Genomic DNA, 144179 nt, shown 5'->3' with positions numbered 1-144179 from the left:
GCAACCTGTGACATTATAGTTCGATGCTGCAATCAGGCCTCCCACAAGAGCTGAAGGATGAAATTACCACTTTCCAATGGCATGTTTTGATATTCATGGTACTACCGTGTTAGCCAACGAGCTTTGTGAAGTTGTACAACTTCCAGCATACACTTTCATTACTCAGCAAACAAATCTATTAAACAAACTTTTTGCAAAGAATAAATTGTTGGAGACATTCAGCAAGCCTGGCAGCATCTGTGGAGGCAGGCAGTTACTCAGCATTTACTGAGTACTGAGGGCGGCACGGTGGCGCAGCGGTAGAGTTGATGCCTTACAGCGCCAGAGGCCTGGGTTGGATCCTGACTGCAGGCGCTGTCTGTAGGGAGTTTGTACGTTCTCCTCGTGACCTGCGTGGGTTTTCTCCCGAATCTCTGGTTTTCTCCCACACTCCAAAGACGTACAGGGCCTGTTTCCACGCTGTATCTCTAAACTAAACTAAACTACTAAGAGTGTAGAGGGGAGAAAACTGGTATAAAGAGGTGAGGGGGAGGGATGAAGCAGGTGCTGGCAGGAGATATTTGGAACCAGGTAAAGAGGGGGATATGGGCAGGTGGAGTCAGGTGAAGATAGAGGCAGTGGCTGGAAGGTGATAAGTGGAGACAACAAATTGGGGTTAGGAGACCCAGTGGGCTAAGTGTAGGTGAATGGCAGATGGATCAGGTGGGGAAGGGGATAGAAACAGAGTAACAGAGATGCAGGCGTTGTGAGGAAAGCTGGTGGTGCTGGGTGGGGGAACCTGGGAGAAGGAGAGAGAAAGGAATACAGGAGATAAAGAAGTGTGTGGGTTACTTGAAATTGGAAAATTCAATGTTCCTGCCATTGAGCTGTTGAAAACCCATAAAGAATACAAGGTTTGCATTGAGTTTGGCCGCATTCATTGCAGTGAAGAAGGCTGAGGACAGACACGTTGGTGTGGGAATGGGTAGAGAATTTGAAATGACATGCAATCGAGACCTAGAGATAGCCATTACAGATAGAGTGCAGGTGCTTGGCAAAGTGGTCGCCTGGTCAATAAATGATGTCGCTATTAGAGGAGGACATATCACGTGCACCAAATTAAATAGATCACTTTGGGGGAGGTGCATGTGAATCTCAGTCTCACTTTGGATAGGTATAGGAGGTAGAGGGATAGGTGTTAAATCTCCTACAATTGCAGGGATTAGCGAACCAGGAAGACATAGAGAGTGCGGAAAGCAGAAAGTGATGTGATGATGGGGAGCGTAGGATGTACTGGTGGTGGGATCATGTAGTGGAAATGACCATGGGTGATGTGCTGGAGACAGAGGCTGGTTGGATGAAAGATAAGCACAAAGGACTGACTCTGACTAGGGGAGGGCAGGGGTGAACTATTTGCTTAGCAGCACAGCTGATTTAAAAACCGCAACTACAGCAGGAGAAATCATAACTAAAACTGCAGCAAGAACCTGTCAAAAGAAAATAGCTACACAATAAACTGTGAGCAAACACAATTCCAGTCACCGACCAGTGTGACGTTGACCTAATCACTTAAATTCCAAGCCAGGGATTGTGATGTCCCAACGTGCAGCCAGAAACCGCACCTTAGAATTTACCAGCGGGGAAGAGGAAGATGAATTGTACAGATCAGTGATGAGATACTTGCTGATAAGACTCAAAAAGCTGGAGTAACTCAGCGGGTCACACAGCATCTCAGTGAGTCAGGCAGCATCAATGGAGGAAATGGACAGATGATATTTCAGGTTGGGACCCTTCAGATTGATGGAGGAGAGGGGAAAAAGTTGGTGAAGAGAAGTATGGTTCTATGAAAGAATCAGAGAGATGAGGATCAAACACAAGCAAGTGGGACTAGTGTAGATGGGCCATGTTGGACAGCATGAACAAGTTAGGCTGAAGGGCCAGTTTCCGCGCTATATGACTATGACTCTGCGGGACTCTCTAAATGAGGGAAAAGATGGGGCAAGAATTGTCAAGTAAAAGCTGGAGCAAGGTGCAGATAAACGAGTCAGGTGGGGCAAATGTTCTGCATCCAGAATCCAGCATGTGCCATCCCTTGCATCTTTATTATTTTCAGTACACCTTCATTTTTCTTCAGTGATGTTTTTCCTAAGGCTAGGCACACCCTAAATCAGCATAAGGCATTTCAAATGTTTCACTGACCTGCACACATGTTCAAAGCACGTTTCCTGACAGTTTAATTTGCACCCCTTTACATCAGAGACAAATAAATATGCTCTCCTGAGGAGGCAAGTGGCAGGTGGATCCAGGTAAGGAGGGCAGCCATTTGTCATCTCCACTCATCACCTGCAACCTTGGCAGCTATGCCCACCTGACTTACCTGCCAAACTACATCTTCTTACCTGAACTCACCTTTCACATGCCCACTCTGCCCACTCTTTATTCTCCCGCGGTTTCAAAACTTCCGCAGTTGGGGTGATCTAAGCTCCCGCGTCGGGACGATCAAAGCTCCTATGGCCTGCAGCTCCCGAAGGCGATCCTGAACCAAGGGACCGTAAGCTCCACGATGTTAAAGTCTGCAGGCTCCCGCGGTTGGAGCACCAAAAGTCGATCCCCAGCAAGAGGCCGCCAACTGCTTGATGTTAGGCCACAGCGCGGACGGAGATACGATGCAGAAAATAAATTGCATCTCCGTCGAGGTAAGAGACTAAAAAGCGTTTCCCCCAACCCCACCACGTTTTCACACATAGGGTAGTGGATGTATGGAATGAGCTGCCGGAGGTGGAGCTTAAAACAGAGCTAAAGAGCACTAAAACATACATTTCACACATAATAAAAACCACAAAGACGAAAAGAACGAGACTGCCTGTTGGCGAGGCAGTTACTGCAGCACCACCCAGTCGAAACCCTTCCTCAGACCGAGAGTCTGAATTGATGAGAATCCTTGCATTAATGGAAATAACTTCAGCCCATCAGCTCCACCATGGTCTTTAACGTGGCCCTGCCTGGTCTTATATTCATATTCACGATCTAACCTCTACCTCTATCCCTCCTTCTGAACTGCTCCAGTTCCCACCCTCCTGCCACTGTGGTTTGAAGCCTCCCAAGTAGCACCAGGGAGCCTTCCTGCGAGCATGTATGTGCCCCTCCATTTAGGTGCAACCCATCCTCCTTGTATTAGTCCCACCTATCTTGAAGGAGAGTGTAATGAGATCGATGTACCTGATGCTCTCCCCCTGCACCAGTCCCTCTTTCTTGCCTCACTCACACATGCCACAGGAACGTAGTCTGAGATTACAACCAAAGAGGCCCTGCCTTTTTACTTTTTACTATGACTATGACATTGATGGGGCGTGGACTCTGACAATTCACACTTCCCTCTCACATTGTCCTGTGTTCACCCTGATAGGGGACATCCTTGACCCTGGAGCCAGGGGGGGGGGGGCAACACAACATGGTGGAATCTCGCTTACGGCCACAGAAAAGCGAGTCTATACCCCAGACTAACGAGTCCCCCATCACTACTGCTCACCCAGATGGGGTCCTGCCTGGCTGTATAAACAGAGCCAGCCCAGATCTAGCTGCTGCCCTCATTCCCCTGCTGTTGCCACCCCTCCCAGCAGAATCCAAAACAGTATAATTGTTAGAAAGGAGGTTGGCCACAGGAGACCCCTACACTGCTTGCCCATGCCCCTGGTGGTCACTATCTTGATGTGACCACCTCCTTGAAACACCTACCGATAACACTAAGGTAGACACAAAAAGCTGGAGTAACTCAGGGGGACAGGCAGCATCTCTGGAGAGAAGGAATGGGTGACGTTTTGGGTCGAGACCCTTCTTCAGACTGATAACCTGCTTCCTTCTTCAGAGTGTTTATAACACTACTCAGCTTAGTTCAGTTCAGTTTACTGTCACGTGTACCGAGGTACAGTAAAAAGGTATTGTTGCGTAGCAGAAAGGCGATACAGGATTACAATCGATCCATTTAATGTGAATAGGTGCATGATAAAGGAATAACGTTTAGTGCAAGGTAAAGCCAGCAAAGACCAATTAGTCTGAGGGTCACCAATGAGGTAGATAGTAGATAGCAGTTAAAGACTGCTCTCTGGTTGTGGTAGGATGATTCAGTTGCATGATAACAGCTGGGAAGAAACTGTCTCTGAATCAGTCCCTCAGTCAGTCTAGCCACCATTCCACCCCATCTGGATGGTCTGACAGGAGATGTACTGGACACATACCCTGCATCGTCATTGAACCAGTCTCCAATGTGGCCTTTGTCCTTTTGTGCCGGTCCCATCAAGTTCACCTTATAAAAGTCTATGTAAATCACATCTACTGCCCTAACCTCATCGATACACCTTGTCATCATGAGAATAGGCTGTTACACCAGAATTTCCCCGAAGAGTCTGCGACCCACAGCGCTGCACTGGGACCATAGCGTTATGTTTAAAGCCCACAGCGCTGTGTCTAAAGCCCATAGCGCTGTGTTTAAAGCCCATAGCGCTGTGTCTAAAGCCCATAGCGCTGTGTCTAAAGCCCATAGCGCTGTGTCTAAAGCCCATAGCGCTGTGTCTAAAGCCCATAGCGCTGTGTTTAAAGCCCACAGCGCTGTGTTTAAAGCCCACAGCGCTGTGTTTAAAGCCCATAGCGCTGTGTTTAAAGCCCATAGCGCTGTGTCTAAAGCCCATAGCGCTGTGTTTAAAGCCCTTAGCGCTGTGTTTAAAGCCCATAGCGCTGTGTCTAAAGCCCATAGCGCTGTGTTTAAAGCCCATAGCGCTGTGTTTAAAGCCCATAGCGCTGTGTTTAAAGCCCATAGCGCTGTGTTTAAGCCTATAGCGCTGTCGAAAGCCTATAGCGCTATGTTTAAGCCTATGGGGCTATGTTTAAGCCTATAGCGCTGTGTTTAAAGCCTATAGTGCTGTTTAAAGCCTCTAGCGCTTTGTTTAAAGCCTATAGCCCTCTGTTTAAATTCCCACGCGTTAAGCCGACAGCGCTGTGTTTTAACCTTTACGCGCCAAGTCTAGCGCTGTGTGCATTGATATATATGTGTGCATTGTCTGTAGCGCTGTGTATTGCTTTACGCGCCAGTCTGCGGCTCATAGCGCTTTTCACCCGTACTGGAACATGTTTAGTACAAAAAAAACAGATTTATGGTCACTATCTCCAAAATGTTCCACCCAACACATCTGCCATTTGGTCAGGTTAGGTTAGGTTAGAGATATAGCATGGAAACAGGCCCTTCAGCCCATCGAGTCCACGCCGACCAGCGATCCCTGCACATTGATAGAGGTTTTTAAAATTTTGAGAGGGACGGACAGAGTTGACGTGGGTAGGTTTTTCCCTTTGAGAGTGGGGAAGATTCCAACAAGGGGACATAACTTCAGAATTGAGGGACAAAAGTTTAGGGGTAACATGAGGGGTAACTTCTTTACTCAGAGGGTGGTGGCTGTGTGGAATGAGCTTACGGTGGAAGTGGTGGAGGCTGGCTCGATTTTATTATTTAAGAGTAAATTGGATAGGTATATGGATAAGAGGGGATTAGAGGGTTATGGTCTGAGTGCAGGTAGATGAGACTAGGTCAGGGAGAGTGGTCGGCGTGGACTGGAAGGGCCGAACGGGCCTGTTTCCGTGCTGTAGTTGTTATATGGTTATATGGTTATATTAACAGTATCCTACACACGAGGGACAATTTACTGACTTTTTTTACCGAATCCAATTAACCTACAAACCTGTATTGTTTTTGGACTGTGAGAGGAAACTGGAGCTCCTGAAGAAAACCCACGCAGATCACGGGGAGAACATACAAACTCCGTACAAACAGCACCCACAGTCAGGATCGAACCCAGGACTCTGGCACTGTAAGGCATTGAGTCTACCATTGATCCAGCGTGACGCCCATTGATCCATTGCACTAGATAAGGTCCAGCAACACCAGTCCCTCATTGATCTATCCACATTCTGTGTCAGAAAGCTCTCCCTGGTGCATAAACATTCTCTCCCTTTGGAGCCTTTGAGAATGCTAATGCAATCCCAATTAATATTTGGGAAATTGTCACCCTTCCTTTATTGCACCTCCATGATATCTGCCTACATATCTGTTCCGTTATCTTCTGTATCACAAACTGCTGGAGTAACTCAGCAGGTCAGGCAGCATCTCAGGAGAGAAGGAATGGGTGACATTTCGGGGCGAGACCCTTCTTCAGGCTGATAACAGGGGGGCGGGACAAAGGAAGGATATAGGTGGAGACAGGAAGATAGAGGGAGAACTGGGAAGGGGGAGGGGAAGAGAGGGACAGAGGAACTATCTAAAGTTGGAGAAGTCAATGTTCATACCGCTGGGCTGCAAGCTGCCCAAGCGAAATATGAGGTGCTGTTCCTCAAAATTTCCGGTGGGCCTCACTATGACACTGGAGGAGGCCCATGACAGAAAGGTCAAACTGGGAGTGGGAAGGGGAGTTGAAGTGCTCAGCCACCGGGAGATCAGGTTGGTTAAGGCGGACTGAGCGAAGGTGTTGAGCGAAACGATCGCCGAGCCTGCGTTTGGTTTCGCCGATGTAAAGAGGTTGACATCTAGAGCAGCAGATACAATAGATGAGGTTGGAGGAGGTGCAGGTGAACCTCTGTCTCACCTGGAAAGACTGTTTGGGTCCTTGGATGGAGTTGAGGGGGGGAGGTAAAGGGACAGGTGTTGAATCTTGTGCGGTTGCAGGGGAAAGTGCCCGGGGTTGGGGTGATTTGGGTAGGAAGGGACGAGTGGACCAGGGAGTTACGGAGGGAACGGTCTCTGCGGAACGCAGAGAGGGGAGGGGATGGGAAGATATTGCCAGTGGTGGGGTCCCGTTGTAGGTGACGGAAATGTTGGTGGATGATTTGTTGGATCCGTTGGCTGGTGGGGTGGGAAGTGAGGACGAGGGGGATTCTGTCCTTGTTGCGATTGGGGGGAGGGGGAGCAAGAGCGGAGCTGCGGGATATAGAAGAGGCCCTAGTGAGAGCCTCAATAGACAATAGGTGCAGGAGGAGGCCATTCGGCCCTTCGTGCCAGCACCGCCATTCAATGTGATCATGGCTGATCATTCTCAATCAGTACCCCGTTCCTGCCTTCTCCCCATACCCCCTGACTCCGCTATCCTTAAGAGCTCTATCCAGCTCTCTCTTGAATGCATTCAGAGAATTGGCCTCCACTGCCTTCTGAGGCAGAGAATTCCACAGATTCACAACTCTCTGACTGAAAAAGTTTTTCCTCATCTCAGTTCTAAATGGCCAACCCCTTATTCGTAAACTGTGGCCCCTTGTTCTGGACTCCCCCGACATTGGGAACATGTTTCCTGCCTCTAACGTATCCAACCCCTTAATAATCTTATACGTTTCGATAAGATCTCCTCTCATCCTTCTAAATTCCAGTGTATACAAGCCTAGTCGCTCCAGTCTTTCAACATATGAAAGTCCCGTCATTCCGGGAATTAATCTAGTAAACCTACGCTGCACACCCTCAATAGCAAGAATATCCTTCCTCAAATTTGGAGACCAAAACTGCACACAGTATTCCAGGTGCGGTCTCACTAGGGCCCTGTACAACTGCAGAAGGACCTCTTTGCTCCTATACTCAACTCCTCTTGTTATGAAGCCAACATTCCATTGGCTTTCTTCACTGCCTGCTGTACCTGCATGCTTCCTTTCAGTGACTGATGCACTAGGACATCCAGATCTCGTTGTATGTCCCCTGTTCCTAACTTGACACCATTCAGATAATACTCTGCCTTCCTATTCTTACCACCAAAGTGGATAACCTCACACTTATCCACATTAAACTGCATCTGCCATGCATCCGTCCACTCACACAACCTGTCCAAGTCACCCTGCAACCTCATAGCATCTTCCTCACAGTTCACACTACCACCCAGCTTTGTATCATCTGCAAATTTGCTAATGGTACTTTTAATCCCTTCATCCAAGTCATTAATGTATATTGTAAATAGCTGCGGTCCCAGCACCGAGCCTTGCGGTACCCCACTAGTCACTGCCTGCCATTCTGAAAGGGACCCATTTATCCCCACTCTTTGCTTTCTGTCTGTCAACCAATTTTCTATCCATGTCAGTACCCTACCTCCAATACCATATGCTCTAATTTTGCCCACTAATCTCCTATGTGGAACCTTGTCAAAGGCTTTCTGAAAGTCAAGGTACACCACATCCACCGGCTCTCCCCTGTCAATTTTCCTGGTTACATCCTCAAAGAATTCCAGAAGATTAGTCAAGCATGATTTCCCCTTCGTAAATCCATGCTGACTTGGAACAATCCTGTTACTACTATCCAAATGCTCCGCTATTTCGTCTTTTATAATTGACTCCAGCATCTTCCCCACCACTGATGTCAGACTAACTGGTCTATAATTTCCCGTTTTCTCTCTCCCTCCTTTCTTAAAAAGTGGGACAACATTAGCTACCCTCCAATCCACAGGAACTGATCCTGAATCTATAGAACATTGGAAAATGATCACCAATGCATCCACAATTTCTAGCGCCACCTCCTTAAGTACTCTGGGATGCAGACCATCAGGCCCTGGGGATTTATCAGCCTTCAGTCCCATCAGTCTACCCAACACCATTTCCTGCCTAATGTGGATTTCCTTCAGTTCCTCCGTCACCCTAGTATCTCTGCCCACTAGAACATCTGGGAGATTGCTTGTATCTTCCTTAGTGAAGACAGATCCAAAGTACCGCTTCAACTCATCTGCCATTTCCTTGTTCCCCATAATAAATTCCCCCGCTTCAGTCTTCAAGGGACCCACATTTGCCTTGACTATTTTTTTCCTCTTTACATACCTAAAAAAGCTTTTACTATCCTCCTTTATATTATTGGCTAGTTTACCCCCGTACCTCATCTTTTCTCCCCGTATTGCCTTCTTAGTCATCTTCTGTTGCTCTTTAAAAGAGTCCCAATCCTCTGGCTTCCCACTCTTCTTTGCTATGTTATACTTCTGCTCTTTTATTTTTATGCTGTCCTTAACTTCCCTTGTCAGCCACGGGTGTCTCTTACTCCCCTTGGAATCTTTCCTCCTCTTTCGGATAAATTGATCCTGCAACGTCTGCATTATTCCCAGGAATACCTGCCATTGCTGTTCCACCGTCTTCCCTGCGAGGGCCTCCTTCCAGTCAATTCTGGCCAGCTCCTGCCTCATGCCTCTGTAATCCCCTTTGCTATACTGTAATACTGACACTTCCGATTTACCCTTCTCCCTCTCAATTTGTAGAGTAAAACTTATCATATTGTGATCACTGCATCCTAATGGCTCTTTTACCTCGAGTCCCAGGTTCATCTATAATGGAAGAGGGGAAGCCCCGTTACCTGAAGAATGAGGACATCTCTGATGCCCTAGTGTGAAACACCTCACCCCGGGCGCAGATGCGGCGTAGACGGAGGAATTGGGAGTAGGGGATAGACATTTTGCAGGTGGGAAGAAGTGTAGTCCAGATAGCTGTGCGAGTCAGTGGGTTTATAGTAGATGTCAGTCACTAGTCTGTGTCCTAATTGACTCATTCTCTTCCAAATGGCAATATATCTGGAATTAACTGAGACAGTAAGGCAGAGAAAAAAACTTTAGCTTGTCACTACTCACGCAAGCCTGACGCTCATCAAAGCCCTGAATTTGACTGAAAGAGCAGCATTTCCACCTCAAGACGACCTCTCTGAAGATGGCTGCTTCAAAATAACCATTGCTGGTGTTGATCTTCCTTTCAGGAGCTGCCAGTGGATGAGGAAAGACTCGCTCTCTGGACACAGAATAAAAGTTTTCTGAAACTGGGAAAAGTTGCTTAGCTTTCAGTGCAATTTTATGTTGTGTCAATGAGAATGAACAGACATTGTTTATCCTTCGTAAAAATATGAAACCAACAGATTATGCTGGAGATTGGAAATTCTCCTCAGAGCATGAATAAACAAGGATTACCAAGGATGAACAAGCAGGGGAAAATCAATTTCTCGATAGTTGAGTCATTTATCCACCTCATCTTGCACAGAACATGTGCACTTTATAACAAATGAATTGTTGCATCAAAACTATTTGATTGGCCATGAAGCTCGTGTGGAGCCAACCCTCAAATACAAAGCATTTAACGCTGGGTGCTGAGATTTGTAGTTGCTGCAAAACTAAACCATGAGAGGAAAAGTACCTGAGGTTTTAGCAGAAGAGATTAGCAATAAAGAATCTCACCCCATGGCTTTACATAAACAGGCATTGGTAATACATATATATCAATACAGAAGCCAGTGAGTCATCCCACGTCTGTTTTTTTGAACACCGGTTGGAGTACTGTGACCAGTTTGGGGCCCCATTAACTGAGGACGGGTGTGCTGGCATAGGGCAAGGTCCAGAGGAGGTTTACGAGAATGATCCCAGGAATGAGTGGGTTAACATATGATGACAGCACTGGGCGTCTACTTGCTGGAGTTTAGAAGGATGAGGGAGGACCTCATTGAAACATACAGAATAATGAAAGGCCTGGATAGAGTGAATGTGAAGAGGATATTTCCACTAGTGGGAGAGTCCAGGACCAGAGGCCAAAGCCTCAGATTAAAAGGACGTTCCTTTAGGTAGATGAGGAGGAATTTCTTTAGTCAGCGGGTGGTGAATTTGTGGAATTTATTGCCACAAAAGGCTGTGGAGGCCAAGTCAATGGATATTATTAAGGTGGGGATTGACAGATTTTTTTTATTAGTACGAGTGTCAGCGGTTATGGGGAGAAGGTAGGAGAATGAGGTTGGGCGGGAGAGATAGATCAGCCATGATTGAATGTCGGAGTGGACAAAGAAGACAAAGAAGAGTTACTCCAGCATTTTGTGTCTAACCTCAAATATCTCCGGTGCTTTCAACTGTTAGCTTCTTTGCAATTTGTTTAAAATAAATAAGGCATTATAGTTAACTGTAAAATCAACCTGACCTCACAATTAAAATAAATTCAAGTATTTTCAAATAAATTCAAGTTTACGGGCAGCACGGCGACAGAGCGGGAGAGCGTAACAGTGCCAGAGACACGGGTTCCATCATAACTACGGGTGCTTGTCTGTACGGAGTTTGTACGTCCTCACCGTGACCGCATGGGTTTTCTCCACGTTTTTCGGTTTCCTCCCACACTCCAAAGATTCCAGGTGTGTAGGTTAATTGGTTTAATTGTAAATTGTCCCTAGTGACAGGAAATATTTAATACCAGCATGAAGGGCAATTTCTTCACTCAGAGGGTGATGGGTGATTGGAACAAGCTACCAGAGGAGGCAGTCCAGGCAGGAGGAGACGAGGCAGCGTACAGAGATGGGGTCCTGAAGCTGTCAGAGTGGTGTTCTGCAAACAACTTGCACTCAATACCAGCAAAACAAAGGAAATGGTCATCGACTACAGGAGGCACAGAGCAGACCCAGCCCTGCTCTACATCAACGGGGACCGCGTCGAGAGGGTTTCCACCTTCAAATTCCTGGGAACGCACATCGCGGAGCACCTCTCCTGTTCTGCCAACACTTCAGCGGTGGTAAAAAAGACCCAGCAGCGATTGCACTTCCTGAGAGTGCTAAGGAAGAACAGTCTAGAGGAGAAGCTGCAGGTTGCCTTCTACCGCTCCACCATCGAGAGTGTGCTGGCATATTGCATCACAGTGTGGTATGCACAGTTATCAAAACTGCCCAGAAAAACATCGGTTGCCCTCTGCCTTCCCTGGAAGACATCTCCAGCTCCCGGTGCCTCTGCTGAGCCAGGAAAATAATCAAAGACCCCTCCCATCCTGGACCGTTCCTGTTCAACCTCCTGCCCTCTGGTAGGTGGTACAGGTGCATCAAAAGCCGGACAAACAGACTCAAGAACAGTTTCTTTCCCTGAGTCATCAGAACTCTAAATTCCTCAAATATTCACACGACATGAGAAATGCTGTCATCCATTCCACTATAAAAACAGAGCACTCAGCAAATATTTCTTTTTGTCATTTAAAAAAAAAAGTATTTATTACATTTTAAAGTGCAATATTCTCCCAAGTGCAATATTCTACCTAGGTGTGATAAATATATATTCATTTACTACTTTAAGCATTTAAATGACGTATTGGATGTGTATTTAAGTAGTTTGAACTTGTTTTGGTTGCACTGATCATGAGTAGCTCTCCTAATTTTGTTGTATCTCTAAGTACAATGACAATAAAGGCTTATTATTATTATTATTATATTATAACATTTAAGACACTGGGACATGTGCATGGATAGGAAAGGTTTAGGGGGATACTGGATAAACGCAGGCAAAGGAGAGTAACTTAGATGGGGCATCTCGGTCAGCATGGATGAGTTGGGCCGAAAGGCCTCTTTCTGTGACTCTAACTCTTACCACTTTCTCTCGATGCACTGCAGGAAGCATACTGTTGGGTTACATACAGGTTGGTTTGGAAACCGCTCTCCCCAAGACTGCAAGTGGTTGCAGAGCGTTGTGGATGTATCCTAGAACATCACATAGACCAGATTCCCCCATCAAAAGCTCAGGAAATCAGTCAACGTTATCAAGGGAAATACAAAAGTTCCGGAATGACTCAGTGGGTCAGGCAGCATCCCTGGAGAACATGGAAAGGTGACATTCAGAGTCGAGACCACAAAACGTCACCTGTCTATGTTCTCCAGGGAAACTACTTGACCTGCTGAGTTACTCCAGTACTTTGTGTTGGTTTTTGTAAAACCAGTCAGTACAGTTCCTTGTTCTGACATTTTCAAGGACTTTTCCCACCCCAGCCACTCTTTCTCATGGCTCCCATTGGGCAGAAGATACAGAAGCTTGCAACCACGCGCACAGCTTCTTTCACTCTGTAATCAAACATCTGAATGTTTCTTACTAAGCTGGGTGGCACGGTGGCGTAGCGGTATAGCTACTGCCTTACAACACCAGAGACCAGGTTCGATCCTGACCATGGGTACCTGTCTGTATGGAGTTTGTACATTCTCCCCGTGACCTGCTTCGGTTTCCTCCCACACTCAAAAGACGAACAGGTTTGTAGGTTAATTGGCTTGGTATAAATGTAAAATTGTCCCTACTGTGTGTAGGATAGTGTTAATGTGCGGGTCGCTGGTCGGTGCGGACTTGGTGGACTGAAGGGCCTGTTTCTACACTGTATCTCTAAAACTAAAAGCTAAAACCAAAACTAGGGTATAGTCCCAATTTTCTAACCTACCTCATTGCGGACAATGGACTTTTTCTCTGAAACTGTTATTCTAATTGTAGTTCAATGCCAAGGAATTATATTCAGCATTTTGGTATTTTTCTCTTCATTCTTCCTGTTGTACATGCATTTGGATTTATTGTATTCATGTATAGTATTATCTGATTTGATTGGATAGCATGCAAACAAAACCTTTCCACTGTACCTTGGCACACATGAAAACAATAAACTTAAATCGCAACCTAAAATAAAAACATCTCAGTCAAAACCAATTATTAAGAAACACATATTTACACAGTGAGATAGATAGATCACGAGAAGCTCAGTCATAAGCATTTGCTGGCTGCAATAAACCAACTAAACAAGCTGTGAAGGAGGTGGAGTAACTCAGCAGGTCAGGCAGCATCTCAGGAGAGAAGGAATGGGTGACGTTTCGGGTCGAGACCCTTCTTCAGACTGATATATTAGACCGTCAAGTAGAAACGTCACCCATTCCTTCTCTCCTGAGATGCTGCCTGACCTGCTGAGTTACTCCAGCATTTTGTGAATAAATACCTTTGATTTGTACCAGCATCTGCAGTTATTTTCTTACACTACCTGTTGCTCCACTGCGATTTCTCCTCGAGGTATGTCCACTTTGAAGAAGTTCTCCTCCTCTCTTCGACGAGAGTTTAGCAACATGCTCTCTTGCTGCTCCCCCTCTGTGATTTCTCCTGCCCTCCTACTCCACGACCATCAGTCTGAAGAAGGGTCTCGACCCGAAACGTCACCCATTCCCTCTCTCCTGAGATGCTGCCTGACCTGCTGAGTTACTCCAGCATTTTGTGAATAAATACCTTCAAGCTGTGAAGGAGGAACATCATGTATATATAGTATAAGAAAATAACTGCAGATGCTGGTACAAATCAAAGGTATTTATTCACAAAGTGCTGGAGTAACTCAGCAGGTCGGGCAGCATCTCGGGAGAGAAGGAATGGGTGACGTTTCGGGTCGAGGCCCTTCTTCAGACCCTTCTTCATTGTGGCTTGATGGAAAGTACACTTCTCGCCTTCAATGAGGTGTGAAAAATAACACAAACTCCATGCCTCCTGCTGATGACTTCACACGGGCAGAGAGAAAAGACTGAAAGAATGATATCACAGACCCTGCTGGTAAATGACTGAGTAATTCATGAATAGAATAAAATGGTGGGGGAGCTGAGAAGCACAGCACTTAATGTAAAATGTGTTCAAACGTAATAGGGAGATAGGAATAGCAGGCTACTTGCTAATGTGTAGGAAGGATCTGCAGATGCTGGCTTACGTTGAAGATAGACACAAAATGCTGGAGTAACTCAGCCAGACAGGCAGCATCTCTGGAGAAAAGGAATGGGACCCTTTCCATCCTCTCTGGGATCATAGAAATCGATTGCAGAATTATATATATATATATATATATATATAGCTCTTATCCCCATCACAGTAAACCTCTTTGTAAAGAGAACTCCATCCATGCCGGGGCTAAAGTCAACACTTTACCCCACATCTACCCCACAATTCCAGAATCTATAGGATGGTGTAAAATGATAACCGGAACATCCATTATCTCCATAAAATTTTAATTCAAAACTCTGGGATCACATCATCATTTATCAGTTTTCAAGCTTATTAACTTTCCAGTAGTATTTATTTATTAACGCTAATTTCATTGATGTCCTCACTTGCACTGGACTCTAGATTACTGGGAGATTTTGTGCATCTACAGATACAAATGCTTGGTTAATTTCTCTGTCGTTTCCTTATTCCTCACTATAAATCGTCACATCTCTGTAAGGGCCAAGACTGTCTTTACTCCTGTTCCCTTGTCTGTAAGCTCTTGCAGTCTGCTTTTATGTTTATCACTAGTTTACTTTCATATTCTCGTTTCCCTTCATCAACTTCTTGGTTATCTCTCACTTAATTATAAAATTGTTCCAATCATCAAGCACACTGCTTTTTAGACAATATAGATAATAGACAATAGGTGCAGTAGGCCATTCAGCCCTTCGAACCAGCACCACCATTCACTGTGATCAGGGCTGAATCAGTACCCCATTCCTGCCTTCTCCCCATATCCCTTGAAAGGTTTTCCTCATCTCCGTTCTAAATGGCCTCCCCTTATTCTTAAACTGTGGACCCTAGTTCTGGACTCCCCCAACATCAGGAACATGTTTCCTGCCTCGAGCGTGTCCAATCCCTTAATAATCTTATATGTTTCAATAAGATCCCCTCTCATCCTTCTAAATTCCAGTGTATACAAGCCTAGTCGCTCCAGTCTTTTCTGGCAGCTTCATATGCCTTTCTCTTTGATTTTACACTGACTTCCATTTCTCCTGTGATCCACAGGTGGAACACTTTCCCTGTGGGTTTTGAGAGCAAACATTTTGTCCTGGGGTAGAAATGTCAAAGACTCGAGGGCCGAGCTTTAAGGTGAGAGGGACAAAGTGTAGGCCAGGTTTTTTTCTTACATAGAGGGTGGTATGTGCCTGGAACATGCTACCAGGGGAGATGGTGGCATTTAAGAGGCCTTTAGTTAGGCACATGGATATGCAGGGATTAAATGGATATGGATCACGTGCAGACAGAGTAGATTAGTTTAATTTGGCATCATGTTCAGCACCGACATTGTGGGTCGTGGGTTCTGTTCCTGTGCAGAACAGAATCGACTGTATTATCTATGTTCTTCAATCAGCTATTATATTTTTAAATGCTCACTATTGTCTGTCATCTGCCAAACCCTTTATTCACTGACATGCATTCCCTTCGGTTTAGTTCCTAGTCTCCTTCATCTGCCCCAATTTGCATGGTTTAAATCTAAAACGTTGGTTTCAGATTGAACAGCAGCTTTTACAAACGTATTGACAAATTATTTCATATTATAGTCACACTTTCCTCAGGACTTCCTTGCAAGATTATTATTGACCGTTTTTCTTGTTGCACAGTTCTAGATTTAAAGTTGCCAGTTCCTGCATCACTTCAGCAGAGTGCTGATCTAGGATGCCAGCTGGTGGATGTTCGAGGAACTCATCATCTACCTTGTTAGTAATATGTCTGGTTTAAGTCCTGTATGATTACTGTAGTACTGCTGTCACACACACATTGGTAGGTTCCTGGGTTATATTACATCGTACATCACTTCTAATCGGAAGATTGTAAACAACTCCCACCAAGCACTTTTCTCCCTGTTGGACAATACTTAGACTGATGGTATTTCTATCCTTCGTAACCAATGACGACTTGACTTTTTGATAACACAAACTGTCTTCTACATAGTACTGATACTTTATTGCCACATGTACTCAGGGCCGTCTTAACGCATGGGCTTGATGGGCACTTGCCCGGGGCCCCACGAGCATAGGGGCCCCATGCTGATCTGTGTATGTTAAGTGACTTGCAATAAATAAATACTACTTTAAAAATGTAGGTTCAATAAGTGCTTTTTTCGCAACATTTTCGGTCCCTAAGTGCTTCTCACAGCGATCTGTTTCGCATCAATTAGCTCCCTAAGTGCTTTGCTTTTCCATCCCTAAGTGCTTCTCACAGCGATCTGTATGTGCTTTTCGCAACAATGTAGCACCCTGTCCATCGCTAAGTGCTTTTCGGTAAGTGCTTTTCCCCGGCACGACAGGGGGGGGGGCTGGTAGGGAAAGTGGGGTGGGGAGAGTAACGGTAGGGGCCCCAGTACACTGCTTTGCCCGGGGGGCCATAATGCTGTAAAAACGGCCCTGCATGTACTTACAGTGAAAAGCTTTGTTTTCTATACAATCTGCCATTGGTAGTACACAGTGTCCCCACATGAGGGCGCCAACAAAAGTTACAAAAATACCAAATAGTCCTTCCTATCTATTGTCTTCAGCCACACTTTGCAGCAGACCCCCCTCCCCCCCATGCCACCAGGTTCCCCTTCATTCTCAGTGCCCCCCCCCCATGCCACCAGGTTCCCCATTCTCAGTGCCCCCCCCCCCCCCCCCCCACGCCGGATCCCCCTTCATTCTCAGCGCCCCTAGTGGAGAAAGAGGGTTATTTTGAAAACTCAACTACAGTCACATTTTCTGTCAGAAAGAAGTTCTGAATGAAGCAAATTTAACCTTGTCTTCCTCCCACATCCAAACTATACAGCATATAATATAATCCATCACGTGGCAATCTCTCATCAAGTTTAATATTCATTATTACAAATTTAATCCTGATTAAATGATAGAAAGATTACAAACAAATCAAGCTCGGGCCTGTCCCCAGCACAGCAGGGTGCCTGGAAGTAGGGAGCACGTGGCCGCTGGCTGCGTGAGGTCACATGGGGCGCAGGACAGTGACGTCACCTTGTCCTGTATTTGGGAGTTGGCAACCCTACTGCCTCTGGACCTATCTGCCAAAAGACACTTCCCGACCTGGATCCATGCATCATCACTCCGCCAACTCGCCTGGCTCACAGAGTTCCTCCAGCAGTTTTGTTTTTCTTTCTAGATTCTCGCAGTATCTTGTATTTCTGCTCTCTGACAATGTCAGATGAGAGAAAAGTCATAATGAAAACAAGCTAGTGTCATTTTTTTATAAAGATGGGTACAATGGAAGAAATAAACATTCATTCAAATGTAGCACAGCGGTAGAGCTGTTGCCTTACAGCGCCAGAGACCCGGGTTCGATCCTGACTATGGGTGCTGTCTGTACGGAGTTTGTACGTTCTGCCTGAGACCACGTGAGTTTTCTCCGGGTGCTCCGGTTTCCTCCCACACTCCAAAGATGTGCAGGTTTGTAGGTTAATTGGTTTCTGTGAATTATCCCCAATGTTTGGGATGGAACACGTGTGTGGGGATCGCTGGTCGGCGCGGGCTCGGTCGGGCGTAGGGCCTGTTTCCACAATGCATCTCTAAACTAAAAACTAAACTAATTTAAACCAGTATTGTCATTGAGGCGTGGAGCTTCCTCTCTCTTTCTCTCACTCACTCATTCACACTCTCTCCCTCTTTCTGTGGGAACTCTTGCTGGCACGTAGCCCTCGTTCTGCCTGCCTGCTCGCATGTTGCTCTCTCTGGCGTGCAGCTCTCTCTCTGAAACTCTGCTGCCTCTCTCTCTCTCTCACTCCCTGCTGGTGTTTAGTTCTCTCTCTCTCCGCTTGCGTGGAGCTCTCTCTACCCATTCTTTGCTGGCGTGTAGCTCTCTCGCTCTCTCTCTATCCTTCTCTCTGCCTGTGTGTGATTTTCGCTCGCCTTCTCTTGCATGTTCTCTGGAGTAATGTAAAACGATCCCTGTACGTTGATGTATAACTGTCCCGTGGTTTCTCGTTACACTCCTCGCCCCGATCCTCATTACTTTCTTATCCCTCTCTCCTTTGGTAAGGTGTAACACACACTGCTCCTCCTCTGGTGTTCAGGTGTGTGGCTCAGCTTGCAATCCTGCCTCTGTCTGTCCTGTTACGCTGGCTTGACGTGGGACCTGTTATAGAGTCATAGAGAGTCATAGAGTCCTACAGCACAGAAAGAGGCCCTTCGGCCCATCGTGTCCGTGCCGCCCGTTACCAAACACAGTCTAATTTTAATCCCATTTTCCCGCATTTGGACCGTAGCCCTGAATGTTGTAGCATTTCAAGTGCCCATCCAAATGCCTCTTAAACGTTGTGAGTGTTCCCGCCTCCACCACCACCCCAGGCAGTGAGTTCCAGACTCCAATCACCCTCTGGGTGAAAAAGTTCTTTCTCACATCCCCCCGAAACCTCCCTCCCCTTACCCTGTATCTATGTCCCCTCGTTGTTGAACTTTCCACCAGTGGAAGAAGTTCCCCGCCATCTACCTTATCTATGCCCCTCATGATCTTGTACACCTCGATCATGTCCCCTCTCAGCCTTCTCTGCTCCAGGGAAAACAACCCCAGTCTGCTCAGTCTCTCCTCATAGCCGAGGCCCTTCATCCCTGGCAGCATCCTGGTGAATCTCCTCTGCACCCTCTCCAAAGCTATCACATCCTTTCTATAATGTGGTGACCAGAACTGTACACAATACTCCAGCTGTGGCCTCACCAGTGTTCTGTACAATTCCATCATTACCCCCCTACTTTTATATTTGATGCCCCGGCTAATGAAGGCCAGTAACCCATATGCCTTTTTGACCACCCTGTCCACCTGTCCTGCTGCCTTCAAGGACTTGTGTACCTGTACTCCAAGGTCCCTCTGTACCCCTGTCTTCCCTAGGGTCCTTCCATTCATGGTGTACTCCCTCTCCAAGTTATTCCTGCCAAAGTGCATCACCTCGCACTTTTCAGGATTAAATTCCATCTGCCACTGCTCCGCCCATCTGACCATCTCATCTATATCTTTCTGCAGCTTGCAGATCCCTTCCTCGCTATTCACCACCCCCCCCTAACTTTGTGTCATCTGCAAACGTGCTGATCATGCCCTGTACGTTGACATCCAGATCATTAATGTAGATTACAAACAGTAAGGGACCCAACACCGATCCCTGCGGCACCCCACTGGACACCGGCCTCCAGTCACAGAAGCAACCTTCTACCATCACCCTCTGCCTTCTGTCACTAAGCCAGTTTTTTATCCATTTTGCCAAGGTGCCCTGGATCCCATGGGCTCTTACCTTCTTGACTAGTCTCCTGTGTGGGACCTTGTCAAAAGCCTTACTGAAATCCATGTATACCACATCCACTGCACTACCCCCATCTACCTCCTTGGTCACCCCTTCAAAAAATTCAATCAAGTTAGTCAGACACGACCTTCCATTAACAAAGCCATGTTGACTATCCTTAATTAACCCTCGATCCTCCAAGTGAAGACTGATTCTGTCCCTCAGAATCTTTTCTAGCAGCTTCCCCACCACCGATGTCAGACTCACCGGCCTGTAGTTCCCAGGTTTATCCCTACTGCCCTTTTTAAATAATGGCACCACATTAGCTATCCTCCAGTCCTCCGGTACATCCCCTGTTGCAAGAGAGGCTCTGAAAATGTGTGCCAGAGCCCCTGTAATCTCCTCCCATGCCTCTCTCAGCATCCTGGGATACATCTCGTCAGGGCCCGGAGACTTATCCACTTTTAAGCCTGCCAGAGCCTCCAGCACCGCCTCCCTGTCAATAGCAATATGCTCAGGAACATCACAACCCTCCTGCTCCATTTCTAAGTCCGCATCGCCCTCCTCCCTCGTAAAAACAGATGCAAAAAATTCATTTAAAACATCTCCTACATCCTCTGGCTCCACACACAGCTTTCCACTATGGTCCCTGATAGGCCCCACTCTTTCCCTCGTTATCCTCTTACCCTTGATATACTTATAGAACACTTTGGGATTCTCTTTTATTTTGCCCGCTAGTGCTATCTCATGGCCTCTTTTTGCTCTCCTAATTTCTTTTTTAAGAACCGCCCTACACCTTCTGTATTCCTCTAATGATGCCTGTGCCTTAAGTTCTTTATGCCTTCCAAAAGCCCCCCTTTTTTTTCGAATCAATCCTACTATATCGTTCGACATCCAAGGTTCTTTGGATTTGTTTGTCCCACCCTTAAACATTAGGGGAACATGCTTCCTCTGTACTTTTTCAATTATTCCTTTGAATGACTCCCACTGTTCCGATGCGGTCCTCCCCACGAGAAGCTGATCCCAGTCCACCAGGGCCAACTTCTGCCTTATCAGATTAAAATCGGCCTTGCCCCAATTTAGAAATTTTCCTCTGGTCCCTCTTTATCCTTTTCCATTACCACCTTAAATATCACTGAATTGTGATCACTGTCACCAAAGTGCTCTGCTACTGACACTTCAGCCACCTGTCCGGCCTCATTTCCCAAGATTAAGTCCAATACCGCCCCCTCCCTTATTGGACTTTCAACATATTGGCTCAAAAAGCCCTCCTGGATGACCCTTAGGAACTCTGCACCCTCTGGGCCCTTGACACTTTGGCTATCCCAATCAATATTCGGGAAGTTGAAATCCCCTACTATTACTACCCTGTTATTTTCACACACCCCCGAGATTTGCCTACAAATATGTTCTTCTATTTCCCTCTGACTGTTTGGGGGTCTGTAGTATACACCCAGTAAGGTGCATGCCCCTTTTCTATTTCTCAATTCCACCCAAATAGCCTCATTTGAGGAACCCGCTAATATGTCATCCCTTCTTACAGCAGAAATAGATTCTTTGATTAATACTGCAACACCCCCTCCCCTTTTTCCCTGCTCTCTGTCTCTCCTGAAGATTCTATATCCTGGAATATTGAGCTGCCAGTCCTGCCCTTCCTTCAACCATGTTTCCGTAATGGCAACAATGTCGTACTCCCATGTGTTCAGTAACACCTTCAATTCATCCCCCTTGCTTCCAATACTCCTTGCATTAAAATAAATGCCCTACCCCATTGTGCTGGGGCATTCTTGTTCTGCCTCCCAATCTGACCAGTTTTTTCCTCTATATTTTCCTTCTCCTCACCCCCTATACTAGCTCCATGCTGTATCCCAACCCCCTGCCAAATTAGTTTAAACCCTCCCCAACAGTGCTAGCAAACCTCCCCGCCAGGATATTGGTCTCCCTCTGGTTAAGGTGGAGACCGTCCGGCCTATACAGTTCCCACCTTTCCCAGAAACAGGCCCAATTATCCAGAAAAACGAATCCCTCCCCCCTGCTCCAACTCCTGAGCAACACATTAAACTGCTCTATCCTCCTATTTCTATACTCACTAGCTCGTGGCACAGGGAGTAATCCAGAGATTACAACCTTAGAGGTCCTGCACTTCAATCCTTTACCTAGCTCCCTAAATTCTTGTTTCAGGACCTCATCCCTCGTTTTGCTAATGTCGTTGGTTCCAATGTGTACAATGACCTCTGACTGGTTCCCCTCCCCCTTCAGGATGCCCTGCAGCCGTTCCCTGACATCCTTGACCCTGGCACCAGGGAGGCAACAGACCATCCTGGAGTCACGTCTACGGCCACAGAAACGCCTATCTGCTCCCCTTACGACAGAATCCCCTACCACTATTGCACGCACACTCTCCGCTTCTCCCCCCCCCCCCCCCCCCGGCTGAACAGCAGTAGCACCCACGGTGCCCGGAGGTTGGCCACTGCTACCTTCCCCTGGTAGGCCATTCCCCCCAACAGTATCCAAAACGGTATACCTGCTAGTGAGGGGGATGTCCACAGGAGTACCCTGCTCTACCTGCCTATTCTTTATGATGGTCTGATGTTTTTGCCCTTTGTCGGTGCATGGATGATGCTGATTCTGTTGGTGGCGGGTTCTCTACCATCACTAGGTCCGGGGTAGCAGGCACAGGGGTGCGTTGTGAGCAAGTGGTTCACTTTCATCCGAGGATCAAGTTGTTGACGTTCTTGTCATTGGGCTCCCTCTGCTGGTCTCACTCTCCCAGGGAAGGCAAACCTCCCTGCCTTGGTGCGCAAGTGTTGCTTTGGCATCACAGGTAGATATGGAGGTAGTTGGTTAAAAAGGCTTATCGCACATTGGCCTTCATCAGTCAGAGTATTGAGTACAGAAGTTGGGAGGTCTTGTTGCAGTTGTACAAGACATTCGTGAAGTCGCCTTTAGAATATTGTGTTCAGTTCTGGGCATCATGTTTTAGGAAAGATATTGTCAAGCTGGAAAGGGTACAGAGTAAATTTACGAGCATGTTGTTAGGTAGGGTAGCCAACTTCCTCACTCTCAAATACGGGACAAGGTGATGTCACCACCCCGCGCCCCACGTGACCTCAGCCAGCCAGCGGCCACGTGCTCCCGCTCCACCAATGGCGGCCGCCCGGATCGGGAGGCAGGTTGCTACGCAACCTCCGTTAGACGACGCCCGGGCCTCCGGACCTAGACTGTCTGGAGCTAAAATGTCGGAAACCTAGAGTGTCGGGACCTAAGCCGTCGGGGCCTATAGCGGTCCGGGCCTACAGCGTCCGGGCATACAACGCCCCCCCGGGATGAGTACCATATTAGGCCCAGGGGGCGCTGTAGGCCCACACACTGTGTACCCCGACCCCGACAGTTTAGGTCCCTAACCCGAACACAGAGGTGGCCCCTGTGCCCACCCCTCAAACCTAACCCTAACATGGGACTCACCCCAAACAGCCCCAAAAGACCCTTGGCACCTACCCTCAACTCAACAAGGATAGGATATAACCCCCACCCCTAGAATCTAACCCTAACATCGGATTGCATAGGACCTCCCCAAACAACCCAAAAGCCCCCCAAAAGAGGATCTTAAACCTTTGTAAATAGATGATCCAACCAGCTCACAACCTAACCCAAACCCGAACCCATTTCCTAACCTACACTAGGAACAATTTACAGAAGCAACAAACTTACAAACCTGCACGTCTTTGGAATGTGGGAGGAAAGCAGAGCACCCGGAGAAAATCTCTCTGCAGTCACAGAGAGAGCATACAAACTCTGTACAGACAGCACCAGAGATCAGGGTCAAACCCAGGTCTCTGCGACTGTCAGATAGCAACTCTACTACTGTGCCAACCATAGTTTAGTTGGTCTTAATGTATTTATTTTGGTACAATGTGAAGAAGGGTCCTGACCCGAAACATCACCTGTCCATGTTCTCCAGAGATGCTGCCTGACCCACCGAGTTACTCCATCACTGTCTATTTTGTAAAGCAGCATCTGCAGTTCCTTGATTTTCCATCGCAAATCTTCCCTGGTCTCGGGGCTTTTACAAACTTTGGCATCTGGGCAATGGGTGCATTACGGGGAAAGGAGACAGGTCACAGAGCAATAAAGAACCATTTTGCTGTAAAGAGCACAATTATATCTAATTTGTAGACAACGCTCCTAATGTGCAGTGAATTAATATATGTGGTGATCCGCGGCACTGCAGGCCCGTCCAGTTTGTGGTCAACACTCCCACCGTGTGGTGATCCGCGGCACTGCAGGCCCGTCCAGTTTTTGGTCAACACTCCCACCGTGTGGTGGATCCGCTGCACTGCAGGTTCATCTGATATGTGGACAAAGTTTGACTCAGATGATTTTAGATTTAGATTTAGAGATACAGCGCAGAAACAGGCCCTTCGCCCCACCAGGTCCGCGCCGCCCAGCGATCCCCGCACATTAACACTATCCTACACCCACTAGGGACCATTTTTTTACATTTGCCCAGCCAATTAACCTACAAACCTGTACGTCTTTGGAGTGTGGGAGGAAACCGAAGATCTCGGAGAAAACCCACGCAAGTCACGGGGAGAACGTACAAACTCCGTACAGACAGTACCCGTGGTCAGGATCGAACCTGAGTCTCCGGCGCTGCATTCACTGTAAGGCAGCAACTCTACCGCTGCACCACCGTGCCACCCTGGTCAGGCAGCATCTCTGGAGAACGTAGACAGGAGTGTCTTTTTGTCCACACCTTTACTGCGTTATCTGCATTGCACCACATACTGCAGAGAGGAATTTCTTTCGTTCAGAACGTGGTGAATCTGTGGAATTAATTGCTGCAGAAGGCTGTGGAGGCTGTCAATGGATATTTTTAAGGCTGAGATAGATTCTTGATTAGCAAGGTCGTCAAGGATTACGGGGTCTGAAGGAGGGTCTCTACCTGAAACGTCACCTGCTCCTTCTTGCCAGAGATGCTGCCTGACCGGCTGAGTTACTCCAGCACTCTGAGAAACGTCACCTATCCATGTTCTCCAGAGATGCTGCCTGACCCGCTGAATTAGTCCAACTGTTTGTCTCTTTGTAGAGAAGGACATTGGAACATTTCAAACATTAAAATGGTATGTTAATTAGCTTTTTCTGTATAATTTCAAGTCTACCTGGATTTGATCTTTGTGGGTGTCATAGGGCAAAGCACCTATTTCTAACTCTCTTTAGTATAATGGGAAAAATGTTTTACATTAATGATGGCTTTTCCAAATTGTTTGGAGAAAGTTCTTGTAATACAGGATGCTGGAACGTTGCGCAAAAAAAGTACTCGGAGGGTCAGGCAGCATCTGTGAAGAAAATGGGCAGAAGTATTTGATCAGAAGCCTTCAGACTGGAGTAGGGGGAGAAAGTTGGCAAAAGGGGGTGAGGTGGAGAAAGGCCTGGCAAATGAAGAATGAGAGGGGATCTGAGAGAGATGTATGAAATAATAAAAAGGACTGGACAAGCTAGATGCAGGAAAAATGTTCCCAATGTTGGGGGGAGTCCAGAACCAGGGGCCACAGTCTAAGAATAAAGGGGACGCCATTTAAAACTGAGGTGAGAAAAAACTTTTTCAGCCAGAGAGTTGAAATAGACTTTTGTCCATCTTTGTCAACTCTATCAGGATCTGGTCTTTATGGAGATGACAGGAAGGTAAGGCCCCTGTTTCAAACCCTCTCTTGGGTTTCAGTGTTTGGGGAAAGATTGGGCAGCACAGTGGTAGAGTTGCTGCTTCACAGCACCAGAGACCTGGGTTCAATCCTGACAACATGTGTTGTCTGTACAGAGTTTGTACGTTCTCCCTGTGACCATGTGGGTTTTCTCCAGGTGTTCTGGCTTCTTCCAACACGCCAAAGACATTCAGATTTATAGGTTAATTGGCTTTAGTAAACTGTCCCTCATGACTAGGTAGGGGTGCCAACTATAGCACTCCCAAATGCGGGACAAGGAGACTTCACCGCCCTGCGCCCCATGTGACCTCACCCAGTCACCTCACCCACCCCCCCCCCCCCCCCACCCCGGGCCTAATACGGGACAAGGCAATTTAGTCCAAAATTGTGGCGTACAGAGGCAGATAAATAAATGATGGGTCTTTGTCCCAAACATTAAAGGAGGGCACTGTATGAAGAGACTCTTGACTTCTTTACCAAGAACTCGGAATACTTCAATGATAATGAAATCGATGAACTAATCAACTGCACACATAAGGTGTTCATGGATTGGATTTATTAAAGAGGAAAAATTGCTAAAAACCCCTGTCAGCAGAAATCCAACAGGAAACTGACCTCAAGAGCAGATGGTGGATGGAAGGAGTGCAGGAAGCCGGGTAAATTGTTGATGCGTTATGAGCGGCATAGACAGAAACGATAACCAGAATCTATTTCTTATGGTCAGGGTAACTAAAACTGGGGAAGGGGGTTAAGGCGAGATGGAGAATGTTTAAGGGAGATCTGAGGGATAAATACTGTATTTCTGCACACATTTGTTGATATGGCAAGAACAATAACAGCATCTGGGCAACTGGAATGTACAGGGCACAGAGGCAAGTGGGATGAGTACAGAGAGGCATAATGGTTGTAACAGATATAGTGAGCTGAAGGGCCAGTTTCTATGCTGCACCATTATATCTCTACAAGATAGACACCCACCACATACATACTGAAAGGAACATTGTGGCTCGATCCTTGTTGCACAGGCTAGTCTGTTGCAAATCACATATTAGGACACCAAGATCTTTCAACATTTAGATAATGTGTTTTTAAAAAATATTTTTTGAAGATATTTTTTATTTTTTTCCTCATTGGCAGATTTTTACCCACTGACTATCCTTTGTGCTTATCTTTCTGCAGCCCACTCTATCATTGTTAGATCAATATCATATCTGTACTTGCCTCTTTCAATTCTATATCCCTTGATACATTTCCTTACTGACCACAGTTTTTACAGCTTAATGTTCCTAGAAGTCACAAACATTAAGAACGGGTTTACAATCCCACAAACTTTTCTGTGGATGAGAAATGATTTTTCTCAAAGGAAATATTTGGAGGGATATGGGCCAAATGCAGGCAAATGGGACTAGCTTAGAAAGAGCATCTTGATCAGCATTGTCAGGTTGGGCCAAAGGGACTGATTCTGTGCTGTACCACTATGACTTTATGACACCCCTCCCAAATTGGCTGGAGCTCAACTGCAACTTCTCTTCAATTCTTGATTAGATTGCCGCTAAACCTTGTACTCATTTATTTTGGACTCAGTTGGTGAATCTGGCTGTACCCCTTCCCAAGCCTCCCATTGACACAAAAATGACAGCCGCTCCTTGGAAATGCCCAACTAAAGCTTCACATACAATGTACAATCTCATACTTCAAAGATAGATCTCAAAAACCTCATGTTTCATGGTCCTTTGAGTAATGCAAGCTTTGCAAAATAACTGTATTGAGTATTGAGACTGTGCCTGCAAGGGAAGGAGGATTACTTGTGGCTCTTGATAGTTTCAGTATGGATCTCAAGCAAGCTTGGATGGATCTCAAGGAGGTATGGATCTGAAGCAAGGCAAAGGAGACCAGCAACAAGTTTGCTCACTTTCAACAAGTTTCCCGTTTCCATCAACTTCCACATTCACATTATGAAGACTTACTGTAAAACAATCAGGCTTTAAAATATACCAGAATAAACAAGCATACTAGGAATCACCACTGAATTGTTATAACATACAATGAAATTGAACAATATTCCAGCCAGGGAAACTTAAAAACAGATGGAAATATTGAGTTATTTTTATCCATTGAGTATTCGACAATGGCCATTTTCAAAAATTGAAGACCAACCATTATTTTCGCTCAATTTAACTGAGTTAAATGCGTGATAACGATGACTAACTTGTAGCTAAATTTAAAATTCCTTTGACAATACTTCATGAAAAATGGCATTCCTTTTAGTATATACATGTTGATACCATAGCAAAATTTACAGACACTTGAATCAAAGTTGGTCTATATTCTCCAATATAGAAACAATATAGGGGGGGGGGGAGAGGCTAAGGGGGAGAAAAATCATTGTTCATGCAGTTACTTTTCAAAGCAGCATTATTTTATTTTTAAGAAGCAATTCTCCAGAAAAGAAATGTTCTTTCAAATTTGATGGTATGGAAACAAAATGACCCAACTATACATCATATACTTTGTTATAAATGGCGATGAATGCCAACCCTCTTGCCATTTTTAAATATTGATATATTGCAGATATTTAATTATGATGAATGCATTGCTGAATGCTGGATGTTATAATATGGCCCTTGATATTGTAATGCACCATTATCTGCACTTAAGATGGAGTCCAACATCCCAATAGCTACGTCAGCCCAGGGGCCTGTCACAACAAACTTTAGAGTGCACAAGGTGTTGATTTTTTTGCATCATTCAATCATTTTCTAAAATCTTTTAATATTATTACCATTACTCACAATCCTGCTTAAATTTACAGTAGTTTAGTTTAGAGATACAGCATGGAAACAGGCTCATCGGCCTACTTCGTCCACGCTGACATTGTTTCAACCATTCACACCAGTTGTTATCCCATTTTCACATCCACTCCCTACACACGAGGGGGAATTTAGAGCCCAATTAACCTACAAACCTGCACATCTTTGGGTTGCGGGAGGAAACCGGAGCACCCGTACGAAACCCACAGGGCCACGGGGAGAACATACAAACCAGAAAGACAGCATCAGAGGTCAGATCAATCCCTGGTCTCTCGCAAAGGAGAGCAGCAGCTCTACCAGTTGCGCCACTGTGCCAGCTTAGTTTTGTGTCATCAGCAAATGTGTAAACTTTTGTATTTGGTATCATCATCCCAATCATTGATGTCGTTTGTGATTAGTTGCGGCCAAGGGATAGATTTCTGCAGTACAACCATTACTTCATAGATGGCTAACCAGAGGAAGACTTGTACATTCATACTTTTTGTTTGCTATCTGACAATAACTTAATCTATAGTGGTACGTTACCTCATGTGCACTAATTCTGTTCACTAATCTCATAAAACACAAAGTGTTGGAGAACTCAGTAGTTCAGGCAGCATCTGTGGAGGGAATGGACAGACGATGTTGCGGGTCGAGACCTTCCTGCAGTTCCAAGTGTCTCCATTAATCTCATGGAAGTCCATTGAAAATTCAAACATTCACTGCCTCCTAGGTTAATCCTTAAAGAAATCCAAATGATTTTACTTCCCTTCCATAAATGTTATTTTAACTCTGCTCAATCTCAATACAATAAAACACTGTTTCATCCGACATGCTCTGGACATTGATTGTGCCAGATTAACAGACTTTCTGGACTATCAGATTTAATTCTATTAGTTTTATAATACAATGAATTCACTTTTTATTTTAATGTTATACATAAAAATAATACATTTATCAGTTTAAAGGCACGGCTCATTTTAGATTAACCCTTTGAAAGTTTAAAAGGAGCATGGGAAACACAACCAGGTGGGTTTCAATAAAGCACAGCCAACAGAGATAGATGGGTTCAAAAAGTGACAGGAACCAGGGCCTCGAGTGGAAGCAAGGGAACCAGGTCTGTTTGTGGAGAGGGTGGAAACAGGTAAGTGCAGAGGGTGGAACCCTGGGCCCAGCGAGTGGAGAGGGAGCACAAAAACGGGGACCCCAGCGAGTGGCGAGGGTGGACTCTGGATTCCAGCTAGTGGGCAAGGAACAAGTGAACCATGGCCTGGCCCCAGTGAAACCGGGGCTTAGCGTGTGGATGGGGTGTGCAGCAAACATCACCTGATGAACGAACAAATGGAATTTCTGGAGAGTCAGATTATTGGCGTTTTCTGATATTATTTCCTGAATGCGTTGATAATACATCATTATTTAAAGATAACGTTGGAAGGAACTGCAGGTGCTGGTTTAAACCAAGGATAGACACAAAAGGTTGGAGTAACTCAGCGGGACAGGCAGCATCTCTGGAAAAAGTAATAGGCGACATTATGGATCGAGACCCTTATGCACATTGAGTCAGGGAAAAGGGTAACAAGGGATATAGACAGTGATATAGAACAAATGAATTAAAGATATGCAAAAAAGTAATGTTAAAGGAAACAGGCCATTGTTAGCTGTGGGCTAGAGAGTTACAGACAATGGAATTCACCAGGATGACAGTGGAACTAGTACAACGACTAGAGTGGGGGAGGGACAGAGAGGGGATGCAAGGGTTACTTGAAGATAGAGAAATCAACATTCATACCACTGGGTTGTAAGCAAAATATGAGGTGCTGTTCCTCCAATTTGCGTTTGGCCTCACTGACAATGGAGGAGACCCAGCACAGAAAGGTCAATGTGAGAATGGAAAGAGGAGTTAAAGTCCCTCATGATTACTATATAACTTATTTTACAGACACCTTAAATTTCCTAATTTATACTACAATCTAACAAATGCATTGAATGCAGGAACAATCTGGAGCTTGCGCAAGGAGTTTACAGACAAATGTGCTCTCCTACCAAGCAGATTAAGGATTAGGAATTCAGTTTGTGAAGCGCGAGAAGGAAATTAATCAACAACTGAGACTAATAAAATGCCCCTAAAACAGCAAATACATATTAAATACAAATAATGTAGGAAAATAACTGCAGATGCAGATACCTTAAATACAAATAAATTCACTTCGGCAAAAAACATTTCATAAATAAGAACATTATAAAACAGGTGTAGTAACTATTTTATAAACAAAATGGTTACACATGTACACTTTTTACAATACAAAAATTGTCAAACGTATGTCACAGTATATGTTTGCATATCAACATTACGTTTGGTCTGCCTCAGTGGCAAGAAAAATCCCTGAAATGCTGACTTTTTAAAATAGATTTATGCTTACATATATAAAAGGACTGCCACCAATATTAAGGATTTGGTGAAACATCTATTTAAAGTCAATTTATTGATACAATCTGGTCAATTTTTAAGCCACATATCTGGAAGGTTTTGGTTCAAATCGACAGCTATAAGCAAAAGTAATTCACACATTGTTTCTTCATGAATTGGGAAAGTGTCCCGCATGATTTTATAGGGAGGGGGCGGGAGAAGATGGAGCACACAATACCTTCCGAATATGAAATCTTTGGAGTAGAATTAATAAGGTATTTCACTGGGGCTGCACTTCAATATTTGCTGAATAAGAATATATATTTTTTTAATGAATTTCAATACAATTCAGTCTGATTGTCCAGCCATGATTAGAGCATTTCCAAAACACCCTGACTGGTTTAAAGATTTGCAGAATCTACACTAAATAACAGAAACGAGTTCAATGTACATTTTTTGTAGAAAAATAAACAGGACTCCAGATCTTCCTGTGCAAGTTCGAGTACAGATGTCCATATTCCTCTAGCAACCTTAGTGAAACACTTCAAATAGGAAGTGGTTTTATAGCACCTCTACAATGCTAATCTCACATTTGGGGAATAGAGGAGATGGTGTTTGTGGGTGGTGTGTGTGTGGGGGGTGGGGTGGGGGGTGGGGGTTGGGGGGATCAGGTTTGGACAAAACTTAAATAGTACAATTTGCTAAAAACAAATTAATATCTATTAATAATGCTGATTTTCTCAGAAATTTTTACAAACACTGTACTGGATCTGCTAGTGTATAAAGAACATGGCATTCCTTATATTGACCACTCAATAAGGAGCTGCATGTGAACAGAAAGTGGTGAATTAGATGTAATTTAGAAGCCATCCACAAACTAATGGAGTATATAACTTTGTCCCTTATTTCCATTGGTGTTAGGATTCCTTCAGTGAGAATAAGATGTCATTTTCAAAGAAACTTCTAGAAAATTCAGTCTAATTTTTCAGGTAATTCGAAGAGTCTGAACTCAAATTCTCAATTAAATTTTGTAGTTGCTGATCATTATCTTTCTGGGAGGATTAGAGGGGAGCAGAAGGCAAAAAAAGAGTAAAAGAAGCCAAAAAGAGGTGTTAATGTACCTCAAATATTCTCACATTACATGCCACAGTTAACATGAAAACAGAAAGAATAACAACTTGACAATTTTGACCTGGTGAAAGGACTGTCAAGCTTCTAGATGTGTTACTCAATGTTGCAAGATTCTCAAATTAACTAGTAATATTAAACTAGTTGTCTCTTTCCCTAGCACAAAAGTGCAGGCATTATCAGCAGCAACAAAGTAATCTGCAAAACATGATTATCTTCAATTTCCTTGTTGAAGGAAAGCAGTGCCGTAATGTTGAGTAGAAAAGACCATTAAAATGGAACGATTTTTAAAAAACATTAAAAAAAAGAAAAGGTGCAGAGAATTTTAAATGTCCCAGTTCTTTGTGGGTGTAAACATTTGAAAAAAAACATTTCAAACAGCTTTGCAGTTCATATTTCTCAACTTGTTCAAAATTAATGCAAAACGCCATGAAATATAATTCATACATAAATTAACCACATTTACAAAGGCACCACTCATTATTTGTTCATTATCGCTATCACTGGAAGACAAAATACACAACCCAATACAAAATGAATCTTCAAAATAAAAACAGGTTAACACATAATATATATTACAATTCAAACTAAATCAAAAAATAAATCCAGTGCAGATCAAATAAGCTGTAATCTTAATTAGTGAAATGAGTCACGTTGTAAACCTTTCATTGCTGCCACTGAGACTGGAAGAATTGTGCAAAATTCAGAACATGCTTGTTATTGTACATGGAGAAGTTATGGCTGGAATTTAATTAAATTATGCCACATGTTTATTTGATAAATAGAAACACTGTCCAGGTTTGCAAAAAATTGCAGTGGTAAAGAGGCAGAAATATAACTGCTGTTGACTTTAGGGCCCTGATGCACAGTGATATTTTCTAATGCATGAAGGATATACCATATGCGAGGTTGGATTGAGCAGTCAGTTAGCATCGGTTTGGAAGACCGAAGTGCATTTTGATGACTGGATAAGCACCATTACAAAAAAAGAATAGTGTGTGGATACCCTTACCACCCACCCATCAACACCCCCCTCCCACATAAATTAGTAAAAATAATGTGCATATAAAATCCCTGCAGTATAAATAAATTAATCTTAAAATATTCTGTCCTTTAACAGTCAGTGACTCCATCCCATTAGGTGACTTGCCTTAGCCTTCTCTGTCATTCGCCGCATTCTTCCTGATCTCGACGTGCCAAGATTTAAGGGCTCGTCAGTTGCTACAAAGCCATCATCAGAGTCATCATTATATAAAACAGTTCTTCTGCCTTGGTTTCTAGTTCTAATTGTGGAACATTTATTTAATCGATCAATGCACAATTCATCTTCATCAAGCCAATCATCTACCAATCGTGCCCGTTTATATTTGTTTGTCGGTGTGGTAAATTTGAAGCCTTTCCTCCTCCTTTTTCTTCTTACTCCTACTCTGTTTTTTATATTTCCTTTCCCTGTCGTCTTTCTTCTCACAACCTTGCTGTAATCATGATCACCTTCAACATGATCTTTATCAACCCCTGAAACTGATTCTGGCCCGCATTCAGATCCAGGCCCAGATTTGGCTGATGCATCGTTGTCTAATTGTGCAGTATCTTCCATCTCCTCATGATTTGTATCGTCCCAATCACTTTCTTCCGAGTCACTCATCAACTTTCTTTTAGTAGAAGTACGCATTTTATGGCCATTAACTAAAGGACCACTAGACAATTGATCTGAAAAGAAAACACACAATAATTGCAAACTAGTATAGTTATTTAAGTTTGAATGTTTTCCACACTATTAACCTCGTAACAACCCAGGACAAAGAGTAGCTCTGAAGTTAAGGTCATAAATATACTTTTATGGCATGTCACGTTCTTTGGATGAATTATAAATCCATGAAGCTCAATTCAAATAACATGAATGTCTTAATGCCTCGCATCCAATGCGGATTGCCTACCAATTCTCTGATTGATTATAGTCTGAGGAATGGAGGCTACAAACAACAGTAGTAAGATTAAACTGAAGAAAACAGTTCTTAACATTTCTTAGAAACATAGAAAATGGGTGCAGGAGGAGGCCATTCGGCCCTTCGAGCCAGCACCGCCATTCATTGTGATCATGGCTGATCGTTCCCAATCAATAACCTGTGCCTGCCTTCTCCCCATATCCCTTGATTCCACTAGCCCCTAGAGCTCTATCTAACTCTCTCTTAAATCCAGTGATTTGGCTTCCATTGCCCTCAGTGGCAGAGAATTCCACAAATTCACAACTCTCTGGGTGAAAACGTTTTTTCTCACCTCAGTTTTAAATGGCCTCCCCTTTATTCTAAGACTGTGGCACCTGGTTCTGGACTCGCCCAACATTGGGAACATTTTTCCTGCATCTAGCTTGTCCAGTCCTTTTATAATTTTATATGTTTCTATAAGATCCCCTCCCATCCTTCTAAACTCCAGTGAATACAAGCCTAGTCTTTTCAATCTTTCCTCATATGACAGTCCCGCCATCCCAAGGATCAATCTCGTGAACCTACGCTGCACTGCCTCAATTATAAGGATGTCCTTCACAAATTAGGAGACCAAAACTGTACACAATACTCCAGATGTGGTCTTACCAGTACAACATACAACTGACCCCTATACAACTGCAGAAGAACCTTTTTACTCCTGTACTGAAATCCTCTTGTTATGAAGGCCAACATTCCATTAGCTTTCTTCACTGCCTGCTGTACCTGCACACCACCTTTCAGTGACTGGTGTACATGGACACCCAGGTCTCGCTGCACCTCCCCCTTACCTAACCTAACTCCATTGAGATAATAATTTCCTGATATACAAGCTGGTAATTTAAACTATTTTCAAAAACTTTTTGAAATTTAGAAATCATTTGAAAAAGAACTTGTAGATAAACAGACAGCCTCAGCTCTTGCTGATTAAAACTGAATCATTTAAGCAGAAATGGCAATGTATTTAATGCTTCAGTTATAGAACATTTGAAGATAATAGGTGTCCTTCAGCTCACTGTGCCCATGCCACAAATTAACTATCCGACCAAATCCCACCTACCTGCAGGTCACATCCAGGCACTTAAAGATCGTGAAAGGTTCGAGAGATTTAAGAGTTCCCTCTTACCTTAAGCCTATACCCTCTCATTTTTAAAATATTCTATCCTGGACAAAATACTGTGCGCATTCACTGTATCCACGCCCCTCATGATCTTGCGCACCTCAATAAGGTCACCCCTCAGTCTCCTGTACTCCAAATAAAAAGTCCCAGCCTACACAACCTCTCCCTATAACTCAATTCCACAAGCCCAGTAAACATCCTGGTGAATCTCTTTTGCACATTTTCATCTTAATGACACCCTTCCTATAGCTGGACAACTAGAACTGCACAGTGTGGTCTCACCGATGCAGCTGCAACTTTTGTACCCAATAACCTTCCCTATGAAGGCAAGTGTGCCAAATACCTTCTTCCCCACACCGTCCACCTGATTTGACATCTTTAGGGATTCGTGCACCTGTCCTCTCAGATCTCTCTGTTCTGCAACATTCACCGGGACTCTATTATTTACTCTGCAAGTCCTACCCTTGTTTGACATACCAAAGTACACCACCTCACACTTGTCATTCCTTGGCTTACCTTCCCAACCGATCTAAATCTTATTATAAACTTAGATAACCTCTTTACTCTCTACTCTACTGTCTATTTATTGGATAATAGTGATAGAAAAGGAGCATACAGTACTTTTTAGTGGATGTACCTTAACAGGCTGAGCCAGAAGAGAAAACAGAGAAAATGTTGGCAAAAATTAGGGTTTTATTTAGCAATTGCTAACAGACTTTTGGAAAATTAAATTACATTGGGCAGAGTCAACATTGTTTTCCATGAAACGAAGATCATGTTTGGCAAATGTAAGAAATGCTTTTTTTTAGGATGCAACTAGAATTATAATTTACAGAGGACAGATCATAGGACCATCTGGCTAGGAATGAGAGGAACACTTATGTAGGAGGATTGCAGAGAGTTGTAATAATAACAAGTTTGCAATAATCATTGATTTCAGCCTCCCTTATACTGACTGGGGCTGCCGAAAGGTAATGGGCTTGGATGGTATGGAATTTGTTAAATGTGTTGGGGAAAGTATTCTCCAATATGTAGATGGCCCTACTAGAGTGGGGGGGGGGGGGGGGGGGGGGTGAGGAGAGAGAGAAACACTTTGAGACCAGTGACTATAATCATCTTTAAAATAGTTGTGGAAGACAGGACTGGTTGACAAATTAAAATGTTAAAGTGGGGCAAGGCAAATTTTGAAGGCAGTAGACCTGAACATGCAAAAGCTAACAGAAGAATGCAGTTGCTGGAATCGTGAGCAAAAAGAAAACTAATGGAAGAACTCTGTGGGTCAGGCAGCATCTGTGGAGGGAAATGGACAGATGTTTTTTGGATCAGGACTCTTCTTCAGAGTGGAGATGGGTCCCAACCCAAAAATGTCATCTGTTCATTTCCCACCACAGATGCTACCTGTCCCCCGAGTTCCTCCAGCAGTCTACAACTTGCAAAAGTTGGTTGGAAGAGGTTGTTTGTCAGTTTAGTTTAATTTAGTTTAGTTTAGGTAAGAGGACGGCAGATAAGTGGAATGCTTTTAAAAGTGAGATAGGGAGCTGTCCACCCTTGACCTGAAGCATTGACAGCCACCAAGAGGTCGGACAGACTGGCTCTGGAGGTAGCCTTGAGGTAGAGCACTAGAAGCTTCTCATTTACTTCCTTCACTCACAAAACATGGCTGCACAAAAGAAGTGGTTGAACAACAAGACAGATTTGTATTCTATGACCTCGCTTTACTGGTGTAAGTGTATTCTTGATTATGCTTCTATTTTCAGACTCTGAATCACTTTGAATCCCATTCCGTGCATCCCACTCAGGAAGTAATAATACATGTGGATGTTTAAGCTCAATATTCAATCGTCCTGAAAGTTCATCTGTTTTCACAGCTGAAAAAATAAAACAGGTTACGCATGCAGTTATCAGGCCTCACTGTAAGAGGCTTCTGCTCCTAATTCAAGCAAATTAATATAGAGGTTATGGGTCTGTCAAATGTGAATCAAGCTACGCAGTGTGAACTCCAGCAATTGTCAGAACTCGTGCAGAGCTCACGCTGAATAGACGCAACCTAAACGACACAGGAAATGTAACGCCATTATTTGGATGAAAGCGGATGGCTGTGATGGGGCAACAAAAATTATGTATATTTTTTAAGTGAGTATATTTTAAACTGCTTTTTGATAGTAGATGACTTTAGCTTTATAATTTTTTTAATTAATTTAAATATATTTTTTAAAGTTTTGATAGGTTTGACATAGTCCATTTTTTTATGCGGAGGATTTTTGGGTGGGCTATTTTCTGCCCCTGTACACCTCCCAATGTATGTATAAGGCACTGCCAACCATGCTTGAACCATCTAAAAAAAAAAATCAGCTCTGACTTTAGTGGAAGGTCATAGGTTTGCATTTATAATTATATAATTTCCCAGCTTTCCCTCCCCTTTAAGTAATTCTTTGATTGGAGTTTTAGTATCTTTGATGACTTTTCAGACCAAAATTTACTTTAACCTAACTCTTCCTTTTGAAAGCATTCACTAATTCCAGCACCAACGCACAATAGCAGCAGTTGGTACCAGCTGCAGGATGCATGACAGCAAACTCACCAAGATTCCTTAGACAGCACCTTTCAAATAAATGACCTCTACCAGATAAAAGACAAGGCCAGCAAAAGCAAACGAACACCACCATCTGGAAGTTGCCCTCCAAGACACACATTATCCCGACTTGCAAATATATTGCCATTCCTTCACTGTTGCTGGGTCAAGATACTGGAACTCTCCCCCTATCAACATTGTGGGCATGCCCACACCTCAAGAATTGTAGTGGTTTAAGTGACAACTCATCACCACCTTCTCATGGGCCATTAGGGATGAGCAATTAAAGGTTGGCTCAGCCTGAAAAACACCTACATGCATTGAATAATAATTAACAACTAGATAGAAATGGTTTATGTACTGTATGGAAACAGATCCATTAGCCTAACGAGTCCACATTGACCATCAAGCACTTAGAGTCATCTTATAGAATTTTTTCATATTTAACCTCCAGCTTGTTTGACTAGCATTTTTCAGATTCCGCAAACTTCCTTCTTCAGAAAGGTATAAACTAATCATCTTCTGATTATAAGTAGGAAAAAAACTGCAGATCCTGGTTTAAATCGAAGGTAGATACAAAATGGTGGAGTAACTCAGCGGGTCAGGCAGCATCTCGGGAGAGAAGGAACGGGTGACGTTTCAGGTCGAGACGTTTCTTCAGGCATCAGTCTGAAGAAGGGTCTCGACCTGAAACGTCACCCATTCCTTCTCTCCCGAGATACTGCCTGACCCACTGAGTTACTCCAGCATTTTGTGTCCATCTACTGATTATAAACATAGCACAAAAAGTAAGGAAATTTGTGTTTGGTAGATTATTTCTTTGTTGTAACAATGCTTCTTGGCAATAAATCTTATACCGTTGGAAAGCCTGTTTATTTCCCTTTTAAATGGTGCCACATTTGTAAGGAACATGCATTTGTGGGATGAGCAGCAGAGCTGAGTATATGGGTTGCGCCCATGAAAAATTTGCCAAATCTTCTCTGCCAATGCCAAACAGCTTATCCTGCTGTTGCTATTGACTCTTGTTTTGAGCTTCTGGTACCCCAGGTGCTGACAATCAGGTGCCTGATTGGCAGCATCTGTGAGCATGGGCCCTGCTACAGTGGTCAGTAGGTGTCTGCTCCAAGAATCGGCATGCCACGTTTGACTGATCTGGATAGGGCCCGTGCGATAGGGCAACTTCAAGCTGGTGTTCCGCAAAACTAAGTTGCGGCATTATTTGGAGTGAGCCCTAGTACCATCTCCAAAGTGAAGGCCAAGTTCCATATAACGGAGGATGTCAGAGACAGGCCGCGAAGTGGGCGTCCCAAGAAGACGACACCCGAAGAAGACCGTTTCCTCACCCTGTCAGCACTTAGGAACCGTAGGCTGTCTTCTACAGATTTGCAGTCAAGGTTTGCCCTTCACCATCAGGCCCGTTTGCGCTGGTGTCGGCAACACGTGCACTGGAACCTGAACATGTGGAGGAACGTTATGTTCAGCGATAAGTCCAGATTCTGCCTACGGCAGTTGGATCATAGGGTCAAAGTGTGGAGAAGACGCGGAGAACGCTATGCTGATTGCTGCACCGATAGAGTAACATCTTTTGGTGGAGGCAGTGTGATGGTGTGGGGCGGCATCTCCCTCACTGGAAAAACGAGGCTTGTCATCATTGGAGGCAATCTCAATGCAGAGATATCGAGATGAGATTCTGCAACCAGTGGCGATCCCATATCTCCACAGTCTGGGACCGAACTCTATCCTCCAAGATGACAATGCTCGCCCCCACAGAGCAGGGTTTCTCAGAGACTACCTCCAGAATTTGGGAGTGGAGAGGATGGAATGGCCTGCCAGCAGTCCTGACCTCAACCCCATTGAACACTTGTGGGATCAGCATGGGCGTGCTGTTCGTGCCAGAGTGACCAACACAACCACATTGGCTGACTTGCGACAAATGCTGGTTGAAGAATGGGATGCCATCCCACAACAGTGTGTGACCAGGCTGGTGACCAGCATGAGGAGGAGGTGCCGGGCTGTTGTGGCTGTGTATGGTTCTTCCACACGCTACTGAGGCACCTGTTTATTAAATGAATAAATTGTTAAATTGCCAATATGTCTTGTTTCTTCAGACTTCAATCATCCAATCCACCAAACAACACCGAACAAGAGTCAATGGCAGAATAAGCTGTTTGGCATTGGCAAAGATTTGGCAGATTTTTCATGGGTGCAACCCACATACTCAGCTCTGCTGCTCATCCCACAAATGCATGTTCCTTACAAATGTGGCACCATTTAAAAGGGAAATAAACAGGCTTTCCAACGGTATAAGATTTATTGCCAAGAAGCATTGTTACAACAAAGAAATAATCTACCAAACACAAATTTCCTTACTTTTTGTGCTATGTTTAGGTTCCACTCTCACCTGGAGATGATCTTGATGAAATCGTTCTTACAAAATAGGATGGCGAAGAAGTCAGCATTGTATGAGGAGTGTTTGCTGGTCTGTGTTTTTGGCTAAAAGGCAAGAAACAAAATTGTAAACAAAAAGTAAATAGAAATGTTTGTTTTTGCTGGAATTGCTAAAAATTATTCTTTCCCATTAGATATATGGTGGAATTATAAAAGCTACATTGAGAGATTTTCTGCACTTACGCATCAACCCAGCACAATAAAACTTGAAATTTGCAATGAACCAAACAATCATACAAAGGGTGTTGGGTGTATGGAACAGGCTGCCAGAGGAGGTAGTTGAGGCTGGGACTATCCCAACATTTAAGAAACAGTTAGACAGATACATGGATAGGACAGGATTGGAGGGATATGGACCAAATGTAGCCGGGACATGTTTGGAGGGATATGGACCAAATGTAGCTGGGACATGTTGGCCGGTGTTTTGTGGGCAAGTTGGGTGGAAGGGCCTGTTTCCACACTGCATCACTCAATGAACATACCTGGATTCTTGTTCTCTAAGCTGATAATCAACTATCCCATAAGAGAAGTTGACTGATGACATTGTTGATACTTTTCAGATTCCCACTATTACCACAACTAAAACTTGTATGTACATATATATTTTTTAAATCCCTTAATCATTCACAGGCTGCAACCGAAACAATGAAATCTTAGTTAGTTACAAATTGCTGGAGTAACTGAAAGAATGGGTGACGTTTTGGGTCAAGACCCTTCTTCAGACAAGGTCTCGACTCAAAACGACACCCATTCCTTCTCTCCAGAGATGCTGCCTGTCTCGCTGAGTTACTCCAGCATTTTGTGTCTATCCTTGATTTAAACCAGCATCAACAGTTCTTTCCTATATATTCAAATCTTCGTCACAGTTTTCCTGCCCTGGAAAAATCTGCAATTAAAGATTTTTAATTTTCATTACACTGTATAATTCAGTCTACCTATTACATACCCATTTGAATTTTATGAAAAAAAATTCTAGATGAATCAATTTTAAATAACATTTAATTTTTTTAAATTCCTGTACAATGCCAACAATAAAGTACCAAATAAAGGTGATATGAAAGAACTGCAGATGTTGGTTTAAATTGAAGGTAGACACAAAATACTGGAGTAACTCAGCGGGACAGGCAGTATCTCTGGAGAGAAGGAATGGGTGACTTTTCGGGTCGAGATCCTTCTTCAGATGATAAAGATGGTAAATGGTCAAACAATGTTTGTTTGATCTATTCCCATTACCTCTAATGTTCTCAAATCGAACGTTTTTAGTCAGTGACCATTTACATTCAAAAGATGTATACTCCAATAAACACATGGAATAGACCACCTGAAAGCCAACTTTTATCTTCTGACGTTTTTCACAACAAAGCCAACAATACAAGTGGGAAGCAAGCATGGAGTCTGCCATTTTAACAAGTAATGGCCCAAGTGCATTGGTACTGCAACAGAGAACATTCATTGTGAAGGAGGAGCAATATGAAAATTCACAGATCTTTGGGTAAACACTTTTCTTCAAATGTTTGCACTAAACAAATATAGTAGTATCTGTGTTATATCTGTTTCCTAATTCCATTGACTTCGATTCTACCTAACTGGTTTTCCTTCTCTCAATAGCTAAATTTTTTAAAAGTACACTATTGTGAGAAATGGGCAACAATGAAACATATACACCGCTAAAGTATTTGTTATAGTAATTAGATGAACATTTTGATTTCTTCAGCAGCATAAATACATCCCACATTATGTTTTACCATTAAAAAAAAAATCAAAGCAAATACTTTTACTATTTTACCTGGATGCATGACTGCTGGATCGAGAACCACTCCTGCTTCTGGATCGAGAACTGCTCCTGCCTTTGGATCGAGAACCGCTTCTGCTTCTGGATCGGGAACTGCTTCTGCTTCTGGATCGAGAACCGCTTCTGCTTCTGGATCGAGAACTGCTCCTGCCTTTGGATCTAGAACCGCTCCTGCTTCTGGATCGAGAACCGCTCCTGCTTCTGGATCGAGAACCGCTCCTGCTTCTGGATCGAGAACCACTCCTGCTTCTGGATCGAGAACTGCTCCTGCCTTTGGATCGAGAACCGCTTCTGCTTCTGGATCGAGAACCGCTTCTGCTTCTGGATCGAGAACCGCTTCTGCTTCTGGATCGAGAACCGTTTCTGCTTCTGGATCGAGAACCGTTCCTGCTTCTGGATCGAGAACCACTCCTGCTTCTGGATCGAGAACCACTCCTGCTTCTGGATCGAGAACCACTCCTGCTTCTGGATCGAGAACTGCTCCTGGATTGAGAACTGCTCCTGCTGCTTGACTGGGAAGTGGACCTGCTGCCAGACCGAGAACTGCTCTTGCTACTGGATTGTGAACTGCTGCTGTTGCTGCTCTTGAATCTTTTCCCATACTTCTGTCTTGGTTTGTTCTTTTTTTGGCACTTCAAGGCAAGTTTATAGGTCGAGATGATGTTTTTAATTTGAGTTTCAACTAAGGCAGATAACCTGAGTGTCATGCTATATATCTGCAACCAAACAATTACACCAACTAGTAATTAATATACAAAAAATCTTAGTTTAGATCCCGTCAGCATTTAAGCAAAATGTGATTGGTTCCATTATTTTCAAACATACATAAAGTTCATAATTCACTGAAATCACTTTTTCTCTAACACTGTGGGAGTAGGTCAAGTCCATGGAAGAGTAAAGTATTGTCAGATCTTATAATTTTTAAAAAACAAGCACAAAAAAAATCCGACTGAACTAATCAAAGCTATTGAGAGCTCTCACTTGATTTATTAGACGTGAAATATTTGAAAGAAGTTGCTGATCTGTAGTCCATTATAATAAACTCAATACATTATATTAGGATAAGGTAATGTTCTCACATCAATTAAACAGATGAAAGCATCATATTAAATAAATAAATATATAATATTTATTCCCCATTATCACTTCTCCTGCATCATTCTCTCGCGGTGCAACATCCACTCTTGCCTCTTTCTTGCTCTTTGTATAACTGAAGAAAATCTTGCTATCCTCTTTTATAATATTGGCTAGCTTACCTTTGTATTTATTCACAAAATGCTGGAGTAACTCAGCAGGTCAGGCAGCATCTCGGGAGAGAAGGAATGGGTGACGTTTCGGGTCGAGACCCTTCTTCAGACCTGCCTGACCTGCTGAGTTACTCCAGCATTTTGTGAATAAATCGATTTGTACCAGCATCTAGGTATGTAGGTTAATTGGCTGGGTAAATGTAAAAATTGTCCCTAGTGGGTGTAGGATAGTGTTAGTGTACGGGGATCGCTGGGCGGCACGCACTTGGTGGGCCGAAAAGGCCTGTTTCCGGCTGAATATATATGATGATGATGATGATGATCTGCAGTTATTTTCTTATATCACCTTTGTATTTCATCTTTTCTCCCCTGCAATACGTAATAATGAACTAAACAGTGGGGGGTGAGGTCAGCAAATTGGAAGTGTAAGGGTGGAATTAAAGGGAGAGTGCAGGGAATGTTACATAAGTCTCCCAAATTAATGGATCGGAAATTCAGGAAGGGATAAAAGAGTAAGGTCGGGTAAAATCGGTACCAGTGTGAGAAGGGAAGTGAATACCGAATTAAAGGTGTTGTATTTGAATGCGGGTGGTATAAGAAACAAAGTAGATGAGCTTGTAGCACATAGAGATTGGTTGGTATGATGTTGTGGGAATTACAGAGACGTGGCTGCAAGAGGATCGGAGTCAGAGGGTGATGAATCTGTGGAGCAGACTTGATGAGCCGAATGGCCTAATTCTACTCCTATCACTTATGACATTATGGCCTGTTTATTTTCACGGAAAGAATATTGCATTAATATTTTTGATAACTGATCTCTCAGTGAGGAACAGAAAAACAGTAAGCATTTTCCATGCTTTTCCAAAAACTATCCTTTTTACCCTTGATTTCTTGTTAGGTGTGTAAGCTTTGGCATTGCTGAATATTAATTGAACATCCTTGCAAAACTCCACAGGTGTTTCATAATTTTCCGCTTCAAGTGTTTCTTTCACTGTGTTGAAGTCCATTGGAGTGTCTATGATATCCCTGTAGTCCTACAAAGGGAATTGGCAGTGTAAGCACATATGGCAACTGAACAATACTAGATTAACATCAAATAAAAATATGCTACAATTATGAATATTTTTTCTCATGAACCTGGAGAGCTCAGTGTTTTTTTCAAGAAACTACTTTGTTAATTCTCAATAATTAAATTCAAAGGGTACATTTGCATTATGATTGTAGTGTTCATGCAAGATGTTCCTGTTGCAGAAATGGTATAAATAAGACCCGAACATGAAGTCCAAGTCTAATCAAAACAAAAGTTATGAAGCAGTCACAACGTCAAATTGATGTCAACCATTTTGCATCCACAAATGTTGGTTGATCTGCTGAGTTCCTCTCTGAAGAAGGGTCTCAACCCAAAATGTCATCTATTCCTTCTCTCCATAGGTGATGTCTGACCCGCTGAGTTACTCCAGCTTTTTGTATCTATTCTCGGTTCAAATCAGCATCTGCCATTCCTTCCAACACAAGTTCATTTTGCAGTTTGTTTTTATTTGTTTTAGATTACAGCATCTGCAGGATTTTTTTGTTGAAACTAAACTAAAGCTAATGAGACTCCACCTAGTAGAATCTCACTCCACTTTCCTTTGAAGTTAATGTTTTTACGCTCAATTTAGCCAACTAGAATTTAATATCAATATGAAGTTACAAATAATTAATACCAACGCCAAAGTTCCGCAAACAAACCCATATACTAAAATATAATTGGAAGCTTAAGTTGAAGTGCACTTGACATTGGTAATATACAATCAACATACAGGATAAGCGAAGAGATCTACTGGCTGCCTGAAAGGTTCAGAATCTTCACACTGAAACACAAGATGCAGAAACTCCCTGCACTGTTCCTTCCAAGCATTCACGTCAACATTTAACGCTGGTCTTCTATTCAGTTGTCTTGGGAGCCAAAGCTGTTAAAAAAATGCATTAAATTAAAAGCAATTCATTCTGAGCAGGGGAAATTTTGGCATTTATCATATTCAAATAGGATGTATGGTATTGCATTTGATTATATAATGACTTTGGAAAATTATGGCAAAGAAAATTACCTCATGGTATCTTATCAATTGGAATTTAAAATGACAAATCTTCAGAAGAAGAGGGTGCAGAAAATGGAGAAGTCCCTCTTGCAGTGAGAGGGAAAAACACCATCTATATTGCAGCCCAGTGGTATGAACATCGACTTCTCCAACTATTTCGCCTGGGCAGTTTGCAGCCCAGTGGTATGAACATCGACTTCTCCAACTATTTCGCCTGGGCAGTTTGCAGCCCAGTGGTATGAACATCGACTTCTCCAACTTTAGATAGCTCCTCTGTCCCTCCCTTCCTCTCCTCCTTCCCAGATCTCCCTCTATCTTCCTGTCTCCACCTATATCCTTCCTTTGTCCCGACCCCTGACATCAGTCTGAAGAAGGGTCTCGACCCGAAACGTCACCCATTCCTTCTCTCCCGAGATACTGCCTGACCTGCTGAGTTACTCCAGCATTTTGTGAATAAATTGATTTGTACCAGCATCTGCAGTTATTTTCTTATACAATCTATATACTAAAACTCGTTTGTTTGTTCCTGAACTACAGCCAAAACGGTACACGATAGCGCGCCAATTTTAGGCCCACCTTACTCACCGTCATCCCTTTGGTGCTAATGGAAGTTTCATTGAAATCAGTGTTATATTTTTTAAGTTATTCACATTTTAAAGTTAAAATTTATCTCCTACGGAGGGGGGGGGGGGAGGAGGGAGGATAAAGGGCGTTGAGGGGGATGGAAAGTTTATAAGTTGAAGGAACAGAACTAGGCCATTCGGCCCATCAGGTCTACTATGCTATTCAATCATAGGAGAGGATGGAGAGTGGAGGGTGCTGCACCAAGGCAGGAGACGTTTGGGCCCAACCGGTCCACTTTGTCTAGTTAACAAATAAATCTCAAGTTTTAGAATGTGTTCAAGATGTTCAGTAAATTTGTGAATCGTCTTTATCAATCCAAAAACAATACCACAATTCTCACATACCCCACCCTTAATTTACTCCAGAATTTGATGGTATAATTACACAAGAAATACATAAACTTAAATGAAGGAAAATCAACTCAATAAAACAGTAAAATAATAACAAACTATTTTAATAACACATTGGTGTACTTACCATTGTGTCTGAGGAGGTTCCAGGAGCATCTGAATCCAACTCTGAAGCCTAATTTTAGTTAAAAATAAATTAAATCTAAGTAAATCTACAGTGAAATCTGAATATTTTGCAGATTATTTATTCAGGCATATTTTGCGAACCAGATTTATCATTTAACTGCAAACACCTGCAAACTCATTTGTTGCAAATCATTGCATGGCTGAATGCCTGGTCACAGACATACATAAGGAATTTCTTATGGTCCAAACTGACTTAAAACTTGCAGTGGGCCTTACTCAGCTCGCAAAAACAACACAAATCAAGTCAAAGTTAATTCTAAATTCCTTTCTTTAGAAGAAGAGTCTCGACCCGCAACATCATCCATTCCTTCTCTCCAGAGATGCTGCTTATCCCGTTGAGTTACTCCAGCATTTCCTGCTTCTTAACCTTTTGTCTAACGTCCTATAATCATTTTGCAGAACTTCATCTCTTTTCCTCCCTATGTTATTTGTGCCAACATGCATAACGACTTCCGGCTGCTTACCCTCTCCCCTGTGAATGTCGTAACTGCTCCGAGACATCAGGAACCCTGGCACCAGGGTGGCAACACACCATCCTGGAGTCTCAATTGCAGTCACAGAATCTCCTGTGCATCCCCCTAACCAAAGAGTCATCTACCACTGTGGCTCTGCCTGACATCACCCTTCCCTGCTGAGCCTCAAAGCCAGGCTCGGTGCCACTGATACTAATACTGTTGCTCTACACTGGAGGGTCAACCCCCCAGCAGTATCCAAAACTGGATACCCGTTTTGAAAAGGAATGGCCAGAGGGGTCACCTACACTCTCTGCCTACTAGCCTTCCTAGTGGTCACCCACCTACACTATTCCTGAACCTTAGATATAACTATCTCACTATGAACCTTATCCATGAACATTGCACAATTCTACCTGCTATCTCTACTACATTGAAACAAGAAGCAAAAAGCACAACTATCACACAACAGGCTCCACCACAGGCACAACAGACTGTAACTCTACGTCCTGCCCCATGTCTTCAGCCTCCTTGCCGAAGACTCTTGCGCCAGGCACACAGTTGCCCTTCACATGGCACTTCCGCTCCGCACAATCTCTCTCCAAACACGAACACTCCATTACACCTTGCTTTCTTTTTATTAGCTATGCAATTAGCGAATTTGGATGCTCCAACCAATCTATGGTCTTACTTCTCAAAGCTCCCACTTTCTACTCCAACCTGAATTTGACTTGCCTAAACCTGCCCATGGATTTACTTTTAAAGGTTTCTGCTTCTGCTCCAATTGGAAATCGAGTTGCTCCAAACCAATCAACGCTCCTGCCCGTGCTCTGACCTGAAATTGACTTAAAGTTGCCCTCAGTTCATAGTAAACTTTCTTCTCTCTCGTTAGACCTTTGCCCTCTTGCTCTTGATTACACACCCTGGGCATTCATCCTGTCTATGTCCTTCATGATTTTATACACCTCTTCAAGATCACCCATTAATCTTCTATGCTCCAAGGAATAAAGTCCCAGCCTAACCAACTTCACCCTATAACTCAGTCGCTCAAGTACCATCAACATCCTTGTAAATCATTCCTGTACTCTTTCCAGCCTAATGACATCTTTCCTATAACATGGCAACCTCACTAACATCTTCCGAGAAGGCGTTTTTGACCTGAAAAGTTGACTTGTTTCTCTTCCACGGATGTTGCTTGAATGGTGTAGCAGGTGGTGTGGAAATCAAATGACAAATAGAATAGAGTTTAGAAATACATTTGTGCAGAGTATTGGTGAGGCCACACCTGGGGTACTGTGCAGAGTTTTGGTCCCCTTTATTTAAGGTTATGCCTCCAAAAGAAATTCACTGGGCTAATTGCTGGGACACGAGGGTTGTCCTGTCACATGCAGCTAAAGTAATTAGATCTGTATGCTTTGGAGTTCAGAAGGACGAAGGCTAATTTCATTGAAACGTAAGAATCTCTGGAAATTTCTATCCTGGAGAAATGTGGAGACGAGACCATTGAAGATATTTAAAGAGAAAGCAAGTACATTTTTGTAAGATTAGGAGAATTGAGACCCAGGGGGAACTTGCACAGAAAAGGCCATAGGAAGAAGTCATGATCAAACTGAACAGCGGAACAGACTTCATGGGCCACGTGGTTTATTTCTGCTCTGATTCTTATGTTCATGTTAAATAAGCACCTGTAGGAAGAGAATCTGTAAAAAGGGGAGGGAAATCACTATATTTCACAATTGCTTTTTGCTGAACTTGATATATTTTATCGAGGAAGCAGGTTAAATTGACGATAACTATAATGATAGTATGAATAATAATCCAAATCCTTCGTAAGAATATTTACCTTGTCATTTTCATCATCACTGAGCTCCTCTATCTTAGCTTTTTCATACTGCTCTGAAATATTGGTGCAGCTCTGGTCCCTATAAATAAAAACAGAATGCAGATGTTAAAGCCAAAGCATACCTGTATATGAAACATTATGAAATAATAGCAACGGGTATTTTAATGTATTTTCTTAAGCAAAAAGTTGCCATCAACTCACCTAATAAATTGTAGCAACACATCGCTGATGAACTTTGCCGACTTGACAATTGGACTGCCAAGCTCATTGAAGGCTAAAGCATTATGTTCGATGTACCTTACTTCCCACATAAGGCCAGAAATCGTCCTGAAATTCAAGTTCAAGTAAACCATTTAGCAAGCACTTCAAACTTTACTATCAAATGAACAAATCACTTGTCGCAATCATTTTGCTCTTTGTTGTGCATTCCAAAGAAATAAAATCAAAGAATTACATTTTCTATATAGTACGAAGCTGAATATTTTGCCTCAATCAATCCACGGTAGCATTTGTACTCTTCCAGTTTTCTATCATCTAAATTGATCAGCGTAACCTCTGTTCCCTTCTCTCACATTTGCTTGTACATACTCCACTCCTTGTGGTAGTGAGAACCACATTCCTACACTCTTTGGGTAAATAACTTTCTTCTGGATCCCTTGATAGCTCTCTTGCATTGAAGGATACCAGATATGCAATTCCTCAAAAATAGAAACAAGTTTCAAGTTTACTGTCCAATACTCGAGTACGATGACTTGCAGGTACAATGAAAAATCTTGTACGCAGCAGCATAACGGGCACATAGACACTACCACACGAAAAACAAATAATACTAAATTGCACACAAAATTATACAAGACTGGGCCGCACGGTGGCACAGAGGTAGAGTTGCTGCCTTACAGCGCTTGTGGCGCCGGAGACCCGGGTTCCATCTACGGGCGCTGTCTGTACAGAGTTTTACGTTCTCCCCGTGACCTGCGTGGGTTTTCTCTGAGATCTTTGGTTTCCTCCCACACTCCAAAGATGTGCAGGTTTGTAGGTTAATTGGCTTTGTACAAGTATAAATTGTCCCTAGTGTGAGTATGGTAGCGTTAATGTGCGGGGATTGCTGGTCGGTGCGGACTCGGGTGGGCCAAAGGGCCTCATTCCACGCTGTATCTCTAAACTAAACAAATCTATGCAAACAAAAAGTCCAGACAGTGCAAGAGGTGGGCTGCAGTGTTCTGCTGGTGAGGGAAGGTTAGGTTTATGTAAAGGAAAGAACTGCAGATGCTGGTTTAAATCGAAGGCAGACACAAAATGCTGGAGTAACTCAGAGGGACAGGCAGCATCTCTGCAGAGAAGGAATGGGTGACCCCAAACATCACCCATTCCTTCTCTCCAGAGATACTGCCTGTCCTGCTGAGTTACTCCAGCATTTTGTGTCTACCTTAGGTTTAAGTTGGTTCAAGAACTCTAAAGGCCAACATAGTGGGGCAGCTGGTAGAGTTGTTGTCTCACAGCTCCAGAGATCCAGGTTCAAGCCTGACCTTGGGTGCTGTCTGTATAAAGTTCTCCCTGTGACCTCATGGGTTTCCCCTGAGTGCTCCGGTTTCCTGCCACATTCCAAAGTCGTGTGGGTTTGTAGGTTAATTGAACTCTAAATTGCCCCTAGTGTGCAGGGAGTGGATATGAAAGTGGGATAACTCAGTACTAATGTGATCAGGTGATCGATGGTCAGCGTGGACTTGCTGGGCTGAAGGGTTTGTTTTTATGCTGCATGTTTCAATCATTCAGTCATTTCACTTATTTTCTGCTTCATGGTCAGTTAACATTATTCAACAAAATTCCATTAATCCTAAAATATAATTTCAAGTTGTATGTACAAAGTACAGAGGTACTTTGGAAGTTAGTTAGTGACTTTGCACAATGTCTTGAAGTAAAAGTTTCATAAATTTACCATGAGCTTTTTGCAAAGTATTTTAAAGATGAGCATAACACTATTACGGAGATAAATTTAATTATTTTCTTGCCACTCACCTGCATCGGTCTTGCATTGGATCCGGTTCCCCTACAAAATTAGTTGATACCCACCAGGTAGTACGAGTAAACCTGCCTGCCAGGATATTGGTTCCCCTCCAGTTCAGGTGCAACCCATCACTCTTGTACAGAGGATCAGCTATGCCCCAGAAGAGATCTTCATGATCCAAAAATCTGAATCCCTGCCCAATACACCAACTCCTCAGCCATACATTCATCTGTCCTATCTTCCTGTTGCTACCCGCACTAGCACATGGCACCAGTGAGTAATCCGGAGTTCTCAACCCCAGAGGTCCTGTTGTTTCACCTTTTTGCCGAACTCCCTATAGTCTGAAGAAGGGGTTTGACCCGAAATGTCAACCATTCCTTCTCTCCAGAGATGCTGCCTATCCCGCTGAGTTACTCCAGCTTTTCGCGTCTATCTTCCCTATAATCATTCTGCAGAATCCTCATTCCTTTTCCTCCCTGTATCATTTGTGCCAACATGCACAACGACTTCTGGATGTTCATCCGCTCCATCCTCTCCCCCCACCCCCGAGAGCATCATGCAGCCGCTCTGGCATCATAGAGGCTGCACACCATCCTGGCATTTCGATTGCTGCCACAGAATCTTATTTTCCTTCCACCTTCCAAACTCATCCCCCCCCCCTCCCCCTCCCCCCAAGTAATGTCTCCTGCCTCCATGGCTCTGCCCGACATCAACCTTGCCCATTATACCACAGAGCCAGGCTCTATGCCACAGCCTTGCCTGCTACTGCTGCTCACCCCTGAAGGGTCATCCCCCTCAACAGTATCCAAAAGGGTATACCTCTTTTGAAGAGGAATGGCCAGTGGTCACCTGCACACTACAGGTATGTCCACTCCCTTTCCTCACGGTCACCCACCTACTCTCTTCCTAGACATAACCTTCTTGCTATAACTCTTATCTATGAAGCTCTCATTCTCCCAGATGATCCCGAGGTCATCCAGCTGCCGCTCCAGTTCCCTAATGCAAGAAGCTGCACCTGGATACCATTGTAGTCCATAGGTATAGTCACCAGGTATAGTCACCAGGGACACCCAGCAGTTTCCCTGCCTGCAGGAATAACATTGCACCATTTTATTTGCCCTCTCTACTGTACTAAACCAAGGAACAAAAAGTACAAGCATCACACACAACAGCAGACTGCACCCTTTCATCCTGTCCCCCTCTGCTCAGACTCCTTGCCAAAGACTCACACTTCCCCTCCACACAGCCTGTCTCCCATCACGGCCACTCCCATTAGATCGCTCCACTACACCTTGCCTTCTTTTCATTAGTTGCTCAATTTGCCAATTTTGTTCACCCAGCCAATCCAAAGGCGAGCTTTTCAAATTTCCCGCTCCTGGTCCGACATTGAAATTGAGCAGATGGTCTCTGGGCCCTCCAGTTCTTCCTTGAACAGAAATTTCCCTCAACTAACACTCTCCTCCACCTGGCAGAACTTGTCTATAAGGGAAGTGCCGTGGTAGTCTGGCAGGCTAACCTCTACCATGCTGAGGCCAGGTGCCGGCTCCCGGACACCTCGTCATACCAACCCCTTGATCATGGCTCCACAGATGATCACCAGGCCATCATCTCCCAGACTGTTTCCGATCTCCTCACCTCTGGCCCTCTCCCCATGAGAGCATCTATCATTGTCATTGTGCAGACCTGCAGTGCCAGCTTGTCTCCTTCCCCAAACCCACAAACAGGACTGCCCTGGCAGACCCATTGTTTCTGCCTGCTCCTGGCTTACAAAACTCATCTCCAAATACCTTGATTCCATTCTATCCCCCTTGTCCAACCCCACACGAGACACCTCACACACCCTTCAACTCTCAAATAACTTTACATTTTTAGGCCACCATTGATTCATCTTTACCATGAACATCCAATCCCTTTATACCTCTATCCCCCACCAGGAAGGTCTCAAGGCCCTCCCATTTCGTCCTTGAACAGACACCTAATCAATTTCTCTCTACTAACATTCTCCTCTGCCTTGTGTAAATTGTCTTCACCCTCAAAAAACACTCTTTGGACTCCTCCTACCTTCTTTGAGTCAAAGGTGTAGCTATGGCCACTCACAAGGGCCCCACTGGAACAATTCTTGTTCCAAACATACATAGAAACATAGACATAGAAAATAGGTGCAGGAGGCGGCCATTTGGCCCTTCGAGCCAGCACCCCCATTCATTGTGATCATGGCTGATCATCCACAATCAGTAACCCGTGCCTGCCTTCTCCCCATATCCCTTGAATCTACTTGCCCCTAGAGCTCTATCTACCTCTCTATTAAATTCATCCAGTGAATTGGCCTCTACTGCCTTCTGTGGCAGAGAATTCCACAAATTCACAACTCTCTGGGTGATAAAGTTTTTTCTCACCTCAGTTATAAATGGCCTCCCCTTTATTCCTAGACTGTGGTCCCTGGTTCTGGACTCCCCCAATATTGGGAACATTTTTCCTGCATCTAGCTTGTCTAGTCCTTTCATAATTTTATACGTCGCTATAAGATCCCCTCTCGTCCTTCTAAACTCCAGTGAATACAAGCCCACTCTTTCCAATCTTTCCTCCTGCCATCCCAAGGATTAATCTCGTGAACCTACTCTTTGCTTCCTGTATGCCAACCAATTCTTTATCCATGTCAATACCCTACCCCCAATACCATGTACTATAATTTTGTCCACCAATCTCCTGTGTGGGACCTTATCAAGGACTTTCTGAAAGACCAGATACATCCACTGGCTCTCCTTCATCCATTTTACTTGTCACACCCTCAAAAGATTCCACAAGATTAGTCAAGCCGGATATCCCTTTCATAAATCCATGCAGACTTGGACCAATCCTTTTACTGCTATCCAAATGTGCCGTTATTACCTCTTTAATAATTGACTCTAGCATCTTCACCACCACTGATGTCAGGCTAACTGGTCTATAATTCCCCGTTTTCTCTCTCGCTCCTGTCTTGAAAAGTGGGATAACCTGGTACCTTCCCCCAACTTTTTCTCCACTACATCAACAACAGAATCAGGGCTGCCTCCTGCACCCGTGCAAAACTCGATCATTTCATTAACTTAACATCTAACTACCACCTTGCCTTCAAATTCACTTGGACTATCTCTGACACCTCTCTCCCCTTTCTTGATCTCACTCCCTGCATCATAGGGGACTGACTATTGAATGATGTATTTTACAAACTCACCGACTCCCAGGGTTATCTGAACTACACCACCTCCTATCCTGCCTCTTGCAAACAGGCTATCCCCTGCTCTCAATTTCTCCATCTCCGCCACATCTACTCTCAAGTTGAGGCTTTCAATTCTAGGACATCCAATTCTAGGACATCCCTCCTGCTGCCATATATAGATCCCTCACCCTGCATCTCCTCTGCCCTGTAGTTGTGTTTTTGCTCCCCCCCCCCAACAACCAACTGAACAGGGATAGAGTTCACCTGGCCCTCAACTTTCACGCCATCAGCTTCCATATCCAACACGTCATTCTCTGACATTTGTCACCTCCAACGTCATCCTACCTAATCTTCACATCTTCCCATCCCCACCCCTTCTGCAGAGACCACTCCTTCCGCAACTCCTAAGTTCACTCATCCCCAGGTACTTTCCCCAGCAACCGCAGGAGATACAACATCTGTCCTTATACCTCCGCCCTCACCTCCATTCAGACCCTAACAGTCCTTCCAGGTGAGACAGAGGTTCACATGTACCTCCTCTACTGCATCCGGTGTGCCCGATGTGGCCTCCTGTGCATCGGCGAGACCAAGCGTAAACCCAGTGACTGTCTCGCCAAACACTCGTACTCAGTTTGCCACGGCCTACCGAATCTCCCAGTTGCTAACCTTTTTAACTTCTCTTCCAATTCCCATACTGACCTTTGTCCTGACCCTCCTCCATTGCAAGAGCAAGGCCGCTCATATTCCTCTTGGGTAGCTTACAACCGAACAGCATGAACATTGATTTCTCTAATTTTAGGTAAATACCAAACCTCCACCCCCAACACTGTGATGAACCTGGACTTGCACCTATTTCTCCTCTCCTCCTCCTCTACCAGCTACATTCCTTCCATGAGTTTCACAATTTCCAACTCTTCAATCCTTTTGTTTCACACCATCTGTCTTTTCATCTCTCCCTCTTGTCCAACCATCCCCCAATCATAAGCCTCCATCACCTGTATCCATCTTTTACTTGCAAGGCTTTGTCTTCTCTCCCTTCTCTTCCAACTTTTTCTTTCCCCCACCCCCCACAACCAGTCGCCATCAAGATATGGGTTAAGGAGAACACTAAAAATAAAACCAGTGTACCAATGTACAGTTTACTTTAGTGACCAGCAAGATCAAGCGACTCACTGGTCATTGGAAAATCTATTCCATTAAAATGATAGAGATTTAGCAAGCACATTATTTAACAGCCAATTACATTTCTTTTTTCTCATGGGGAGAAGAAATGATTGAGGGAGAAAGAGGCTGTTGTCAAATCGAGAAATTACAGACTGAAGTAAAAATGCCTGAAACGACTTTCTTTCAGATTAATGGCCAACTTCTCCACAGCCAGACATTGACTAGTCTAGCATAATCATGATCTAGTGTGGTTAAAAGCATGGGTCACCCTCTCTGTTCTGGTCAGAAATTAACTCATCTCACAAAAGACAGTCCCTATTTAAATACCATGAAGGGGGATCATTAAAGCATTAATATGTCTTGCAAATCTAGTCAGGAAACAAATCAAACCTCAATAAATGGAAAGATACACCTACCTATAAAATCTGTTTTCTAATTTCCTCCTGATGGTGCTCAGGTCCGTTGGATATGCAACCACAGTGCAATACAATGGATAGGCATTGAGATCCACTGGAGCAGAAAATGGTGCTGCTATCTCTGCCAAAGCAATTAAAATTTGGTAAATTTCTCAGAAAAAGTCATCCAAAGCATCTTAAGTATCTATAACCACAATTTTAAAAGTTATTGACACCAATGGAGTTGATTATCGGAAATTAAAGTTAGTACCAAGTTCTAGCAGTTGATCAATTCCCTGAATTATACGTTCACATTCTTCATTTGCAAAGCAGGATCCCCAATCACCTTCTTGGGGTTTATATAACAAGTCTTTATGCTCTTCCGGTGTGACAGGAACACTAGCACCAATTTCTTCAGGGTAGGTAGCTGCAAAAGTGTACAAAGTTGCTTAAATAAAAGATAGTAGCTTTGCAAATAATGCCTCTAAAATTGCATTAAATGAACAGCAAACCTCAGCAAGAATGATCTCAAATCCAAATTCAAAATTACTGTGTAGCTACATATATTTGAGATATAAACATCTGAAGAGACTAATTGCTAATAAAATTCAACCAATATTCACGTGGGAAACATTCCCCAATTACTTCTAGAAGTGCAGTTTTTCTTATTAAATCCCAAAATGAGAATTACAGGGAACATTTACAAATTTATTAAAATGAAGGCACTAAAAATGTAACGACAATTAAAAGAGTCATCCAAAAAGTGGCAACATTCTTGAAAGGATCATAAGCAAATGCTTAACCTTTGAAGTAGAGTGCCTTATATAAATTTGCCTTTTTAATTTGGAATGATGGAACTTTACATTTTTACATTCACATTACTACATGGACGTCCCACCTCATCTATGTAACCACTTCCAGCCCTACAATCCTCCATTACATGTAGGGTGGGCTGGGGAGGAAAGGGAGACAACTGCGAGGAGCCAAAGGAACAACAGCCAGGTGTCTGGTCAGATGGATCCTGATTTGACTACTCATCTCTCCAATGCTCTGGGAATTGGTGAATCGAGAATTGGTAGTGAATCGAACTCTGCGTTGTAGTGAAAATTTGGGTAGACTCAATTTCTGGCAGAGGTCAGGTCTTCACTGCGCCTGTACATTCCTCTGTATTACGGACAGACTACACAGCGCCAACTTGACAGACTTGATGATATCATAGTCATACAGCACAGAAAGAGGCCCTTCGGCTCAGCTAGCCCACGCAGACCAAGATGCCCCATCTAAGCTCGTTCCATTTGCTCTCGTTTGGCCCATTCTAAACCTTTACTACCATATATCTGTCCATGTATCTTTTAAATGCTATTATAGCATCTGCCTCAGATACCTCCTGTGACAGCTTCTTCCATATACCCACCAAGACTCAGTAAAAAAGTTGCCCTTCAGGTGCCTATTAATTTTTGCCCCTTTCATCTTAAACACATCCTTTTGTTTTTGATCCCTAATGTGGGTAAAAAACACTGTGCATTCACCCTATCTATCCCCCTCACGATTTTATACACCTCTCTCTATAAGATCACCCCTCAGCCTCCTGCGCTCCAAGGAATAAATTCCTATCCTGTCTAACGTCTCCCTACAGGTCAACCCACAGGTCTGCCAACATCCTTGTGATTCTTCTCCGCACTCTTTCCAGTTTAATGACATTGTTCCTCTCGCAAGGTGACCAAAGCTGAACAAGTGTGGTTTCATCAATATCTTATACAACATTATATTAGTGTCCCTACTTATATACTCAATATCCTGACTAACGAAGTCCTATATAGCAAAAGCCTTCTTGACCACCCTGCCTGAGACGCCACTTTCAAGGAACTATGTACCTATACTTCTTGACCCCTCTCCACAATACTCCCCAGGGCTCTACCATTCACTGTGAAGGTCCTGGCCTGGTTTGACCTCCAAAATTGTGTTGGGTTCATTGTCAACAAAATATTTGGGTCAGGTTACTTGTCTCAAAAAACACTTAATCCGGGTCAGGACAGTCCGCCCAGTATCATTATGTGAACTGCCTATTAAAACTGCTACATTCATGGTGCTGGTCAGGTTAGGTTGAGCATGAACACAAATATTTGGGTAATGGATGGTACAGAATGATATGGTTTAGTCTGGCTGTCTTTTTGTTGTCTTCTTGAATATTCTACAAAAACCCACCTTTGAGTAGGATCTGTGAAACTGAATACCATAGTTGATGGAAGATCCAAGGCTGAAAACGTTGTGGTTGGTTGCATCCTACATTTTTTCTAGAACTAATGTTCAAATATATTACATTATCAACCACAGTATGGAGGTAGGGTGGAGATGGGGGGGTAGACACGGGAGGTCAGTGTATTGCTGGGAGTGGACAGAAGATTGGAAAACAAATTACTGGAAGACATCCACAGCACAGAGCCACAGAGCTGAGAAACAGGCCCCTCAGAATCTGCACAGCCCATAATGGCAATTTTACGAATCCCACCTGCCTGCAAATGGTCTAGATCTCTTGCAGATTCATGTGGCTATACAAATGCCTCTTAAACATTGTTATTGTATATACAGTAAACCATAGTTGCAGTGGACAATGGGGGTAATGGTGTCTGTTCTTGCCAATTGTCCGCTATAATAGAGTAAAGGTTTTTTCCCCATTTACATCACTGCCCGGGCACCGGGTCAGAATTTTGGAGCCCGTCACTGAGCCCTCGCCACATGGAGTGCAGCAGCCAAAGAAGGCAGCCCGGCATCAACTTGTTAAGTGTCGATTGAAGCAATGACTTGCCTATTTCGATGGCTTGCCTATTTCAATGATCTCTGCAATGTGCCAGCAGCCTATGTTCTTAAAGAGACAGTGATGTCTGATTACTGCGGGGACGTGCCATCCGTTGTAACCAAAATCCATTATAAAGAGGTTCGTAGTAGCAAAGATTTACTGTACGTCTCTCTGCGTGTGTTCCAGGCACCTACCATTCTGTGAAAAATAAACTTGCCTCCCATTTCTCTTCAATTTTCCCCCTTTCTTTAAATCTGTACCCTCGAGTATTTGACATTTCCATTCTCGTAAAAAGATTCTATCTACTTGATCTATCCCTCTCAATTTTATATGCATCTATGAGGACACCCTTCAACTTCTGACACTCCAGAGAAAACAATTCAATTTGACCAACCTCTCCTTAGAGCCAAACCCAGGCAACATCCAGGTGAAACTCTTCTGCACCCTCTACAAAGCCTCAACATCCTTCCAAAGAGTGTGGCATCCAGAACAGTTCACAATACTTCAAATGTAGCCCAAACTAGGTTTTATACAGCTGCAATATAACTTCCCAACTTTTACACTCAATGCCCTGAGTGTAAAGGCAAAGACAAGCGTACTCTTTGCCTTTTCTACCACCCCATCCACTTGAAATGCCACTTTCAAGGAGCTATGGACTTGCACCCCAATATCATCTGTACATCATTGCTCCTTACTACATAACTGCATTTTTACCTCATACTTGTCCAAATGAAACTCCATCTGCCATTTCTCCACCTAAATTTCCAACAGATCTATATCCTCGTTGCATCTTGATAATCTTTGTCATTTTCCACATCTCCATTATCATGTTATCAGTAAACATACTAACTAGGCCACCTACATTTTTTTTACAAATCATATATGTTTACATATACCCAGCACTGATCCTTGCAGAACACATTGGTCACGGACATCCGAACGGAAAAACACTCCTTCACCACTATCCTTTTTTGTATCCAATTTACCAACTCAACATGGATCTTATGAGGAAATCTTCTGGTTATCAATTCATCATGAATCACAGATTATGTCATCTTCCGGACCAGTCAACCATAAGGGACCTTGTCAAATGCTTTACTAAAGTTCATGTAGACAGCATCCACTGTCTTACCCTCACCAATCACCTTTGTCAACTCCTCAAAAAAACTCAAATTTGAGTCAGGATCTACCCCACACAAAGCCATGCTAACTATCCCTAGTAAGGCCATGCTTTTCCAAATTAGAATAGATTTTGTCTCCACGAATCCTCTTCAATAAACACATCAGCAATATGGAGTAAAATGGTCCAAATATGAGCAAATTATGATTATTCTTTCCAGAATAAGTTCTTTTTCTTGGGACCACAATAGGCAGAGGCTGACTTCCAAAGCTTTGCAAAGAGGCAGTCTGATGACTTGTGTCAACAATATTGTTCATGCCACACATTAACTAAGCAGAAACTGTTACCTCGTGTTCTTCATAGTTCAAAGAAATGAAGCCATGCTGAAACAACCACCAGCCCAAAATTCTCTTTCTTTTCCCCCAGCCACCCATCACCAAGTGAGGGATTGAGTATCTCTTATTTATTTTTTGTATAAATTTGAATTTGCTTTAATTTGCACATTAACAGTAATTGTCAGTTTATACGTTTATATAAAAATGAAACAGCCTAATTTTCACCAGGATGATTTTTTAAAAGTATATATTTAAAAATAGGCACATAGCACTGAAACATGCCATTAGATCCAAACTGTCCATGTTGCAATTTACTATGGTTGGACTCCATGACCACAGAGCATTAATTACAACTGTGAGACCTTGGGACAAATGGAGTTCCACGTTGGTCTGAAGGTGCACTCCACGAGGACAGCCTGTGAAACCTAGTTTAGCTTACCGACATAGCATGGAAACAGGCCCTATGGCCATTGATTACCTGTTCACACTAGTTCTATGTTGATCTACTCCCTACACATTCGGGGCAATTTTACAGAGGCCAATTAACCTACAAACCTGCATGTCTTTAGGATGTGGGAGGAAACCGAAGCACCCAGAAGACCACGTGATCACAGGGAGAATATGCAAACATCACACAGAAAGCACCCGTGGTCAGGATCAAACCTAGGTCTCTGATGCTGTGAGGCAGCAGCTCAACCAGCTGCACCACTGTGTTGCCCTTTGAGCATGGAAGACAAAAGTAGAGCGATATTTATTTTAAAAATATTTTTCTTTCATTGTAAATATGCATAATTAAACAGGTGAAAGTTAGTTCACCTAATTTCTATTGCTCACACATTAGATAAATTCATTGACAGCATGGTTAAAACATATTTCTGATGGTCAAGGAAACAATATTGTGGGCAGTACATTGGTGCAGCTTATAGAGCTGCTACCTCATTGCGCCAGGGATCTGGGTTCGATCCTGACCTCAGGTGCTGTCTCAGTGTGGAGTTTGCATGTTCTTTCTGTGACCCCATGGATTTCCAGTTGCGCTGGTTTCGTCCCACATCCCAAAGACCTGAGGATTTGTAGATTAATTGGCCGCTGTAAAATTGTTCCTAGTGTGTCGGGAGTGAATGGGTAAGAAGAATAGCATTGAAATAGTGTGGATGGGTGATCGATGTTCGCCGTGGACTTGGTGGGCCAAAATGCCTATTTCCATGCTGTATCCATAAACACCAACTTTAAACTTAAACAGCACAGAGATATTATGTTTAATAACTAGAAATGCTTTTTTTCAATACTGTACAGTTAAGAGTCCTACCATTTTCCGGTATTTGTTCCATGTCCCAGGGGCTCATCTTCTCCAACTCATTATTATCCCAGCTACAAATATCACACATCAATTAAAATTAAATAGCAGACACAAAACTCCAAAACAATACAAGGTTTTACCAATAAATCAATGCATTCACTTGAAAACTGAAAGACTTGCATTGTTAAAAGGCAAAGAGATAACTATGAATACATTTCAAGATGAAATTCACAAGCAATGTTACCAGATTGTTAGGTTGTAAAACAGCATCACGTGGCAAGAAACACAAATTGACAAAAGGTGCTTATTTATTTACTTTTTTCCCTCCACACAAATTCCAAGGGAATAAATTTTATTCTCTATTGCAAATCTTTACTTTAGACTTTACTTTTGAGATACAGTACAGAAACAGGCCCTTCGGCCCACATGTCCGTACTGGTCGGCGATCACCCCGTACATTCACAAAGTCCTACACACGAGGGACGGTTTACAATTTTACCAAACCAATTAACCTACAAACCTGTACGTTTTTGGAGTGTAGGAAGAAACCGGAGCACCCAAAGAACACCTACGCAGTCACAGGGAGAACGTACAAACTCTGTACAGACAAGCACCCGTAGTTCGGATTGAACCAAGGTCCCTGCTGCTATATGGCAGCAAATCTACCACCACGCTACAGTGCTGCCTAAGCTAGTCCCATTTGCCTGCCAATCCTCTAAACATTTCCTATCCATGTACCTGCCTTAGAGTCTGTTAAATGTTGTTATTGTACCTGCCTCAAATACCTCTTTTGGCAGCTCATTCAATACACCCTCCACTTTGAGTGAAAATGTTGCCCCTCAGATTCTGATTAAATCTTTCCCCTCTCACCTTAAAACTATGCCCTCTCATTCATGATACTAGATGTAGATGTAAAGACATATTGATCTAAAATACCTGGGCACATAGTTCTGCGAAAAAGTTTGTTACAGACCCATTTTAAAATGGAGATACGAGCCTCCGTGTTCCTGTTAAGAGTGAAGGGCAAGGTAGGCAGGATTAAAGAAACATGGCTGAGGAGGGATATTGAAGCTCTGGTTAGGATAAATGAGGCATGGAGTTTGGGCAGCATTTAAGGGGGGATCTAGGAGGGAAAAAAGAGAACATAAGTAAAGAAGAATCCAAACAAATTCTACAAGTACATTGAGACCAAAGGAAGAGAGTAGATCTCCTTAAAGATCAATGTGGTATTCTATTTTAGATCAATACGTCTTTACATCTACATTACAAGAGAGATGTTAGCAATCTTGAAATACGTCAGGGTAGATAATTTCCCAGGACCCAACCAAGCATACCCCAGGACAGTATGGGAAGCAAGAGATTAAATTATTGAGGCTAGCAGTGATGTTTGTATCATTGTTAGCCCCAAATGAGGCACTGGAAGGCAGGAAGGTGGCTAATGTGTTTTTATTGAAGTAGTTATGGTTGCCATGCTATTAAAAAAGCTGGAGAGGGAGCAAAAAAATTCCAAGAATATTGCCTGGATTGCAGGGCTTGAGTTAAAGCAGAGATTGAATAGGTTAGCACTGCTTTCCCTACAGTGAAGGCGGCTGAAGGGTGAGATGAGAATTTGAAAAATTATGAGGGCAGAAATAAGGTATGTAATCACAATATTTTTCCAAGGGCAAAGGAGTCTAAAACTAGAAGGCATAGAATTAAGGTGCGAACAGAGAGATTTAAATGGAACCTGGGGGGGGGAGAGTTTTACCACACAGGGGATGATGGTTATGTAGAACAGAATATCTGTGGATTCACCTGCAGCTTCGGGAACAGATTAATGTAAAAAAATTGCACAGGTCACACGTAGTTAAAAACAAATCTAGAGACAAATAAAGAACAACTGAGTTTATATTATTAAACCCTCTATTCCCAGTCTTGCACCTGGTGATTCAGATAATAAACCGTGCTTGTATTGTGTGCACCTTGAATCTCTGATTGCATAGAAGGAAAACAGGTTTATTTTAAAACTTAATTTTAAATTAATTTCTCAGCAATTGATTACCGTCAAAAAATAAATGGGAAATCTAATGAAATCTATCATAAGTATTTTCAAACAAAAATGTTGAATAGCAAATTAAGTTACTTGAACCTTATCAAGTGCACCTGCAGTTTCAATCCCTATCAGCTACTTTGCCATGACACTATTTGCGATTCTGTGCAATTACAAAAAAATAAGGAGCACAAGTTTCCTATATACCATTTACTGCTTAAACAATACAACTCTTTTTAAATCTACAAATTAATTCAAACCGGAGAAGGACAAATGTTAGTAGCATGGAACTAGCTGTTTGCAGAACAGTACATCAGCGAGCATTTCAACTGATTTAAAATGTTGGACATATGGAATAAATAGTCCAATTACCCATTTCGAAAAAAAGCTTTGTTCAAATCAAGTTTAATATACTTGTACAAGTTTTTAACAACATCCAAAAGAAACCAATTCCTCACCAGACATCATAACACTGAAACAAACTGTCAGGATACTCAGGCTGAAAAGGATGCTGATTCTCCACAGACCCAAACCACCAGGCATCGTCTATTATACTGCGAAATCGGTCACCTGGTAAATCAGAAACAGAAAACCTTTAAATATCCCTAGAAAGCACTTCAATAATATCAATTACAACCTAACCTTTACGTGAGTTTTCATTAACTCCTTTCTCCATTATTTTAGAATAACCAAATGGTGGAACAAATAAAATTAGGCATGCACAAACAGCCAGAAGTGTAGGATCACAGATATTTTGGTTTGTAGGATAAAGTAAGTTATAAATTAGGAAGTGTGGCGAAAAGAACAAGACCATGAAGACATTTGAAAACAACAGCCAAAATTTTAAGCGTGAGATTTTTCTAACCTGGAGCCCTTGTAAGTCAGTAGTCACAGGCATGATGGATGAACTGGACTATTCTATGCCATGGCATAGAAAGCTATGGATCGAGTGCTGGAAAACAGTTTTAGTATAGATAGGTACTTGATGGCTAGCATGGACAGGATGGGTTGTAGGGCCTTTTTTGTGCTTTGTGATACAATCACTGTTATGTCATATGGCTGTTTCCACAAAGTCAGAAATTATTGCACTGCACATGCAGAAACAATTGACATAAAATAAGAAGCATCTGGTGCTGACCCAGGATTGATCCTAATCTCTTTAAATACTTGAAATCTTAAAGGTCCGTTGATCCTCTTGTTATCTCTTCAGAAAATTCTATCATTACTCGCTTAAAAATCCATGCTGACTGAAATTCAACATGCTCATTTATACCTCTCTCAATTTATTTTCCCCATGCTCACTAGTTGCTACAATAACCAGCCTCGAATATCTCAGTACATCTATTTCCTCTTTTAATCAACAATAATAGAACAATAGTAGCATGATACCATCAGTCCTTTCAGTAAAATGGATTGGTAAACTATCGTCGGACTGTTTGCCACTTTCTTTCTTGCTCCCCTCAAGAGGCAGAAATAATTTTATCTGATAATTTATCTACTTTTAAATGGTATTGAATCTTCTAGGGAAAAAAATGATAAATGGAGTAAATGCAAATATTTTACATACTTCCTCTAACATTAGTATTTCATTCACTTTTGTGAGGACCAGCTCAAAGTACTCATTTAGAATTTATCCATGTTTTCTACTTCCACATAGATTAAACCCATCTCTACAGAGACCCTCATTCCCATATTATCCACTTGCCTACTTAGATATAGTAGCATTTGAATTTTCTTTGATTTATATACTTTCAATTCAAAAGTGCCATCCTATCTACCTTCAAGAATACAAAAAATAATAAATTAAAATAACACGACTTGACTCAGATGCCAATGAATGTGCTCAATATCCACTTGCAATATATATTGGATAAAAATTGGTGTTTAGTTGAAAATAAAGCAACTTTCAAAGAAAAGCTGTTGACAGTTTATTTTTACTGGCTTTCCCAAAACGATAACAAATGAATCTAGTTGAGAAAAACTAACTCACCAACTTTCCAGTTTCTCCTTTTAGCATCATCATAAAATTGCCGCAAAACTAAAAAGTCAATGACGTCTGGCATATCATGGTATCTGTAAATTGTCAAATAGAAGTTCATTGTAATTTAATAATTCACACCAGCACATTTTACATTTATTTTATAATAAATCAGAATTGAAAATTCTTATATCCAAAACTGGGCGTTGAGGATAGAAATGGATGGATCCAGCACATCTGGATACATATCAGAGAAAAATATGTTAAGTCCAAACCAGGAGGCAGCAGAAAGAAACTGGAATTACTCCTTGCTTTAGTTATTCTTGCTTTGTTACGTCTTCCCACCTGCGACGGTGCATGAACGCAATAACATAACATAGTATAGAGTACCTGATGTAATGACCCCTCAGGACAAAATTCACTTAAATTTTAATTGGTTCTTAGGAATTTGAAGTGGCTTCAGAATTTCCAGCTGCTCTCCATTCAGATTCACAAGCATCTTGCTATTTCAGGTAACAGAACATCAGATATCAAGTGATTGGTGAAATTATGAATTAAAAATTAGTACTGTCCTTTGTCCTCCATAGAATAGCAGAACTGTCTTCCCCTAACTGCTAAAATTATAAACCGACCAAAGCAATCAGAAGGGATTGTTATATTTTCCCCATACAGAAAGAAGAGGTAGATCTGTTATAATGCAATTGTTGCTTTCCGAAGAGATGTCATGTAATAGTAGATCGTGCCATATATAATATATTAGAATTAGAATATAATTTAATTGTGGAAAAAGTAGAACATATAATCCCTTGACAACCAACTCCTGCCATCATGTTTGAAAGCTAACATTCTACAACTTCGGCAGGGAAACAAATAGAGCATCTTTGCCATGCCATTCCCTTTATGCCAACTATATGCAATTGATAAAAACACAAACTTCGCTTCTTCAATATAATGTGCTGATTAAGAAAACGTGACTGAGAGTTTGCTTTGCAAGTTAATTATTTGTTCTTTAACTGATCAGAATATCTGCCTATTATGATGAAACTGCATATATACATATCTTTCTTGATGAAATTGCAGTTACTTACTTAATAGAGAAAGATTCTCCGGTCATTTTGCCAGTTATAGGATCTAACAGAGAAAGCTTCAGACAGCATAATGTAGGCGATCCAACTTCATACTTGATCCCAATGACCTTCACCATCTCTTGGTCCTATTGTTTAGTAAAATAATGGGGAATTTGTTTGGGCATAAAATAGACAATTCATGGATATTTATCTGTAAAAATCCGTAAGTTAATTATTTTTAAACTACCTTTTTTTTTTTCTACCATATCACGGTCTAAAATAGTATCGATCATGAAATAACAACTTAGCTCATAAAAACTTGTAGTTTAGAGATACCGTGTGAAAACAGGCCCTTCGGCCCACCAAGTCTGCGCCAACCAATGATCACCCGTATACTAGTTCTATCCTACACACTAGGGACAATTTACAGTAGCCAATTAACCTACAAACCTGCGTGTCTTTGGAATGTGGGAGGAAACTGGAGCACCTGGAGAAAATTCACATGGTCAAGAACAAACTCCATGCAGACAGCACCCACAGTCAGGATCAAAACCAGGTCTCCGGTGATGCAAATCTGCAAATCTCCCGCTGTGCTGCCCTTAAATTCTCCAATTCCATACTACAATTGTTATAATTGCTAAGGAATCCATTTAATCCATCTATCAACCAGATAATTTTATCTGTAGCATGTTTATTGAAGCCCTGGCCCTACCTTACCATGAATATACTCTCCATATTGTCCATTCCTAGTCACCCACCTTGCAGCTGGGGTTAACTAGCTCTCTCTAAAAGGTCTTTGGCTTGAAATATTTATTTTATTTCTATTTCCACAGACATTGCCCAATCTAAGTACTTCCAACCTGTTCTGGTTTTCGTCCATATTGGCATACCAACTGGCCACTGTAAATTGGTTTCAGGGTAGATAAATGTAAGAATCTGGAGTGAATTGATGGGAATGTGAAGATGAAAGGGGAATAACAAAAAATGGGTGTTGAATGGTTGGCAGACTCTGTAGGCAGAAGGGCCTTGTGCTGTGTGCATACATAATGATCATATTCAAATAAGGCACAATTTGTTCGTGTATTTTTGACTGACATTTTAAGCCCTCTGGATAACTGACTTGAAAAAAATACCAGTTGATAAATATAATTAACTCTTCTGAAAGCTACACAGCCTCTATGAGTGACTGTCACAAGATCAATAAAGTATAGCAGTTAAAATTCTGAACCGAAAATAGAACATTTACAGGGAATATAAATGAAATAATTGTGAACAATAGCTACATTATCTTACATCAGACAGTTTTTTTAATAATTTGTGGTTGGGTGGAAAAGAATTGAACTGATTTTTAAGGCAACTACCTTTACAATAGCCACACTCACCCTGAGTTCTAATTTGATCCATGGTTGCTTCTGAAGGTTTACATTGTATATTTTTGCTTTTTTAACAGCTTTCACATATGCTTCATGTCCTTGACGAAAATATACAGCCTGGAAAATAAACAAAATTCTTAACTAAGAGCATAAGGGATTAAAATTTGATTATTTGTTCAATGAACAATTACCTTTCCATACTTATCCTGAACAAATAACAATTTAAATTTCCAATACAGCATCTCATTAACAAACAGAAAACTGCTTTCTGTTAGATTTTTTGAAAAGCTTGTTTCCATTTGTTCTGCTCTATCGATCCAACACCAACAAGTTGCTTTGAAAATTAACATAACAGTGGTTTATATTTAAAGACCAGAAATTAGCCACTTAATCCCAGAATTCCATCAACCATATCAATAAATCTTTCTATTCCTCTGGTGTACAACAGGGTGGATCCATTGGATTCAGCTGCACACACACTAATTACTATGTGTCAATCTACTCCTATCCGACTGCCTGCTCGCACTTGCTATGCTACCTGCTCCAGACAGAATCACAGTCCGAATGCTAGTGGTGTTATTTTTATCCCAATCTTTTCATTTGAGCAGCCCAACCAGTAGACAGCTTAAGAATGTGATGTCCCGTGTTGAGGGCTCCACAGAGTCGATATGCTATTTCTTTTTGATTGGCCCATTTAAAAAAAAGTGTAAAGATGATGAGATCTTTGGCAAGGTTGTACAGAGAAACAAAGACAATTAAGGAGTAACAAGATGAGGAGTGAGCAACGAGAACCATGATATTTGTTACATGACTAACACTGGATGTTTATGTCCCAGTAAATGTGTTTTTCGAATCCTGAAAGTGGTTTGAATTGTAAATTTGGCCCTGCCAGAAAGGAAAGTGTTGTGCACTACTATTATTTATTCCATTCTCCCTCTCACATTTGCTGAGCTTCCCTATTCGCCTTATCTACTTATGGTAGCAAGCTCCACGTGCTGGGGAAACTAAATTCTCAGAGTTCTCATCCACAAAATATAAGAATGCTTACAGGTCAGGCTAGTGGACTGTTAACCTTTATTACAAGAGGATTGAAGTATAAAGGTATATAGTAGTTTTGCTACAGTTGGAGTGTTAAGTACAGTTTCAGAGTCCTAGTGTGAGGGGAGATATATTTGCATAGGTTACAAACCAGGAGATGAAGCCAAATGAAAGGTGATTTCATTGAAATGTTCAAAATTCTGAAAGGGTTTCCCCTCATGTGTTGTCCATTTACAACAGGAAGCAGGAAATAACTTCTCTCCATTGGGCTATGAATCATTTGAAAACTCTTCTCGAGTGCCAAGAAGGCCACATCATTGAATATATTCAACAATTAATTTTTCAATACGAGGGAGCCAAAAATAAATGAAATGGGCAGAAAAAAGAGTTGAGCTCAAGATTGTATGATCTGTGATCTTATTTAATATTTGAGAACCAAAGGACACATGTTTAAGTGAGGAGGGAAAGATTTAATAGGAACCTGAAGTGCAACTTTATTTACACAAAGGGCGGTAGGTGTATGGAAACAGCTGCTGCAGAAGGTAGTTGAGACAGGTTCCACCACAACATTTAAGAAAAAATTAGAGCAACGTGGATAGGATAGGTTTAGAGGGATCCAGGCCAAATGCAGGCAGGTGGGACCAGTGTAGTCAGGACTTGTAGTCAGTGTAGGCAAGTTGGGCCAAAGGCCCTGTTTCCACTCTGTATGACTTTATGATTATGACCTAATAGCTGAGCAAATTAGTCTTTATTTGGCCTTCTCCTGCTCTTGTGTGTTTACAAGTATTGCCCAAATTTAACTGAATTCATTATTTATCATCACATAATCACCCAAATGAAAGATTAATTTTGTTTGTCTCCCAACAGATGCAGTCTTCCCTGCTCTGCATCCCAGCATTTTCCAATTTTTAATTTCAGATTTCAAGCATCTTCATCAACTATTTTTGGAAAACATAATGATTTATTCACAAATTCAACCAAATGGATTTATTTGATTAACTGTCAAGGAGTTTATCATTCATTTCCAAACACTGGATCTGGATACCAAGTCAAGTTGAGTTTGTGCCATTAATCATATTTATAGTGAATAATTTTGTAAATTTCTGTAAAGTTACCCTCAGCCTCCTGCCTTTGAACATAGAACAGGACAGGAACATACTCTTCAGTCCACAATTTTTGCGCCGAATATTCTTGCCTAACTAAAATGATCTCATCTTCCCGTACATGATCCATACCATTCCCTGCACTTCCTGTAAGAATAAACCCAGCCTTTCTAATTTTGCTTTATAACATCCCTTCATCCCTATAATTTCTTCTACATTCTCTCTATTGCTACCATATCTTTCCTGTAGCGTGGCGACCAAAACTGTACACAATACTCTAAATACAGTCTAACCTATGCTTTGTGCAGCTACAACATGGCATCCCAATTCTTACTCGCTGTCTTGGCCTATGAAGGAAGGCATATCAAATGCTACTTTCATCTATATCGTCACTTTGAGGTAGCTTTGGACTTGTATGCCAAGGTCTGTACCTCAATGCTCTTAAGATCGCTGCCATTTAATCTATGTCCTAAGAGAATTTGACCACCAAAAGCGAGTTAGCCAACACTTGTCTACCATTCTGATTTCATCAAGGCTCTTAGTTACATCCTCAAAGTACTTCAATCAGATTTATGAGACATAATGGTCTCTGGTATGGTATGGCATAGTAGTTTATTTGTCACATGTACCGACTGAGGTACAGAGAAATTCATTTTTGTATACAGTTCAGTACGTATCAGTATACAAAACCACTTAGATACATCTTAGATCAGCATCTCAGATATTATGGCAGTGTATGGCAGTAGTACAATGAGACAGTACACAGAGTCACCAGTTTGGCGTCATTTTCAAGTCCCAGTTGTTACAAGTCCGGGGTTCTTCGCCTGACCATGAAGGCCTGTTGTGGGGTCGGCCTGGCCAAGTGTGGCCATGGTGTCCTCCGCAGCCAGGTCCAGCTGAGCCTCAGGCTGTTGCAGGGCCTCCAGCGGCCTGCTCCATCGTCGAGGCAGTACACTGCCTCCCGTAGACTGTCTGCTTGCCGACCCTCCGTCTGAATCCTTCTACTCTAGGCGGGCGAGCTGGGCCTTCCAAGTGGGTTCCCAGTGCGTGGCACGGATCCTCGATCCACGGTGGGCGAGCCTGGCCTTCCGGGTGGGTTCCGGTCAGTGGCACAGTTCCTTTGTCTGCAGCGGGCAAGCTGAGCCTTCCAGACGGGTTCCGGTCGATGGCACGGGGTCTCCGCCCTGGCGGGCGAGCTGAACCTTCTGTGCTGGTCCTTGTCCTTCTGTTTGCGGAGGACGGTTCGGTCCTGCTGGCGAGTCGCCCGGCTACTCCCGCCGCGTGTGCCTCACCGGGATCCTTCACAAAACCACCGATGTAAGACTCACTGGCCTGTAGTTTCCAGGCTTATTCCCACTGAGACTTTTGAAAAAGAGGACATTAGCTATCCTTCAGTCTTTCAGTACCCCACCCATGATTATGAAGATGCAAAAACCTGTCTCCTCGCTTGTTCATTTAGCATCTATCAGGGCCTGAGGATAAATCCACCATAATGTCATAGAGCATGGAAGAAGGCTCTTTGGCCCAACTCGTCCATGCTAACCAAAATGCCCCTTGGACGTCCATAGTCATATAGCATAAAAATGTGCTCCAATATTTCTAGCACTTACTCCTTTCTGATATAGATGTGCTCCAGAATATCTGCATATCCCTCCCTTGATTCACCAGGCTCCACGACTTCTCCCTGGTGATTACTGATAAGTGTGCATTTGGGATCTTGCTCAGATCAACTGGCGGTGTAGATTTTCTGTGGTTCCCGAGGGCAACTGGAAGGAAGGAACTGCAGATACTTTTTTACACTGAGGATGGACACAAAATGCTGGAGTAACTCCAGCATTTTGTGGCGATCTGAGGCTTCCTACCCCTTCCTCAGTTACCTTCTTGCTTCTAATATGCTTGCAAAAGATTTTAGGATTCTCCTTGATCCTACTTGCAAAGATAATTTCATGATATCTTTTTGCCATCCTGATTTATTTTTCCTACAAACCTTGTTACTCGTGCCTACCGATTTCCTATTCTTGACATACTCTTCCTCCTTTCCCTGATCAAACCTTCAATATCCTTCATAAACCAATGTTCTCTCAATATAACACCTTATCCTTACAGGGACATACTCACCCTGAATTTGCATTTTCTCAATTTTAAATGCCCCCCCATTTAAGAGATGTAGTTTTCCCCCTCTCGTAGCTACCTGCAATCTACAACTCCCAAGTACAAGAAATCCACCTTACCCCAGTTTAAGGCACTAACTTAAGGACTATCTTTTTTTTTTCCATAACTACCTCTATGTTTATTGAATTATGTTCATTATTTCTAAAGGACTCCGCAAAATAAACTTCAAACATTTGTCTTATTATTTATTACCATCAAAACATTGATATTCACTTACATTTGAAACATCAATTAATTGCAAATAACAGTAATTATTAGTAAAACATAACGCAATTCAATTAATTATCAGTCTGTTTCAGATTACTAAAATTGAAGAAAACATATTAGCCAAAGCACAAAGGAGCATCCTTCAGCTACTTGACATATTGTTTCTGTATAATTAACAATCAACATGAACCAATCCTGGGGCTTTGGTGGGAAAGCTCAATTGTAGGACATAGAGTCATAGAGTCCTACAGCACAGAAAGAGGCCCTTCGGCCCATCGTGTCCGCACCGCCCGTTACCAAACACAGTCTCATTTTAATCCCATTTTCCCGCATTTGGACCGTAGCCCTGAATTTTGTAGCATTTCAAGTGCCCATCCAAATGCCTCTTAAACGTTGTGAGTGTTCCCGCCTCCACCACCACCCCAGGCAGTGAGTTCCAGACTCCAATCACCCTCTGGGTGAAAAAGTTCTTTCTCACATCCCCCCGAAAGCTCCCTCCCCTTACCCTGTATCTATGTCCCCTCGTTGTTGAACCTTCCACCAGTGGAAGAAGTTCCCCGCCATCTACCTTATCCATGCCCCTCATGATCCTGTACACCTCGATCATGTCTCCTCTCAGCCTTCTCTGCTCCAGGGAAAACAACCCCAGTCTGCTCAGTCTCTCCTCATAGGAACTATGTGAAAGAACTGCGTCCTTCAATACCCTAAGGTGTCGTATCATTCTCCAACTCAAAAGATGCTTTCAAGCACTTCCATCACAGTTTTAGTGGTCATGCCCAAAGATTAAATCTATGGCATTTGCTGTAAGGTAAACACTAAACCATTGCAGAAGCAGAGCTCAAGGTAACAGATGAAAGGAAGCCAACGAGATAACTAGAAAACAAGGATATCCCTTCAATCAAGCACTAAACTGCACTCAAAAGTGAGGTCTGAACTGATGAACATATTATTCAACCATGCAGCTAGTGTATTGTTCTGGTGCACAAATCCCAAATGCTGTTCTTTTCATGTACATTGGCAGAGTATTTCACAGAGAAAAATGAGAAAATCTTAAGACACCTGGCTGTGTCTGAACAACACTGACAGTGATTCTCTTAGTTCTCAATTAAAATATACATTTTAATCACCAGTTATAAAGATCGCTGCATTTTAGATGCAATGATAAAGCTGGTTCAATATTTTTAAGGCAAAGAATGAAGACGAGAAAGTGATTAAAAATGTAATTCTACAATATTTTATTTTATTTATGGAAAAGCAAATTGCAAAAGATGCAAAATCCCAATTCCATATCAGAGACATACTTTGTACATATGAAAAGGTGACAAAGGGAAGCATGGTAGTGCAGCGGTAGAGTTGCTGCCTGACAGCGCCAGAGACCTGGGTTTGATCCTGACTACGGGTGCTTGTCTGTATGGGCCCTTGTCTGTATGGGTGTCCTGCATGGGTTTTCTCCAGGATCTCTGGTTTCCTTCCACACTCCAAAGACATACAAGTTTTAGGTTAATTGGCTTGGTATAATTGTAAATTGTCTCTAGTGTGTGTAGATAACGTTAATGTGTGGGGATTGCAGGTCACTGTGGACTCGGTGGGCAGAAGGGCCTGTTTCCGCACTGTATCTCTAAACTAAAACTAAACTAAACAAAAACTCACCTCTTCGCCCATTTGGGGCACAAATGGTGATCTGCGTGGAACTGTATCGCTGATCCAAGCTGGAGGAATCCATTCTTCAACAGGCACATCATCCAATGCAAGAAGTTGACCTGCCCTCTGGAAAAGGAAAAACCTACATGAAAGTTTAATCTATCATGCAACATATGAATTAGTGAAGTAGAAATGGATTTGAAAAATCAATGCTATACATAAAATAAAAGCAGGAAATACAAGGTTTATTTATTAATTCATCACATACAATTAAAAGGAAAATGTACTTAATATTTATATGCACTCATCTTAATTTGAGTCTGCACATCAATAAAAAATACCAATTAAATCAATATGATAGATGAGTGGCTTGACCCTTGCAAGTGGTAAAGTAAACCTCAAGTCAAAAACATTAAGTGTCCCATCATTAAACATAGAATATACAGTGCCCTCCATAATGTTTGGGACAAATACCCTCATTTATTTATTAGTCTCTGTACTCCACAATTTGAGAATTGTAATAGAAAAAAAATCACATGTGATTAAAGTGCACATTGTCAATTTTTTTCACCATGTAGAAATTACAGCAGTCTTTATACATAGTCCCCCCATTTCGGGCACCATAATGTTTGTGACACAGCAATGTCATGTAAATGAAAGTAGTCATGTTTAGTATTTGGTTGCATATCCTTTGCATGCAATGACTGCTTGAAGTCTGCGATTCATGGACATCACCAGTTGCTGGGTGTCTTCTCTGATATTGCAGCCATCTTAGCTTATGCTTGTTTTGGGGCCTAGTCCATTTCAGTTTTCTCTTCAGCGTATAAAAGGCATGCTTAATTGGGTTCAGATCAGGTGATTGACTTGGCCACTCAAGAATTGACTATTTTTTATCTTTAAAAAATCCTTTGTTGCTTTAGCAGTATGTTTGGGATCATTGTCTTGCTGTAGAATGAACCGCTGGCCAATGAGTTTTAGACAATAGACAATAGGTGCAGGAATAGGCCATTCGAGCCAGCACCGCCATTCAATGTGATCATGGCTGATCATCCACAATCAGTACCCCGTTCCTGCCGTCTCCCCATACCCCCCGACTCATTAAGAGCTCTATCTAACTCTCTCTTGAAAGTATCCAGAGAATTGGCCTCCACTGCCTTCTGAGGCAGAGAATTCCACAGATTTACAACTCTCTGATTGAAAAAGTTTTTCCTCATCTCCGTTCTAAATGGCCTACCCCTTATTCTTAAACTGAGGCATTTGTTTGAACTTGAGCAGATAGAATGTGTCTGTACATTTCAGAATTCATTATGCTACTACCTTCAGCAGTTGTATCATCAATGAAGATAAGTGAGCCAGTACCTTCAGCAGCCATACATGCCCAGGTTATACCACCTCATCTGTGAAACAGTGGTCGGGGTGTTATGCTTTGGATCTTGGGCAGTTCCTTCTCTCCTCCATACTTTGCTCTTGCCATCACTCTGATATAAGTTAATCTTTGTCTCATCTGTCCACAAGACCTTTTTCCAGAACTGTGGTTTCTCTTTTAAGTACTTCTTGGCAAACTGTAACCTGGCCATCCTATTTTTGCAGCGAACCACTGGTTTGCATCTTGCAGTGCAGCCTTTTTATTTCTGTTCTTGAAGTCTTCTGCGGACAGCAGTCATTGACAAATCCACACCTAACTCCTGAAGAGTATTTCTGATCTGTCGGACAGGTGTTTGGGGATTTTTCTTTATTGTAGAAAATAAAGAAGTTCTAGAGGGGAAAAGAGATTAAGGGCAGGGCCATTTGTGACCGATGTGAGAGGGGAGGTAAATACAGAAGTTAAAGTGTTGTACTTAAATGCGCGTAGTATAAAAAATAAAGTGGATGAGCTTGAGGCTCAGTTAGTCATGGGCAAGTATGATGTTGTAGGGATCACTGAGACATGGCTACAAGAGGACCAGGGCTGGGAACTGAATATTCAGGGGTACACAACGTATAGAAAAGACAGACAGGTGGACAGAGGGGGTGGGGTTGCTCTGCTGGTAAGGAATGATATTCATTCCCTTGCAAGGGGTGACATAGAATCAGGAGATGTTGAATCAGTATGGATAGAAATGAGGAATTGTAAGGGTAAAAAGACCCTAATGGGAGTTATCTATAGGCCCCCAAACAGTAGCCTCAACATAGGGTGCAAGTTGAATCAGGAGATAAAATTGGCGTGTCACAAATGTAATGCTACGGTGGTTATGGGAGATTTCAACATGCAGGTAGACTGGGAAAATCAGGTTGGAAATGGACCCCAGGAAAGAGTTTGTAGAGTGCCTTCGAGATGGATTCTTAGAACAGCTTGTACTGGAGCCTACCAGGGAGAAGGCAATTCTGGATTTAGTGTTGTGTAATGATCCTGATCTGATAAGGGGACTAGAGGTAAAAGAGCCATTAGGAGGCAGTGATCACAACATGATAAGTTTTACTCTGCAAATGGAAAGGCAGAAGGGAAAATCGGAAGTGTCAGTATTACAGTATAGCAAAGGGGATTACAGAGGCATGAGCTGGCCAAAATTGACTGGAAGTAGGCCCTAGCAGGGAAGACGGTAGAACAGCAATGGCAGGTGTTCCTGGGAATAATGCAGAGGTTGCAGGATCAATTTATCCCAAAGAGGCGGAAAGACTCTAAGGGGAGTAAGAGACACCTGTGGCTGACAAGGGAAGTCAAGGACAGCATAAAAATTAAGGAGAGGAAGTATAACATAGCAAAGAAGAGTGGGAAGACAGAGGATTGGGACTCTTTTAAAGAGCAACAAAAGTTAACTAAAAAGGCAATACGGGGAGAAAAGATGAGGTACGAGGGTAAACTAGCCAATAATATAAAGGAGGATAGCAAAAGTTTTTTTAGGTACGTGAAGAGGAAAAAAATAGTCAAGGCAAATGTGGGTCCCTTGAAGACAGAAGCAGGGGAATTTATTATGGGGAACAAAGAAATGGCAGACGAGTTAAACCGTTACTTTGGATCTGTCTTCACTGAGAAAGATACACACAATCTCCCAAATGTTCTAGGGGCCGGAGAACCTAGGGTGATGGAGGAACTGAAGGAAATCCACATTAGGCAGGAAAGGGTTTTGGGTAGACTGATGGGACTGAAGGCTGATAAATCCCCAGGGCCTGATGGTCTGCATCCCAGGGTACTTAAGGAGGTGGCTCTAGAAATAGTGGAAGCATTGGAGATCATTTTTCAATGTTCTATAGATTCAGGATCAGTTCCTGTGGATTGGAGGATAGCAAATGTTATCCCACTTTTTAAGAAAGGAGGGAGAGAGAAAACGGGTAATTATAGACCAGTTAGTCTGACATCAGTGGTGGGGAAGATGCTGGAGTCAATTATAAAAGACGAAATTGCTGAGCATTTGGAATAGCAGTAACAGGATCATTCCGAGTCAGCATGGATTTACGAAGGGGAAATCATGCTTGACAAATCTACTGGAATTTTTTGAGGATGTAACTAGGAAAATTGACAGGGGAGAGTCAGTGGATGTGGTGTACCTCGACTTTCAGAAAGCCTTCGACAAGGTCCCACATAGGAGATTAGTGGGCAAAATTAGAGCACATGGTATTGGGGGTAGGGTACTGACATGGATAGAAAATTGGTTGACAGACAGAAAGCAAAGAGTGGGGATAAATGGGTCCCTTTCGGAATGGCAGGCAGTGACCAGTGGGGTACCGCAAGGTTCGGTGCTGGGACCCCAGCTATTTACGATATACATTAATGACTTAGATGAAGGGATTAAAAGTACCATTAGCAAATTTGCAGATGATACTAAGCTGGGGGGTAGTGTGAATTGTGAGGAAGATGCAATAAGGCTGCAGGGTGACTTGGACAGGTTGTGTGAGTGGGCGGATACATGGCAGATGCAGTTTAATGTAGATAAGTGTGAGGTTATTCACTTTGGAAGTAAGAATAGAAAGGCAGATTATTATCTGAATGGTGTCAAGTTAGGAAGAGGGGTTGTTCAACGAGATCTGGGTGTCCTAGTGCATCAGTCACTGAAAGGAAGCATGCAGGTACAGCAGGCAGTGAAGAAAGCCAATGGAATGTTGGCCTTCATAACAAGAGGAGTTGAGTATAGGAGCAAAGAGGTCCTTCTACAGTTGTATCGGGCCCTGGTGAGACCGCACCTGGAGTACTGTGTGCAGTTTTGGTCTCCAAATTTGAGGAAGGATATTCTTGCTATTGAGGGCATTCAGCGTAGGTTCACTAGGTTAATTCCCGGAATGGCGGGACTGTCGTATGTTGAAAGGCTGGAGCAATTAGGCTTGTATACACTGGAATTTAGAAGGATGAGGGGGGATCTTATTGAAGCATATAAGATAATTAGGGGATTGGACACAGTAGAGGCAGGAAACATGTTCCCAATGTTGGGGGAGTCCAGAACAAGGGGCCACAGTTTAAGAATAAGGGGTAGGCCATTTAGAACGGAGATGAGGAAGAACTTTTTCAGTCAGAGAGTGGTGAAGGTGTGGAATTCTCTGCCTCAGAAGGCAGTGGAGGCCAGTTCGTTGGATGCTTTCAAGAGAGAGCTCTTAAGGATAGCGGAGTGAGGGGGTATGGGGAGAAGGCAGGAACGGGGTACTGATTGAGAGTGATCAGCCATGATCGCATTGAATGGCGGTGCTGGCTCGAAGGGCTGAATGGCCTACTCCTGCACCTATTGTCTATTGTAAAATTCTTGTCATCAGCTGTGGAGGTCTTCCTTGGCCTGCCAGTCCTTTTGCGATTAGTAAGCTCACCAGTGCTCTCTTTCTTCTTAATGATGTTCCAAACAGTTGATTTTGGTAAGCTTAATATTTCCCTAATGCCTCTAACAGTTTTATTATTGTTTCTCAGTCTCATAATGACTTCTTTGACTTTCATTGACACAGCTTTGGTCCTCATGTTGATAAACAGCAGTAAAAGTTTCCAAAGGTGATGGAAAGTCTGGAGGAAAGACTAGGTGCTGAGAGCTCTCTTATACCTGCATTAAGGAGGCATTTAAACACACCTGAGCAATTACAAACACCTGTGAAGCCATGTATCCCAAACATTATGGTGCCCGGAAATGGGGGGACTATGTATAAACAGAGCTGTAATTTCTACATGGTGAAACCAAAATGTGTAAAAATACCCTTTAATAAAATCTGACAATGTGCACTTTAACCACTTGTGATTTTTTTCTATTACAAATCTCAAATTGTGGAGTACCGAGGCAAATAAATAAATGATGGGTCTTTGTCCCAAACATTATGGAGGGCACTGTAGAACAGTAAAACATAAAAAGACGATAAGGCTCCACATGATAGATTGCTCTGGAAACTCAGATCGTATGGGATCCAGGGAGAGCTATCTAACTGGATAGAGAATTAGCTTCATGGAAGAAAGATGGTGGAAGGTTGGTTTTCATACTGGAGGCCTGTGACAAGTGGTGTGCCTCAGGGATTAGTGCTGGGCCCATTGCTGTTTGTGATTAAAATCAACGATTTGGACGTGAATGTACAAGGCACGATCAGTAAGTTTGCGGGCAACACAACAAAAATGGGCGATATCGTAGATAGCAAAGATGGCATCATTGATCAGCTGGGCAAGTAGGCTGAGAAATGGTTATGTAGTTTATCCATATAAGTGTCAGGAGTTCCATTTTGGGAGGTCATACCGTGCCAGGACCTTCACAGTGAATGCCAGGGCCCTGGAGAGTGTTGCAGACCAGAGGAATCAAACAGCACAGGTTCATTGTTCCCTGAAAGTGGTATCACAGGTAGATAGGGTGGTCAAGAAGGCCTTCATAATCAGGATATTGAGTATTGAAGTTGGGATGTTATGTTACAGTTGTACGGGAGTTCTTGTACAGGACATGCGAGCCTGAGGGAGAGGTTGGGCAGATAAGGACTTTATTCCTTGGAACGCAAGAGGCTGAGAAGTGATCTTATAAAGGTGTATAAAATCAAGGGGAATAGATTGGGTCAATGCAGAACTGCCAGAGGAGGTGGTGAGGCAGGTACTATACAACATTTAAAAGGCATTTGGTCAGGTAAATGAATAGGAGAGGTTTAGATGGATATGGACCAAACGCGGGCAAGTAGGACTAATGTAAATGGGGAATTTTGGTCGGCGTGGGCATGCTCGGTCAAAGGGCCTATTTCCATGCGGTATGTCTCAATGTCTTTAACAGGCCTACAATGTCTGAGCCAAACATGATGCCGAAACCATCGCTGATCTACCTGCACGTAATCCCTTGAATGTCCATATGCCTCTCCAAAAGTCTCTCAAATGCTACCATCATATCTGCCTCAACCAACACCCCGGCCAGCGCATCTCAGGCATTCATCACCATCAGTGTAAAATACTTCCCCTGCACATCTCCTTTAAAATTTACCCCTCTTAAATTAACGCTATGCCCTCTAGTATTTGATTTTTCCATCCTGGGAAAAAGTCCTGGTTCTGACTGTCTACCTTATCTATGCCAGAAAGGAAATGAAACCAGAAAAAAACAAATACTTCCAAACAAAGTCACTTTTGTTGAGTTATAAAATCCACTTAAATACACTGTTAAATGAAAGTTGCATTTCGTTGTGCAGAATTTTTATGTTAATGCTCTCAACTCTTGATTTATCAGCTGGATATTATAATAGAATATTATACCCAGGCAACAGGGAAAAGATAAAGATGCAAGTTCATATAGTCTCTAAGTAAACTATTTAGAAGCAACATTAAGTCAGACGGTAAATTTATGGTTGCTCAGTCAGTACATTCGAGCAACTGCTCTCCACAATTAGAACAATTGCTTAGAACACATTAGTGTAATATGGCACCAGATCCAGACAGCCAAGCTCGAGAGAAGAGATTTACATGTAGTGTTTTTGGACCAGGCAAATGCGTTTGGATCTGTGCCACATGCTCTTACTTGGAGTGCTTTTGATTTCTTTAGAGCTCCAGGATCAATAGTAAATTAGTGAACGCATACTTCCAAGATGTCCAAATACATTTTAGTACAGCAGACTTTACGACAGCATGGTAGAGACTAGTTAAGCGCATTATGGTAGGGTATACTATTTCCCCATTCACGCTTACAATGGCGATGGAGCTAGTGATTAGAGCATCACGGTGGGTCGTCGGCGGGGTGAGACAGCAGGACGGACTGCGCCTCCCTCCAATCCGGGCCCATATGGATGATATGACCTTGGTGACCACAACTGTAGCTTGTACAAGAAGGTTGTTAGAGAAGTTAAATGATAATCTTAAATCGACTCAATTGAAGATTAAGCCAAATAAGACATGGAGTATTTTTTTGGCAAGATGAAAGGTAGTATAGAAAAGATTCTATATAGATGAAGAAGAAATCCCATCTATAATGGAGAAACCAGTTAAAAGTTTGGGTAGGTGGTATAACAGGAAGTTGGATGACAGATCAGGTTCAGCAACTTAGAAAGGATGTTACCGACAAGCTAGAAAGGATAGAGAAGTCAGGGCTTCCAGGCAAGTTGAAGTTGTGGCGTTTGCAGTTTGGGCTATTCCCTAGGTTGATGTGGCCATTGACCGTATACGAGGTGCCAATTTCTAAGGTGGAAAGGTTAGAGAGATTGGTTAGTTCATATATTGGGAAATGGTTAGGAGTTCCACGGTGTCTTGATAATGTGGCTTTTTTCTGGGAAAGGTATTATCCATTTACCATTGTCTAGCCTAACAGAGGAGTTTAAGTGTACTAAGGTGAAGTTAGAGTTGCAATTATTAGTGAGTAAGGATACCTTAGTAATCTGGTGCCAAGTGTAACTAGGGGGAGGAAGTGGAACTCAAAGCAGGCAGTAAAAGCACAAGCAGCTCTGAGGCATATAGACATTGTTGGTAGGGTGCAGCAAGGGAAAGGAAGCTTGGGGTTCAGCAAAGGGAGTAAGGCAGGCCTAACAGAGACGAGGAAATTAGTTGTAGAGCAGGTAGAAGCAGTGAGGAAGCAGCGAGATGTGTAAGGGCAGTAACTCAGGTTAAGCAGGGACAATGGATGAACAGGGAAAGTGTAGAAAAGAGGAGGTTTAGCTGGAGGGACCTGTGGTGCATGGAGGCGGGTCATGCAAGTTTCCTTATAAGGGCTATTTATGATGTGCTGCCATCACCGCAGAACCTCAAACAATGGATAGGTGGGGACCCAGAGTGTCCCTTGTGTTCAGAGGTGGCAACAATGAGGCATATTTTATCAAGATGTAGGACTAGTCTTTCTCAGGGTCGGTACACGTGGCGGCATAACCAGGTATTGAAGTGTATAGCTGCAACAATTGAGAGGAGGGGAGTACAGGTGAATTCAGTAGGCATCAGGACTGGGTGTGTAGCAATTCATTTTGTCCGTGAGGGAGAGAAAGGTAGAGGAGGGAAGTCTGCAGATAGGTACGAGTCAGGCCAGTTATGGGGAGCCAATATTTGGGAGATGCGGATAGATTTAGCAGGAAATAATTACTACTAGTTTGATGCCTGATATAGTGTTATGGTCAGTTAGTCAGCGGATAGTGTATTTTATAGAACTGAGGGTGCCTTGGGAGAACTTAGTGGATGAGGCTTAAGAAAGGAAAAGGCTTAGATATGTAGAGTTGGCAGAAGTTAAGCAGCAAGGATGGAGAGCAAGAGTACGTCCGTTAGAGGTGGGTTGTAGAGGTTTCATAGCGAGATCGACCATGTTGCTCTTTGGAGAGCTAGGAATTCGCGGACAGAGTTTGCGCCGGGCTGTAAAGCAAACGTCAGAGGCAGCAGAGCAAGGCAGTAGGTGGATTTGGTGGAGAAGAAATAGTGTCAGTTGGAGGCAGAAAGCAAACATATGACATGCAGTATGTGTATTTCTTTGTAATTGTTGTCTGTGAAAGTGTATCCCAGTCCTATTCAAGAGTGATATTTGTGTGGTTACAAGCTTAATGATGGGCTAGGATTAGTGGAAGACAGGATGCAGGTGTTTTGCATTTGTTAGAGTGAGCTAATCAGCTTCCTTTATTCAGTGGATACTGGCAGCATAGGTGGTGAGAGCAGGTATTGAGGGGGGTTATTCTGGGACGCCAGAACCAACTGTTGAGCCTTCCCGAGGTGTCGTGAGCCTAACTCAATGAAACACCAATGAAGGGAGGGGCCCACTTGATAACCCCAATGATATACTGGCATCAATAGGATAAAAAAAAAATTAAGGGCTAGTTAATAGGCGGGTAATGTTTTTTTTTTGCATATGGAGTCATTTGTGTTTTATTAGATAATACTTTGGTTTGGGGCTTGTTTTTCTTCGTTGAGCGCTATTCTAGAGTTATGGCACAAGTACTTTGTGTTTTAATTGTAATTTTATTTGGTTGAACACAATTTATTCCAAAGAGGTCTTATTAAAATTACTATTTTGCTGCTCTCTTTCATTTATAGTAGATGTAGTCTAATGGGACAAGGAATTTATGACTTGTTTGACATTTAAACTTGTATATTTTAAGCAAGTAAATTGATAGATTTCCAATGACATACAGTATTCACTCGCATTAATTGCATCACAATGGAATAAATACTTACATATAAAGATCTGGAGTCACAGTAACCCTGAATGACAGGGAAGATATATACTAAAATGTACCGTTAAGTTACAAAATTAAAGATAACACCTTAAGCAAAGTATGAATTCTTCACAACATCTTGAAGATATTCAGCTACGCTTCTGTCAGATATCATGAATACAGACTATTCAGTTGGTAAATCTGAATGCTATATCTGGATCTTGCCATTAAAACAATTTTGATTCCAACCCAATATAATCTGCAGGTGGGTTAAGCAACATCCCACATGCAGGTTGGATCACAGGAGTTATCTCACTTTGCATCAGCAATGTAAGATCAATACAACAATCCTTCCGAATCAGCCAGGTTTAAAATCTCAAGAAAATGTACCTTTTGCTTGGACTGTTTGGATTTTTTACGTTTTACAGCCAATCTTTCACCCATCTTTTCATCTTCAGAGCTGCTCCCGTTGTGCCTTACTATTCGTCTCACCAGTCGCTTGGGAGGCTGCAAGTTAATGCCTGCATCTGCTGTCCAATCCGAATACTCACTTGAAGAATCGCTAAATTTAGAATGTTGGGAAAAGCACAATAAGATTTAAAACTGAATTTTACAATTTGGTTCACTAACAAATTATGGAAAACTAAAATTAAACACAATCTGAAAATCTGAAAAAACAAACTGCTGAAAGAATGGTGAGAGAACAACTGAGTCGAATGAAAGCTCAGGGTACATACGAGGACCTGAGTGCTTTGCAAATCAGTCACCCAAACCATGTGGTTTTTCCAATGTAGAGGCCTCAATAATGAATTCATGATTTTCAAATAACGTTTCCTACTTCCATCAAAGACTTTTAGTTTGGTTTAGTTTAGAGATACAGCATTTCACCCACCGAGTCCACGCCAAACATCGATCACCCGTTCACACGAGTTCTGTTATCCCACTTTCCCACTCTCTCCACACTAGGAACAATTTACAGACATCAATTAAAGTGCATCACCCATTTTCATCTCACCCCCCTTCCCATACATTTCATCTACCAGATCCCCTCCCGCATCTGAACCACCTCGCCCCTGAAGGGTCCCATTATTATCTTCCAACAATGATAACCTTTTGCGTCCCTGTTCATCATCTTCTTGCAGCCGTCTCCATGTTCACCCTCCCCGCCCTCCACTTGAATCTATAACTCCTTGTTTTTATTTTCTTTGCCTGCACCTGTCACCATGTCTGTCTCATGATTCCATCACTCCCCCAGCTGGTTCCTTCTACCCATCATCTTTCATCACTGCTGAATCCATTTAACATCTACTGGCCCAAGTCTCAACTCCTCTCCTCTTTATAATGGTCACCTTCCCGCCCCACTTTCAGTCCTAGTGCAGGGTCTCAACTCGAAACGTCAGCAATTCCTAGCTCCCCCACCCCAAACAGATGCAGCTCTATTGCCGAGTTCCCCCAATTTTTCATTTTAAATTGCAGGGAGAAGAATGGAGAAAACTGAAGAAATGCACGTAGAGACTCAAGAACTGCAGATCTTGATCAAAACATAAAGTACTGGAGGAACTCAACGGGTCAGGCAGCATCTGGGGAGGGAATGTACAGATGATGTTTCGTATCGGGACACTTCAAACTGAAAACTCTGAAGAAAGATCCCAACCCGAAACGTCGCCTGTCCATTCCCTCCCCTAATACTGCCTGATCCTCTGAGTCACTCCAACATGGTGGTTTGATGAAGGAAATGCCTGCGATTGGGTGAAAACCAAGTTTGCCCAAATAGCACTACTATTGTCAGTGACACCTAGTTAATATATGAATGAGGCAAAAGAAACAAAATAACATGAAGGAATTGTGCAGAACACTAGCTGCTAGAAATCTGAAACAATAGAGAATGCTGCAAATACCATTGGCATCAGGCAGATCACAAAGAGAGAGTCAAAGCAGGTGGATGGTGATAGTTAGCCAGCTTTGGTATAAGCAGGAAACATTTATTTGACAATCTTGACTTCAACCCAGATCCTCTGCTTTGGAGAAGCCAAACAAAAATTGGGTGGCTGTTTTGCAGAAGGTCTCCATTCAGTTCCTACGGATGACCCCAAGGTTCCAATCACCCATTGTGTACCCAATCCCACAATGATCTCCTTCATTATTGCTCACCACCCCTCTCAACTGAACACACTCAGTGTGGTGCTAAAGGCTATTGAGATCATCAGGCACCTTGGAGTATTGTCTACATGGTGGAAATGCAAGTGCAACAAATGGCTCCTATTCTGTCTAATGGATATTACACTCCTCATAGGACGGTAGCAGTTCATTGAAATTTTAGTTTCGGACTTATACAGAGTAGAAACAGGCCCTTCGGCCCACTGAGTCCACGCCGATCATTGATTACCCATACACAAGTTCGATGTTATCCCACTCAGGCATCCAACACACTAGAGGCAATTTACAGAAGCCAATGAACCTATAAACCTTCGCATCTCTGGAATGTGGGAGCAAACTGGGGAAATCCCATGTGGTCACAGGGAGAATGTGCAAACTGCACGCAGACAGCACCCAAAGTCAGGAATGAACCCAGATCTCTGGCACTGAGAGGCAATAATTCTACCGCTGCACCACTGTGCCAAAAATGTTGGCATTTGAGCATCTGCTCATGCCTGTCCAGATGTATTGTCTGCAGATCTGTAGATTATTGTTGCAATGGATTTAGTAGGGTTAATCAAAGACACCGTGGTCGTTCGGTTTCATTGCATTATTCATACTTTTGCATTACCCATGAAGATGCCTCCATTACCCATGATAGTTAAAATCAACTGTTGTTTCATTTCAAACATTAAATTTGGGACAACAGCAACTTTAGCAATATATAAGCTATGATTAATTCATTGAACATTAGAAATAAACGAGACTGAACATAGCTGTGGCATCCTTCTTCACAAATGGCCACTTAATACTCAGTGGAAAAAATGCACACAAGTACTGTTAAATTTACCTCATGATGCCCTAACCAATTACACACAGCAAGTCATTGCATAAACCGCACTTGTCTGGAAAAGTGCAGCTCCAATAAAACACAAGCAGCACAGGGCATTCCACAGCAAATCAACCCGATTCACGACTAACACATCATCCACCACCAAGGTTGCAGTGCAAATCATTGACAAAATGTACTGTAGCATCTCACCAGGTTTCTTACACACCTCAAAAACGTCAGCTTTAAGTAAAATGAGGCAAACGAATGCCAGCGCCTGCAAGGTACTTTTCTCGTGAACAATACCCTTCAGTCTCTTGTTCACATACTTGGAACTTTTTTTCCCCACAAGACTTTGCTGAACACTCCATGCACTATTTAGGTCCAAGAAACCCCTTAGGATTGAGGAATTTGGAAAAGGCCTTAAATGGCTACCTTGCTACTAATATCCATGACACAAATGAGGGAAACATTAATCACGTGAATTAAGCACAAGAGGATTAGTACCCACTGAACTCCCAAGAATAATTCATTTTTGAGGAGTGGGAGGCCACAAATGGTCAAGAAAACTGTATTAAGGCTGCCTACCTTGAACTGCTTTCACTCTGCCACTCTTCTTCAACCTCCTCAGATGATCCATCACTTCCATCAATTGTCTCAATTTCCTGCTTCATACCAGAAGTGTAGTATTAATAAGGAGTATTTGCAATCTGTCATCTCACTAGATATTGAATTACTCTTCTATGGCATTTGAATGACCATATGGCAAATTTCCAAAATGGATGGTTTTGTTACAAGCTATTTTCTTAATAATGGGATAATGAAAACAAATCTTAATTGGATAAAGGCCACAGACAAGTCCATAATTCCCTGAAAAGGGCAATACAGATCGACTAAGTGACGAAGAACACATATGGCATGCTCCCTTGCATAGGTGGGGCATAGAATGTAAAAGTTGGCACATTATGTTGCAACTTTACAAAACACTGGTTAGACCACACTAGCAGTATTATATGCATTTCTGGTTACTACAATATAGGAAGGATATGATTGCACTGAATAGAGTATAGAAGGTATTTATCAGGATGTTGACTGATTTAGAAGACTTTGGTTATGGGGAGAGAATGGATAGGGTGGGCTTGCTTTCTTGGAGTGGAGGAGGCCATGGGATGATTTGAAAGGTAGTATATGAGAAGCATAGATGGTTAATAATGTTTTCTCAAAAACAAGAGAGCATAGTTTTAAGCTGAGAATAAAAAGTTTTAAAGGGGAGCTGAGCGGAAAGCTTTTTATTTAACAAAGTGGTTGCTGGTGCAGTTACTGTAGTTGGTCAAAAAGGTCATCAAGGACAGGGTGGGCCAAAGGGCCCAGTTCTGTGCCGCACAACTCAACACCTGTCCCGAAACCTCCTCCCTCAACTCCATCCATGGATCCAGACAGTTCTTTCAGATGAGGCAGAGGTTCACTTGCACCTCCTCCAACCTCATCTACTGCATCCACTGCTATAGGTGTGGTCTATGTATCGGCGATACCAAGTGCAGACTGGGTGATCGTTTCGCTGAACACTTTCACTCAGTCCGCCTGGGCCTATGCGATCTCCCGGTTGCACAACACTTTAACTCCCCCTCCCATTTCCACACTGACCTTTCTGTCCTGGGACTCCTCCACTGTCAGAGTGAGGACAAACGTAAATTGGAGGAACAGCACCTCATATTTTGCTTGGGCAGCTTACAACCCTGCAGTATGACTATTGATTTCTCTAAATTCAAATAACCCTTGCTTTCCCTCTCTCTCTACCCTCCCCCACTAGTTCTCCTACTAGTTTCACTGCCCTCCTGATTAATTTTACTGTTTGTATACTTTGTTGTCACCTTCTTCCATAGCCAACAATGAGCCATTGAACAACATCTTTACAACATTTCTATACCTATCCCCACTGTCCAAAATCATAATGGAAAATTATTTTCCAATTATTATTATTACTGTTCCCTTTTTAGTTACTGTGTACTATTACTGTTCTGGTTTTGATGCTGTGCAAATTCCAGGAAAATCAAAAGCATGCCTGCAGTAAATGGGTCTAGAATAACAGTTTAACAGAAGAGATGACAAGATCTGTAAGACATTTAATTTATCAAGATCTTTTTAAAAATTTAGAAATGTATATGCTTAGCAACTGTTCAGAACCAAATCCCCCACCAATAGAGGTACAACACGTGTAGGCTTGGTCAATGAGTTTTTTTAAACAGAGATCTAGCAATTTCTGTATGCAGTGCAGGCAAATAGTCTAAAGATCTTGATCAATACTCGAATTGGCTGGAAGTGCCATCTTCTACTCGTAATTCTTATAAATGTGACAATTGATTTTGCTAGGCGTTGAGGAAAAAGCAGCATTATGGGACTAATTAGATAGCTCTTTCAGAAAACTTGTACCAGCATAAAGAGCTATGCAGTTTCCCTCTGTGCTGTAAGGTTTATTGATTCTTTAAATATTTACCACAGGATTCATAATAGTCCAATTTGAGTTCAATATTACTAACCTCCGAAGAATTATTTGGTTCTTCCACGCGACGAATACTGCGAGTACGACGTTCCACAGTTGAACGCGTTTGATAAAAATGTTGATTTCGGCGTTGAATTTGCCTCCCTGAATGTGGAAAATAATCTTGACCATCGCTCTACAACATAAAGGAGGAAGGTTCACATAACATTGTTTCAATGGACGACACCAATTCCCACTACCCAGCTACGCTTTGGAAAAATATTTTCCAATTATAATTACAGGAATTTTACAGGAATTAAGTCGCTGAGTAATATTACTGCAAAATACTGATATCTGCAGAATCAATGCTTTATAAATTCCAGGAATATCAAATGACTCTAATGAATGGATCAAGTATAATAGATGAATAGTGAACACAAGATTCACAACATATTTAGTTTACCAAGATTTTTAAATATATATATTTAGTGTTGATATTGTGTTAGTAATTGCTCAGAATCAAATCCCATCAAACCCCATTGACCAAAGAGTTTCTCAGCTTTTAATATAAATATTAGGAACACAAAAGCAAATGAGAGTACTCCATGGCAACCCCAATTCCTAGTTGAGAGCAGGTCCAAGAACATAAATCTCGTAATATTACCCCAGATTGGATCTGCAATCAGCACTCTGAACTCTGAAGAAGCTTGCACAGTTGGAGTTCAAGGCATGAAATATCATTGGCAGATAAGATTATAAAAAATTCCAAAGCATTTTATATGTCAACCACAGGCCTAGGGTAATCAGGGAAGGAGTAGAACCGATCTAGGATTAAAAAGGGGCAATGTATGCAAGCACGCAGAACACATACGCAAAATACTAAATGAATGTTTATCATTTGTATTCACTGAGGAGAGGGACATTGCAGTTAGAGAAATCAGAGAAGGGGACAGTGACATTCTGGAACATTATTATTAAAAAGGAGGTACAAGAAGCCATAGCAAACTTAAAATCCATAAGACTTCCAGAGATGAATATCACCCTGCAATGGGAGACAAGGGAGGGAGATTATTGAGGCCCTGAGAGAGATTGTTAAATCTACACCATCACAGTTGAGATGCAAGATAACCAGACAGCAGGAAATTACGTACCTTTATTCAAGAAGGACAACGGGGATAAATCACACAAGTACATGTCTGCAAATTTCATGCAAAGATTAGGAAATTATTGGAAAAAATTCAGAGGAACTGTATAAATCTCCATTTGGAAAGATAGTGATTACTCAAGATAGTCAGCATAGGTTTGTTAGGGGAGATTCTGTTTGAAGAGTGCATTGATGAGGTTGATATAATCTCCATGGTCCACATGGAATGAGCTGCCAGAGGCGGCAGTTGAAGCAGGTACTATAACAACATTTAAAAGACATTTGGACAGGTACATGAATAAGAAAGATTGGGTAGACTGTCGGAACCTTTTACCCAAGATGAAAATATCAAATACTGTTGGGTATAGCTTTACGGTTAGAGTGGCAATTTGTTTTTTACCCACAGAGTGCCTGGAACGTGCTGACAGGGATGGTGGTCAAAGCAGATACAGTGGTGGCATATGCCACAATGGAGGGATATGGATTTCGCGCAGGTCTTAGCATCATGTTTGGCACAGACAACGTGGGCCGATGGGCCTGTTCTTGTACACATTGGCCTGTACAAATGGGCCTGTACACATTGGCAGTGTTACCTACTTCCCACAAATTAATTTAATGCACTTTGGTACCATAGCCAAAGAGAATTTTGTTCAAAAATACTAAAGTGCAATGCAGTTGCTTGAAATTGCCAATAACTTCTTTCATGAATTCCAGTCTATAGCCTTTACCACCTTTTACATTTGAGATTTATCTGCACACTACTGATGAGATGATGCAATTACTCTGGGACTCACTGGAAAGCAAGTTATTGCAACATTGAGTACTTTTTCTGCATGATTATTCCTTGGAGCATAGGAGGCCAAGGGGTGATCTTATAGAAGTGTATAAAACCGTGAGGGGAAAAGATAGGGTAAATGTCTTTTACCCAGGGTAGAGAAATCAAAAACCTGAGGACACAGGGTTGAGGTGAGAGGGACAAGATCTAATACGAACTTTAAGGGCAACTTTTTCACTTAGAGGGTCGTTCAAGAGAGAGCTAGAGCTAGATAGAGCTCTTAAGGATAGCGGAATCAGGGGGTATGGGGAGAAAGCAGGAACGGGGTACTGATTGAGAATGATCAGCCATGATCACATTGAATGGCGGTGCTGGCTCGAAGGGCCGAATGGCCTATTCCTGCACCTATTGTCTATTGTCTATTGTGGGCATATGGAACAAGTTGACGGAGAAGGTAGTTGAGGCAGTTTCTATTACGGCCTTTAAAAGACACTTGTCTTATTTTCCCTTCCCACCCAAACTAACCCCATCCCATCCAAACCAACCAAACGCAGGAGATGCAACACCTATCCCTATGCCTCCTCCTTCGACTCTGAGGACCCCGACAGTCCTTCCAGGTGAGGCAGAGGTTCACTTGCAATTCCTCCAACCTAGTCTACTGTAACCACTGTTCCTATATATCAGCAACACTAAGCGCAGGATCGGCGATCATTTCACTGAACAACTCCACTCAGTCCCCTAGGCCTACGTGATTTCCCAGTTGCTAAACACCAACTCCCCTTCCCAATGTCAAACTGACCTTTCTATCCTGAGCCTCCTCCACTGTCAGAGTGAGGCCCAACACAAATTGGATGAACAGCACCTCATATTTCGTTTGGGCAGCTTACAACCCAGCGGTATGAATATTGATTTCTCCAACTTCAAGCAACCCTTGCTTTCCCTCTGTCTCCGTCGCTCGACCATCCTAGTTCTCAGTCTAATTCTACTGTCCTGGTTAAATGTTACTGATTGTATGCCTCGTGCCACCTTCCTCTCAGCGAACAATGAACCATTCTACATTTCCTTATCATCAAATGCTTTGATCTGTCATTCTCCCACCTTACCCTTCCAAATCTCTAGCTTCCCTCTCCTCTGGCTCAGTCTGTAGGGTTTAGACCCAAAACATCACCCATTCCTCCTCTCCAGGGATGCTGCCTGTCCCATTGAGTTACTCCACCATTTTGTATCTATCTTCAGTGCAAACCAGCATCTGCAGTTCCCTCCTACACATTTCCCTCTATGCCTTTCCTATCCAAGTACCTGTCTATACGTTTTTTAAATGCTGTAATTGTATCTGCCTGCACACTTCCTCTGTCAGATCATTATGGATATTCACCACTCAGTGTAAAATCGCATACTTTAGATCTCGTTTAAATTTCTCCACTGTGCTGGGAAAATAATTCTTAGCATCTAACCTAACCATGCCCCTCATCGTTTTATAAACCACTACAAGGTCATCCCTATCCAATCTCTCCATAAAACACCATATCAAGCAACATCTTGTTGAATCCCTTCTGCATTTTCTTTATTGCAACAGCATTCTTCCTGTGGTGTGGTGACCAAAAGTGCACACAATTCTTTACGTGTGGTCTCACCAACATTTTGCATAACTTCAACATGACATCCCAACTCTATAAACAATGCATTGGCCTTGAAAAGAAACATACCAAATGCCCAGGGAAAATGTCCTATTTACGCCACTCACTTTCACATAAGGCCATGACAATTTTTGAACTATTGTGCTGTTTTGTATTTGTCATTGTATTTATTGTTGCAGGAAATAGTGCCCAGGTGCAGCTCCTGAAGGACCGAGCTGGAGCAACAGCTGGATGATCTCAGGACCATCCGGGGAAGCAGGGAGTTTCCTGGACAGGACCGACAGTGAGGTTGTCACACCGAGAATACAAGAAGAGCGAAGGTGGGTGACAACGAGGAAGAGAAGTAAACATGGAGTGCAGGAGCCCCTGGTGGCTGTACCTATTTGGGAGCTGTCGGAGCGGATGACAAAAGTTTGAGTAGCAGCCAGGGCTGTGACTCTAACCGTGGTGCTACAGCTCAACGGCGAAGAGTGACCTCAGGCAGAGCCGCAGTGGTGGGGGACTCGATAGTCAGAGGTGCGAACAGGAGATTCTGTGGCAGCAGGCGAGACTCCAGAATGATGTGTTCCCGCCCTGGTGCCAGGGTCCAGGACGTCTCAAAGCAGCTGCACGGCATCCTCAAGAGTGAGGGAGAGTAGCCGGAGGTTGTTGTGCATGTTGGCACAAACAATATTGGTAGGAAGGAGGTTCTGCAACACGAGTTTACGGAATTGGGTAAAAGACTGAAAAGCAGGACCTCCAGGGTAGTTATCTTATGATTGCTTCCAGTACCTCGTGCTAGTTAAGGTAAGAACAGGAAGATAGGGGAAGTGAATGTGTGGCTGAAGAGTTGGTGCAGGGGGCAGGGATTTAGATTTCTGGATCATTGGAATCTCTTCTGGGGCAGGGGTGACCTTTACAAAAGGAACAGGTTACACCTTAACTGGAGGGGGGCCAACATCCTAGCAGGAAGGTTTGCTAATGCTACACGGTAGGGTTTAAACTAGATTGGCAGGGGGGTGGGATCTCATACAGACAGAGGCACTTGAGGCTAGAAGTCGATATGGAGGGTGTTGTGGGAAAGGTTAGTGGACAGAATAAACAGGTGAAAGGCGGAGAGCGAGGAAGGAGGGTTGGTTTAAACTGCACATATTTTAATGCAAGGGGCCTGACTGATAAGGCAGATGAGCTTAGGGCATGGATAGGTAGGAACGACTGGGACGTTCTAGCCATGACTGAAACCTGGTTAAGGGAGGGGCAGGACTGGCAGCTCAATGTCCTGGGATACAGGAACTTCAGGAGAGACAGGGGTGATGGAAAAAGAAGGGGGGGGTTGCATTGTTGGTTAAGGAGGATGTCACGGCAGTGGTCAGAGGTGACAATACGGACGGTTCGTCCAGTGAGGCTTTATGGGTGGAGCTGAGGAACAATAAAGGGATGGTCACCTTGTTGGGGGGTGTACTACAGACCCCCGAATAGTCAACGGGAATTAAAAGAACAAATATGCCAGGAGATTGCAGACAGCTGCAGGTCAAATAAGGTTGTAGTAGGGGATTATCTTTCCCAATATAGACTGGGAAGATCATAGTGTGAAGGGTTTAAATGAGGTGCAATTCCTCAAAAGTGTTCAGGAGAGTTTTCTTAAGCAGTATGTAGATGCCCCTACACGTGAGAGGGCAACGCTGGATGTAGTATTGGGAAAGGCAAGTTAATGACGTGTTTGTGGAGGAGCCTTTTGGGACCAGTGACTACAGTTCGATCAGGTTTAAGATAGTTGTGGATAGGGATGGAGAGGGTCCACGTGTTAAAATGCTCAACTGGGGTAAGGCCAACTTTGAGAGTATGAGAGAAGGTCTCGCTCAAGTTGATTGGAGCAGGTTATTTGTGGGAAAGGAACATTGGCCAAGTAGGATGTTTTTAAAAGTGTGTTGACCAAAGCTCAGGATATGTACGTCCACGTTAGAGTGAAGGGCAAAACAGGCAAATGTAAGGAAGCTTGGCTGACGAGGGAAATTGAGGCATTGGTCAAAAACAAGGAGGATGCATGGGACAGGTATAGGCAGCTGGGATCAAGTGCATCTCGGGAGGAGTTTCGGGAACTAAGGAGTAAACTGAAAAAGGAGATCAGAAGGGCAAAAAGGGGCGAGGAGATAGCTCTGGCGGGTAGCATTAAGGACAATCCCAAAAGAGTTTATAAATACATAAGGGGGAAAAGGGTAACTAGAGAGAGAGTGGGACCTCTCAGGAATCAATGTGGTCACCTCTGTATGGAGCCACAGGAGATGGGCAAGGCCCTCAATGAATATTTCTCCTCTGTTTTTACCGAGGAGAAGGACAGTAGGACGGAGGAATTTGGGGCAGTCAATGGAAGTGTATTGAGAGCAGTCAGTGTTACTGTCGAAGAAGTACTGAAGGTACTGTCGTGTATGAAGGTAGACAAATCTCCAGCTCCTGATCAGATATATTCGAGGAAATTGCGGGAAACTAGAGAGGAAATTGCGGGAGCCCTGGTTGAAATTTCCGAGTCGTCCTTAAATACAGGAGAGGTGCCGGAAGACTGGAAGGAGGCAAATGTTGTGCCTCTTTTTAATAAGGGCTGCAGGGAAAATGCTAGGAACGATAGGCCGGTGAGCTCAACATCTGTAGTTGGAAAGTTACTAGAGAGTATTCTGGGGGATAGGTTATACAGGCATTTAGTTGGGCAAGGGCTGATTAGGGATAGTCAGCATGGTTTTGTACGTGGGAGGTTGTGTCTCACAAATCTGATTGATTTCTTTGAAGATGTGACCAAAAAGGATGATGAGGGCAGAGCTGTAGATGTTGTGTACATGGATTTCAGTGAGGTATTTGAATAGGTTCCGCATGGTAGGCTGCTCTGGAAGGTTAGATCGCATGAGATCCAAGGAGAGATAGCTGAATGGATAGCAAATTGGCTCCATGGAAGGAGGTAGAGGGTGATGGTGGAAGGTTGCTTCTCGGACTGGAGGCCTGTGACTGGTGGCGTGCCTCAGGGTTCGGTGCTGTGCCCGTTACTGTTTGTCATTTACACCAATGATTTGGATAAGAACATACAGGGCAAGATTAGCAAGTTTGATGATACAAAAGTGAATGGTTTTGCAGATAGTGAAAATGGTTGTAAAAGATTGCAACAGGATCTGGGCGGAGGAATGGTTGATGGAATTGAGGTGTTACATTTTGGGACATCAAACAAGGACAGGACCTCCACAGTAAATGGTCGGCCTCTGGGTAGTGTTGTAGAGCAGAGGGATCTAGGAGTACAGGTGCATGATTCATTGAAGATCGAATCGCAGGTAGATAAGGTGGTCAAAAAGGCTTTTGGCACTTTGGCCTTCATCAGTCAGAGTATTGAGTATAGAAGTTGGGAGATCATGTTGCAGTTGTATGAGACTTTGGTGAGACTGCATTTAGAATATTGTGTTCAGTTCTGGGCACCATGTTATAGGAAAGATATTGTCAAGCTTGAAAGGGTTCAGAAAAGATTTATGAGGATGTTGCCAGGACTAGAGGGTGTGAGCTATAGGGAAAGGTTGAGTAGGCTGGGTCTCTATTCCATGGAGAGCAGGAGGATGAGGGGTGATCTTATAGAGGTGCACAAAATCATGAGAGGAATAGATCAGAGGAGGGCGGCCAATGTGGCGCAGCAGTAGAGTTGCTGCCTTACTGCAAATGCAGCGCCGGAGATCCTGTTTCGATCCCGACTACGGGTGCTTTCTGTATGGAGTTTGTTTGTTCTCCCCGTGACCAACATGGGTTTTCTCAGAGATCTTCGGTTTCCTCCCACACTCCAAAGACATACAGGTTTGTAGGTTAATTGGCTTGGTAAATTGTCCTTAATGGATGTAGGACAGTGTTAATGTGCGGGGATCACTGGTTGGCACGGATCCGGTGGGCCGAAGGGCCTGTTTCCGCACTGTATCTCTAAACTAAATTAAAATCAGATAGATGCACAGAGTCTCTTGCCCAGAGTAGGGGAATCGAGAATCAGAGGACATAGGTTCAAGGAGAAGGGAAAAAGATTTAATAGGAATCCGGGGGTAACATTTTCACACAAAGGTTGGTGGGTGTATGGAACAAGCTGCCAGAGGAGATAGTTGATGCTGGGACTATCCCATCGTTTAAGAAACAGTTAGATGGGTACATGGATAGGACAGGTTTGGAGGGATATGGGCCAAGGCCAGGCAAGTGGGACTAGTGTAGCTGGGACATTGTTGGCCGGTGTGGGCAAGTTGGGTCTAAGGGCCTGTTTCCACACTGTATCACTATATGACTCTTTCATTACCATATATACTTATGGTACTCTATAATAATTACTCTGTAAGCTTCATGTGATTAGGGATTTTATTGCACCCTGGTGTATATGACAGTAAACTAATCTGAATCAGTCTCATTTAGTGGCAAGAATTGCCATTTGGTTCTTTAATAAAGAAACATTTTTTTAGATATTACATTTTAAATGCTGCCAACATTCACAAGGGTGCAATGCATGTTGAGTTTGTGTTCATTCATTAGTTAAGGTATAACACAAATTCTCATAATTATAACGTTTTGGTGGACATCTCAATGTGAAGTCTGATGGGAACAGAAACAAGATGGCCTAAAGTAAGAGGAGATTAATATTACTAAACATTGTGCAAAGCTCTGCCAAATGAACACACTTTTGGTATGTACCTTCTGTGTTGGTTGTAATGGTTTACGTTTTTTCTCAGTTGTGTACAGATTGATTTCTCCATCTCCTATGCAAAGACGCAATTCCTCCTGAAATCTGAAAAACAATCATTTTTTGTCTAAAGTTGGTTGTTTATATATTTACAATGCTCTCCTAAATTTCTGTAAGTCATGTGTCATGAAAGGTAATAATGAATCTTGAAAGCACAATTTGACAATAACTGTGTATGAAAGAACTGCAGATGCTGGTTTAAATCGAAGGTAGACACAAGATGCTGGTGTAACTCAAAGGGACAGGCAGCATCTCTGAAGAGAAGGAATGGGTGGCGTTTCGGGTTGAGACCCTTCTTCAGACCATAACAATTCAGCAATAACTATTCTTTAAGTTTGGATTCAAACCTAGGTATATTGTATAGATTATCTGCTGAAAACAAATGGAAATACCTGCTGCTGTGAAATAGGATACTTTCTCCATTCAAATAACTCTGGAACAAAGATTATTTAAATTAAAAGATAATTAATTAATTGCCTTTATTAATTTAAAGATTAAATGAATACTTTAAAGATTAATTTATTAATATATTAGTTAAAGTTAATTATGTTACGGTTGTCATGGGGGATTTCATTATGCAGGTAGACTGGGCAAATCAGATTGGTACTGGATCCCAAGAGTGGGAATTTGTAGAGTGCTTATGAGATGGTTTTTGAGAGCAGCTTGTAGTTGAAGTAAAAGACCTTTCCCAGAAGTAAAAGACTTGCAATTATGCATCTTCCTCGTGTAGAGTGTACCCCTGCATTAAGGAATGAACACATTCCTTGTAAACCATTCGTATTGCGATTTTCTGCAATGCAAACGATTTTTTACCCAGTATTGAATCCATTGTAAGTGATTTAATGAAGGGAAGTTTCTCTCTACATTAATAGCCCAGTTATTTTGAAAATTAACAAGCAGAAGAAAGAGTTATCTTGGGAATAAACCAGTCTTTGGGGGGAAAAAACTATTTCCATGTCACCTCCCCACGGATGGATTACAAGGAAGGCATTCCTCCTGTAATGCAGGGGTACACTGTACATGAGGAAGATGTATAATTATGTATTTTACACTTTCTAATAAGTTACATGCATGTTGCTGTTTAATTATGGTCTTACAGGCTGAACACCGATTTTCCGGCACCCTTGGTTCCTGAGCCTTTCTGGATTATCTGTTTTTCCAGCAACAGTGGGAGGGAGGGGGGAAGAGACCAACTGGACAGAGTGGTGGGATAAGCAGGCAGAGATGGTCGAGCGTGGAGCAGACCAAGCCTCCACCGGCAGCAAGAAACAGCAGCAGGTGAGAGGGGAGGGAAGGAGGTCCAGGGTGACCGAGTTCATTTTACCGGTGGTGGTGACCCGAAGAAAGCACTGTCCCCAGGGGCAACAACATGAGCCATAACAACAGCCATGTCACTGGACCGCGTGATGGTGAAGAAGGGCTTGCGAGCTGAGAGTGGCGCCAGAAGCCAGACTCTAAACAGCCAGGCAGACGGTGCGGGCCGGGGGTGTGTTGGCAGGTCCATCTGCTACATCCGAAATCCGTTACAATGGGTTTGTTAAAACGAGGGTACAGTTGGGAGAGAAGATTGAGAGCATAGTTGGATAGGGATTTTGGCAAGCAGCGTATTTACAGGTGCCCAGTAAATTAGGGAAGGTCTGACAGGACAAATTGGAGTTCCAGAGGGTGAGGAAAATTGAACAGAATGGTGGAAGGAGGGGTTGTGGGGTGGTGCTTGGGGGCTAGGGAGAGATGAAACACGAAAAACTTAAACATTTAATCAGCAGAGATAAAATTGGACAACATCAAGGAGGGAGTTCAATGTTTCGATGTAAACAAATAACTCGTTCACAACAGAGGGACACGACCGGAAAGAGCACTCTCCACTCACAATGCCATCTGTGGCTGCTCAGGGAAATTCAACTGAGCTCTCGTAATTTTATCCAGATTATTGGGGCGGGCAAACCATCAGTTGCCGGAAAATTGGTGTTCAACCTGTGTCAGCAGAAATGTACACTTCATTTCATCGGCTTGCCGTTTCTTCATAGAAACATAGAAAATAGGTGCAGGAGCAGGCCATTCAGCCCTTCGAGCCTGCACCGCCATTCAATATGATCATGGCTGATCATCCAAATCAGTATCCCGTACCTGCCTTCTCTCCATACCCCTGATCCCTTTAGCCACAAGGGCCACATCTAACTCCCTCTTAAATATAGCCAATGAACTGGCCTCAACTACCTTCTGTGGCAGAGAATTCCACAGATTCACCACTCTCTGTGTGAAAAAAAAACTTTCTCATCTCGGTCCTAAAAGACTTCCCCTTATCCTTAAACTGTGACCCCTTGTTCTGGACTTCCCCAACATCGGGAACAATCTTCCTGCATCTAGCCTGTCCAACCCCTTAAGAATTTTGTAAGTTTCTATAAGATACATAGAATTCGCATATCACTACCAAAAAAAAAGTTTCAAGAACATAGATGTCAGTTTCACCACAGGTGGGCATTGAAACTCATAAGCAATTGCTTCTATTGACACTTCTGCAATGATGGTCCATTAAACAATGCAACGTACAACCTTTAGTATTTGTAAGCTCACAATAACAGAATTAAACGTATAATCATTAAAAACACAATATATTTGAAAATCCAACAAGAAAAATAACTTTATTATAACTAGTCTGAAACTCTCCAGCGCCGAACCCCCTTTTCCCTCCTATTGACAATTATTTGTATAAAGTGATTTTCTGTAATCCATGGTTTCTTAGGAACACAACTATTGCATTACAGCAGAACTACCTATAACAGAAGAGATTGGCAGTTTCCAAAGCAAATCCCTCAAGTGAGTTCCCTCTATGAATCAACAGCAAACAATCATTGTGCTTTGTAAACTATTTCAGTTCTCTGTATACATTTTGTCCTGTTTATCCCCCACAAATTTAAGAGCAAATTCTTATTCCGTATCCCGATTTTTTTTTGGTAGTGATATGCGAATTCTATAAGGGACGATTTTTGCCACCTGAACTTGCATTACGCAGGGTACACATATTAAGAAATAGTGAACAGTGCTTTCAATGGATCAAGGCACCTATTTTTATTTGTTTCTTACTTGCTAATTCCAGGTGGAAGCTCCGTAACTACAACCCTCCTGCTCCATGCCATCAGGTCTCTCTCTGTAGCAATTTGACTTCTCGGAGCATTATTGTGCATTTGTCGGACACCTTCAATTTGGCCACTCCTTCGAAGTCCGATATTCGGTGAAGACAGCAAGGCTATAACAGAAGAGTTACTTAGCATGTGTAGGAAATGTGCTACAATATGCAGCATTTCAGCAGATTGACAGTTAAATAACACAAAATTTACTTCAAGAAGTACACAAAGAATGAGTTAAATTGTCACAGCAATTGTAATTACTGGATCATACTAACGACCAACAACCACCTATTAACAGCCTTGGGCATCTTTATTCTAAGTGATGGCATAGCCCAACAAATGAGTGCACAAGACAAGACACAACTTCTAACTACTAAATTATAATACAGTGCAGTCTAACTACATGGCAGAGCAGACTCAATGGGCTAATTCTGCTCCTGTGTCTTATGCAACTGAAAGCTGTATATTTCTACAGCAGCTCCATTGACGAGGCAAGGATTGTGTTCACCCATCCCTACTTCCTTAGGCCCACTGCTTGTCTTGCTGACTTGAGCTGAGAGGTGATCACATTATTTAGACCTGAGGGCATCAAAGAGCATGCACTCATTTCACATCCCACCCAATTATTGCCAAACGTCACTAAAATTGTCCCCAATGGAGAATATGTCAAATTATTCTCAATCCCTCAAATAGTAATTGTCACAATGATTCACTGCAAATCTAAACCTTTGGAAAATGTTTATCTTTTTCAAAAGTAAACTACTGTGATTTGCAATAAAGCAACAATAGTGCCAATATGTTATGCAAATACTGAGGTTGTATTTGAATGCGTGAAGTATAAAAAATAAAGTGGATGAGCTTGAGGCTCAGTTAGATATTGACAAATATGATGTTGTGGGAATTACAGAGACATGGCTGCAAGAGGACCAGGGCTGGGAGCTGAATATTCAGCGGTATACGACCTATCGAAAAGACAAGACAGGTGGGCAAAGGGGGTGAGGTCGCTCCGTTGATAAGGAATGATATTCAGTCCCTTGCAAGGGGTGACATAGAATCAGGAGATGTAGAATCAGTATGGATAGAACTGAGGAATTGTAAGGGTAAAAATATCCAAATGGGAGTTATCTACAGGCCCCCAAACAGTAGCCTGGACATAGGGTGCAAGGTGAATCAAGAGTTAAAATGGGCAAAGGTGCTACGGTGGTTATGGGAGATTTCAACATGCAGGTAGACTAGGAAAATTAGGTTGGTACTGGACCCTAGGAAAGGGAGTTTGTGGAGTGCCTCCGAGATGGATTCAGAGTCAAGTCAAGTCAAGTTTATTTGTCACATACACATACACGATGTGCAGTGAAATGAAAGTGGCAATGCCTGCGGATTGTGCACAAAAAAAGAATTACAGTTACAGCATATAAATAAAGTTAATAAGTTACTATAGTGTAGACAAAAATTTAGTCTCTGGAATTATAAAAGTTGATAGTCCTGATGGCCTGTGGGAAGAAACTCCGTCTCATCCTCTCCGTTTTCCAGCTTGTACTGGAGCCTACCAGGGAGACGGCAATTCTGGATTTAGTGTTGTGTAATGAACCGGATTTGATAAAGGGAATTCAAGGTAAAAGAGCCATTAGGAGGTAGTGTTCATAATATGATATGTTTTAATCTACAATTTGAGAGGGAGAAGGGAAAATCGGAAGTGTCAGTATTACAGTTGAGCAAAGGAGACTATGGAGGCACGAGGGAGGAGCTGGCCAGAGTTGATTGGAAGGAGACCCTAGCAGGGAAGACAGTGGAACAGCAATGGCAGGTATTCCTGGGAATAATATAGAAGGTGCAGGATTAGTTCAACCCAAAGAGGAGGAAAGATTCTAAGGGGAGTAAGAGGCGACCGTGGCTGACAAGGGAAGTCAAGGACAGCATAAAAATAAAAGAGAAGTATAACATAGCAAAGAAGAGCAGGAAGCCAGAGGATTGGGACTCTTTAAAGGAGCAACAGAAGATAACTAAAAAGGCAATCTGGGGAGAAAAGATGAGGTACGAAGGTAAGCTAGCCAAAAATATAAAGGAGGATAGTAAAAGCTTTTTTAGGTACGTGAAGAGGAAAAAAATAGTTAAGGCAAATGTGGGTCCCTTGAAGACAGAAGCAGGTGAATTTATTATGGGGAACAAGGAAATGGCAGATGAATTGAACCGGTACTTTGGATCTGTCTTCACTAAGGAAGACACAAACAATCTCCCAGATGTTCTAGTGGCCAGAGATCCTAGGGTGACGGAGGAACTGAAGGAAATTCACATTAGACAGGAAATGGTATCGGGTAGACTGATGGGACTGAAGGCTGATAAATCCTCAGGGCCTGATGGTCTGCATCCCAGGGATTGTGGGTAGCTAATGTTATCCCACATTTAAAGAAAGGAGGGAGAGAGAAAACAGGAAATTATAGACCAGTTAGTCTGACATCGGTGGTGGGGAAGATGCTGGAGTCAATTATAAAAAAAGAAATTGCGGAGCATTTGGATAGCAGTAACAGGATCGTTCTGAGTCAGCATGGATTTACGATGGGGAAAAACATGCTTGACTAATCTTCTGGAATTTTTTTGAGGGTGTAACTAGGAAAATGGACTGGGGAGAGCCAGTGGATGTAGTGTACCTGGACTTTCAGAAAGACTTCGACATGGTCCCACATAGGAGATTAGTTGGCAAAATTAGAGCACATGGTATTGGGGGTAGGGTACTGACATGGATAGAAAATTGGTTGGCAGACAGGAAACAAAGAGTAGGGATAAATGGGTCCCTTTTAGAATGACAGACAGTGACTTGTGGGGTACCGCAAGGTTCGATGCTGGGACCACAGCTATTTGCAATATACATTAATGACTTGGATGAAGGGATTAAAAGTAACATTAGCAAATTTGCAGATGACACAAAGCTGGGTGGCAGTGTGAACTGTGAGGAAGATGCTATGAGGTTGCAGAGTGACTTGGACAGGTTGTGTGAGTGGGCAGATGCAGTTTAATATGGATAAATGTGAGGTTATCCACTTTAGTGGTAAGAACAGGAAGGCAGATTATTATCTAAATGGCATCAAGTTAGGAAAAAGGGAAGTACAACGAGATCTGGGCGTCCTAGTTCATCAGTCACTGAAAGGAAACATGCAGGTACAGCAGGTAGTGAAGAAAGCCAATGTTGGCCTTCATAACAAGAGGAGTTGAGTTGAGCAAAGAGGTCCTTCTGCAGTTGTACAGGGCCCGAGTGAGACCACACCTGGAGTGTGCATTTTTGGTCTCCAAACTTGAGGACATTCTTGCCTTTGAGGGACTGCAGCGTAGGTTCACGAGGTTAATTCCCGGAATGGCGGGACTGTCGTACATTGAAAGACTGGAGCAACTGGGCTTGTATACTCTGGAATTTAGAAGGATGAGAGGGGATCTTATTGAAACATAAAATTATTAAGGGATTGGACACGCTAGAAGCAGGAAACATGTTCCCGATGTTGAGGGAATCCCGAACCAGGGGCCACAGTTTAAGAATAAGGGGTAGGCCATTTAGAACGGAGACGAGGAAAAACTTTTTCACTCAAGAGAGTTGTGAAGCTGTGGAATTCTCTGCCTCAGAAGGCAGTGGAGGCCAATTCTCTGGATGCTTTCAAGAGAAAGTTAGATAGAGCTCTTAATGATAGCGGAGTCAAGGGATATGGGGAGAAGGCAGGAACGGGGTACTGATTGTGCATGATCAGCCATGATCACAGTGAATGGCGGTGCTGGCTCGAAGGGCCGAATGGCCTACTCCTGCATCTATTGTCTATCTTGGGGAGGATTCAATGAGCTACAGTATACGGCAACTCATGCATCTGTCTAGTTTGTATAATGCATCAATTTTTCATAAAGAAATCCTAACATGCACTACATTAAATAAGTTCTATGTAACAAGGCATATATGATGTATCTGGTTTCAATGAATGAACGTGCTATTTTTCTTATATACTGTTACCCACCACTGTTTAGTGAATTTGATCTACTGTAAGGACCATCTGGTATAGATATTCCTTCACTTCTCTGCCTCATTTCATGTTCTTGCTGGAGTTCTCTAATCGCATCATCCAGAACACTGGTTTCCTGGTTATTCTCATACTGATCATCTGTCTGTTGGCTGATGACTTGTTCCACAACTTCCCCATTACCTGAAAGAGAATCACCAGCATTTATATTTCAAATACAGGAAAGCACCCTCTTTCCTTCCATATATTTAGTTACAAAAGAATCAATAAGATAACAATTTACTGAAAGTACAAAATTTCCAACAAATGAATAAAAAAATCATGGAAATAAAGACAAAAGGATTTTAGATATTTTCAACAATCTCATTTTTTTTAGGAAAGGTGAACGTACGCATTGTAGGTAGCCACTTGACTTGGGCTAAGTTGTACATAACCTAAGTTGGAACCAATTTTACTCCATATGTCAGGAAAGTTATATCGAATTGTGAGGATTCCTGCACAGTTTAAGAATAAATTAGAGAAATGTACCACATATTCCCTGAATATGGAAGCCTGATGAGTAATCTAATTGAAGTATTCAAATTACTGAAAACACTGAAGATACCAAGAAACTATTTCATGAAAAGCAAGGTTATCCAGGAGGAAATTCAATTTTATCTTGTGGAATATCATAGAAATTTGTAATTCTTCTCATTTAACTGGACATTGCAATAACTGGGGCTTCCAAAACTGAAATTTAAAATTATCAGTAATAAAGGGACCAAATAGAGTTTATGATCTAAACCATAGATCACATATCAAATCAAAACTGTCTAAATCCATTGCAATACTGCACAAAACTAAGGACATCTTGAATCAAAATTCGCTATTTACTTTATATTGCTCACTCATTGTTCCATACGTTACATATTGTGTGTAAGTATGGGGAAACACCTACAAAACTAGCACTAATTCAATCTTTATATTGCAAAAAAGAGCCATAAGAATTGTCAACAAAGCTGGTTATAATGACCCAACCAACCCATTATTTATGAAATCATATGCCCTAAAATATATGGACCTAGTAGACTTTAATACTCTACAAATAATGTTTAGAGCAAAAGAAAGAACACTTCCTGACTCTATCGAAGGTTTGTTTTCAGTGAGGCGTGCAGGTATCCACTCAGGGGAAATTATATGTTTGAAAAAAGAGGGAAAAGACAAATGTGAAAAATGGATGTGACTGTTAAAGGGGTCAATTTATGGAATAGTTGCAACAATGAATTAAAAGAGTGTAGTAATATGTGTAAATTCAAGAAAATGTTCAAAAATATTACATTCGAAAGATACAAAATATGTGATCAGCACTGAGAAATTTGACTGACATGACAGAAATGTTTCTTGATTATATTTGTCATTCTTTCTATGTTTTGTTTATCTGCTTCTGACTTGTGTTGTTTTTTTATTATATTTTGTTTAATTGTTTTGTTTCACTGCTATTTTGGCTAGTTAGGGTAATGCTTTGTTAAGTATTAAGGGTAGGCACAATAAGCTTTGGCTTCTGCCTACACCTTTTTTTCTTCAGTCAGAGAATATCATGTGTGATTATATTGTTTTATTTTTGATATAATGATTTCATACTATTTAACTTTCACAACTGTAAGGTCAATCTGTTGTATTGCATTGGCCGGAAAAATAAATTAAATAAAAAAAATATGGGGGGAAATGAGTTGAGGGGTACATCAGTTATAATCTAATAGAATGGTTAAATGGGCTTGAGTGCTAAATTATTCTTCATGAAACCTCATTTGTTCACCAAAACTGGCTCTGAACCTTCAATCCAGTTTGCCTTTAAAAAGAAATTCTGTCTGCAGAATACAAAATTTACATTGAAGAACAAAGAAGAAAACTAACAATGAAGAACAATAAATCTCATACATACAGGAAGTTGCAACAGTTACTTTTTGCGTCTGAGTTTTTGACCACTATCCCAGTGACACCAGATCTCATCTAAATTCAGTGATACCAAATACCTGATAACATCTTGTGTTATGGCAACGTACCCTACGATTAGAAACGATACCACTCATATTTATAATTCCGGGGCAAAAAGATAGGGTTCACTCAGAGCATTCACAAATATTTCCAATATTATTTCTTAGAGGGAGACCCTTAGTATTCTGTGGGAATCCACACTATTTTATATTGCAGACGACATTTAAAACTGAAGTGTCATGCAAATGTTTTTCTTAAAAAGTCATCAAAGGTCCTTGGCTCACCATTTGCCATATAGCCCAACTGTGGAACAAGCTGTTCATCTATGCAGTTCTCTCGACCAGGCACCAGCCGTTGATAGTGTGTTGGGTGGGGGTTTCCATCCACATCAACCAGAAATGGGGGAGGCATGAGATGAGGTGCCTGCTGTGTCTGCTCATCCAGGACATAATTATTGGAATCACGGATGAGAGGACGGTAATCAGTGTGAAAAAACATTTGGTCTGGAATCTATTAGGAGGAGAAAATGTTTTACATTTGAATTCAACAATTGGCAACATGAGGAGCAATTCATAACTTAAGTGTCTACTTTTGTCTGAAAAAGATTACAGAAAACAAAACAATTGGATGTTACATTCTATTCGTTTCTTTCATGGCTCCCAAATCTTCCTTTCCTGAAGGCATAGGGTGTTATTGGAGTGCAGTTCAAAGGCCAGACACATAACAATCCAGAAAGAAGATAGATTTCAACAAAACTGGCATTCTCATCCACAAACTTAATCTAATCCGTAAGGTGTGAATGCTAATCATGTCCTCACGTTACATATTTCCAATTGTAAATCAAATTCCAAATGATTGTGCATAAAAACACAAATTTTGATTACTTATGTGCTCCAGCGATAGAGAGCAGCTATTTATAATAATAATAATAATAATAATAATAATAAGCATTTATTTTATATAGCGCCTTATCAGGTGCTCAAAGCGCTTTACATAAACAATCAAACATAAAAACAAACAGACAAACTATCCTAACGGAGAAGCGGCGAATAAACAACGCCAGCGTCCTCTCACGTCAGGGTCCGGCAGTAGAGAACAAAAAGCACAGGACACACAGATACAATTTTTACACAATTTTTTTTACACAAACAGCCATCACAGTGATTGCTCTAGGCACACCCTCACTGTGATGGAAGGCAAAGTCTTATCTCCTCCTGATTTCTTCTCCCGTGGTGCCACGAGGTGATCGAGGCTCCCAATTTTTTGAAGCCCCCACTGGGCGATGGAAAGTCCCAGGGCCGAGCCGAGCAGGCCGATGAAGGTCCTGAGCCCCCACCGGGCGATGGAAAGTCCCAGGGCCGAGCCAAGCAGGCTGATGAAGGTCCTGAGCCCCCACCGGGCGATGGAAAGTCCCAGGGCCGAGCCAAGCAGGCCGATGAAAGTCTTGAGCCCCCACCGGGCGATGGTAAGTCCCAGGGCCGAGCCAAGCAGGCCGATGAAGGTCCTGAGCCCCCACCGGGCGATGGAAAGTCCCAGGGCCGAGCCAAGCAGGCCGATGAAAGTCTTGAGCCCCCACCGGGCGATGGTAAGTCCCAGGGCCGAGCCAAGCAGGCCGATGAAGGTCCTGAGCCCCCACCGGGCGATGGTAAGTCCCAGGGCCGAGCCGAGCAGGCCGATGAAAGTCTTGAGCCCCCACCGGGCGATGGAAAGTGCTGCGGCCGAGCCAAGCAGGCCGATGAAGGGCCTGCGAGCAGGTTGATCATACCTCGCACTTCCGGCGGTTGAAGCTGCTACGGCTGGAGCTCCCGAAAGCCGGTCGCCAGCCAGGGACCTGCGAACTCCCGATGTTGCGGTCTGCAGGGCCCACGGCCGAAGCTTCCGAGATGGTAAGTCCAGGCCCTGCGACCGGAGTTTTCAAGGTCGATCCCAGCTGGAGGCCGCCGACTCCACGATGTTAGGCCGTAGCGCAAACGGAGATACGACACGGTAAAGGTCGCATCTCCGTTGAGGAGGAGATTTGAAAAAAGGTTTCCCCCAACCCCCCCACCACCCCCCCACATACACAGAGTTAAAAATAAAACAAAACGTACAATTAAACGATGACAGACAAAAAACAAAAAAAAAGACAGAGAGACTGCCGGTGAGCCGCAGCTGCAGAACACAGCCACGCCCCTTTATGTCCCAATTTGTATCCAACTTAGAACATAGAACAGTACAGCACAGGATCGGGCCCTTCGGTCCACCGTGTCCAAGCTGAACATGAAGCCAAATTAAACTAATCTCTTCTGCCTGCATTTGATCCATAGTCTTCCATTCACTTCATATCCATGTGTCAATCTAAAGGCCTCTTAATTGTCAGAAATGTACCCACTTCCACCATCACCGCTGACAGTGTGTTCCAGGCACCTCCACGTAAAACAACATCCACATAGCCCCGCGTATCTCCCTTAAACTTTCCCCCTCTGACATTAAAGCTATGTTCTTTGGTATTTGACATTTCCAACTGGGAAAAGGTTCTGTCTATTATATCCATGCCCTCATAATTTTATAAAACGTCCACCAGATTTCCCCTCAGCCTTTGATCAGTGCATTAGATAATCTTGGCTAAGAGATACTGATATTTGGTGAGTAATGCCTTGGGGAAGCCACACTGCACTATTAGACAATTTGAAGATGTTTTAAATATCATGTAATGATAGAAAACTAGGAAAAATATTCTCCCCCAATATCATTTCATTAAAAATAGCTGTATTGATGCTCAACTCTATTAACTTTAGTGTTCTCAAAACCAAGAATGCCAATGAAGTGCCACTTAGTGCTAATTCAGCCTTCTCCATACAAAGAACGTAACACTGCTATTTCAGCCTCTTTCCCAAGTTAACTTTCTACTCAGCAATGGCTAATTTTCAATTCCTCCATCAAGATGTTACTGCTCTGGAATGAACTTTTTCACTTTCCCTACAAATTACAAACCTCCCTGCAATGTAAATTACAAGAATAAAACATTCCACATGATATGCATGTATGAATTAATTTCTGTTTGGATCCTATATCAAGTGCAGAGTTTGCATATCTTCCCCAGTTAATCCACAATCAGATCCATCATGTGCAATGTATTTAACTGGGTAAAATGGCTATTTTCCCTTTCAAAATGCTGCATAAAAGCCAAGGATAAACCTATTATGTGAAACAATTTCAACATTTACATAAGGCAAGAGTTTCAGATTTAAAAACCAAGATACGACAAAGATAAAATGAAAAGAGATTTACAGAGTAAAGATACATTGGTGATGTACTTCAAAGTTTAACAGAAAGTTCCATCACTTTGTTGGTAGCTGACAGTTAAAATATAATAAATTTCCTTTAGCATAACAGGCTGATTAAAGCAATATCCGTTTTTATTCCAGCAGCACTCAATCAACATGCCGTGGAAACCATATTACGACAGAGCACTCAGACTTTGAATTGCAATAAATATTTTCACAAAGTGTGCACTTAACAACCTACCTTTTCATATGGTTTAATGCAACCAAATCCAAAGATCAGTAAATGTCCATGAGAGTCTGTGCATGCAAAATGCTGTCCATCTGCAGAGAATTTACAATCAAACACAGCACCATGACCCTGACCTTCAATCTGTAGAAAATAAATAAAACCTCTTCTGGTTACATTGATGGATTGAACAATACTTTGAATTTTAAATACCCAGTTAGGGTAGACAATCCCAGATCATCTATTAAAATTAACAAAATTGTGCAAAGTAGACAAAGATGAAACAATAGTAATATTGTAAAGATTTACATTAAAAATGCAAACTGGATGGCTGAAAAGATAAAACTGTTTTTTCAACTACAATTTGATTTCAAAGTTGAGTAAAGAAGTTAGGATGTTATGTTTCAGTTGTACAAGACGTTGGTAAGGCCACATTTGGAGCATTGTGTTCAATTTTGGTCATCCTGGTAGGGGAAAGATGCTGTTAAGCTGGAAAAAGTGCAGAGAAGATTTACAAAAATGTTGCCAGGATTTGAGGGACTGAGCTAGAGTGGAAGGTTGGGCAGCCTAGGGCAAACCGGTTCATGCAGAGGGTGGTGGATACATGGAATGAGCTGCCAGAGAGGCAGTTGAGACCAGTACTATTACAACATTTAAGAGATATTTAGACAGGTAGATGGGTAGGAAAGGTTTAGAGAGATATGGGCCAAACGCAGGCAGGTCAAACTGGGGCATCTTGATTGATACGGGAAAATTGGGCCAACGGGTCTGTTTCCATGCTATATGACTCCATGACTTCATAAGTTACATTTGTTGGCTATAACAATCCATTTAGGAATGTTTAATACATTCAGTTCATATGATACCGATGTACAGAATTACATGATTGAAGATACTTCGATTGTTTCAGCCTACACAAAGGAAAATGCTCACCATGTTAAAAAAGTTCCGGAGTTTGGTTCCTTTTGATAGGTCCCAGATGAAAATGTTGCCATCATGCCCTGCAGATAACATTATCCTGGAATCAAATGGATGAGCTTCGAGCACAAAAACTTCATCATCATGACCCTGTAGAAAGATTTCATTGTAGTAAACATTTTCGTATAAATCACTTTATTTACTAACAACTAGAAAGGTTATCTAGAATTTTCAGCCTTGCATTTACTTATCATATCATATCATATATATACAGCCGGAAACAGGCCTTTTCGGCCCACCAAGTCCGTGCCGCCCAGCGATCCCCGTACATTAACACTATCCTACACCCACTAGGGACAATTTTTACATTTACCCAGCCAATTAACCTACATACCTGTACGTCTTTGGAGTAGACAAAGTCAACACTCTCCAAAACATTTCATTTTGCCCTCAATCCTCTTTGTGTACTGAAATGCAGAACAGCACTGGGTACCATATACCACAGCAGAATAAGTACAAACTTTAGTCCCACAACTACTGAAACTAACAACCAACATAACTGGCGTTTGATTCAACTGCAAACCAATGAATTCATTGTATTAAGCTGGTTTACCTACCGAGAGAACATGAAGCAGCTGGCCAGAATAGGAGTTCCACACTTTCAAATGAAAATTGTTCACTGCAGTGATTACTGCGCTGTCACAGCGATCCCAGGCTACCATGGTCACTTTCAACTTACTAATTTTGTCTTCATTGGAAATTGAATTGTTCCTATGAATAAAAATAATAAGGCACAAATCAAAACATTTTCTTCTGAACATTTGTGCTCAACACATGCTGAAATCTGTTGTATACATTTTAAAATCTACTTCAGACTACAGAATTAACCTCAATGTTCTGAACAATGAATAGAAATAGATGAATAAACAATCTTTTGATTTGGCATTTAGAAGAATTAGCTTAATGTGCAAAACAATATTACCCAAACTGATTAGGTTTAAAACTTGACAAATAAACCTGCATCTGTACAGTGCATTTCACACGTTGTCAGACAAAGTTCTCTACATTAAATGAACATGACTGTTTTGTACTCCAACACCACAGACATCTTATACCAACAAATTTTGTTTTATAATAGATATAATCTTCTTCTTGCGTTTGAGGCAGCAGAAGTTATGTAACGCCCTCCAGGCGCTGGAGCTAGTTCAATGTGCTGTTGTCGATAGATATAATAATTGATCAAAACATAAACATCAGCCAGAAGTCCAGTAAAACTTTTATTTTTGTTTCAAATATTGAAATGAGGCTTTCTAGTCATCCAAATCTTATCTAAGCATCGTTCAGATTTAGATTAGTTTACTGCCAAATATACCAGACTTCAATGAAGTTCCTTGCTTGCATGACGCTCAAAATACACAGTACGCATTACAATGATAAGTACAATGATTCAAGATGGATTTATTATCATGTACCCAAGGTACAGTGAAATTTGAGTTACCATACCAAGTGAAAAGCAGTAAGACGCACAAACACATGAAATAGAATTTAACATAAACATCCACCACAGCGGCTCCCCACATTCCTCACTGTGATGCAAGACAATAAAGTCCAATCTCTCCCTCTCTTCTCTGCGGTCGGGGCCGTTGAACCATCCGCAGTCAGGGCATCAAAGCTCCCGCAGCTGGCGATCCGAGGCCCTCGCGTCGAGGTGATGGAACTCCCTTGACGGGGCGGTTGAAACTCACTTCGGCTTGGTGCCCCGACTCAGTCTCTAACAAGGGACCGCGATGTTCAAACCAGGCTCCAAGACGTTAAAGTCCACAAGGCCGCCCGCGGATGGAGCTCTCCAAAGTCGATCCCCGGCAAGGGGATCGCAAGCACCACGGAAGACCCGCGTTGAAGCGTCGGGTCGGTCTCCAGGAAAGGCTGCGCCACTCCACGATGTTAAGCCGCAATGGGGGATGGAGATACAACACGGAAAAAATTGCATCTCCGTCGAGGTAAGAGATGGAAAAAGGTTTCCCCCAAACCCCCCCCCACACTGCACACACAAAAAACAAATCAAGAAATACTGAAACATACTTTTAACACATACTTAAAATAACAAAACAGAAAGAAAAGACAAACAGACCATTGGCTAGGCAACCATCGTCGGCGCCCCCTGATGAATGCAAAACAGCAGAATGGTGAAAAGATTGCAGTGTAATCTGAAGTAATGCATACAATACCTGATTGTTCAGTAACAAAAAGAGTACATGTCAGCAACTGCAGGAAGGAGATATGAAAGAGGTGATTGATTATTGGAGTCTAACAGCAGTGAGGAAGAGGTTGTTCTAAAGTTTGGGTGCCCAGGATTTCAAGTTCCTATATCTTCACCCAGAGGGTAGGAGGGGGAAATGGGAATAACCATCATCACTGAGAAGGCAGTACAGATGCTCCTCGACTTATGATATTTCGACTTTATGATGGTGCAAAAGTGATACACATTCAGTAGAAACCATACTTCGAATTTTGAATTTTGATCTTTTCCCGGGCTCGCAGACCTGTCCGCTGCTCAGACTGGCAGCGTCTTATGCAGTACGATACTCACTGGTGATGCTGGGCAATGGCAGCGAGCCGCAGCTCCCAGTCAGCCACGATTGGGAGCTGCCACGGCTATGGTGTTTGGTAGGTTAGGTGTATTAAATGCATTTTCGACTTACAATATTTTTGATTTACGATGGGTTTATTGGAACGTAACCCCATTGTAAGTCGAGGACCTTCTGACTCGAGATGAACAGAGATGACAATGCTGCAATTGTGTTAGGCCCATTTCAAAGGAGATCCAAAATGAATCAACAACATACTCACCTTCTGTTACACAGATTAGTCTTTCAAACCAGTCATTCACAGATAGCAATTGCTAGAAATTTATCGGGAACAATACTTACAAGACAAACTAATTGTACTAGAAATGCAATTCAGAGAAAATCAACTCCTATTAAATTATAGAAGTTTACATAATATTTATTGGCACAAATGCTACAAAGTAATGCCAAGATAACTTACCCCGGTAATTTTGTAAACATATCCAAAACTATACTCTTCCACTCTTGGTGTTGATATTGCCAGATTCTAGCTGTTCCATCTCGGCTGCCACTAAGAAATCTTAAGCTAGCCAAAATTAAGAAAAAGAGAAAAATGGTTCAAGTTTGTTTGATACTGCTAAAAGCAACATCACACTGACAAAAAAGTAATATAGCCAGATGTCCCAAGGTACCTTAGGGAAGCAAATACAAATTAAGCCATGCGAGGTCATGGCTGATGACTAAAGGCTTGGTCAAAGAGATAAAATTTAACGGTTATCTTAACATAGGAAAGAGAGGCAGAAAAGCAGAATGTTAAGTGGGGGCAATTCCAGAGCACACAGTCACCAATGGTGCGACATTTAAATTCCGAGATAATGGATCTGCTGGAACTGATTACATGCAGATAACGTAGAGTGATGTAGTAGATTGCAAAGATACAGATGGGAACAGTTGACTTTTCAGAGACTAGACCAAGTGGACCCCTTTGGGCCCAAACTTCTTCTGCACTGGTGCAGCACCCTCTCCTCCTCCCCTCCCTCCACTGCCACCCCCCCCTCCATCCCCCTCCCCCTTCGCTCCTCCCTCCACCTCCCCTTCCCCTCAAGTTCCCTTATCCTCCTCCCCCCCTCCCTAGGAGATAGATTTAAACATTTAAAATGTGAATAACTTTAAAAATATAACACCGATTTCAATGAAACTTCTTCCATTAGCACCAAAGGGACAAAGGTGAGTAAGGTGGGCCTGAAATTGTCGCGCTATCGTTGACCATTTTGGCTGTAGTTCAGGAATAAACAAACAAACAAACGAGAGCTTTAGTATATAGATAGATAGTGACGAGTGTCGTACAGGCACCATCAAGTTGAGCTGCATTCATTGCAACCCATTAGGGAAAGCGAACATAACCTAGACGTTTGGTATGGTGAGATGTGCAGTTCGAGTCACCATGTTAGAAAAAGGATGTGATGAAGCCAGAAAGTGTGTATAAGAGATTCACGCTGCCTCAACTGGAGGGCTTGGGTTAGGAGAGACTGGATAGGCTGGGACTACGTTCCCTGGAACAAAGCAAGCTGAGAGGCGAGCATCGAAATTTGTAAGTTTATCAGGGGCATAAATTAAGGTAGACATGGTCTTTTCCCAGGAAGAGCAGTCTAAAACAACAAGGCCTTGGTTTAAAATGATAGGGGTAAGATTTAAAGGGGGTCTGAGGTGCAAGTTTTATACAGAGGGTGGTGGGTGCATGGAATGAGCTGCCAGAGGAGTTGATAAGAACACATACAATTACAAGATTTAGAAATCTAGAAACGATAGGGAGATGTCGGAGATGGTCCAAGTGAATTTGAGTGCAGGATGGAAATTGGTGGTGAAGTTGATGAAGTCAACTTCTAGATCTCATCGTCTCCATCATAAGATCTAGATCTCACCATCTCCATCATAGGAAACAGACTGACATCTACTACAAACCTACCGACTCCCAAGTCTAGACTACACTTCCTCCCACACTGCTTCCTGTAAAGACTCTATCCCTTACTCCCAATTCCTCCGTCTACGCCGCATCTGCACCCAGGATGGTTTTCCATACCAGGGCATCGGAGATGTCCTCATTCTTTAGGAAACAGGGGTTCCCCTCTTCCATTATAGATGAGGCTCTCACTAGGGTCTCCTCAATATCCCGCAGCGCTGCTCTTGCTCCCCCCATTCGTAACAAGGACAGAGTCCCCTTTATCCTTACCTTCCTCCCCATCAGCCGTTGCATACAGCATATAATCCACCAACATTTTTGCCACCTCCAACGTGATCCCACTACTGGCCACATCTTACCATCTCCACCCCTTTCTGCTTTCCGCAGAGACTGTTCCCTCCGAAACTCCCTAGTCAACTCTTCCCTTCCCAGCCAAACCACCCCCTCCCCACTTTCCCCTGCAACTGCAGGAGATGCAACACCTGTCCCTTTACCTCCCATTCGACTCCATCCAAGCACCCAAACAGTCTTTCCAGGTGAGGCAGAGGTTCACTTCCACCTCCTACAACCTCCTCTGCTGTATCCGCTGTTCCAGGTGTCAACTTCTCTGCATCGGCGAGACCAAGCACAGGCTCGGCGATCATTGCGCTGAATACATCCGCTCAGTACGTCTTAACTTACCTGATCTCCCAGTTGCTCAGCACTTCAACTCCCCCTCCCATTCCCAGCAAGTTTTTTTAAACACCCAGAGGGTGGTGGGAGCCTGGAACGCGCTACCAGAGGTGATGTTGGAGGCAAATACAACAGTGATATTTAAGTGGCTTTTAAATAGGCACATGAATATGCAGGGAATGGAGTGGTATGAATTATTTGCAGACAGATGATTTTAATTTAGCTTGGCTTTGTGTTCGGTGAAGCCATTATTGGCTGAAGGGCCTGTTCCTGTGCTATACTTTTCTATGTTCCATGGAGTCAAACTGTACACTATATTCCAGGTGCGGGCTCATTGGCTGCTGGTAAATTGCATTTGTACTTCTCCATTTTTATACTCCGCACCCCTTTCTATTAAGGCGAATGCTCCATTAGCATCCTGATTATGATGTCAACCCTTTGTTTCAAGTACAAGGACCCCAAATTACATTCTTCCTTCTAAAGTGGATAAGCTCACATATTCTTACATTATACCCCATCTGCTAACTCTGTCCATTCACTCACTGATACTGAATTTATGATCCCCTGGCTAAAAACAGGGGCCACAGTCTTGTAATTAAGGGACCATCCCTTCATTAGAGATAAGGAGAAATGTCATCAACCACAGGGTGGTGAATCTCTGTAACCCAAGGTGGTTATGCAGTCTCAGTCAGCCAGAATATTTCAAAACTGCAATCAATTGATTTTTAGATACAAAATCTAAAAGATGTAGACTAATGAATATAGTCCTCATCTAGGAAAGTAGAGGAGAAATAAAAGATCAGACACGAATAACCTAGTGGCCTGTTTCTACTTTCTTAATCATGTTCCATGTTGAAGGAGGTCATTGAGTACTCAACGATCACGGATGGCTCTAGAATTGGCAAAATCTCAGAGGGTTCAAATGAAAGGATTCATGACAACAGGAAAGGAACCTTGTAGGAAAGGACAACAACAAATAAAGATAAGAAACTTCAATTTAGTATGCTGTTAGCCAATGTTTACTGATACAGAAGAAATTGTTTAAGTCATTTTACTTCTAATTTCAATGAAATAAGCAATCATTGCAAAATATACACCCTACTAACACCAAAACATAAATTTACCTGTGACTACTGTTGCAGAATTGAATTGCGACAACTTTATCCTAAATAAGAATGAGATAAACAATAAAAGATGTTGGACCTTTCCACAATTCAAATCAGTTGCACATTATTCAGGAAACATTGTGCGACAAGAAATGTAATACCCATCAGTTAACTCTAATCTGTACATAGTTGGAAGTGTGTTACTTCCACAAAAATTTCTAAAAGTTCTGTATTTACAGCTTTTTTGCTAGTTACACAAATGTGCCTTCATTCCAAATGTTAGCTTGCCAAGGGTGGCCAAGTAGGTTAAAAAACCAAATAGGAGCTACACACAATTATAGGCATCGATAATCAGAGAAAAGAGCTTTACATTCTATTTTAAAGAGAAATGCTAGCCAATTTAAAATACCTCAGGAGTTTTGGGGTGAGACCAGAGGATATGATAAAGCTGCAAAAAGCACATGCCCAAATATGGCCAAATGTGATAATTGCCAGTATTTAATTCACAAGTTTTTTCATTTTTTATGCAAGAATGTACAAATCAATTTTGAAAAGGTAAAAATGAGAACTAAATGACATCGAAACAAGTATTTTCCTACTGTCGTGTCCACAAAGCAATTACACCACACATTTCATTCATCAATTTTGTAAACCTAATTGTAATTTCTCACATTTTGTGGTATATGTTATCATTTTAACATTTTTATTATTTTTATTCAAAAATGGAAAAATGTCAATGAACTCAAAAAAGGCAATACATATCAATCGTTTCATCCCACAAATTAAGACTTAAATAAAGAACAAATATAATACTATTTCTCACAATCCATATGTAAACAAAAACATGTTTGTGCCTGTAAGATTTCATGCTTTCATTGTATTCGCCAATGGCATTGAAGTTTTTTTGTGAATCAGTCAGTATCCAGCCCCTCACAGAATGCAGCAAGTCTCCTCAAAAGAGCACACGCCTAGTTAAATAAGCTATCCCTTCTGGATTTAGAATAAAATTAAATGCGAATACTGACAATTAGGCCGAGATGTCATTTAAATCCAATCATGATAGAATCCAATGCAAAAACTAATGATGTACATAATAAGTAACATATTTTCCTCCAGCTTCACTTGGATCCTTACCCACATGTATTGCTACAAGACTAATACTATTTGAAAATGAGAAAATGTTGAGGGAATATGTTGCCAAATCATGAAACATTTATGCACTCTGAATAAAAAAAGAGGCATGTTAATGAGTAAAAAATTTTCCTTAGCAAAACTAACTTGACACTAGAATTATGAAAGAGTAACATATACTAATTGTGATCTTAATGTTTAGCATCTTACCGTATGTGATGTCAGCTCAGAAATCCTCTCTGCTGAACCAGAACCCAAGTAGTAAACTCTAATCACATGATCTGTACTTCCAGTTGCTATAAACATTCCTCCTGTAAATTGGAAGTAAAGTCTTAAACAAAGCAAATGAATTTGAACAATCAATGAGATTCTTATTCTTATTCTAACCCAATAATAAATTTGTTGTTGATAGTAAGGAGAATAGTAAAATGTGGAGAGTAATGATAGGAATTTAATCCAGGAATGTGAGAGGTAATGCACTAATAAGGATAGCACAGACATAATGAAAAGTGGGGCCCGATGGAACATTGAAGAACAGAGGGATGTTGATGTACCAAAATCCTTTTGGTGGCAACATAGATAGTTTAGATGGTGTAGATGGTATACAGGATACTAGCCATCATTAGCAGGATCGTGCAATACAAGAGCACGTAAGTTATGATACAGCATTATAAAACATTGGTAGACACAAAATGCTGGAGTAACTCAGCGGGACAGGCAGCATCTCTGGAGAGAAGGAATGGGTGAAGTTTCAGGTTGAGACCTTTCTTCTGTCTCGACCGGAAACGTCATCCATTCCTTCTCTCCAGAGATGCTGCCTGTCCCGCTGAATTACTCCAGCATTTTGTGTCTACCTTTGATTTAAACCAGCATCTGCAGTTCTTTCCTACACATTAAAAAACATTGGTTAGGCTGCTGTCGGAGTACAGTGCATGGATTTGGTCACCACTCTTATGAAAGATGTGATTATGTTAAGACAGGATATTGCCTGAATTGGTGGACTTCAGTTATGGGGACAGATTGGAAAGATTGAGTTTTCATTGGAGCAGAAGAGGCCGAGTCTGAAGAAGGGTCTCGATCTAAAACTTCACCCATTCCTTCTCTCCAAAGATGCTGCCTGACCCGCTGAGTTACTCCAGCATTTTGTGTCTACCTAGGCTGAGGAAATACCCAATTGGGACCTACAACATTACAATGGACATGGTGAGGGCAGATAGTGGGATACTATTCCACATAACAGAGATAGCCATAAAAACCCTACAAAAAATAGTTAAGGATCTGGATGAAAATGGATTTAAAGGGAATCTGAGGAAGAATTTAGTGGTTGAAATCTGGATGCGCTACTTAAGTGCGTATTTTCACTAAATTTAGTAAGTATCTAGATGAGCACTTGAAATGCCAGGGCCAAGGCCAAATGTCAGTGATTACGATAAATGATGGTCAGCATTGAAATAGTGGGCTGAAGTGCCAGTTTCTGTGCCATATAACTCCATGACTACTGCAAATTTGGTCAGATGGGTCCTCTTCCCCTTTGGCTCTGAAGAACATTCTCTTCAGTCCTATACCAAAAACACAGCTAAAATAACCAGGATCTGTTCCTTTCTACACAGTTGCCAAAGAAAAACCTTTTGAGTGTGCATTTCTGACCATTATCCATTCCCTCCATCCTTAGGATGGAATGTGATCTCTTGGGATGGGGGATATGGGTAGTGATGGCAAGAGGGCACTCGAAAAAATTGTTTTTGTTCTCCAAAATAAGAAATGCTTACCAGAACTGAAAGAAGAGCAGGAGATTTGACTTGCTGGCCTGGATCTATCTGTAAATTTCACTGGAAGTTCACTGTGAAAAAGGAATATTAGTTTCAATACAAAAACACTGAGAAGAATAGAAAATTAAACTCCTAATACTACCAATGTACTCATGTACATTCTTTGATGGCTCCAACTGCCGGTTCAGAAGCGGGTAAAACAAGTTATGTTTATTTAATGGAGACAGTTCATTCTCTCTTCCTGTTGCTTCAAATTGCAGTGGTAATGGCAGTGATTTGCTATCTTATAATGGTAACTCCAAATAATGGGTTCAATAAATACCTATCTATCTATGTCTCTAATATAACTACTACCATATTCAGAGACAGCAATTTCTTAATAGAACATTAAATAATATCAAGAATAAAGTATGCCCTCAGACTGGAGGTGGGAAAGAAAGCCAATATTAAAGATTATTTTCCTGCCCAACAACTGAAACCAAATAGAAATTATTTATCACAGGAAATCACTTCCATTTCCACTTCCATGATATTTTATCATGGGCCTTTTACATTCTTCTCAGCTAAGAAATGCTTCGAGATTCCAGGAATAAAACTGATCAGAACTCTTCATCAAAAACAAGTTACTAAAAACTTAAAAGTTATAAATGTAAACCAAAAGAGCCAAACACAAAACAGGACTCAACATTTTTCAAATAACTTACTTAAATTTTATAGTCGCCACATTCCATTGCCAAAAGCAGATGGTCCCATCTGCACCTGTAGACGTCAGGTATCGTGTTGTTCCTCTGGTGCCAGGGCAAAACTGAATTACAAAAAATGGAATCAATACATTTGAAAGTACAAACAAAATTCATGACGACTACCTTAATCTGTAGATTTTTCTTTCCAAAACTGTCAGGTTTAAATTTAAGTGACTGCATATTTCTCCTCCTGCAGGAACTGATAGTTCAGTCAGATATGACTTGCCAGCATTCTATATTTCTATTTATTTCATTAGCTCCAGCCAAACAGATTAGAATTGCACTTTGCACCAGCATCACCTTTGACACTCAGAACAGTTAGCAGAAATTGACAGCCCTTTACACATTGATTCAACAAGTTCACCTGGACTCTGTGCCTGCCTCAGCTCAATGCTATTGAAATCTTCATTTATTGAAGATGTTTCACATTACCTTTTCAAAAAGCTCTTGACCAGCTTCCCTAGTTCCACCTTTCCTAAACTTAAAGTAATCTAAAACCTTTCTGCACTTCTCTTGAGTTTCACTCATAACAACCATGCTTGTCGAACTGCATGGCCTGATTATCAAACATCGACTTTCAATTCCTCACCCATTTTTTAAAAACTCCTTCATTTCTACAATTACCTAAAAAATAGTATCCATCGTATACATTGATCCTTTCATGAATGAGGCTGGGTTATTATTAATAGGAAATAAAGTAAGAATTTAAAACACTATATAAAATAGATTATTATAAAAAAGCTTGCAAAATAATGTGACTAAAGGTTACCAAATCCCCAGACTAAACGGTGTGGGCAATAAAAGAAGTGATGCAGAAATAATGGATGTAGTTCTTGCAAAATTTCCGATTCTACAAAAATCTCAGCAAATTTATTTTTATTTCAAAGGAGACTTAACAAATTGTGCCCAGAGGTTTTATAATTTCATGTCAGAGTGGCCTTGATGGATCAAAGGATCTGTTTCTGTGTTGTATAACTCTGGCTCTAACTTCCAACCCGGCAATGGTCATCCACCGCAACCTTGGTCATGTACTGTCAGGATAATTTGTGTACTTAGAGCGATGCCAACCTTCAGGCTGCCTCCCCCGACAGGATGCGCTCAGTCACTGTGGGGCTCCCTCCCCTCTAATCAGCTGCAGCTTTTTCTTGGCAGCAGTTGCCTTGTCAGTTCCCCCTCCCCCACTGCCGCCTCCTCCTTCTCCCTGGAGTCAAGGTGGGAGGTGTTGGCAACTGAGGGGAAGAAGGAGGCGGCGGTGGAGGGGGAAGATGAGGAGTGGACAAAGACGTGTCAACTGGATAGTGCAGCAACTGGTGAAGAAGGGCTCACTGGTGCACCTTGTGGAAGATGTTGGTGACTCCGTTGGGAGTTGCTTTCTACTGCCTCCCTCGTTCTAGCTCCTTCTTCCCTTCATTCCAACAAACGTACAGCCCATAGAATCAAAGGCAAATTATGTTCAACGTTAACTTGGTAATAAGAGTTGCTTTTGTGACTGGAAACCTGCGACCAATGGTGCAACTCTGGAATCTGCTAGAACCCATACAATTTTGGATTTCATATTTGGATATAGATGTGGGAAGTAAGCTTAGTAAGTTTGCTGGTGACATGAAAATTGGTATGATGTTGATATACAGGAAGATAGTCTCTGGCTACGTTGGATGATCCTGATGAGTTGGAAAGATGGGCAAAAATCTGATAGATGGAATTTAATCTCAATAAGGCCAAGCGTTGGACAGACATTCATAGACGACGAATGGAACAATTTTCCAGAGATTTGAGGCAGAAATGGATCTGTGAATAGATCCAATGTTGCTTGTAAGTGAATAGTGATGAAGGCATACGAGACACTCGCCTTCATTGGCTGGGCAATAGCAGAGGTTATAGAACAGCTTTCGTTAGACCGCAGCTGGAATAATGTGTGCATGTATGGATGTACTGGAGAGAATGCAGTGAATATTACTTGAAATGGATTATCGCAGTAATGACAAGGCACTCGATAGGCTAAGATTTCCATGGCGTATAATAGACTGAGGGAGGACCGGAGAGGTATAAATAACCATGAGGGGCACAGATAGGATGCACAGTTGGAAATTATTTCCCATTACAGAGGTATCTAAAACTAGAGGGCATTGGTTTAGAAGGGATCTAAGGAAGAACCTTCTCACCCAGTGGGTGGCTAGAACCTACATTACACTGCCCTAATGGGTAGTGGAGACAGATCTTTTTCAGATTTAAGTAACATCTTTACAAGCAGGTACTGTCAGGGCATAGAAGGCTATGGGCTATGTGCTGGTAAATGGATCAGTATAGATGAAAACACAAGGAACTACAGAAGCTGGTTTACAAAAAAAGACATTGCTGAGGAAAGTCATCAATGGTTGCATCTCTGGAGAACATGGATAGATGATGTTTTGAGATGGGATCCTTCTTCGAACTGCCTTCTTCATCTATAAATGAATATTCCAGCAAAAAGGCGTGTTACCGTATTGGCTTAAAGATTGCATCAATAATTTGAAGACTATTTAATGCTCATTTTATAAATGGGAAAATGGTTAAAAGCAAAGTAACATCTTGCACTATGTCCAATAAAACAAAAAAGATAAATAAGTATGCTGTAGGGAGAGATACAAATCCATTACCAATAAAGAAGTTATAGATCCAGTATGTCCTTGCAGCACTGCGACAGGAGCACATGTCCTTAAGCACCAAACACGGATCACTTTATCACAGGTGCCGGCAGCAATCAATGTGTTCTCATAGTTAACAGCCATGTCAGAAATTTCAGCTGAGTGCCCACGTAAAGTAGACAGAAGTCGTCCATCATCAATGGCCCAAATCTTTACCAAGCAATCATCTGAACCCTAGAAAGAGTAAAATGAAAGTTCACATACCTACTATTTAAGCAAGTTACGCATTATTAAATTACATCGCTCAAACTTAAAAAATATAGCCCTGGCGACTGCAGCAGCCATGAAACATTATATTTCCTTTAAACACAACACTTTTCTTTTTTTTTTAAACATATATATGTTAAAATGCTTTCAAATCATATTATATATATATATGGTAGGATTAAAAGGTAAAACCCAAGATCAGTTCAGTGCCATTTCTGAAATATTTTCAATGCCTCAGGTCCTTCTCTTGAGAAATTAGTTGGAATGTTAAATTTATTGTAGAAATCTGTTTGACTCACACCCGTGTTTGTCCTCCAAGAACCACTTTCTTCATCTCTATATATCAATAAACCTTTTTGCCCCTTTCTCTAGTGAGTCCATTTCAATGCGCCTGGGCAATTCATCTCAACCTTCCCATGTAGCATATTTTATCACACTGACCAATACACATTCAAATTCTAAATTATTTATAGTTCCACATAAGCTTTGTTGAAACGTTGCCATCTGATCAGCACAAGACAATTTATCTCTATCATAAAGACATAGCAAGTCACATCTCTTGTTCTGAAAAGGACATGGAATTTGGCAGTAGAAGTCACTGTTACATAATGTAGTCTATACTAAATGCATATAGTATTGTCAATATATCCCAAATAGAATACTTTTATTAGTTTATTAATTTTTATCTTTTTAGACATTGAACAGATTGTTGCAATGATTAACCTCATCACGAAGCAACAGGTTAATTATCCAAGTCCATTTTTAATGCACTTTCTACATTGGTATATCCTCAATGGTCTTCTCACCATGGAATTGCTCACACTGAATGCTCAATGGTCTTCTCACCGTGAAAATTCTCCTCCCTGAACGATCAAATGCAATGCAGTACACAGAGGAAAGATGCCCAAGTATCCTCTTGTACATTTTCACATGCTGGTAAGCCACAACAGGAAAAACATGGCTATGTCTTCCACATCCCGTCAGTTGTTTCGAAGTGATAATATTCACTGAAATAAATATGAGAACGTTCTACTGAGTCTCGTGATCAAGATAAACAAATCAAATAATAGCAAAGATAAAATGAACTTAAATATTCTCTGCATGCAACTTTTATTTTAAAATGCAATGAGTCAGCAAAATAGCACACATCTCTCACTTGCACGATAAAATTGTAATACCTGTACAGTATACATCCAAACTAAGTTACCATTCTCTATTGCACTGTATCCTCTCTTGCAATCGTACTTCATGGAAACAGTTCATTTGTCCCAACTTGTCACACTAATGGATGGACACCCATGTATAGATACCCGTATATAGATGTCAACTTCTTTACATCGGCGAAACCAAACGCAGGCTCGGCGATCGTTTCGCTCAACACCTTCGCTCTGTCCGCCTTAACCAACCTGACCTCCCGGTGGCTGAGCACTTCAACTCCCCCTCCCAGTCTGACCTTTCTGTCATGGGCCTCCTCCAGTGCCATAGTGAGGCAATTAGAGGAACAGCACCTCATATTTCGCTTGGGCAGCTTGCAGTCCAGCGGTATGAACATTGACTTCTCCAACTTTAGATAGTTCCTCTGTCCTTCTCTTCCCCTCCACCTTCCCAGTTCTCCCTCTATCTTCCTGTCTCCACCTATATCCTTCCTTTGTCCCACCCCCGACATCAGTCTGAAGAAGGGTCTCGACCCGAAACGTCACCCATTCCTTCTCTCCAGAGATGCTGCCTGACCTGCTGAGTTACTCCAGCATTTTGTGAAATAAATACCCATGTATAGTCCGTAACCCTCAAGTATGTTTCAAGTATTCGTCTAGACAATTTTAAAATACTGTCTACAACCAGTTTCAACCACTCTCTCCAGTAGTGCATTCCAAGTATTTACCGTCTGGATAAAGAAGCTCCCCACTCTCTCCCCTAGGAATCTCTTCCCCGTTACCCTAAAGCCATCCTCTACATTTATCTACCTCTGATATGTGGAAAGGTTTCCTGTAGACTACCCATCTATAATTCCACAATGTTATATTCTTCAATCATGTTCTTCAACCACCCCTGCTCCAGGGTAAAACAATTCAGCTTCTTCAGAATCCCGTCATAACTGAACTGCCCTATTCCAGGCAACATCCTGGTTATATCTAAAGGACCAATACGCCAGCTGAGGTCTTGACAAATTATATACAGTTGGGGCTTAATCTCCCTAAAAAAAATTACATGAAGTGCTGGAGTGACTCAGCGGGTCAGACATTTCGGTTCGGGACCCTTTGTAAGACTCAGAAAAATGAAATTCATAACAACAAAAAGGCAGGCGTAGCTGGGGCCTATGCGAGTGCCCGTGGTTACACCTTTAACGAAGTAAGTGAGAGGACTCAGAGAAGTTGTTGAGGCCGTGTGTGGAGGAGTGTTAGTAAAGGTTAACAGGTCGCATCTGTTCAAGGAATAACTGGAGAGTCCGAGACCTTCCTAGCGAGGAATCAAGGTGGGCATCCATAGTAAAGACGAGGCAGTAGGGGCCTAAGTATTGTAGATTACTGATGTGTTGAAGAGCATGCGAGGTGTCTGAGATATGGGTTGGAAGTGACAGGACAAGGGGTGGAGACAAGATGCAAGCAAGTTATTTGGAGATGAGCTCTGTGGGTCAGTATCAGGAAGAAACAATGGGTTTGCCAGGGCAGTCCTCTTTGTGGATTTTGGGAAAGAGATAGAAACAGGAAGTATGGGCCTGGGGAACTATACGGTTAGAGGCTGTGATGGGGAGATTGTCAGAGGTGATTAGATCAGTACCGATCTGGGAGATGATGGCCTAGTGTTCACCTGTGGGGTTATGTTGAAAGGGCTAGAATGAGTAGTATATAAAACTAAAACCTGAGTGAAACCCAAGCACTTAAGACTTTTTTCCAGAGCTCACCATCCAGACATATGTTCACTTGACAGTCATGTTAGACTAATCAGTCCTGTCCTAAACTCAGCTGGTTTAACAGAACATACATCTAACTAACATGTCATCTTTAGGTCAGAGAGCCAGGGGCTAATCTAATAATCCAACTCAAACCAATCGTTCATTATCCCCTTTAACACAGAAGAATGAAGTTAATAAACCTGGTCCAATAATCTGAAATAATAGTCCAGAAGCTGCTCAAAAAAGCCAAAATTCCTAAATACTTAGAAACATTTACTTTTGTGAATAAACATTAAAAACAAATGATAGCAGAAAATTTACTACTTAATTTATGCAGTTTCTTATTCCCTATTCCCTTTGTCATTGTAATCATGTATCGTCTTTCCGCTGACTGATTGCAAGCAATAAAAGCTTTTCACTGTACCTCGGTACACGTGACAATAAACTAAACTAAAAAAAGCACGTGGTAAACATTCAAATATGCCTACTGCTCAGCCTTCCAAGTAGTTGAAGTTGCATATAGAAACACTGAACATGAGCCACAACAAAGCATTTTGCAGATTACACACTGGCAGCCATAGTGCACTGGTGGCAGACTCAGAAATAGAACCTATCAAGCAGATTGGTTTGTTCTATCAAGCTGAATATATTATTCCAAGCAAGATGATAATCCGGCTTTAGAATCATTAAGATTTACAATACCAATGGCTGCCAACGGGCATATCTCATCTGCTCCAGAATTTAGATTATTTTCCTTTCCCAATGTTTAGAACAAAGCCTTTGTTAGGCTTTGAGGGGTCTCGACCCTCGATCCCTACATTACAACCCCACAGGTCCTTGACCCAAAACATCATTCATTCCTTCTCTCTGGAATGCTGCCTGTCCTGCTGAGTTACTGCAGCTTTTTGCATCTGTCTTCGGTTTAGACAATAGACAATAGGTGCAGGAGTAGGCCATTCGGCCCTTCGAGCCAGCACCGCCATTCAATGTGATCATGGCTGATCATTCTCAATCAGTACCCCGTTCCTGCTTTCTCCCCATACCCCCTGACTCCGCTATCCTCAAGAGCTCTCTCTTGAATGTATTCAGAGAATTGGCCTCCACTGCCCTCTGAGGCAGAGAATTCCACAGATTCACAACTCTCTGACTGAAAAAGTTTTTCCTCATCTCTGTTCTAAATGGCCTACCCCTTATTCTTAAACTGTGCCCCCTGGTTCTGGACTCCCCCAACATTGGGAACATGTTTCCTGCCTCTAATGTGTCCAACCCCTTAATAATCTTATACGTTTCGATAAGATCCCCTCTCATCCTTCTAAATTCCAGTGTATACAAGCCTAGTCGCTCCAGTCTTTCAACATATGACAGTCCCGCCATTCCGGGAATTAACCTAGTAAACCTACGCTGCACGCCCTCAATAGCAAGAATATCCTTCCTCAAATTTGGAGACCAAAACTGCACACAGTACTCCAGGTGCGGTCTCACTAGGGCCCTGTACAACTGCAGAAGGACCTCTTTGCTCCTATACTCCACTAGTCACTGCCTGCCATTCTGAAAGGGACCCATTTATCCCCACTCTTTGCTTTCTGTCTGTCAACCAACTTTCTATCCATGTCAGTACCCTACCTCCAACACCATGTGCTCTAATTTTGCCCACCAATCTCCTATGTGGGACCTTGTCGAAGGCTTTCTGAAAGTCAAGGTACACCACATCCACCGGCTCTCCCCTGTCAATTTTCCTAGTTACATCCTCAAAAAATTCCAGTAGATTAGTCAATCCATGCTGACTCAGAACGATCCTGTTACTGCTATCCAAATGCTCCGCAATTTCGTCTTTTATAATTGACTCCAGCATCTTCCCCATCACTGATGTCAGGCTAACTGGTCTATTATTTCCCGTTTTCTCTCTCCCTCCTTTCTTGAAAAGTGGGATAACATTAGCTACCCTCCAATCCACGGGAACTGACCCGGAATCTATAGAACATTGGAAAATAATTACTAATGCGTACACAATTTCTAGAGCCACCTCCTTAAGCACCCTGGGATGCAGACCATCAGGCCCTGGGGATTTATCAGCCTTGAGTCCCATCAGTCTACCCAAAACTTTTTCCTGCCTAATGTGGATTTCCTCCAGTTCCTCTGTCACCCTTGGATCTCTGGCCACTAGAACATCTGGGAGATTGTTTGTATCCTCCTTAGTGAAGACAGATCCAAAGTACCGGTTCAACTCGTCTGCCATTTCCTTGTTCCCCATAATAAATTCCCCTGCTTCTGTCTTCAAGGGACCCACATTTGCCTTGACTATTTTTTTCCTCTTTACATACCTAAAAAAGCTTTTACTATCCTCCTTTATATTATTGGCTAGTTTACCCCCCGTACCTCATCTTTTCTCCCCGTATTGCCTTTTTAGTTATCTTCTGTTGCTCTTTAAAAGAGTTCCAATCCTCTGGCTTCCCACTCTGCTTTGCTACGTTATACTTCTTCCCTTTTATTTTTATGCTGTCCTTGACTTCCCTTGTCAGCCACGGGTGCCTCTTACTCCCCTTAGAATCTTTCCTCCTCTTTGGGATAAATTGATCCTGCAACTTCTGCATTATTCCCAGGAATACCTGCCATTGCTGTTCCACAGTCTTCCCTGCATGGGGCCTCCTTCCAGTCAATTTTGGCCAGCTCCTGCCTCATGCCTCTGTAATCCCCTTTGCTATACTGTAATACTGACACCTCCGATTTTCCCTTCTCCCTCTCAATTTGTAGAGTAAAACTTATCATATTGTGGTCACTGCCTCCTAATGGCTCATTTACCTCGAGTCCCCTTATTAGGTCAGGTTCATTACATAACACTAAATCCAGAATTGCCTTCTCCCTGGTAGGCTCCAGTACAAGCTGTTCTAAGAATTCATCTCGGAGACACTCTACAAACTCTCTTTCCTGGGGTCCATTACCAACCTGATTTTCCCAGTCTACCTGCATGTTGAAATCCCCCATGACCACCGTAGCATTACATTTGTGACATGCCAATTTTAGCTCCTGATTCAACTTGCACCCTATGTCGAGGCTACTGTTTGGGGGCCTGTAGATGACTCCCATGAGGGTCTTTTTACCCTTACAATTCCTCATCTCTATCCATACTGATTCTACATCTCCTGATTCTATGTCACTCCTTGCAAGGGAGTGAATATAATTCCTTACCAACAGAGCTACCCCGCCCCCTCTCCCCACCTGCCTGTTTTTTCTGTACGTTGTGTACCCCTGAATATTCAGCTCCCAGCCCTGGTCCTCTTGTAGCCATGTCTCAGTGATTCCCACAACATCATACTTGCCAATGTCTAACTGAGCCTCAAGCTCATCCACTTTATTTTTTATACTTCGCGCATTTAAATACAACACTTTAACTTCGGTATTTACCTCCCCTCTCACACCGGTCACAATTGGCCCTGACCTTACTCTCATATCCCTTCTAGAACTTCCCTTCCCATTCATTCGAGAGTCCTTTACAGTTTCTCCTGTATTCGCTTTCCCTTTAACTACATCTTCATATTCCCAATTTGTCAACCCCTCCCCCCCACTACTTAGTTTAACGCCACCCTCGTAGCGCTAGCAAAACTAGTTTAAACCAGCATCTGCAGTTCCTTCCAACACAAGCGCCCATGTTAGGACTCTGCATTGCTTTGTTTACATTGGGAATCAGTGAGCAAGTTTCAGTCTCCATCCATTCTTTATGTGAAAGAACATTTCCTTAGCTCATCTCTAGCCCTACCAATTACCTTAATGTTGAAGTTCACTAGTTATTGATACCAGGAGGAATGCAGCCTTCCGGGCTACTCAATTTTACACATCTTAATTAGAATCGCATTCTTTCCAGGAAAGATAACCCCACACAACCCAATCATTCATTAGATCATGTGATCGGAGCAGAATTGGGCCATTCGGCCCATCAAGTCTACTCCACCATACAATCATGGCTGATCTCTCTCTCCCTCCTAACCCCATTCTCCTGCCTTCGCCCGTACTAATTAAGAATCAATCTATCTCTGCCTTAAATATATCCACTGACTTGGCCTCCACTGCCGTCTGTGGCAAAGAATTCCAGATTCACCACCCTGACTAAAGAAATTCCTCCTCATGTCCTTCCTAAAAGAACATCCTTTAATTTGTAGGCTATAACCTCTAGTCCTAGACTCTCCCACATCCACTCTATCCAATCCTTTCATATTCTGTATGTTTCAATGAGGTCACCCCTCATTCTTCTAAACTCCAGCGAGTACAGGCCCAGTGCCATCAAACGCTCATCATATGTTAACCTACTCATTCCTGAAATCATTCTTGCAAACCTCCTATGGACCCTCTCCAGAGCCAGCACATCCTTCCTCAGATAGGGTGCCCATATGCAGCTTGACCAGCACCTTATGCAGCCTCTGCATTACATCCCTGAGCTCTAAGCGAAGCTAATTTCTCTGAGCTGAAACTCTTAGGGAATCCCTGGACCTTACATTGTGCATGTAAGGGATGAAGCATACAAACTCAAGTGTGAAGAGTCAGTGGGAAAACAGAAAAATCACAAAAATGGTAGGCTCTTTATCCAGATCAAATTCTATAATAAGACGACAAATGTAAATAAATGGCCACAATCCAATGGCAATTACAGAGACATTTTGCAAAGTGCTCAAGGATGAGAACTAAATAATTCAGGGTATGTGATAAACATACAGAACAAAAAAGAACTTGGGACAGTTTGGTTAAGAATGAGGTCCATACCTCAGTCAGAAATGTTAGCTCAGAAAATCAAGACATAAAATCAACTTAAAAAGTCAATAAGAGGATATTGGTGAGACTAGTCTAAAGGCCCCCTAATGGTTACTGAACTGTACAAAGTACACATTTGCCAGAACTGGCAGCATCTGTGTAGGGAATGGGCAGACAACGATTTGGGTCAGGACTCTTCTTCATGCAACTTCCCCAGCCACTGAGACTTCACCACTACCAGTTCCTGCAGCTTCCCTGGTCACCCACAGGCCAGGACCATTCCTTCTGCTAGGTCCTACAGCTCCTGACTGTGTCCAGACCAGGGCCCTCAAAACCACTGGGTCCCACAGACCAATCCATGATGTTAATCACGCCACTTCCCCAAACCCCCATTCCTACATCACCCCATACACCCTCCTTTCCTCAGAGCTCTTCTCCTTCCACAGTACCCCTCCTTAGCCCTGCCCAGCCCTCTGCCCTTCTCAACTGTCTGCCCTCAGCCCCATCCTATCATGTCTACCCCACCACCCTGGACCACCCTCTTTCCAATGCTGAACGGCCTGTCCTCAGAGGCATAACCTTCGTACACATGCGCCCACACCTCAACATTTTCTGAGCCGCCATCATAGTGACCTTTTCTTTCATCAGCAACATGCCTTTGTCTCTCTAGAGGAGAACACCTTCTCCAGCCCCCAACACCTCCTCCTCTTAGACAGCCACAGCATTCTTCTACCCTCTCTCATCCTTTTCATCTCCAAATGCTGCAGCACCATTGACCATCACGACTTCTCCACTTCAATCCCACCTCTTCCAAATGTGCAGCCCTCCACTCACTCAATACCAATCCATAGCTGAGGAAGGGGCCCCAATCTGAAACGTTATTGGTCTATCCCTCCACAGTTCCTGCAGCACTTTGTTTTTTAGCTCATTATAAGGGGAGCCATGACCTTCATTCCATCATAGTGAACTTCAATGAGTCGGAAGGAACTGCAGATGCTGGTTTAAATCGATGATAGTCACAAAAAGCTGGAGTAACTCAGCGGGACAGGCAGCATCTCTGGAGAGAAGGAAGGGTTGAAACCCTTCATTTAATTTTACCTTACCTTTTAAATTTGCAATGCAAAAATTATACAGATGTACCAACCAGAGGTGGTTTCTGGAACAAATTTTCAATATATTTCCAATTTACCAGCATTTGGACATTTTCCGTAGCTCACAGGCGGTTCTGGTGGTCTTCCGCGATGAAGAGCAGCGAAGGCCGAACCTTTCCGCACCACATGTTTGCAATCTGTGGGTTAAACAAACACCAAAACATTTAAAAATCCAATTGCTGGTATATATGTTTTACTGGCAAGACCTGCATTTGTACATTTGAGAAGATCGTGGTGAACCACCTACTTAAACTGCTACAATGCAAGAAGCTACTCCCAATGATATTAAGATTTAAAATTTTATCCAAATAACAAAGAAGGAACAATGGCATATTTCCATGGCAGTATGGTTTGTGACTTGCAGGGTAATTAAAGCATACTAAAACCAGCATTCTAAATACACAAATCAGTAGCCAGGCAACATTTGTGGAAGAAATAGATAGTCATTTAGGGTTGATACCCACTCTAAATGGTTGGAAAATGCCAACTTTGATTCTTAACTGCTCTTCTAAGAGTAACATTAATTAAGGTTGATGTTCAGAGGCCACACCTTACTGCAAAAGACCAAAACAAACCCTCCAAGCTCATGAATATACTAGCCCAAATAGCCGCTACTTTAAGTAAAGCACGGAAAGAAAAAATATTATCTATCACTGACATAATGTGAACAGACATATGGAGAAATGCCAATTCCCAGCTCTATCAAGACCACAAACTAACTCAAACTCCAATATCTGAGCAAATTAGGTATAACTAGACCAAGTGGACCCTTTGGGCCCATTCCTCGTAGAGTGGGAACAGGGAAGTGGAGAGGGTGTCGTCACTGAGTGAGCCCTGGACTCAAGGCCTCTCCTGTATTGATGTAGCACCCTCAACCCCCCCCCCCCCACACTCAATGCCCCTTACCCCCCCCTCCTCCCCCCTCTGACCCACTCCATCCCCCCTCCCCCACCCGCCCCTCCCCTGCCCCCACATCCCTGCCTCCACCCCCAATCCCCCCATCCCCTCCCCTCCACCTCCCTCCCCTCCCCCTCACTCCTGCCCCCCAGTCCCCCTTCACCCCCACTGCCCCCTCCACACACCCCCCCTCCTCCCCCCACCCCACTTTCCCCCTCCTCCCCACACCCCCACTCTCCCCCTCCTCCCCCCAACCCCACTCTCCCCCTCCTCCCCCCACCCCCATCCTCCCCCCACCCCCATCCTCCTCTCCACCCACTTGGCCGCCACGCCCACTCCCCTCCGTGGAGCCATTGGCTGTGAAAGGCACTTACCAGTGCCCGTGCGTTCAACGATGACTGCCGACGTGCGAGTCTCCGCCGGTGCCGAGCGAGAGGCAAGGTGAGAGGGGAGAGGTGCGTGGGGAGAAGTGCGAGGCGAGAGGAGGGGCGAGGGAACGACTGAGCGCTGGCAGGCGGCGGCACTGCCGGCAGCCATCTTGTTTTGGCGAGCGAGGAGCAAATGAAGTGGGACGTGGAGCATTGTGATGTCATATGCTGAGGAGTTTCAGGAAATGGATTAGAAAGTGAATTTTTAAACTTCAAAATGTCTGTAGCTTTAAAAATGTAGCTTCAATTGGAATGAGTTGTTAGAGATTATGCCCAGGATAATGGTGAGTAACGTGGTGGAAGAATTGTGGCGCTATGGTGTACCGTTTTGGCTGTGCGAAGCACCAAAGTTATGGTGCGTACAAACACACATACACACAGAGAGTTTTAGTTATAATAGATATAGATACATAATGACATGCATCCGTGTGCTTTTGAAGAATCTGCTTTTGCCAATGAGATTCTAATTTTAGTAACCCCATAGATTGCCTAGAAAAATAAGGTTCAACGCACAACAGACCAGAAACATATCAATGAAATAACCAAAGCAATTAAATTCAGAACTCATTTAATTCTTCTCCACCATCATTGCCAAAATCAGTAAGGAAACCAAAAATAGAATCATCCATTTTATTTACCTTTTGTAGTCCGTAACAATGACTGTCGCCCAACTCCCAACAAGGTTTGCACTCCAGGAACACTGGGTGGGATTTCCTTATCCAACAAGGGGCCAATCCGTTGACAAATTTGCAGCAAGTGATCTGAAGGTACATGTTTGTTGGCTAATACCTAAAATCAACATTCAAATATTTTGGTAAATGGTTTCTAATTCTTGCACAATAGCATTGTACCCGTGCAGCCATTGTGAATGTAAATATATAATCCAAATGTAAATTAAGAATGAACATTTAAAGCACATGGTAAATACAAATAAAAATAATCTGCAGCTCTCCTGTTCCACAATACTTTCAAAATTAGTTGTTAAAATATTGGCTTACATTTATTGTTTTGCTTTCTGTATTATAAATTGGTACTACCTTACAAGGAAAGTTTTGAAGTCACATGAATAGTTATAGCAAAATATAGTAAAAGCCACGGCAAAAGGAAATTTAGTTCACAATATCCAATTGCTTACACAAGAATGGTCAGTTGGCATCCTTCCATCTGTAGATGGTGGATGTACAGCTAACAAGCTCTGAGGAAGCCATAGCATGTACTGCATTTCCAATGATGACTAACCAAGTTAATTCTGAAAAAACAGAGTTTACCATATGTACGACAACCAAAATTGATATTGATTAATCATGTACGGTGACCAATTATTCTGTGCCCTTGCTATGGTGCTGGAATCTACAATGGAGCTGAAGCTACTCATTTACATCCTTATCAACAGCCAAATACTGTCAACAGCTACCACCTCCCTCTTATCATTATTAATGTTTGAGGCTTTTACTATGCTTTGGTAATATCTTTAAAATGGAGCATGCAACACTATTTCAGTTATATTTTGACTTGGATCACTGTCTGATATAGTACATCCTTGAGGATGCAGATACCTACCATTCCGTGTACATGTCCGCCCAGCAGTCCTTTTTGCTTAATGAATGCTGGAATGCAAGACATCTATGCCTCGGACAAAACAATTACGTGGAAAACCTTATTTTCCCTTCAATGAGATACCAAGAATACATTGCAGACAATAAGCAGAACCCATGGAGTCTTCATTCTTGACACTATACATATTCCACGTTTCACTGCCATACAGCAGATCTTATGGATCAACATCTCAGTCCTGGAAGTTAAGTGATTTGTTTTAATTGCCTTTCCAAAGTAATATTGAATTCTTTGAGATAAATATTGGCCACCTCAATGGACCCAAGATCAAAAATTCTTCTTCTAGTGAAATGTTTTTAAAGCTGATTGCAGATGAAGACACAATGCCACATCCCATAACTGCAGTTTTCTTTACATTAGTACCGAGGGATAACATGGTACAAGCATGGAAAAGAAGTGTAGGAAAGAACTGCAGATGCTAGTTTAAATTGAAGGTAGACACAAAATGTTTGAGTAACTCAGCGGGACAGGCGGTATCTCTGGAGATTCCGTTCCTTCTCTCCAGAGATGCTGCCTGTCCCGCTGAGTTACTTCAGCATTTTGTGTCTACCTTGGAAAAGAAATGATCCATAAGCTGACCTTCTGTCCAAGTAATGAATGCAGCATAGAATCAGAACTTGCTGCACTTTCATCAATCTAAAAAGACTGAAAGTTTTATGTCTAGTTCTGTATTAGGATGGTTTTCCTGTGGAAATGGGCAAACAGCAACTCGGGAGAGCAAACAAAAGATGCCAAAAGCAGAGGCCAAAATATCTGAATCTTGTAATGACAAGCAATGGCTTAGATAGGGTCATAACACAGTCTCATTTTTCAATTACAAAACTACCGAAAGTAAAGCCACCAAACTCGAAAGTGTCACGCATGCTATGAAAATAACCAAAGAGAAGTTTTGGGGGACAACCATTTTTTTCTCGCATCAGGTGGAATCCGTGGTACCGGCAGTACCAAATCCACAAAAGCAAAGAAAAATAGAGTTTGCTCACTGAACTTTTCAGAGCTTTGCATGAAGATAATATTTTTTATCAGGGATTTCCATAGTTGGAATTGAGGCAAGTCATAAAATTTGAAAAGATTGCATGCACTTCTTAATAAATCATCAATGCCTTAAAAGTCATCTCAATCATTGCCTGAAAATTACTGGCATAATTTCATCAATTCTTAAATTGGTACAAATGGGCCCCAGAATAAAACAGCATTTCTTTGGCTTCAATATTATCTTGCAATAAGGTGACCACCTCAGTTACTTCAAGTCGGCTTCATACAGCTGTACAGTCCTGAAACAGGCCATTCAACCCAACTTGTCTATGCCAACCAAGTTGGCATATTTGGCTATTCCCATTTGCCTGCATTTGGCCCATATCCCTCTAAATCATTCCTATCCAAGTCTTAGTTTAGCTTAGCAATACAGAGTGGCCCACCAAGCCCTTGGCCCACCATCCATGCCGACTGGTGATCATTCGTACACTAGGGACAATTTACAGAAGCCAATTAACCTACAAACATTCAAGTCATTGGAATGTGGGAGGAAACCAGAGCACCCCGAGGAAAACCCATGCAATCACAGGAAGAAAATACAAACTCCATACAGACAAGCACCCATAGTCAGGATCAAACCCTGGTCTCTGATGCTGTAAGGCAGCAACTCTACCACTGCGCTAACAAGACATTGTTTGTAATTACAAGAATCAGACGAACCTGGTATCGGCTACATTTTAGTTATATGAAAAACATTGGACAACTAAACTTCAAAATTTAAAGCCAACGTCACAATGGTAAATCAAGGACAGGATCCAGCTATGGCATGTGGAATGGCACGATAAAGGGACAATTCTCTCTCAGATCTACAAATCCCAATTGAAAAAATCCTGCTTCAATCAGACTAATAACAGAGACAAGTGTAATGGATGCAAGTTTATTGATTGCGAATAGGGAAAATAACTGACAATACAGAGGGAAATACCTAGTCATCTCCATAATGGGCTCATACCTAGTCAGCAATATACTAAAACATTCAATTTTCTTGCGTCTCTGGATAAATGTTTTACTAAATGATATTAATAGCTGTTATATGTAATTGATCATTAAGCCACCAGCATCTTTTATACATTGCTGAAAATCCAATTATGGTATTAAAGCATCATTTTTTTTTATGAGGTACATGGAACAGATGCTGGTGTTTACAAAGAATGACAAAGTGCTGAAGTAACTCAGTGGGTCAGGCAGCATCTCTGGAAAATATAAGAAAATAACTGCAGATGCTGGTACAAATCGATTTATTCACAAAATGCTGGAGTAACTCAGCAGGTCAGGCAGCATCTCGGGAGAGAAGGAATGGGTGACGTTTCGGGTCGAGACCCCGAAACGTCACCCATTCCTTCTCTCCCGAGATGCTGCCTGACCTGCTGAGTTACTCCAGCATTTTGTGAATAAAGCATCTCTGGAAAACATAGATAAGTGATGTTTCAGATCAGGACCCTTCTACAGACTGATTACGTTTTTTATAACTTTCTAGTCTGTCCAAATAACCACAGAAAATCTATTACTTTTAAATAATATAAATATATCAAATGGATTTTAAGAATTAGTCTACAAGACAACACAAAATATTCCTTTAAAGCACGTGCAAATAAAATGAAAGCATATAAAAAAAGATAAATTTCATTTTTAACCAATGAATATGAACACAATTAACACGAGGACAAGAAACATATTCAGTTATTCACTGAATGATTTATGGCATCCCATGTTAAAATGTCAGAAATAGGTCAGATTCTGAGCAGAAAAATTTCTTGCTTCCAAACAGCTCTACATTCACATTGGCATAATTTTAAACTGTTATTAATTGTTTGACTATTAATGAAATAAGAAGGTGCATAATCACTAACACACATCATTAGCAGAGCTGGTTCTTACCCTCAACAACTTCTCCTTCGACTCCTCCCACTTCCTCCAAACCAGAGGCGTAGCTATGGGCACTCGCATGGGCCCTAGCTACGCCTGCCTCTTTGTCGGGTACGTCGAACAATCCCTGTTCCAGACGTACACTGGCCCCATCCCCGAACTCTACCTCCGCTACATCGACGACTGCATTGGTGCTACCTCTTGCACCCATGCAGAACTCACTGACTTCATACACTTCACCTCCAATTTCCATCCTGCCCTTAAATATACCTGGACTATCTCTGACATCTCCCTCCCGTTTCTGGACCTCACCATCTCCATCACAGGAGAAAAACTAGTGACGGACATTTACCTCAAGCCCACCGACTCGCACAGCTATCTGGACTACACTTCTTCCCACCCGATCCCCTGCAAAAAGTCTATCCCCTACTCCCAATTCCCCCGTCTACGCCGCATCTGCGCCCGGGATGAGGTGTTTCAGACTAGGGCTTCCGAGATGTCCTCGTTTTTCAGAAAACGGGGCTTCCCCTCCTCCATTATAGATGAGGCTCTCACTAGGGTCTCTTCTACATCCCGCAGCTCCGCTCTTGCTCCCCCTCCCCCCCACTCGCAACAAGGACAGGATCCCCCTCGTTCTCACCTTCCACCCCACCAGCCAGCGGATCCAACATATCATCCACCAACATTTCCGTCACCTACAACAGGACCCCACCACTGGCCATATCTTCCCATCCCCTCCCCTCTCTGCGTTCCGCAGAGACCGTTCCCTCCGCAACTCCCTGGTCCACTCGTCCCTTCCTACCCAAACCACCCTAACCCCGGGCACTTTCCCTTGCAACCGCATGAGATGCAACACCTGTCCCTTTACCTCCCCCCTCAACTCCATCAAAGGACCCAAACAGTCTTTCCAGGTGAGACAGAGGTTCACCTGCACCTCCTCCAACCTCATCTATTGCATCCGCTGCTCTAGATGTCAACTTATTTATATCGGCGAAACCAAACGCAGGCTCGGCGATCGCTTCGCTGAACACCTGCGCTCGGTCCGCATTAACGCAACTGATCTCCCGGTGGCCCAGCACTAACTCCCCCTCCCATTCCCAGTCTGACCTCTCTGTCATGGGCCTCCTCCTGTGCCATAGTGAGGCCCGCCGGAAATTGGAGGAGCAGCACCTCATATTTCGTCTGGGCAGTTTGCGGCCCGGTGGTATGAACGTCGACTTCTCCAACTTCAGATAGCTCCTCTGTCCCTCCCTTCCCCTCCTCCTTCCCAGATCTCCCTCTATCTTCCTGTCTCCACCTATATCCTTCCTTTGTCCCACCCCCGACATCAGTCTGAAGAAGGGTCTCGACCTGAAACGTCACCCATTCCTTCTCTCCCGAGATGCTGCCTGACCTGCTGAGTTACTCCAGCACTTTGTGAATAATTAGATTTAGAATATCTGTTAAATGTTTCCACGTAAATATCATTAGATTTAGAATATCTGTTAAATGTTTCCACATAAATTTAAAGGTGACTAAGAGGGGGGGGGGGGGGGGGGGGAGAGATGGCAAACAATGGACTAGTCACTGCTCCGAGATATTCCAGCTGTCTATTATGTGCAGTCAGTCCAAGGCAATGCTAATGAATTTTCAGACGTGATCGACATTAGTTTCCTGTATTAGGCCTGCTTGCCAACCCGCCTATGGGAGACGCCGTCACATTTCACCTTACCGCGGCAGCAGATCAGAGGCGATCCCCGATTGGACCCAATCGCAGTATCCCTACATAACCTACTCTCTTCCCAAACCACTGCCCACAATAAGCGCACCATAATTTTTTTAAAACTAAAATTGCCTTGTTTCAATTCATTGTAGTTATAATTTCACCTCACAGTTTTTGTGCAATTTCAAAAGGGGCTATCAAGCGAAAAAACTACTAAACTTTTGTTGACACGATTTATTTTTAAAGGGATTTTCTTTAAAGACAGCTTTAATTTTTTTGCGGGAGATTTAACTCCACCAGAAAACACAGAAATAAAAAAGTTTGTATTCCTTCCGTTTCATTTTGCCGGGCGCTTTTGCTAACTCTCACCAGGCTCTCAAAGCTCCTCCGATGCTCCTTTCCTTCCCAGTCCAGACGCCGGGGGACCAGCTGGAGGATGGAAATGTGAAGAGAGGGAGTGGGTGAGTGAGTGAAGCAGGAAGCGGCGGTGAAAGCAACAACAAATCCGGCTCGTAGTGTTTTTACCTGATATTCCTCCAACTCCTGGATCAGCACCTGCGCGAAAAGAACCAACAATGAAAAAAACGTGTTTAAAACATACACATACAGTTTGAAAAAGCGATGGATTTGACTTACCCGCGCCGATTTCTGACAGGGTCCAGCGAGGAGGAAGCGGGCGATCAGGTAGTAGAGCTCTGCCGGGTGAGAGGAGGGGGGTGGGGGGAGAAAGGAAGAAGTCAAACAGGGCGCCGGCTGTAGCGTTTCACAAATGGCTTTCTATCTCCTCTCACCACCACCGCCAGGCCGGGGAGAGCGGGGGCACAGGCGGCGACACTTACCGCACTCCAGCTGCGATATTCGGCTGCAGTCGGACATGTTGAGGCCGGGCTCGGGCTCGGTGTGGTCGGTGTTGGTGCTAGCGCTGCCCACGGCCCGGGCTCGCTGTGGATGGCCGCCTGGTGTTGGCGCTGCCCGGGCTCACTGTGGACGGCCGCCTGGTTGGTGTTGGTGTTGCTGGCGCGGCCCGAGCGCCACACGCTCCGATCGCCATTCAGGGGGCTCGCCGGCCCGCCTTCTCACCACCCGCGCTCAGCCCGCACCGCAAAATAATCCTCCACATCTTCCCCTTTACCCTCTCCTTTTCCCCTCATAACCCACCATGGCTATGGTTCGACCTCTTTGGCTCAATCGCCTCCCCACAACAACATTCGTTGAAAAAAGGGATTTGACGCCTAACGTAATTTTATTTGATCAGGAGTGGCGGAGGGATACGTTGATTTTCTGTAACTCGGCCAGCTTGAGGCAACTGAAACGTGATGGCGGAAACAGCTGACTTGATCGACATTGGAGGCAGCCAACGGCCAACACGGCAGCTGTCTTTAACCGCTTTAAAGAGCCTGCTCCGGGGCGGACTGTTGTTAATAGAGGCGTTTACTGTCTTCAATAGGCCTGGCAACTGTGCGGTTAACGGCGAAATCGTATGTTGAGCTGGTGTTTTACGATGTGTTGGTAATAAGCTTGTACCTGGAGTACTTGCACCTGTGGATGGGTGGATGGTACTGTATCAACCAGGGTTATTCAGACTCCAATCGTGGCCTCAAAGCCCCCATTTTCTGGTGGTTCTCAAGGTCGGTGTATTGTGTAATGGCTCACCGAGGGAGTGCTATTGTGGAATTCTCGAATAGTTGGGGTAACTATTAATTTGCTGTCTTTATTACCGGAAGTGAAGTGTCACCAAAGTTTTGCCTACTGAATGACCAATATCTTTCCAAATAAACTGTAGGCTTATTGGGTTTATCTTTATTTGTTAATTACCAATATCAAGGAGAAGGTTTAGTTTATTACTTCAATCTGATTTGATAACATACATAAATTGATCTTTTTCATTTATATTTATGTTCGCTGTTTCTAGGGTGTCAAAACACATCACTTGCACGTTGCTCCATATTTTTAAAGCATTTGTCCAGTTTGCTCCTCACTGTTCCTGTTGAATTTGGTTTTCTCACATTTCCAAACAGTGCCACTCCCGATGGCTGTAATGTACAAATAAAACATCATTAAAATGTCTGTCTTTTTTCCAGTCACCACCTTAAAATCTGTGTCTGGTGTTTATTGATATTTCTGCTGGTAAAAAAATGTTTCTTGACATCTACTCCTAGGAAAACAGTTCATGATTTTTCTAAGTGTCTGTTACCAATCTTTTTCCTGTTGGACTCTTTTTTTTAAGGGGAAACTTTGAAATTATGGAGACTAAAGAACTGCAGATACTGGTTTAAAACAAAACACATTCTGGAGTAACTGCTTCACCCGCAGAGTTACTCTTCCATTTTGTGTATCTTCTGCTGAGTTATTCTAGCCCTTTGTGTATAACTTTGAAGTTGTGCCCTGTTTACTGAAGTCTAGGTTCCATCTATCAAGAAATAAGAAAAATGCAAATGCTTTGCCATCCTAATTTTTAATCTGGGTGTATTCCTGTTGCCTCTGATGTGGTCTTTGATTTCACTATTGTGTTTGTGGTGTTTAAAAAAAAAAAAAACTAATGATCAGTTTCATAAACCCAGAATGACTTTATCCTTTTTGTTTATTTATTTCATTTAAAACAAAACTTGATTTGACGTGTGTCGTTAAAAGTGCTGACATTCATTTATTAAGACATACTTTTTGACATTCCCTCCAACCATTAGCCTGTAGCTTCAGTATTTCTAATATTTTTCCTTTTGTGTCTACCTTCGATTTAAACCAGTATCTGCAGGGTTTTTTCCTACACATCTTGCTGCTCCACTGCGAATTCCCCTCCAGGTATGTCTACTTTGAAGAAGTTCTCCTCCTCTCTTCGATGAGAGTCTGAAGAAGGGTCTCAAACCGAAATGTCACCCATTGCTTCTCTCCTGAGATGCTGCCTGACCTGCTGAGTTACTCCAGCATTTTGTGTCTACCTTTGATTTAAACCAGCATCTGCAGTTTTTTTTCCTTCAGTTCTGAGCTGATTTGAGTCTATGGGCTATGTAAGCTGTCCCCCAAAGGACAGATGCTACTTGATTCAATAGGGTGTTGATTGAATTAGGATTTTGTATAACGCTGCTGTGTCTCCATGTCTCATTGGGAAAGTCTGAAATGCTCCTGGCCTGCATTGATGCTTTTCATCCACTTTGAAAGGCCTTGTGCTCGTGATTTCTACAAGTGAGTGATATTTTCAAGGAAGCCGTGAGAATGGTCTGAATGGGGTTTTTTTTTTCTTCCTTGGCAAGGATTTTGCTTTAGGGGGCATGTGAGCAATGTCATGCATTTATTGAGCAGATTTGGAACAGTTTCTGTTGGCCTGTGTCAGGGTGCTGCCTTTTTGCAATCCAGCAAATGGGTTTGTAGACCCAAGGAACTGCAGTTGTTGGTTCACAAAAAAAAAACGTGCAGGAGTAACAGGTCGGACATCTCTGCAGAACATTGATAGGTAATTTTCAGTCTGGGAGCCATCTTCAGACTCAAACTTGCAACAGTGATTTTAAAAAGAAATCTAAATAAACTTTATTCATAGTAAAAAATATGTACAATAAAGGAACTGTGCAAATAATTCAGACATACTCTGAGGTCGATATATACATTAAAGTTGTTATGTAGTATTTTCACAAATTTACACCCCACCCTTGCCATTCATGTGGCCTCCTGGGGTGAAAATCCTTCCCTTGTTTGAGAGGCATCTCCACCACAACCTGCCCCCCAATCTCCAGCAGCGGAAGCACCCAGGACTGTTGCCCTCCCCCACAGAACCTTGCTGTTGACTGCACCAAGCTTCAGTGCATCCCTCAACATGTTCTCCTGCAGTCTAGAGGGGGCCAGTCAGCAATACAATACAATATATCTTTATTAGACAATAGGTGCAGGAGTAGGCCATTCGGCCCTTCGAGCCAGCACCGCCATTCAATGTGATCATGGCTGATCATTCTCAATCAGTACCCCGTTCCTGCTTTCTCCCCATACCCCCTGACTCCGCTATCCTTAAGAGCTCTATCTAGCTCTCTCTTGAATGTATTCAGAGAATTGGTCTCCACTGCCCTCTGAGGCAGAGAATTCCACAGATTCACAACTCTCTGACTAAAAAAGTTTTTCCTCATCTCTGTTCTAAATGGCCTACCCCTTATTCTTAAACTGTGGTCTCCTGGGGTAATATTGTCATTGTACAGGGGTACAACGAGATTGGGAATGCGCCTCCCATATGATGCAAAATTTAATTAGCTCGTCAGTATTAATTTAAACAACAACAACCCAACGAAACAAATTGTAACAGTTTTAAGACAGAATAAAGTGCAAGTAGATCTGTGCCGGATCACTGTGCGTTTTGACCATCAGGCTCAGCAGGAACGATTCATAGCAGCTATGGCCCTGGGGATAAAGCTGTTCCAGAGTCTGGAGGTGCGGGCGTAGAAGGCCTTGTATCGTCTGCCCAATGGAAGGAGTTCGAACAGACTGTTGCAGGGGTGTGAAGAGTCTTTGTGGATGCTGGTGGATTTTCTGAGGCATCGTGTGTTGTAGATGCCCTCCAAGGCTGGTAGCTGTGTTCCGATGGTCCTCTGAGCTCTATGGACTACCCGCTGAAGAGCTTTCCTTTCTGCCTCCGTGCAGCTGAGATACCACACAGGGATGCCATGTGTTAGGATGCTCTCTATAGTGCAGCAGTAAAATGTCGTCAGCAGCTGTTGGGGTAGACCAGACTTCTTCAGTGTTCTTAGGTAGAACAGTCGTTGCTGTGCCTTTTTGACCAACGCAGCAGTGTTATTGGACCATGTTAGGTCCTCTGAAATGTGAGTGCCCAGAAACCTAAAGCTGGACACTCTCCACAATGTCTCCGTTGATAAAGATCGGGGCGTATTCCCCGTTATGTGACCTACGGAAGTTGATG

At 42.6% G+C, this 144179-nt stretch overlaps 1 protein-coding gene across 1 annotated transcript; it reads right to left on the bottom strand.

Annotated features, from left to right (window-relative positions):
• Positions 1–30521: 30521 nt before the first annotated feature.
• brwd3 (bromodomain and WD repeat domain containing 3) lies at positions 30522–140541 on the bottom strand. The gene is made up of 39 exons (XM_078412138.1): positions 140125–140541; positions 139922–139980; positions 139811–139840; positions 139655–139714; positions 133707–133857; positions 131782–131880; positions 123806–123966; positions 122705–122926; positions 120030–120130; positions 119326–119396; positions 117767–117867; positions 116444–116484; positions 113169–113273; positions 110738–110891; positions 110136–110270; positions 109218–109346; positions 105995–106220; positions 103734–103919; positions 99701–99863; positions 96568–96661; positions 88402–88539; positions 86453–86529; positions 83290–83461; positions 73393–73509; positions 67232–67339; positions 65871–65995; positions 64795–64877; positions 63263–63374; positions 60785–60846; positions 55498–55653; positions 55248–55368; positions 48665–48790; positions 48464–48542; positions 46110–46157; positions 44730–44879; positions 43809–43961; positions 41675–42396; positions 39842–39933; positions 30522–33476 (listed from the first exon to the last, which is right to left on the bottom strand). Exons 1-39 carry the CDS (start codon positions 140159–140161, stop codon positions 32887–32889), a joined length of 5556 nt encoding a protein of 1851 aa, XP_078268264.1. The 5' UTR covers positions 140162–140541; the 3' UTR covers positions 30522–32886.
• Positions 140542–144179: the final 3638 nt, after the last annotated feature.

Source organism: Rhinoraja longicauda, chromosome 15, assembly GCF_053455715.1.
Source record: "Rhinoraja longicauda isolate Sanriku21f chromosome 15, sRhiLon1.1, whole genome shotgun sequence".
NCBI classification, from domain to species: domain Eukaryota; kingdom Metazoa; phylum Chordata; class Chondrichthyes; order Rajiformes; family Arhynchobatidae; genus Rhinoraja; species Rhinoraja longicauda.
Note: the sequence above shows the minus strand (reverse complement) of the source record. Positions and strands in the feature narration are given on the sequence as shown.

Coding starts and splice junctions, on each gene's coding strand:
- brwd3 (XM_078412138.1), bottom strand. CDS start 140,161: ATGTCCGACTGCAGCCGAATATCGCAGCTGGAGTGCG. Junction 139,715..139,810: donor AGGAGTTGGAGGAATATCAG/GTAAAAACACTA, acceptor TCCATCCTCCAG/CTGGTCCCCCGGCGTCTGGA. Junction 122,927..123,805: donor CAGGGAGGAGAATTTTCACG/GTGAGAAGACCA, acceptor TACTCTTTCTAG/GGTTCAGATGATTGCTTGGT.